This window comes from Mustela nigripes, chromosome 5 (assembly GCF_022355385.1).
Source record: "Mustela nigripes isolate SB6536 chromosome 5, MUSNIG.SB6536, whole genome shotgun sequence".
Classification (NCBI taxonomy): Eukaryota; Metazoa; Chordata; class Mammalia; order Carnivora; family Mustelidae; genus Mustela; species Mustela nigripes.
The window spans coordinates 128,056,818-128,178,941 of record NC_081561.1 but is presented as its reverse complement, the minus strand read 5'-3'; the positions used below and the strand labels follow the sequence as shown (position 1 = coordinate 128,178,941).

Here is a 122,124-nt window from a genome sequence, read left to right as displayed (position 1 = left end):
CTTCATCACATTATATATATATATATATATATAAATATATATATATATATATATATATATATATATATATATATATATTCTGAAGCAAGAATGGCTGTACTGTTAAGGAAAAAAAAACACAAACTCAAAATAAATTGCAAACACACCCACCCACACCCACCTACAAGGCAGCTTGTTCAGTAGTTTTTTGTACTTATTTTGTGCTTATTTCTAAGACTGTCCTTCATTCCCTTCAAGGATAGTTTGAAATTTATGATGACTATCCTGACTGTTGCTATGGTTTCCCCTACCTCTGAAATTTATTATGCTTATTGTGTAGGCTGGGGTTTCTTAACCTCAGTACAGATTGCCATTTTGGGCTGGATTATTCCTTGTTGGGAGAGAGAGGGCTGTTCCGTGCCTTGTACAATGTTCGGCAGCATCCCTAGCCCTCCCCACTAGCTGCCAGGAGCACCTCCCCACCTCCCCTCTCAGTTGCAACAACCAGAGACGGCTGCAGACCATCCCCCTGTGGAGAGCTACCGGTGTAGGCCATGAGCAAGGGTCTGGGGTAGCACAGCACGGCTGTTTGGGAAGATCCCACTTGTGAAGGCAAAACAAGAGCCAGTACCACTGTGACCCCCACAAGAGCAGCACAAACAGAACCCAGAGAAGGGGCAGAGTCAAGAGCTACTATGGAGAGCATCCTGTGTGCCCGGCACTGTGCACAGAGGGTTCCCAGTTCTCCCAGCAACCCTGCACAAAGGTGTAATTTGCCCCATTACACAGGTGAGGAAACTCTGAGAGGGTTAGTAGCTTATGCAGATGCTGCCACTAGTAGATGGTACAGTAGGGATTCGCTCTCTAGATTTCAGATCCAGAGGCTGGGTAGGTCCCCTTCCCTCCGCTGTGCGGCCACCACAGTCTCTAACAGACATTGAGATACCGGGCCCAAAGGACTTTTTACTTCCTTACTAGTAAATTGGGAGAGGGGAGGGAAGCTACAAATACACTAACACACTAACATCAGACCTGCCGATCTGTTAGAGTTTGGGACGTTTTGGTAGCATGCAAGTTTCGTTTAAGCAATCTACTTAATTAAAATATGCCTGCCAAATGGAAACTTCCTGAAAGGATGGGGGGCCCAGTGACTTCTTTGTCAATATTTCAGGTTGCCAGAAAAGCTCTTGCGAGGCCTGGAAGCAGCTCTCGGCCCTGGCTTGTCCCACTATGTGGCACTTTCCTCTTGGGTTTTAGAAAGGGCCCAGTCACTTGGAAATGCACTGTGTTTCCTGTGTTTTCAAGCCAGTTTTGACCTGCAGGTTCACGAGCCTCATCTTAGCAGACCAATGCCTGTAAGTGAATCTGAAAATATGAATTTAATAATGTTCTTCAAATGATTTTAAAAAAACCTTATTTAGGTGAAAGACATAAAAGAGCTATGTCAGAGATTCAGAAATCACCTTTTGGCGCAAACTCTGTCACAATTCAAGATTAAATTCAAAGGAAAGGAATTTCCCTTTTGCCTTCTCTTTGAGCGATTGTATCTGATGGCAGCTTGAACAGGTTATCGCATAAATATTTGCAACTATTTGATGTGTTAAAATGAAGAAAGTTAGGGAGAAGTAAGCAAATATGTTAGAATTCACCCATCTGTATCAGGGTAGAACAAAAGTAAATCCATGAGTTTACAGTGTTTAGTCCAAGTGAATTATTCACGTATGCCCTCTCTGCCTTGGCTATATGATCTTAGATACAGTAAATACAGTATAAGATCTGTATCTCCCAAGTATTACATGTTTGGGTTTTGCAAAGCTTTGGTTAATACCAGGGAGCTCGTCTTATCATTGCATTTTGTCAGATTAAAAGTGAAACCCTCATTAAAACATTATTATTCTTGACAACACAACAATACCTCCAGGCTCCATTAATATAATTGTTCTTTTCAGCTGGAGATAAGTTTATGTTTGCCTTTGAAGCAATAACATAATTCTTTTCGTATTAGCCAACTGCCGCTTCTTTGTGAGTTCAAAAACACATTTAACTTTATGTAAAAATGTCTTTTTCTTATTGAAAGAGGTATTTGAACTTGACTTACCACATGAAATCATAACCCAAAGATTCAATGTATTTTTTTTTTAAAGATTTTATTTATCCATTTGACAGAAAGAGATCCCAAGTAGGCAGAGAGGCAGGCAGAGAGAGAGGAAGGGACAGGCTCCCCACTGAGCAGAGAACCTGATGCAGGGCTAGATCCCAGGACCCCGAGATCATGACCTGAGCCAAAGGCAGAGGCTTAACTCACTGAGCCACCCATGCGCCCCTATCCAATGTATTCTTAAACTGCCTAAATTTAGAAGATACTGAAATTCTTTATGTTTCTGTCCTTAAGGAAAATAAATCAAGTGAGTTTAATGTCACATTTTAACACTATATGGAAAAATGCTAGTTTCATTAAAATTAATGCTTTGTGGGGCATCTGAGTGGTACAGTCAGTTGAGCATCTGACTCTTGGTTTCAGCTAGGGTTGTGATCTTAGGGTTGTAGGATTAAACCCCGTGGCAGACTCCCCACTCAGCACGGAGTCTGCTTGTGATCCTCTCTCCCTCTTCTCCACCCCACTGTGCATGTGTGTGTGTGTGTGCACACGCACGCACGCACGCTCTCTCAAATAAATAAATCAATCTTTGGGGGAAAAACAATAATTAATTCTTCTTAAAACAAGCAACATTCCCGTGGGCACACTGATGGGGCCCAACTCTAATGGGAGAGACGAAGAAAATGCCATTCACTAGGTTCTGTTTTACTAAAGGATGAAACACAGTCTCAACAGCGGAGTGTTTCTTTTGAACTACCTCACTCGGAGACAGCAAGCTGGAAGCCACAAAGGCTATGCCACAAAGATGACAGTTTAAAAAATCCACAACTAAGTCGATTATGGGGAGGAGGCAGAACAGTAGGATGAAAGGGGAAAGACTGTGCTGCTGTCACTGACTAGCTGTGTGGCATCGAGCAAGCCGTCACCTTTATTGGCCTATTTGCTTATCTGAGGTTGGAATATTTGATTTTTGAGGTTTCTTCCATCTTGAAAATCTCATTTTTCTAAGATTTTTGTGATTGGAGAAGGCTCAGACAGTGGCAAGGTAATTTCTTGATTTGTGTGCTATGAAGAGAAGCCTTGGGATAAATTTAGAAGAATCCAAATGATGTGCTTATTCAGAAGAAAAGGCCTGGATAACAGAGGGATGAATTCGTGATGATGGCTCTACAGTCAAATGAAGTGCCCTCAGGCCAAGTACCTCTTCGGATAATATGCTTAAACTCACAGGGTTCTAAAAACGGAGTGTTTCAGACTATACTGGTTTATACAACTGTTTACAGAATATCCTAATGAAGTGGCACTATCTGAAGATACTAGATTAAGTGTGTATATATGTGGTGATCCTTCTGTATGTGCATGTGTGAACATGCATGTGTGTACACAACACACACATATGTACATATACATTCACATGTATGGCGGAATGCCCAAGAGGGAAAAATCTTCATACATACAAAGCTCAGAGGGAGCCTAGACCCAGACAGGTAGAGCAGGAACCTACACAGCAGGAGTCCTAAGGGGTTAGTGGACCAGCCGAGCTAGAGGCCTACAGCACCAGAGATAAGGTGGAAAGGACTGGCACAGAGACACCTGCGCAGTGGGCCCTGGGAGGGCTACACGACCTCAATGCAAGAGCCCTAAAAAAAACCTACCGCCCTCATCCCCAAACCCCAACACAAGAAAGCCTATCCTTGCTGCAGCTCTGGGAGGAACTACAAGTTTCCCATGAGAATTTGAAACCTCTGGTCTGCTTGAGGAGTTGAATTTATATTAATCTCATGGGGAGGAAAACCGTAAGCTGAGAAATGAAGATAAAAAACCGAGGGAGTGAAACATAAGGGTGTATGGCAGAAATGAATGTAAAACCACTGTGAAGGTACTCTTCAACTTAGGCTACAAAGATTTCTTCAAAAAAGAAAAAGCAAGAACTGCTTAAGATGAACGCCTGATAGAAAATTACAACTGACAAGGTAGTGGCCCACCATGAGGTAAATGCTAGGGTTTTCAGCTCAAGCACTTGATGTAACAAGTCTTAAAGTATAATACCAATTGTTTAAAATGATTAAAGGCATGAAAGACTATATAGAAACCTTAAGAAAATGATATGTGAAGAACAGGTAGATATAAAAATCTATAAAACTACTTCCATAAAGGGAAAGTCACTGGAATACATTTAATGGATTAAGCGGCAGATTAGACACAGCTGAAGAGATTGCAAAGCAAACTGGAAGATAAACCTGAGGAAACTACCCAAAATGAAGCAGAGAAAAATTTATATTCTTAATGTATTTTGAGTAGTCTGAACCTTTGATTCCTTTCCGAAGATAAAGCAGTTTAGTTGAATATTTGAGCCATGGGTGTATAAAGCGGTGCTAGACCCATTTCATGTAATATGGTAGCCATTAGCCGCAGGTCGCTACTGAGCACTTAGAATGTGGCTAATGTGACAGAGGAACTGAATTTTAAATTGTTTACTTTTAATTAACTTAATTTAGAAACGTCTACCTGATTCAGTTACTAGAAAGCTCTGATATATTTGCAACAGCTTGGGCTTGGTACATCGACTTAGTGTGAAACAGGCAAAATTATCTGATGAATATTTAGTGTCTAATTGAGACATGCTGTTAATGTGTGAAATACATACCAGGTTTCAAAGACTTTAGTATGAGGAAAGTAAAATATTTATTTAAAAAATAATTGAGGGGCACCTGGGTGTCTCAGTTGGTTAAGCTTCTGACTCTTGATTTCAGCTCAGGTCATGATCTCAGAATCTTGGTATCGAGTCCCACATTAGGCTCCATGCTCGGTGGGAAGTCCGCTTGAGATTCTCCTTCCCCCTCTTCCTCTGGCCCTCCCTCCCAGCTTGCGCTAAAATAAAATAAATAAATATTTTTTTAAAAAAGATTTTATTTCCAGAGAGAGAGAGAGGGAAAGAAGGCAAGAGTACAAACAGGGGGAGTAGCAGCCAGAGGGAGAAGCAGGGGCCCTGCTGAGCAAGAGAAGTGGAGTCCCTGATGCAGGACTTGATCCCAGGACCCTGAGATCATGACCTGAGCTGAAGGCAGATGTTCACTGACTTGAGCCACCCAGGCATCCCTAAATCGATCTTTTAAAAAGATAACTGAATGTTGAACTAATACTTTGGATATATTAGATGAAATGTATTATTAAAATTAATATCCCATTTTTTTAATGTGGCCATTAGAAAGTTAAAAATTGTACACATGAAAAAAAATCACACAAATGGCTCACATTTTCTATTAGCACTATCCTGGAATGTGTACTTAAAAAATGTTTGAGATTTGAGTCAGTCCCTCAGATCGCAAATGCTGAAGAGTGAAGAATAGGATGTGGGGAGCTAGAAAATTCCCCTAAAGATTGTGATTGCAGTTACAGGAAGCTGTACAGGCAGAGGAGTTTGCTCTTTCTTTGTCACTAAAACTAAAGCCCCTCTAAGGACTCTGGTTCCAAGCTGCAACTTTTTTTCCTTTAAGTTCCAGATAAAATGACAGTGTTTAGGTTGAGAAAGCTGTTTCCACAATTATTAAAATGATTACGAACATATAAATACAGAAAATGTGTATACATATCTTTACATGCATATATATACACATACCTAAATGTACACGCACACTACGCATGTATTTATGTCTGGCTAACAAAATTTCTCTTACATGTACCAAACAGTGCCATTTCTGAAATACTTAAGACAAACTCAGACTCTGCTGCACTGGTTCTCCTCCTTAGTGTGAAGGTCAACTGGGGACCTTGCTAAAGTGCTGAGTTTGACCCAGTGAATGAACATACAGCTTTTTCGGTATATTCACATTAATATACATTCAAATATATATTAATATAAATATCTTTATATTTCCCAATGGCGTTCTTTTGTTGGTTCATTTGTTTTATTTACCCATTGATCAAAGTGAGAACATTTGAGAACATGGGTGTTCTCTGCAAATCTATGGGCTCTCACGAATTTGGAGCCACATGCTGTGATAGAAACGTCTTTCTACTGGATCATCTCTTCTTCATAGGTCCCCTCGCACCTGCCTTGTTTCTACTGTATTTTATCAGTTACTGTATGATCCACTAAGAGAGAACGCTGCCAATTAAACCATGACACAGCACTGATTTTAAGACACAGCCCTATTTCAGAGATGTCAGTATGTGGAAAACATGCATCTTTGATGGCACACAGCATCGGCGTTCCCTAGGTCTCACCCTGAAACCCACATTGACTGGATGGCACTTCGCACGTGCCTTCCTCATACCTCATTTCGTGATGGCTCTTCCAACTACTCTCTCTTCTCCTCTTCTGTATCTCAGCGAGCAACACCATCATCTCTAGGTGATTCTCATGTAGAGGGTTCTCAGTCTACACTGAGACTTCAAGGAAAGCTTTCTATAATCATTGGTGGTGCTGCAGGCCTTACGGCTGTCATTCAAGAGTTTAATATTTCACTGTCAATTTCCTTCTGGTAATTTATAAATATGCCAATAAGGGCATCAACCAGCCTCACAATGCTTCGTCAAGAATCACTCTATACTTATTTACTTAGAGAAGTGCCTGTTTGATACTGTTTCCTGTTCCTTATCTTAAAACTGTCTCCTCATAAGGACAAAATATTCCCAGCTTCTGCTTCAATATTTAAATATTTATTTGATTAACACTTTCAGTAAAGCATCACTTTTATGCTAACCTTTAGGAGGGAAATCTGGGTGTGATCAAAAAGCTGCAGTGAGGAAAAAGGGCCAGAAGGTAACCACTTAATTCCAATAACACAATCTTGAGACTTTTTTAAGCTGGAAAAGAACCTCACTTATTTGTATACTCTGAAATGGGTGCAGTCATAACTCAGTGCCACCACTGAGTGAACAAATACGGAATGTGTTAGACTTAATCTGTGTGCTGTCAGCGCGCCGCCCCGTATTTCTGATATTAACTAGAATAAATCCACTCATATACCATATTCATATATCATCCCCACTTCTAAAAGCATTTCTCCCCATAAAATAAAAATGACCATTTAAAATCTGCAGATGGTTTAAGCTGTTGTCTCAACAGTTAAGACTAAGAATGAAAATTTTGATAACACTTTCTAGAAAAAATGCTTTATTTAAAAATACGATTTTTTTTTAAAAAGAGACAACTTTTATATACAGTTACTTAGTTTAGAAACAGTCAAAAACACAATAAAATAAACCCAGATTTAGAAATTATGATTTGTAACATATACAATACTGATGCTGAACAAGATTGCTTAAATGTATGATTAATTCTTTCTGTCCCATCACAATTCAATCATTCACATTTGTTAAAACCAGTGGTTTGGGACTAAAGAAAAGGTTTTGTGTGAATTCCTTCCTCTTTGGGAAGGGCAGCCACTCTTACTGGCAGATACACAAAGGCAGAGGCCCGGCAGTGTGTTCGTATTTCTTTGAGTGTCTGTGTGCCCCAAAATAACATGTCTTACCGTTTTTTATTCTCTTTTTCTATCTTCTTTGAAATTTATTTATATGTGGCCATAGTGCCAGGTCATCTATACCGGGCCTTTTTAAAAGTTAATTTTTTGAAAATGGAAGTCCTTAAGCACAAGGAGCATGAATCATTCTCGAGAGCCCAGTGCCCTTAGGATATCAACATTCAACATGATTTTGGTCTCTAAGTCAGCACTCTGAGCAGCTATGAACCAATGTTTTTAAGCATGGTACTGAAATATTTCAAAGCACATTCAAATATTCACATATCTTACAGAGATTTGTAACAAAACAGGAGAAATGGCTTGTCAACCAAAGTGCTGTTAGCTACTCTATTCAAGAGGCTATCCTGATTTCACAATCCAAGTTCTTAAACATTTTTTTTTTTTTAAACCAACTAGTTATTGCTTCTCAAACTGGGGAATGACAGCCATTTTCCTGGAGTGTCAATTTTATTCAAAGATTCGGAGAGAAGTTAAAAATTTTTCTACTCCTAAAAAGTTCTGTTGCATATATCCATAAGCAAAATCAGAATAATTTTAAAGATCAAACACACTACTTCAAAGAAATTACAAGTTGACATTTTAGACGACGCCCTCATACCCCATCTCCTATGAGGAGTATTTCAGTAGTAACATCTATGAATCGATGACCTAGGAGACCCTGATTTCTGGAAGTGTAGCCAGGTCCTTACAGATAGTAAATACAAATAAAACTCAAAGTCTTGACTCAATTCTCTTGAGTTTCACTTTCAAAAATAACATAATTCTCTTATAACATATAGTCCTGTCTATACTGACTGGGAAGAAAGCCAAGGAAAAAAACTCTGGACTGTTTATTTTCCATTGTTTAATAGTTAAAGAAACACTGCAGTCAGAGAAGATTGCTGCCTTACAAGTAAACATACGATATATGTCATAAAAAATAGAACTCTTGAATCCAAAGATCTGAACTTGACCCACCAAAAATAATGGAAACAGTAATTGTGCATGGTTTTACCTTCTTTCAGATTCACATTAAAGTACATCGTCCCTGCTCCTACTTCCCTTTTTGTTGAAAAGGTAAACATGGTGCCTTTCAGAATTATCTGTCATTAATTATATTACCTCCTTTAAAACCCCCAATCCACCAGGGATTCTTCCTCAACCCCAAAGAGATCCTTTCGGTATGTCAAGGGGGGGGTGGTTAAACCCAGACTGCCTGCCAACAACTACTACTCACCACAATGAAAGCCAATGGTCATTTCTGTATAAATAACATCTATAAAGAACAAAATGAAGTTGCCAATGAAATTGTGTGAGCCAAATTTACCAAAAAAAATTTTTAAACAATGGGTCAATTTCATAAGGCCATGTAAGGAAATCCTAATTTGTAAATCAAGTTGTCATCCAACACATTTAATAATTAAATATAGTTAAATATGATATTGGATCAAAAATGACCCTAGATAAGGATTAGTCTCATTAATCCCACAACTTAATGAGACCATCCCAACCACACGTTATGACTTTAGAGGTTTCATGAGGATGCCACACTGCCCCTATACACACTTTATCATGAGCTTTAAATCGACTGTAGAGTTTTGTGGTCTTCCAGTCCCAGATGTTCAATTTTCCATTGCCATCTCCTGAAATCACATAGCTAGAATGGGAAGAGAAATAAATTCAAATTGTTAAATTCACCTTGATTAAATTGTTAAATTCACCTTAAACTGACAAAATGGATAAGAAACAGGGAGTTTATCTTTTTCATGGTAATATAAGTCAGTGTGAACACACAATGCTCAGTGAGAATAACAGAGTAGAGCTTAAAGCAGTCTATGATTTAAACTTCTACCCAAACACTCTCCCCATCGAGCTACCAATCTGTGAGTAAAAAATGGATTAACCTGGAAGGTTGGGAAACCCAGGGCCACAAGAGAAGCAGTATCCAATCACTCTTTAGAGAGAAACAGTGCAGGGCAACCGGCCTCACATTGCGCAGGGGACACCTATCCTACTGTAATTGGACTCAACCACCTTCATAATTACTTTTTGGCTTCAACACTTCTGAAAATGTTTAAGACTAACTCGGAGGCAGGAGTCTACGGCACAATTCCTATCCTAAATATACAAGGTTACACAGACTTCTGGATTACTTCTCCTTATATATTTTAGTTAAGAATGAGAGAATGAATGCAGAGTTTTACTCATAGAGAGACTTTCTCTGGGTTTCACAAACAGTGCAGCCTAGAAAGACTCAAGAGCTGGATTTGAGGTCTCACCATAGAAAAGCTGCAGGAAGTTTTTAATGACAACACTGCAGTACAGAATTAATTCTGCCAGCGTTTGATCACAGCCATCTAGTGATTACAGAAAAGCAGAGAGAAAATATGGCATAGACTGTATGGACAACAACTTATGCTGTGGTTAAAGGGCACAAGACTAAGCAAGATAAAGAGACCCACTGAAGAACTTAAAAAAGCTAAATGTAGTTTTCATAACTTGTTCTTGTCCTTCCATCAGACGTTGTGACAATCTGCATAGTAATCATGCGATTACGTATGGGACAGTGATTTTTAAACTGTTACTATTTGTACGACATTGGTTTATGTCATCACATTTGAATACGAGAATATAAAAGAAAATTTAAACTTACCTCATGTCTGGTGAAAAGTCCACCTGACAAGCATAACCTGCTACCATATGGCCCTTAAAAATTTTTTTCTTATTCAATCTAAATCTGTTCTGTGCTCCAAAAATTAAGATTTGGTTGTCCATCGATTGGCAGGCTAACCATTTCCCTGTGAATTCAATAAATGAGACATGTTAGACCAAGACTGAAAATTCTGAAAAGACTTTTTATTTTCAGTCTGTTCAGATGTTAATATTCTTTTGTTCCCAATTGCTTTATAATAATAGGAAAATGAATTTACCATACCAGCTATAAAGTGTTACAAATTTGTCACTGACAAGAGGGATTTATATATAAAGAAGTAATGGATTTCGCTCAAATAATCCCATATCATTGAGCACTCTTCATATAAAAGCCTTTTTTGTTTGAATAAGGATATACAGAAATTCTGAGTTTAGCATGAACAACACTAAAGAAAATTTTATGAAATGAAATTAATTTTAGGAGTAAGCACAGACAAGAGAACCACGGGGGAAAAGAGACTTATCTGTGTTAATTATGGGAAAAGGAAAGATTAATGCTAGGTAAGAAAACCTAGGATTATTAAATAAAACCATACAAAAAAGAGGTATCGGAACTGTTCCTGAAAGGCCAAACTGCTTTTATCTACCCAAGATTCACCAAAGTCTCTAGAGCCCAAACTGCAGTTATCTTCTTGCATCTGACATACTCGCACACTTATTAAGGAAGGGAATGCTCTTAACAATATTCAGTCTGAGAGGGAAGATGATCTTGTTCAAGATGGGCACAATATTTGTAACAGGGAGTGTAAAAATTACTACATAAGGTGTAGAGAGAGACAAATGTGATGGTATACAACGTGGTGGTTATCAAAATCAGACCCAGTTAGGTGGCTCTTCTCATAAAAATCATAGGGTGCTTGACAAAAATGATCACTGATCTGCCTGTGGCAGACGCCTGGATGGAAGAGCAAAGGATTTCTTGCCGCCTCTTCCTTGCTCTACACTCACAGGAGCTATGGGAGTTAACAGGGGCCTCGGGGACAGTGCTGCCCAGACATCAGACCGTCTCCTCCAACACCCTCATGGACAGGGCTGAGTCAGTACACGGTCAGGATATCTGCAGTATAAATTACTTCGTACTTAGAAGGCGATGCTCTATTGAACAGAAAACAGTCGTAGCTGGATTTATCTTTTTTATTGTGCCTGAGAACATCTTTTACAGTAAATTGCTAAAGTATTCTTATTATGGGGAACAAGATCAAAATTGTCTATCCTCTGAAAGAAAAAGAGCTCACAATAAAATCACTAAATGATTGAACATGATTCTGCTGGAAGGAGAATTATTTAAAAACAACAACAACAACAACAAAAAAAACCCTGAGTCTCAGATGGAATGTTCCGTCAGCGTTAGCTGCAGTTCATTGTTTCTCCTCCTCCTCCTTCTTCTCTTTATTATTATTTTTAAAAACAAGAGAATGGGTGAGGTGACTCACAGATGAAAACCAGTGACTATTTTTAATATCGAAAAGGTTTCCTTATACAAGTATGGCCCTGTGACAGACTTCCCCTAGGAGGAAACGGCCAAAGTTCTTTTGAATACAGAAATCACACTTTGTCTTAGAGGCTCTTTTAAAACCACTTTCTTCCTACTCACTCACCGTTTGGAGACAAAGTCACCGCAGGCATTGAGTGCATACTGGGCTCTGCTATATACTTGAAATCCACAGGGATGTCCCTAAAATTTAAAAAACAGCTTCTCAGAATTAAGTAATTTCTAAAAAAGTACCTTTGGAAGAGTTCTCTCTTAAACTAAAGAGATATTCTTGAGATTATATATTTAATTAACCTTTCATGAGACTTCCTGGGAGGAAGGAAAAAAAAAATCACAAAATGGCCCCCTGTTGCCTATTACCAGTCTTGTACTTCACATGTGCCTTTCCATGATAATTATAACAGTGTTAGTGACTTAGTTTTCCAACTCTATTTGACTTAAACTTTGGTCTTTATGTTAAAAAAAAAAAAATGTCTGTGATTGAAGTTCTCTGACAATGAACTCATCCAAGAATGTACCATGGTAGGCAGCAGCAAGATGTCTGAGGCAAGCCTACAGGGAGGGAGGTGTTCTTAGTTTACCTGCCAGTCAGCCTTAACTTGTTAACTCTGCAAGCAGGTGAGAGGGTTAAAGAGGCTTCGGCAGTGCAAGGGGATAGTGGGCAAAGCTGTACAGGGATCTGCAGGCAGGCAGAGCCCATCTGGAAGTAATGAGATTTCTGAATGGGTAAGGGAGATTTCCTTCCCTGGGTACCTCGTACCCAGGCACCGGGGCATCTTCTATTATTCTACATGTATATGGTGCAGGAGAAAAGTGCATTAAAGAAATTCTTATATGAGTGACACAAAGAATAAAACAAAGACAACAAAAATCCAAAATTAGTCACCTAGAACCGTGAAAAGTTCCAAATGCCTTTTTGTTTTTAATATTCTCCATGATTTAAAAAAAAAAATTTCTTTAGTAATTCTGAAGGATCTTGGTCTTGTTGCTTTTCGTGAGTGACCAGAAATGTTTTTTCACAGAGTAACATGTGGAAATCTGCTCAATAACAGAATATCAAGCAGCACTAACAGAATATCAAGCAGCACTATCACTCTCTAACTATGGTTCAAGTTCCAAAGCTTTGATTAGTTAGAATAACAATAATTATAATAATAATTTGCCTTTACATAAGGATATTTTCTATCCATCTATCTACCCATCCAGAAGAAGCAAATGATTAGAAAAAACTTCTATGAGGCTGTTGGTTAGAACAAAGTATTTTTAGGTGTAACCTGGGGAACAGGATCATTGATCAAATTTCCAACCCTTTATTCCTCTCTAAAATACCAAAGAGAAGTGACATTCAAAATAACCCACATGTACTGAAAAGAACCTCAGTATGAAAAAGGTTCAACTGTTTTTTCCTCATATAAAATTATTTTCCAATAATAATCAATAACATAGATTAAAACAGAAGAGCATTTCTAAATTAACCAGAGTCTAGGTTCAGATCAATCAATGTTTTCCTAAAAGTAAACAAACAAACAAAAGACTATACACAGATCCCTTATTTCAAGGACTTGATACAGTGAGGTCTAGAACAAGAAATGGGTCTGAACACTCTGTGAACATTGTTAACTGCTAGTGAAAATGTCTGCTGGGCATAGTTACATTTAATAAACACAACACTATTTTCTCATTAGAAACTAATTCAGTATAATAAGCTAGTAATTTATATCTTACATATAATCTTCAATCTGGAAATGAACACTTTGAAAAAAAACCTTAATAAAAATCTGTGAAATTTTAGGGCACCAGGGTGGATCAGTGGGTTAAAGCCTCTGCCTTCGGCTCAGATCATGATCTCGGGGTCCTGGGATCGAGGCCCGCTTCAAGCTCAGTGAGGAGCCTGCTTCCCCCAACCTCTCTCTGCCTGCCTCTCTGCCTACTTGTGATCTCTCTGTCAAATAAATAAATAAGATCTTTTAAAAAAATCTATGAAACTTGAAAGATACAAGATAAACAGTAGGATCAACATCTGTCAAAATTTCTTCTAAAAATATTTTTATATAATAAATACCTTTGGGAAAAAACATGTCTATGATATCTCATGAATCCAGCCAATTAGCATACCGGGCTGTTCAATAGCTAATGTTAATCTCTCATTCTCCTTTAAAATTGTCTAATAATCTTAATAATATAGCATTGTTTATGAAAACCAGGTTTCCCTTAGTTTGTTTTCTTGTATCATTGTGCTACTCTTAGCAGGCATAGGGTGTGAAAGTTTGGCAAACATCATCCATCTGAGGGTCCTAGTAATAAGAATTTTCCTACTGTTGGGGTCAGTTTTCACTTTGAGGTGGTCAGGGCCTCCCTTTCTGTAAGCTGCCAGTAACACTAGGAATCATCTTCACGGACGGATATATGTGGTCAGCTCTAGGGATCCCGAGGTGATTTTGCTTCCTATTTGGCTCTGTAGCAAGACTGATGCTCACGTTTCCTTCTGACTCACTAAACTGGATGCAAGTTACCTTCTCTCCCCACCAGACCCTTCAACATCTAACTAACCAGCCATATGATTAAGAATGCAAGACCTGCATATTTTATGTAAGCCTCATGGTATGCATGAAGCAAAAACCTACTGATACACAAAAGAGAAACAGAAGAAAATCAAAGCATACTACTATAGAAAAATCATCAAATCACAAAGGAAGAGAGGAAGAAAGAAAGGAACAAAGGAACTACAAACAAGCAGAAAACAATGAACAAAATGGCACTAGTAGAAGTCCAGACCTCTCAGTAATTACCTCAAACGTAAATGGACTAAATTTACAAAAGACTCAAGTTAGGTGAATGGAAAAAAAAAGACCCAACTATATACTGTGTATAAGAGACTCACTTCAGTTTGAAGGACTGATAGTGAAAGGATAGAAACCATATCCCATGAAAATGGAAACTAAAAGCCAGGGTAGTTGCTATGCTTGTATCAAACAAAATAGACTTTAAGCCAAAAACTACAATAAGAGACAAAGAAGGCCATCAATTCATGAAGAAGATATAACAAATACACGTATTTATACACCCAACATCAGACCACCTAAACACATAAAGCAAATGTTAACAGATCTGAAGGGAGAAATAGATAGCCAGCAATACAATAATACCAGGGGACATCCATATTCCATTGTCAACAACAGACAGGGCATCCAGACAGAAAATCAATAAGGAAACATTGCACTTAAATGACACATTAAACCAGGTGGTCCTAACTGATGTATATAGAACATTCCACCAAACAGAGCAGAATAGACATTCTTCTCAAGTGCGTATGAAATATTCTCCAGGATAGATCATATATGATGCCACAAGACTATCTTTAATATAGTTAAGACTGAAATCATATCAAGCATCTTTTCTGACCACAAAGGTAGGAAACTGGACATCAATTACAAGACAACTGGAAAATGTACAAGTATGTGGAGATTAACAACACACTACTAAACAAAACATGGGTCAAAGATGAAAACAAAAGGGAAATCAAAACCTATCTTGACACAAATGAAACAGAAACACAACATACCAAAACTTATGGGTGCAGCAAAAGCCAGTGGAAGTTTATACTGATAAACACTTACATTAAAGAAGAAGAATTTCAAATAAACAACTTAACTTTACACTTCAAAGAGCCAGGAAAAGAAGAACAATCTAAGACCCAAGTTAGCAGAAAGAAAAAAAATACAAATGTCAGGGAGAAAACACATGAAATAGGGACTAGAGATAATAGAAAAGATCAATGAAACTAAGAGCTGGTTTTCTGAAAAAGAAAATTAATAAACATTTAGCTAAACTAAGAAAAAAAGAGAAAAACTCAAAAACAGAAATGAAAGAGACATTATGACTGATAACAGTGAAGCACTAATGGTCACAAGAAACTACTATGAACAATTATATACCAACAAATTAGAAAACCTAGAAGAAATGAATAAATTCCTAGAAACATGCAACTTACCAAGACAGACTCATAAAGATATAGAAAATCTGAACAGACCAATGATAACTAAGGAGATTGAAACAGTAATCAAAAACCACAAAAAATGCCCAGGACCAGATGGCTTCACTGGTAAGGTACAATAAACACTTAAAGAAGAATTAACAGTAATCCTTCTCAAACTCTTCCCCCCCAAAAAACAGAAGAGGAGGGAACACTTCCAAACTCATTTTACAAGGCCAGTATTACCCTGATGCCAAAGCCAGACAAAGACACTACAAGAAAACTATAGGCCAACATCCCTAATGAATATAGGTGCAAAAATACTCAGTACAGGGGCGCCTGGGTGGCTCAGTGGGTTAGGCCTCTGCCTTCAGCTCAGGTCATGATCTTGGGCTCTTGGGATTGATCCCCGCATCGGGCTCTCCGTTCAGCGGGGAGCCTGCTTCCCCTTCTCTCTCTGCCTGCCTGTGATCTGTCAAATAAATAAAATCTTAAAAAAAAAAAAGTACTCAGTACAATTTTAGGAAACTGAATTCCACAGTACATTAGAGGAATCACATACCATGATCAAGTGGGATTTATCCCTGGGATGCAAGGATGGTTCAATATATACAAATCCATGAAATACAGATGGGAATGATAAAAAACATCATACAATAATCTCAAAAAATGGACAACATTCAATATCTTTTCATGATAAAAAGTCTCAATAAACTGGGTACAGGGGGAACGTAGCCACATGTGACAAGCCCACAGCTAACATCATACTTAAATGTGAACAGGAAGGATGTCTGCTCTAACCATTTTTAGTCAACGTAGTACTGAGTGTCCTAGCCCGAGCAATCAGGCCAGAAGAAAAAGGCATCCAAATAACAAAGAAGTAAAACTGTCTCTGTTTGCGAATGACATAGTATTATATATAGAAAACCCTAATGATTTCACACGCACGCGCACGCGCACGCGCACACACACACACACACACACACACACACACTGTTAGAGCCAATAAATGATTCAGTGAAGTTGCAGAATACAAACTCAGTATTAAAAAATCAGTTGCATTTCTAGACACTAACAATGAACTCTTGGAAAGAGAAATTAAGAAAACAATCCCATTTGTAATAGCCTCAAAAAAACAAGAAAATACTTGGGAATAAATTTAACCAAGGTGAAAGATCTGTACTTTTTTTTTTGCTGGTCATATTTCGCTGACCAATGTTCTAATTTCGAAAGCACACGCAGGTGTTCTTAGAGCCCTGTAACTGCTGCTTCATTTAAATATTTACCAATTTTGTTTAAACCAGTCCACGTTTTAAAATGGAGCTGAAATATCATCTGAAGATAGAAACATCTGAAAGTTTAAGTATAATCAAACTGTGTATAAACAAAACAAGTACACGGATATGTTTATGCTTCAGACTATGGTGCAAGTAATGTAAGGCGGCTCATATAAAACTTGAGGTCCGTATGGGATTCTTGGCATGTAACATCATTTCTGAAGTAAAAAAGATCTTAGTTATGAGAAAGTTTCAAATCTTGGACTTTAAGGATGACATTAAAACTGTGGATAGAGTACACAGCTGGCTGTCCACGAGTGGGGGCAGTCTGAGGAGGTTTACTGGTGGTGAGCAGGGGACAAACTGCGGTTCAATCACACGAAACCTTCAATTACCCAAATTTTCCTGACGAGGGTTAGGGACCTGCTTAGTTTCCCAGAGAGACTCAGTTTCAGAAGCAAACTCCTGGCTTCCTACTTCTTAAAGCAGAGCATCTTCCGGGGTGGGAAGTCACACTTTTTAGGCCCTGCAAGGCTGTAACCACGGCTGAGCTGTGTTTCGTAACGGACTATAAAAACGAGCTGGGTGCCATCCAAACATTCCTTTGAACAAAAAGACTCTTACATATTTCTTCATAAATAAATGAAAAAACACTATCTATGATACTTAGTGAAACCAGTTTTAGTATTTCTTTAGGAAGGTTTTCCTTTCTCTCTCAAGGAAAGCAAAACTAACCAACATATTCTACAAATAAAACATTTGATTTTTACCATTATGTGTTACGAATGGCAGGACACAATGGGTGATGGCCTGGGGCCATTTTCGGTACTGAATAATCATAATGTAGACATTTAAAAACTTAAGAGATTTTTAAGTATTCTTTCTTTTTTGGGGTTGACTCTGAGGTCAGGGTTTAATGTTTAATTCCAATGGTGAATAACAGGGTCTATACATTTGTGGGTCCTACATCTCATCAGTCATTTTGCAAAGACAAAGTACCTAATAAACAACGAAAGGCAACACAATATAAACTTTTCACCAATGCAAGAAAAATGGCTCAAAATATATAACCTGCTTGAAGACTATGAAATATAGCATGTCTAAAGTTTTATTTCCATATTCTGGGTACTTAAATGTTTAAAATAGTTTGGTTGGCAAGCCAGATATCATAGTTGTGGAAATATTCACATGGTTGCCTATTAGCAGGCTTTTCTTTGGCTACAGATTTTTAAATTGCTTGATATAATTATATAAATCAGATATTCTACTGACAAAAACTCACCATTCCCAAACTCTTAGGCTCTTATCATCGGATGTGCTCACAAATCTCCTGTTCTCGTCAACAAAAACAATGGTGTTGACGGCCCCCAAGTGCCGGTCATACTCCTGGACAATTTCCCCACTTCGAATGTCCCACTGTAGATCAAACAAGAGAAAAGGTAAAGACAGAAGTCGAGCAGATGTGAAAATAAAGATCAGAACTATGGAAAGTGAAGAAAAAGATCTCTAACATAATGACTGTTTTCTACTAAAAATAGACCATTAGCAGCAAGCACTAAACAAGTGAACACTCCTTATTCCATCCCCTTAATACAACATAAACTATAGGAATCTTAATAAAAAATATTGTAAAAAAGATTTACCTGCACAATCTTTTTATCAGACATACCAGCTACAAAAAGATTTTGCTTATCTTCATCGGGATTAAATTTGACACAATAGGGCACTTTTCGGTTTGTAAATCTTGATATACACTGTCCTAAAACCAAAGACTCAAGTTAAAGTAGGGAAGAGAAATTTGACCACTTCAAAGACAGCCTGGGGATTAAAATCTAGAGATCATTTACTTAATACATTTTGGAGAAGGCAGACTGCTTGTTCCTTACTATAAACTCTTTTCACAGATTTCTTATGATTAAAAATATTTTTTTCAAAAATAAATCTGGATCATCGACTGCAGAAGAGAGAAAGTGATTATGATGTGGAGCCGGAGTTGAGAACTACTGTGGGGTAAGCGTAGGGGCTCTGGCATCAGAGAGACGTTGGTTTAAATCAGTTCAGCCACTTATGAGCTGTGTGGCTCTGGAAAAGCTCCCCCTTTAAGCCTCAATTTCTTTATCTGTAATAATAATAGTAATTATAGGGCTATTTTAAGAATTGGATGTGATGCTGGATACAAGTGCCTACCTAGTACAATGCCTGGTAAACAGTAAGTGTTCGATAAATATTAGCTATTATCTTTACCCTTAGAACTTGGTAAGATGAAAGATGATCCTCTAATTATGCAAAATTATAGTAGCCACAATGTACTAAAATAATTAACGTCTGTGAATACATTAAACCACCTGACCCGTGGGTCTGTAGACAGACTTACTTTGTAATTAACAGGGGCAATTAAATTAATTCTGTTTGTCAGACATTTATTGTGCTTCTACTATGTGCAATGTAGAGTCCTGGGTGGTGGAGGGGAACAAGAAGATAATTAACTCATCTACGGAAGATTTCAAATTTGCTTGCCTATCAGGATGTTCGCTTTATAAGTTGCATTTGATGGAAACAAAGGTTCAGAGTGAAAGAGCTACTTATGTAGCTGTGTTTGAACTCTATGAACATTTCATGGTATTAGCTGACAGTCGATGATACGCGAATGAGCCGCTATAGAAGCACCGTTTTGCCACAGAAGAATGCTCGATGTTCTATGATTTATACATGCTAATTTGTAAGATAAATGCATACTGGCATTAGTATAAGTGAGTTCTTACCTGTCTCTGTGTCCCAGAGCTTAAGGTACCTGTCGTAAGCTGCGCTGAGGAACTGCGTCCCTGCAGTATTAAAGCAGATGTCCCTAACGGCTTTGCTGTGGCCTAAGGCAGGGACAACAGAAATGGAGGTGAGGGGAAAGATTTTCTCTTAAAACAGAAACACCATGAGAGAAATAGCATTTGCAAGCCACCCTGTGAGTCTGAATCCCTGGAATCCTATCCTGACTTACTGACGCAGAATATGGTAGGTGTGGGCTTGGGAACGTAAGTGGTTTTTTATTTCTCCTTCAGAAAGCTCCCTAGGTGTTTCTGATGCCTAACATTTAGGTAAGAGCCAAGAGAAAAGATCTAACATTTAGATCTTTGTCAGAGAAATCTTTTAATATGCAGTATACATAATTGATGACTAAGCAGCCAAGAATTTAAGGAAACATAACAGACCAATTATTGCTAACGAAAGAGGAAGGCCTAGTGACATTTGGGAGGTTTGTTCTCTAGATTATTCACTGAGTGAAACTAAGCGACCCAATCCTAAAGTACATGGAATCAAAGTTCTTCTCCAATACCTGCGGATTTCTGTGATCAAGTTACCAGGTTTCAGAGAAGTGACTTCAGAACCTCAAGAGACTAAACCTTTTGGAATCTAACATTAATGTCTATCTTGTTTTAAGATACCATCTCGACAATAAATTAACTTAAAGGTGCTTTGCTTGAAAACCAGTCTGCCAGACCAAGCCACTCTTGAAAGTTACAGGGACGAATAAAATGTGGCTAAATCAAAGCAGAAACTTCTGTTTTTTACCACCCCTCATGACCAAGACTGACGGAATATGGGTTGCACAAATCGTCAGCCACACACAGCAGCCCTGGACCGCCATCACCAGTGAATTCTAATCGGGCTACGTGTGACAGTAATTAGGCATTCTTTTCTACAGCAAGAGTCCCCTCTTCCAAAACTGGTCATTTCGTTTTCCACTGAAAAACTATCTGCTGGTTAGATAGTTTCTCCATCTGTCCGCTATGGAGACCAAGTCCATTATGCGTACAAGATGGAGACCAAGTCCACCACATGTACAAGATGGAGACCAAATCCACCATATGTACAAGATGGAGACCAAGTCCACTATATATACAAGAGGCATTTTGTTCCCATCTGCTGCTTAGAGTCTCCCTGTAGAATGCTCTGGCACCTTGGGCAGTATTCATTTGTTCAGCAAGGCCCCAAAATTCTAACAAGGCATGCAGAATGGACTCCCACTTAAATCTAAAAACAGAGCCACTACAAATCATACAAAAATTCAGTAATGTACAGTTAAATTTGGAAACGTAACTGACCTTCACAAGAAATCTCACAAAGACAGTAAACTATCCTCTATCCAAAAGGCTAGTTGGCCACAAAGCTGTTCTCTTTTTGGCCTTGTTTTCTCCTTCAAGGAGTTCACTCAGTCTTATTCTTTTGTGTGCTTTAGCTGCTGATTCCTAACCTCTTTTCGAAGCTTAACACCTGGCTAACTGCTCACTGGACATGTGCAACTCCATACTCCAAAGGCAGTTCAGGTTTAACAAGTGACACGTCGTCATTGTCTTATGTCCCCTCTCATGGCCAATGGCACCCCGTTTAGTCAACCAGCTGGGAGTCACCCTAGATTTCTGTTTCACTCTTATTACTCATATCCAGTGACTAAGTCCTGCTGATTTTAACTCTTCACGGTTCTTTTCCTCTCCATCAGCTGCTTTAGGCCAGGCTCTCATGGTCTCTAATCCAGGCCAATGACATAACCCTGACATTTGTTTCCCTGCCTGCAGGCTTGCCCTCCCAGAACATCGTTGTACTGCCACTGTGACCTCTGTAAACTTCAGATTGGACCGAGTCAATTTCCTCAAGAGCAGTTTAATGGCAGGCTTTCCAAGGCCATCTGCATAGATTCTCCACTCCTCACTGATGGCACCCAAGGTCCGTCATGCTCTGCTTCTGGTTATACTGCTGTTCCCTCTTGGCACCTCTCACCATGTCCCCCCTGGCAATTCTGCATTATACCTGGCTGTCCCAAAGAGCATGCTTTCTCAGACCACTTTCGCTTCTGCTCTGCTCTCTTGTTTTGTCTATGCGTCGATGTGGAAGGAAGGACATCCTCTTCAAGACTCAGTTCGAGTCCTTGAAGACTTCCCTTCATTAGCAGTGTAGTAACATTATGGTCAATGATGGAGTTTAAAAAGTTTTTCCAAACAGATTATAGACAGAAAGGAAAGGAGTATTACCAATAAATGTTCGCAGACAGCGTCTGTCTCCATAAACCTCCCAGAGCTGGGGAAAAAAACACACAGAAATATTAAATTGAATACAAGACTTCCATAGAATGACAAGTTTCAATCAAGAGCAACAACCATTTGCCAGCTATGTGTGTGCATGTCTGCGGGTACTGGGGATTTAACCAAAGGCATCATACATTAAACACACACACATACACACACACACACACACACACACACACACACACACTCCTGAGATCTGACAAAGATACAGCAAAATATCAAGAGCACTTAGGTGGAGCTGATACAAGTGATCTTCCCTTTCTTCTTATTCTTTTCTATATTTGACATATTTTCCATGATGAAAAGTTTCTATTTATGTAATACGAGCTACTTCCAGAAGAACTAAATGTTATTAAAACTACCATGTTTATAACATTTTGGTACTGAAGATTTTTTTTGAACTTTCTAAAGTAACAAAATATTATAGAAGCTATATGAAAATGATGATCTAAAGTATAATAGGCTAATAATTCTCATCACACCTAAAGTGAATTAATACATACAATAGCTTCAAAACTCCCTTTCTTCTTTCTTCTTTTTTTAAAGATTTTATTTATTTATTTGTCAGGGAGAAAGAGCACAAGCAGGGGGAGTGGCAGGCAGAGGAAGAAGCAGGCTCCTCGCTGAGCAAGGACTCCATCCCATGCAAGACTCCATCCTAGGACCCTGTGACCGTGACCTGAGCTGAAGGCAGACGCTTAGCCAGCTGAGCTAACCAGGCACTCCTAAAACTACCTTTATTCTTGCGTGCCTCAAATCTAATCCTCAATAATGTTACAAGTGTTCTAAAAGAAACAGCACTCTGGCCACCCGTGCCAGTAGGATAAAGTCTCAGTCCCCACAGCATAGCAGGCAAGGACCTCTAGCACCTGATCCTTCGCTGATGCCTGTCACCATTCTGTATCTCTCAGATTGAAGACTCAGCAGCCACAAACTCATAGTGTTCAGGCCATGTCTATCTACTACTATTACCTACGCTCCCCTCACCCCCACCACTTTTTATTTAGTTACCTTTCTGCTGAAGGACGTTTCCTCTTAGAAACCAGAGCTTTCCACCTGACTCTATAACTATCACTTACATCATAATGAAATGATCACCCTGAGGGCAGGGACAGGGCCTTGATAAGTTTTCAGTCTCAGCCCCTTGCATGTAATGGATACCTAGTAAATGTTTATACATGTGAACAAAATTGAACACTAGGCTTTTTTAAGACCTTCATCTCAACTAACATAGCTTGTATTAAGTCAAAGTTAAAGGAAACATGGGGGGGGGGTGCCTGGGTGGCTCAGTGGGCTAAAGCCTCTGTCTTCAGCTCAGGTCATGATCCCAGGGTCCTGGGATGGAGCCCAGCAACAGGCTCCCTACTCCTCTCTTCTCTCTTCTGCCTGCCTCTCTACCTACTTGTGATTTCTGTCTGTCAAATAAATAAATAAAATCTTAAAAAAAAAAAAAAAAGAAAGGAATAAAGGTTTTCACTCTAAACAGTTTGGCCTTTGATTTTTAAGCTACTGAGTAGAGACAAATGCCTAAATGATTGCTCTCATCAAGAAAAGCTACCTTCATATATTGTTAATATCCATGAATTGTTTACAAAGAGCAAAATTTTAATGATTCAACTTTCCAAGCCTCAAGAGTATTACAGAGTTGATATTTCTTGACCATCATAACAAAGTAGACACAGAAGACACACAAAAAGATAACTATTCTTTCAGATTTACGATTTTTTAAAAAAGCTTTCCCCATGTTCAAGCTGACATGCTGTGGCAAGTAAATTTTTCCCTACATACTCTATAGCAGAAATCTAACTTAAGGTGGAGCCTCCTGAGACGAAAGAAACTGAAAGAAGAAGCTAGGAGCGTTTCTGCTACTTGGTATCTACTTGCATTTATAAGAAAAAGTGTGAATTACATTATCTACTTTCTAAAATGGGATTTCTAATGCGTGTTCTCTCTAGCTCATATGGTTCTGAGGAAAAAATGAACTCAGTTACATATCCAAAACCTCTTAAAAAATGCATTACTAGTGGTTAAATATTTGTGTATCTAAAACCAAAGTGATTGATTACATTCTAATCAGTTATCTAGGCTTACAAAAGAGCCTAGCCAACTGGACCACAGAGCCACACATGTTTGGAAGGAATTCATAAATGGCTGTATTCACGGAGCCTAAGAGAAAATAATTAGGCTCTAATTGCCTATCAAACACAAATTTCTTTATAATTAACCAAACAGACTTCACCAAAGCACTAGCTCTGCAGCATTCCTACTCTGTTACTGAAAACTCACCTTAATTTTACAGTCCATGGAACAAGACAGCAATAAATGGCCAGAGAGAGGGAATAATCTGACGGCACTGACGCCCTATAAAAAGGTATTACAGTAATCAATCAACTGAAATGAAACATAAGGAAAGGACAGTATATTTTTAGGCCATCTAATTTACTTTTTTCTTCATTCCAAAAATCATGCCCCAGAATAAGCTTTGTTAGTATTCCAAGAACAGCCTTTTTGACACTAAACTTTTGAAGATATGTTCTTTAACCTTTAATACCAACTTTCTCACCCAAGGGAATTCTTAAGTCAATCAAGTTGCTAATGCTCTCTCTCCCTTCTTTTACTCAGTTCCTTTGCTCTTTGCTAAAAGCTGGGAATTATCAGTTGGAATAGTGCAGATGACAAGGAATATCAACATCAGAAGTTTCAAGTCTCCTGCCTCTGCCTTAGTCTCAATATGATCATAGTTTATAAACCAGAAACCATCTAATCTTCTCTTAAGCATGGTAATCCCAAGAGCTAAGGTAAAATTACTGATGTTTGATGCTACTACCAACCCATTATTCACTGACATTGCACCCTAGAAAAAGCAGAATGTGGCAGGAATTTCTAGGGAAAGGCTTGGGCTACCAGAACACTGAATTCTGAATGGTATGTCATGGCCAATCCCTATGACAAACCTGCTTACCTTAGTATGTCCAGACCACACATGAATTTGCTTTTTGGGAAGGTAACACTTCTCAGGTGGCACAGTCGACCGAAGATTAACACCAACATCCTGAGGTATGTGAAGATAGGATCTACCTTGGTAGTCATACATTTCTTTAACTGAAACAAGACAAAGGAAAGCAGTGAACAAATACAAGCTAAACCAGATAAACCTGTATCCTTAAGGATACAGATAACACCTACTGTATCCTTAGGGATACAGATAACACCTGTATCCTTAAATGATAACAATTTACTCACAGGGCTATTGTTCCTTATTAAGGCTTAGGTAACAACACTCTGAAGTTAAGTCTAAGAGTCAGCTAAAATTGAGCTGTTTGAAATCCCTGCTATTATTTACAATTAGAAGTAGTATTTTGGAATTTCTAAATACCCAGAGAATATCAGTCCTTTAAATAAGATGTATAGTTCTTTTACTTAGTTACACATTTTAATGATATTTAAAGAAGATTTCACTGCAGCATAATTATATCAAGGGAAGAAGAGAAAATGCTTGGGCCTTGTGAGTCACTGGCAAAGGCCCAGAAGCAAAACAGGATAGAAAAGAAGTTAAAACAAAAATATCAACCATCCTTTTCCCCGGACTTGCTCTTTTGTGCCCTTCCAGGTTCCTTTTCCATTCTCTTTTCCACTTTGAACACAAAGTTTGCAGTGAAGTCACTAGTGGGACTTAAATTGCATAGTGTGCATAAAGCATTTAGTAACCTGCCTGCCACACAGTAAGTCCTGAGTAGCTGTTGGCTGTTAATTTGATTACGGCTGCAAGCACCCTAGTATTAAATTGCGTCCTTGGAGAGAAAACTGGAATTTGAGAAACCAAATATGGACTCATCAAACCTAAATATTTGATATTTGTGATCTAACTTTAGAATAATCAATACAATGGCACTAAATTATTCTTTACAGTTTGATAATCACTACATAATTTTCCAAATATAACTGGTTATGAATGAACCAGGAACATTCTAGAATATTTATAAATCCTTTTGGAGTACCATTTCCTGAATATGCATTTTCTTCCACACATCAAAATTAGTCTGAGAATCTGAATCTCCAGTCTATTCACATGAAAAACAAAGTTTTTCTTTTAAAGTATAACTTAGTTATGAATGATATATATATCTGGAGATAAGAGTTAAAAAATTAAAAACAAAAGGGTAAAGTGACTGAGGGAAGAGTCTGTTCTTAGGAAAGAACAGATTATGGACAATTCAGATTTCTTCTTTACTATTTTAAAAAATTCACTAGCACTTCAAAGAATCATCCGTGGTGATCATTAATCATGTTATTTTCTCTCCTTTATTAGAATATGAAGACTCTGCTGTAATTTCTTTGAGAAGCAAATTGTCAAATATAATTATTCTTAATATAGTGAAGTACAGCAGCTGATTAGTAAGGGCAGTTGATACATATGAACAGATAACAGACCGAATATATGAAAGTTTATCAAGAAAATGAAGAGGCATGGGACGCCTGGGTGGCTCAGTTGGTTGGACGACTGCCTTCGGCTCAGGTCATGATCCTGGAGTCCCGGGATCGAGTCCCGCATCAGGCTCCCAGCTCCATGGGGAGTCTGCTTCTCTCTCTGACCTCCTCGTTCATGCTCTCTCTCACTCAAGTAAATAAATAAAATCTTTAAAAAAAAAAAAAAAAAAGAAAATGAAGAGGCATAAAAAATACATTACCATGTAGGATTGTCTTCTCCTCCCCAGGTTTCTCTTCTTCCTGTTTGCCTTTTTTCTGCCTCTTTGCTGTAATTTCATCCAATTCTTTTTGTTCTTCCTAAGGAAATTAAGGAGTGAACTTTGAAATGGATGTTCTGGAACCCCACTGTGCCCAAAGCTGCTTATAAATACTTTATACTGAGCTCCAATTTTGCATGAAACAATAACTGTTACGTATGTCTCCAGGGATAATAGTCTCAACTCTCTGACTGATTACAAATGACATGAAACACATAATGGGTACCAGTTAATACTTTTAAACTCATTTTATACAAAACCCACCTTTCTGGAACACCTAGAAACAAATTTATTGTAGTATGCTAATTATGTAAGCAAAAAAAAAGAAAAAACAAAGTAGCTAGAAAATCTGGTATTGGAAAGGAAACTCAATTTTTGTACACAATGCTGTTCTCCAGTAAACAGCTTTTACTAAGTCATAAGGATCTAAGCAACCACCACAGATTTGTGACACAGCTTTTATGGGAGGAGCAGTGCAAAACAGATGGTCTAATATAAATAAAAAGCGGCACATGTATATGACTGAGATACATGGATAAAAGATACAGCTAGAATACAAGCTTCACGAGGACAGGATTTTCTTGATCTTGTACACTGCTATATCCCTAAGACCTAGGACAGTCACTGGCTCATAGAGACAGTAGGATTAGGAGATGGAGAAGGACAGGTAGAGTTCTATGGTTTTACCTTATAAAACTTCATAGTATTATTATTTTTTCAAATATAGATTATTCTTTGTTAAAAATTTTTTTGAAATTTTTTCAGTGTTCCAAGATTCATTGCTTATGCACCGCACCCAGTGCTCCATGCAATACATGCCCTCCTTAATACCCACCACCAGGCTCACGTATTCCCCCACTCCTTTCCTTTCCAAAACCCCCAGTCTATTTCTCAGAGTCCACAGTCTCTCATGCTTCATCTCCCCCTCCAATTTATCCCAATTCACTTTTCCTTCTCCTTCTCCTTCTCCTAATGTCCTCTATGTTATTCCTTATGCTCTACAGGTAAGTGAAACCATATGCTAATCGACTTTCTCTGCTTGACTTATTTCACTCAGCATAATCTCCAGTCCCGTCCATATGGATACAAAAGTTGGGTATTCATCCTTTCTGATGGCTGTGTAATACTCCATTGTATATATGGACCACATCTTCTTTATCCATTCATCTGTTGAAGGGCATCTTTGCTCTTTCCAGTTTGGCAATTGTGGACATTGCTGCTATGAACAATGGGGTACAGATGGCCCCTTTTTTTCACTACATCTGTATCTTTGGGGTAAATACCCAGTAGTGCAATTGCAGAGTCATATAGAAGCTCTATTTTTAATTTTTTGAGGAATCTCCACACTGTTTTCCAGAGTAGCTGCATCAACTTGCATTCCCACCAACAGTGTGAAAGGGTTCCCCTTTCTCCACATCCTCTCCAACACTTGCTGTTTACTGTTTTGTTAGTTTTGGCTGTTCTAACTGGTGTAAGGTGGTATCTCAATGTGGTTTTGATTTGAATCTCCCTGATGGCTAATGATAATGAACATTTTTTCATGTGTTTGTTAGCCACTTGTATGTCTTCTTTGGAGAAGTATCTGTTCATGTCTTCTGCCCATTTTTTGACATCAGCTTTTCTATAATTTTAGAATTGGTGGTGGGTTTTATTTGTTTGTTAAAATTTTCATAGCAGCTAACAAATAAAACTCACCACCAATTCTAAAACAATAGAAAGGCTGATTCTGTGGTTACTATTGGAGTACGTAGTATCAAGAGCAGCTACCAAGGTAGCTTAATAGCATTATCAATTTTTACTAAATTTAAATTATTAAAAATTGTTCAATGTTGTATTTTAATTAAAAATATAGAAGAAAATAAATCAGAAAAGGATAAATTAAAAATATTCCCAAGAAAAATAAGAAAATCTGACTCAACCACAGCAGAGAAATATTGATGAGTCCTCATTTGGTTCTCTAAAGAAATCTCAAGTTTATTAATACAGTTCTCTTTCACAGCATCTACCTGAACTGGCAATGAAAAACATCAGAACTTACTTCTGAGGGTTTGGCTACATCTTTTTCATCCACATATTTTGCCCATGGTCCCAAGAAACCATCAATATTAGATGCATCATTTTCTTTGAACTTTTTCCTCTTCTCTATCTTTTTCTGACCAGTTTCAAACACGGTTAAACCTACATTAAAAAAAAAATGGATATTTTCTAAAGAAACAGTAGCATATATATAATTTTTACTTTATGTGGTTAAAGAAAAGTGATTGTTCAAGTGACCAAAGATTCCTTAAAGAACAAAAAATAAAGTCTGTATGAATCTGCCAGGTATACTAACTCATGCCATACAAAGAGAAACTCAACCTTCTGGGAAGAGAAGCTTTCTACTACTGCAATGTTTTGAGAGTCCTAATATACTTAAAGAAAAGACCTGATTATATAATCCTACAAGGTACACAATCCTTTTTAATGAATCAAGGACCTAGATCAGTGGATTTTACCACTTTCTGAAAGGAATCCAGCAACTTAGTATCACTAAATAATGATAAAACTACTTTTTTGTTGTTGTTGTTTCAAGAGAGAGTGTATATACACGGACAGAGGGAGAGGGTGAGAGAGAATCTTTAACAGGCTCCATGCTCAGCGTGCAACCCAACATAGGGCTTGATCTCACGACCCTGAGATCATGACCTGGGCTGAAATCAAGAGTGGGGTGCTCAACCGACTGAACCACCCAGGTGCCCAGATAAGGCTACTTTTGAAAGCAAGAATAAATTAAAATTTATCATTTAAAAACTGAATTATAGTAAGGAATTAGTAACTTAAAAATTAACAATATATATATTAAGCAAGGTTTCACAAGAATCTGGTATTCTTCTAAGTGATCGAAATCTAAATTGGACTTCTCATACCATAAATCTTAGATTAAAAAGAAAACAGGAAAGAGGATGTTTCTGGTTGAGATTCTGATTTGATCACTAGGAGGCCGCAAGTTGCGTGTAGTCATTAAATTGGAAAAGAAAGGTTTATGGGAGTCATAATCACAATTTAACTGTTAACAGAAAATTTAACTACATAAAGACATGGCTTGTAGACGTCTAACTTATACAAAAAAGCTTGTCTATATTAATTCAAATGAGTTTCCTTTAGGTTGTGTGCTACAACAAAAGCTTGTCAAATTCTGTTTTAACAATAATATAGCTCATACACTGAAGGTTGCTGGATGATACAGGGTCTTCTAAGTAGAAGTATCCTCGTACAAGCAGCATATTCTTTTTCTTTTTAAGATTTTATTTATTTGACAGACAGAGATCACAAGTAGGCAGAGAGGCAGGCAGAGGGGAGGGGAGGGGAGGGGAGCCTGATACAGGGCTTGATCCCAGGACCCTGAGATCATGACCTGAGCCGAAGGCAGAGGCTAAACCCAATGAGCACCCCCCAGCTGCCCAGCATATTCTTTTACTTATGAGCATATTTTATGGATAAGATTCCAGTGATGAGCTTTGTGACAAGTCAGCATTTAGAGTATGATACTTTGTCTTGTAAGTACAAAATGAATATGAGCACAGACACATATTCTAAAACATATTTGAACTTAGCCTTCAAAGCAACCCTAAGACAATCTCCATAGACAATATATAATAAAACTTGTTCACTCTGTAAAAATGTAGCTTGACATCTGTGCTGAGAAATAAACTGCAAACATTTGCTACACATTAATTATAATTTATTGAATGATTTCTACATGGTTGGCACTGTGCCCAGTACTCATAACTACACGAATGATAGGTACCAACACCTTCCCTACAAGGTTGCATTCCTCATAAGTGGCAAAAACAAGCTTTAAACTATAATAGTTCTAAACTATATTGCTCTATATTACTTGTCTCAACTTAAAAATGAAATCAATCTAATAAAATACTAGTTTTTCCTACTGTCTCAGGTCAATCTGCAAGACAGCAGTTGTATGTGTGTGTGTATATATACATATATTTGATATGAAATATTTCAAATAAATTTGAATAAATTACCTTGATTTTTTTCAGCTTCTTCTACTGAACCAATATATTTAGTAGACACTTGATGGTTATCTAATGAAGGGTCTAATGCATAACCTGTAAGGAAAAAGTCCATATTACTGATCCCATCATTGCCATTTAAAATTCATTTTCTTACATACAGATACACTCATCTCACGTTTTCCTTCCCAGATGCTGAAATGGTCTCTCAGCATCTCAGGATGGACCATGAAGGACTTCAGCTGAGTAAGAAGTATCTTCTAGAATAAATCTAGCATGCTGACCTTACATTATTAACAGTCTCTCTGGCCAAGCCAACGTTAGTCTAATTTCTAAGATCTTACAAATATATGTACATCACACATTTGGAAGTTTAGAAACCATTCCTTTTTGGTTTTGATACTAGATAATACAGGGCTGTAGCTTATCAAATTATATAAACTATTAAATACTTTTAAAAAGAACAGAGTAAGAAGAATTATATAAAATCTAGCTATTATTTTGAAAATGCTATTCTCTGTAAAGACACCCGTTCCTCTCGGTTTTAAAATAATACATTTCTACTTCATAAATCATCATGTATGTTTCCTTGGTAAGAAAAGTAAGTATGAATATCAACTGGCATGTGAATAACTCCTTCAATAAGTGATGAAAGTATGTCGCTACTATCGATATAAAAGTAGTCTGCCATGGTGTCTGGGGACTTAATTAAGGAAAGAAAGTCTGTATTAACTCAAATCAATTTTTCTTAAGTGGGGGTGCTATAACATGATATATGTTTGGTAAAATTACTTCTAGTAATCAGCATATTTACAAAAGAGACCCAGTCACTAATCAGTTTATGGTCTATGACTCATGTGAATGATCACAAAATACATTAAAGTACTGGCCACTTTTTTAAGGGGTACATCCTAATGGATAAAGTTGACACTTTAATATTCCAGCTAAAGATTAAGGAGAACTTCCTTTGGGAAACAGAAAAAGATTTGTCATCGAACACACTTTCCAAATAAGCTAAGGATATAGGTAGGTATTCAACGCACCCTCATGATAGACTAGACTAGAACCAACCACCTGGCTATGAACTCAACTGCATGTAGTTTTTTTAGTATTAAAATATGTTCTTGGCCAGTGGAGAGTGCTTGATGGCAGAAAAGCAGCTTTGGAGTAAACTCTTTGAAATCACAGATCCAAATCCCATGAGTTACTTTATCTTTTGTCTCTTTGAGGTACAGAGCAGTCTTCTGTAAAGGCTTTTTTAAATGAACTTTTATAAGGCTCATACAAAATTTAGACCAACATATCTGATGTTAAAAATCCCCATCTCAGTCATAAGAATTGATCTACAATGTAATTCTATCTTGGGAGAGATTTATGTCTATACAGATGACACTGTGTTATTTTTGTTTGGAGGGATGGATTGGGAGACAGAGAGGAAAGGGAGATCCCTGGCACTTCCTGTGATACCTACAGAAGCACCAATCCCCAGCTCATCTGGCCACAGCCTTGTTTCTGAGCACAGGAATTCATGCTCTCTTCCTTCTCCCCATCATCTACAGTAAAATAAATCTTTACTGCCAGTATCACCATGACTACTGCTACTGCCTCCCACCTCAGGTAGTTAAGGGACAGCAATATTTTCCCTTCACAAATGAGAGAAGTTAAATATTTAGCTATATGCCCTACTAGAAGTCAGCTAGACACAGAAGAAGACACAATTCTAACACTACAGAATTTTAGTCCAATTAGTTTTCTAATATCCTATGTTTCAAGAAAGTGACTATGTCTGCATTTTAGTTCTGAGGTAGCTCATCTATCTTGCTGAAGTTTATTTTCCTTACTATATTTTTAATATAGTTAATACCTACTTTCTTCCTTTGTAGTCTTATTTGAAATGGCTCTATTTCTTAAAATTTTTTATTTCAATTCAATTCAATTTTATTTAAATTCAATTCAATTCAAAGTACGCCAACAGAGTGTATTATTAGTTTCAGAGGTAGAATTCAGGTGATTCATCAGTTGCATCTACCGCCCAGCGCTCATTCCATCGTGTGCCCTCCTTAATGCCCATCCCCCAGTTACCCCATCCCCCACCCACCTCCCCATCCCAGCAACTCTCAGTTTGTTTCCTCAAGTTAAGAGTGTCCAATAATACCACTTTTATTATTAGATCTGAGAAAAACAATCCGCAAAGAATGGTCACAAATACAGGGAAAAACCTTCAACCTCACTAGTGGTCCAAATGAAACAAATTAAAGAGATTAAATATTACATATTTTTGTTATCATACAAATAAAGGAAAAACGATCAACCAGATCTTGGGTAAAGAGAAAGAGGGCTTGCACAGGACTTGCACATGGTGGTGGCCATGTAAGGTGGGAGAATTCTTTTGACAAGATGTAACAAAACCTTCAAAAACATTTATATTCAGTTAACATGCAGGAAACCGTAACACCACCACTTGGACCATGTTTGCTGGCTCCTGCCACCATTCCAACCCTTGCCTCTGGTGCACAAGAAAGATCCAGAACCATGACCGACTCCAAGTATTTCACAATTGATAAACATGGAGAAATCTTTGAATTTGAAGGCTGAACTCAACAATGAAAAGAGGAAGGGGGCTGTGAAGAAAGTGACTGCTACCGTGGCTGTGGGGAAGGATGTCAGCTCTCTCTTTCCAGATGGAAACTGACAACTGGAATTAAAGAAGCTTGGGTATCTCTGTTTGATGAACTATGCCACGAGTCAGCCAGACATGGCCATCATGGCTATCAACGGCTTTGTGAAGGACCGTGAAGATCCCAGTCCTCTCATTTGGGCCTTGGCCATCAGGACTGTGGGAGTGCATCTGGGTGGACAAGGTAACGGATGATCTCTGTGAACCCCTCTGCAAATGCTTGGTGGAGGAGGAAGCTATCCCTGTGTGTGGAAAACAGCAGCACTCTGTGTGGCAAAGCTCCATGATATCAATGCCCAAATGGCGGAAGATCATTTCGAGATTCTCTGTGGGATCTCAGAGCAGATTCAAACCCAACTGGCTAATGCTGTAGGAGCATGCTCTAAAATCAGCGAATCTTGCCCAAACAGCAACCTACTTAATCTGAACCAAAGAACATTAATCAGCTGCTGACAGCCCTGAATGAGTGGGCTGGATGGGCTCAGATTTTCATCTTGGACCTTCTGTCTCATTACAACCCTAAAGATGAGCGCCAGGCTCAGAGCACCTGTGAGCCTGTAACTCACTAGCGGTTTCTTGCCAACTGAACCGCGGAGCTTTCAGCAGTAAGAGTCCTAGTGAAGTTTCTAGAGTTGTTATTCAAGGACTGGGAATACTGCAATATGCTGCTGAAGGAACTGCCCCTGTGCTTGTCACTGTGCTGCCCAGGGAGCCGGAGGTATAGTATGTTACCCTGAAGAGTATCAGTGTAATTTTCCAGAAAGGCCCCAAATCTTGAAGCAGAAAATCGAAGTCTTCTTTGTGAACCACAGTGATCCCATCTATTCTAAACTAGATCAGTTGGACATTGTGATTCGTTTGGTGTTCCGAGCCAACACCGCTCAGGTTCTGGCAGAATTAGAGGAATACACCACAGAGGTGGATGCTGGCTTTGCTTGTGAAGCTGTGCAGGCCACTGGCCGGTGAGCCATCAAAGTGAGCTATCTGCAGGGTGCCGTGTGTGCACGCTGTTTGAGCTCCTCCAGACCAGAGGAAATTATGTGATCCAAGAGGTAACTGTTGTTATCAGGGAGAGCTTTCACAAATATGCATCAAGTAGGAAAGCACCATGTCACTCGGTCTGAGAACTTAGACTCGCTGGATGCACCAGACGCTCGAGCAGCTATGATCTGGACTGGGGGAGAACATGCGGAGAGAACGGACAGTGCTTCAAGTCACTGGAGAGCTTTCTGGAGGGTTTTCCCGACGAAAGCCCAGGTGTAGCTCATTCTTCTTACTGCCTTCGTGAAACTGTTTCTCAAGAAACCATGAGAAACACAGGAGCTGCCATAGTGAGTCTTGAGTTTGGCAACACAGGATTCTGCTAATTCTGACTTTCGAGGCTGGGGCTGGATTTATTGGTTCCTTTTCTCAACAGACCCTGTCACAGCCAGAGAAGCAATCTTGTTTGAGAAGCCACTGGTGTCTGAGGAGGCAGATCTTAGTAAGATCAACTCTGCTGGAGGGACTAATCTGCCACATGGTTTCTTTGGCCTCCATGTACCATAGCCACCCAATACTTTTATAGAAGGGAGTCATGCAATCCAACACAAACACTCGCCAGTACAACATGGGAGCACTGATACAGGTGACAGCCCTTCCCACACCACCACTGCCACCAACCTAAAACAGGCTCAGGTTAGCCACTCCCAAGGTGACCTTCTAGGAGACCTTTTAAACCATGACCTTGGCCCCCAGTCAATGTGCTACTGGCGTCCTCCATTCAGATGGGAGCAGTGGGTCTCTTGGGAGGAGGACTAGATGGTCTGGTGAGACAATCCTTTGTCCCTTCATCAGTGCCTGCAAACTTTGCTCCTTTACCTACTCCTACTGTGGTCAGCAGTGGTCTGAATGACCTGCCTGAACTCTCTATGGGGATAGGCATGGCACCTGGTGAATGTCTGGCTGCCTGTAGTAAAAGCTAAAGGCCTGGAGATCTCTGGAACATTAAGTCACTGCAAATGGCACATCTATATGGAAATGAACTTCACCAACAAAGCTCTCTAGCACATGACAGACTCTGCAGTCCAGTTTAACAAGAATAGCTTTGGGGTCACCCCAAGCACTCCTTTGACCCTCCATGCATCAGTGATGCCAAACCACAGCATTGATGTCTCCCTGATTCTCAACACCTTGGGCCCAGCCATGAATATGGAACCTATGAATAAACTGCAGATAGCTGTGAAAAGTAATACTGATGTCTTCTCATCCCACTCAATGTACTTTCTGTAGAAGATGGCAAAATGCAGCACCAGGTCTTCCTTGCAACGTGAAGGATATTCCCGAAGAAAATGAGCTTCAGTTTCAGATTAAGAAATGTCATTTAAATGCTGACACTGTTTCTCAACAAACTGCAAAACAACAGTGTTTATAACTATTGCCAAGAGGAATGTGGAAGGGCAGGACATGCTGTACCAATCCCTGAAGCTCACTAATGGCATTTGGATTTTGGCTGAGCTATACAGACAGCCAGGAAGCCCAAATTATATGCTGTCACTAAGTGTAGAGCTCCTGAAGTCTCTCAGTACATCTATCAGGCCTACGACAGCATTTCTGAAAAATGAACAGACCGGTCTGGTGCCCTCTGGCCCCCCTGTGATTGGTACAAACCAAGAACTCTTATCTGAAAATACTAAGAAATTGTATTACTGTGTAAAATTTGAACCCCCAAAACACTGAGGCCACCCACCAAGGCAGTGACCAGTCTAACCTGTGCTAACACTAAGGCACAATCTGTTGGATAGTTTTAGCTTTCATTTTTTAAGTCTTTAACTCACTAAATAGTTCAATCTGTGTTTTAGCCCACCACTCCCTAATGGGAGAGGCAAAAACCACTGGCTATTTAAAACAAAAAACAAAAAACAAAACAGGCCTATTTTTGAAACCAGGTCTAAAGCCAACTGAGTAGTTTTTTCTTTTTTTCTTTTATATTTATTTGACCCACAGAGTGAGTGAGCATATGCAGGTGGGGTAGCAGACAGGAGAGGGAGAAGCAGGCTTCCTGCTGAGCAAGGAGCCTAATGCCAGGCTCTATACCAGGATCCTGGGATCATGACCTGAGCCCAAGGCAATCCCTTAACCAACTAAGCCACCCAGGAGCCCCAAACTGAGTAGTTTTAAATGCTTATTCTTACTATAGGATAATTTAAGAAAGAAAATAGATATCAGATAAACTTAAGCCTTTTCTTTTCTGTTTTGTTTTAAAGTAGTCATAGCTCTCTAAATTATTGCTTAAGTCCTTTACAAGCAAAGTCTTTAAAAGTCTGTTTCATTATAGACTAATATAACAAACTCATGATTCAATAAAGTTGATTTTTGTGTGCCTCATATATACTTGATATTTACATGTGATCCCTCTCCAAGTTACTCTGTACTATAATCATTCTATACTGAAAAATTTGTCTTACCTTTTTATTGGTGTTCTATTATAAGCATTTTCTAGTGTTAATATGTAATCTCAGTTCGTCATTTTTAAGCACTATGTCGTGACTGTACCATAATTTACATAATTATTCTTATGTTGGAAAGTTACTTTTTTTCTAATTTTTAGAGAATAATGTAAACTGATTCACTGTAAAGTAGTTTAAAGTTTTAGTACAGATAGTCTTAGTGATTTATCACAATATAGTCTTGGAAATTGGTTGTAAAGATTGTCATATTTCATTGATCATATTTCACCATGACAAAGTTATAATTGACAGTGTGCCAAAAGCTAAGACTATATACCTCTGAAATCACCTAGAAGGGTTGGACACTTCCAGTCCAAAAAATGGTTATCCTGCATTGTACGCATCACAATGCATTATAAAGATCATCTTCTTTTAAAGGAGATTCCCAATCTTGTGTGCATGTTAACTTTCTTAAATTTTACCACTGATAGGATATGATTATTCTACACAATGAATCTGTAGCCATTCTATTTCCTGATGTCCTTTAGTGAACAAAAGAAAACATTTCAGAGATAAGATCTGAGAATAAATAAAGAATAAAGTCCATCACTAAATAACACGATAAAAAGAGTGTGCCAAAAAAACAAATAATCTGATGAAAAATGGGCAGAAGACATGAACAGACGTTTCTCCAAAGACGACATCCAGATGGCCAACAGACACATGGAGACATGCCTGACATCACTAATCAACAGGGAAATGCAAATCAAAACCACAATGAGTATCACGTCACACCTGTCAGAATGGCTAAAATCAAAAACACAAGAAACAACTGGGGTTGGCAAGGATCCAGAAAAAAAGGAACCATTATGCACCACTGGTGGGAATATAAACTGGTGCAGCGCCTATGGAAAACAGTAGGGAGGTTCCTCAAAAAGTTAAAAATAGAATTACCATAGGATCCAGTAATTCTACTACTATTTACCCAAAGAATATGAAAACAGTAATTCAAAAAGATATATGTAACCCTATGTTTATTGCAGCATTATTTACAATAGGCAAGTTACGGAAGCTGGCCAAGGTCCATTGGCGGATAATGGATAAAGAAGATTTAATACATATGCACTGGACTATTACTCAGCCATAAAAGACAATGAAATCTTCCTATATGCAGCAACGTGGATGGATCTAGGGGGTATAAAGTCAAGTGAAATAGGCCAGTCAGAGAAAGACAAATACCATATGATTTCACTCATATGCAGAATTTAAGAAATAAATGACCAAAGAAGAGACAAAGCAAAAAACAGACTCTCAACTAGAGGAAACAAACTGGTGGTTACCAGGAGGGAGGGAGGTGGGGGAATGGGAGAGATAGGTGAAGGGCATTAAGAGTACACTTATCATGATGAGCACTGAGTAATGTACAGAACTGTTGAATCACTATACTGTATATACTATACTGCAAATTAATATAACGTTGCATGTTCACCATACTGGAATTAAAAATAAAAGTAACCTCTTAACACTATCTGGTCATTTACCAACTTCAACAGCAATCTGCATATGATGGGCATTCAATAACAAGTGTTCATTATCAAGTACAACAGAGAATATTCTGTTTTTAAGGCCATAGAATATTTCTAGTACTCAGAAATAACAGCATATTTAGAATGATAGCTAAAAACATGAGTTCATCTTCCCATTTGTATAAATATAGATGCATTTAAGGAAATACACTACCTTAAGAGGAAACTGGATTAGTAAATTTAAAAAGAAGATAAAACAGATTATTCACACAAAAGTGTGTCAAACTGGAAACTGTAAATCTTAATCACCTTACCGTATGTGGCAAACGTTCTTCTTTGCTGTTCAAACATAAAGTCATTGATATGAGCTGGTTCAGCATATCCAGAAAGCATATTCCTAGGGGCAGCCATTTGCTGTGTCCTAAAGGGATTTTCTGGTCCAAACTGCAATGTTATAAGAAAAAAAATAAACTTAAGTTCTGATATATAAAGCTAAAATTACTAGAATTATTCTACAATATATTATCAACTCTAAATCATTAGGGGCTATTGGGGGATATACTGGGTTCCTATTGAGGAACATGTTCCCCACACATGGTTCGGTGCAGCGGGGCAATGAGTGATTAGCACTGTTTGTCAACCCCTAGGTCAGAAAGAGAGGAATCCAGCTCTCCTAAGTCTATGGGGGTGGGGGTGGGGGCTATTTAAATTTAAATTAAGTAAATTAAATTAAGTAAAAATTCAGTTCCTCAGTCACACTAGCCAAACTAAGACTTCAAGAGTCACATGTGGTTATTGGCTAATACATTTCCACCATTGCAGGAAGTTCTATTTGACAGTGCTGCTCTTGATAATTGAAAGTAACTGTATTTTTGTCTAAATCCTGAATTGGGATTTTTTTGTGGCGACTTTTTTTTTTTTTTTTTAATTTGTAAAGATGATTTTTGGTGACTTTATTTCAATAATGGCACCATGATGTAATTTTAAAAGATACATGTTTCTTCTCCACTAGATTATGAGTTCCTCAAAAGTAGAGACTTAAAATCTTCAATATTTACCATAATGCCTGGCATATAGAAAGCACTAATGAAGTAAAGATTACTCAGAATCCCACTGGGGGCAGAGTATAGGAAATAGAAAATAAAAGTAAAATGCTTGAAAAAGTCCCCAGAAAAGACATTATAAATGAAAATAAAATTTCTCTACTGTGAAAAGCCACACTAACAAGTCTTATATAAATTAGTACATTATTCTCTGTTTGGTTTATAAATGCTTCCACAACAGTTTCTAAATGTTATTTACTTTGATCTATAAAAGATCTATAAAAAGCCTATAAAAAACACACAAAACTGACTTCCAGTTTTTTAAAAAATCCTGGAAAGTTAAAGCGGTATTCTCCTTTTCATGTTAGAAATGAAGGAAAAAAACTAAAGATGATGTATTTTATCTGTCCTCATGTCAGGAGTTTTAGTCTTAATTGGTAGAACCAGGTTAGAAGAAACCCTAGTCTAGGATTCCACTGCATTGTAACATTCTTTAAATGTCAATCATAGTAGCTTTTTAAAAAATTGGGTAAAAAAGTACCAGATTATATCAAGCACTATTAACTTAAAAATATTTATTTAATGGTAATGGAAAAATCCAACTTTGTATTTTTTTTTTAAGATTTTATTTATTTATTTGAGAGAGAGGGAGAGAGAGGGAAAAGTGCAAAGGGAGAGTGAGAGGGAGAAGCAGACTCCCAGCTGAGCGGAGCGCCTGACATGGGACTCAATCCCAGGACCCTGAGATCATAACCTGAGCCACAGGAGGATGCTTAACAGACTAAGCCACCCAGGCATCCCTGTATTTTCTTTTTAAATGAAGAATAAAGTGAACTTCCCACTTTGGAAATTGTGGAATTAGACAAGGTATTTTTATTTGAGCTCTGTATATTGTCATGATGAAGTATTTCGAAGTTAGAACATCTTTAGTCACTACCATTAGAAACCATCTTTCCTATGATTCATTTCAAAGAGCCATAAATATAACTTATTGATCCTCTCTTAAGCAGAACGCTGCCTTCTCCAGATACCAACATTATATTATGCACAAAAATCTGAAATTAATTGTTACATGTGCCTTATGGTTTTTTGCTTCAGAAGAAAATAAATTACTATAATACTTTTATATTGACAGCTTCGACTTCTATATTTAAAATGATTCAATTTAAAAATATCCAATTTTCATTAACTTTCATTACTATTTATTCTGAATTATAAACTTTCACTACTATTTATTCTGAATTATAATAAAGGACAGTGCTAAGACTTCATAGCCCACATTAGTCCCTCCTTGTTGCTGGGCGGAAATGTAGGGGAGAAAAACACTTAGACTGCTGAATGCTGGCAATTACAGTCACTTCTTCAGTCATGAAATTTATTACAAATTTATTACATTTTACAGATATTTAAGCTGTGACAACAAAAAGATCTTCTAATGGGAAGCTGGGTTGGGGGAGGATCTCCGTACTTTTGGCTCACCTTAACTGCCTGGTTACCAGCAGCTATTGGAACTGATCTCAGAGACATTAAATAAACGCCAACAAAGAAAGGGAGAGAATGTTACTCAGCAGAACTCAGCTCTTCCGAATTACTTAAAAATTATGTGTCCCAGATGTTCCTGGTCTCTGTGAATATGCACTTTTTAAAATTCTGGGTTAACCATTAAAAAACAAAACAAAGCATAGGAGTGCCTAGCTGACTCAGTAAATCATGCGACATTTGATCTTAGGGTTGTAAGTCTGAGCCCCATTTTGGGTGCAGAGATTACATAAAAATAAATCTTAAAAAAAAAATAAAAACAAAGCCTATAAAAAACACACAAAGCTGACTTTCAGTTTTTTTAAACTGCTGGTAATTAACTAAGTTTAAAGTAAATTTGCATTCAAGGGATTTTAAAAATACATATTTAAGTTAATTAGGTATGAGTATTTAACAGTTTTTAGTTAAGACCATACTGAAATACACCACAGTCAATTATAATCTTAATCTCCCATATAAAATATACGTATTTAAGTTTCATAATTCAGACTCAGGATATTCCTGAGTCTGAATGAGTATGTTTACATCTTTCACCTGAGTGAAGTAGTGATTTATTTATAAAGTAGGAGGAAAGCATTTTATTTATTTGACAGAAAGAGAGAGACAGTGAGAGAGGAAACAAAAGCAGGGGGAGTGGGAGAGGGAGAAGCAGGCTTCCTGTGGAGCCTGTGCTCAATCCTAGCACCCTAGGATCATGACCTGAGCCAAAGGCAGATGCTTAAGTGATTTAAGCGTCCAGAGAAAAGCATTTTTTTAAAAAACTCACTTATTTGTGTATTTGAGAGAGAGTGAGGGCATGCGTGTGTGGGGAGAAGGGCAAAGGGAGAGAATCCCAAGCAGATCCCCCACGGTTCCTGGAGCCCCACACAGATCCCACGGCCGCTGACATCACGACCCATGCTGAAACCAAGAGTCCAAGGCTCAACCGACTGAGCCACCCAGGGACCCTGAGGAAAGCATTTTTAATTTGTTAAGACACTGGTAGATAAATCTAAGAAACCTGTGTATTGTAAAGCTGTGGCTCTCAAAAGTCTTCAGAAGGTAGAATGCTTGAGGGTCAGTGTCTTAGTAGTAAAACATTAGAGGAATTAAGAAAACTTACACTGGTAAAAACTGACTGTATGAAATCATAATAATAAGTTTACATATAGAATGCCCCCCCCAAGTTACTGAACTAATAGTCATATAATACTTAGATTGCTGGTAAGTTTTTCATTAATATTTATTGTAGTCATCAATGTTTAAATACTTATAAACAGACTTTAAGGTAAGAAGGGCCTTTTGATAACTTAATTATTTTCCACAAATTTGGAAAAGATCACCACCATTCAATTTTATTGGCAGAACACCTTGATCTTTTAAGACATAAGAGCACAGTTTAAATATTATTAATATAAGAATATTTTATTAGTGTGGGTTTTATGACCTTGGGCCTCAGTTTCCTCATCTACAAAATAAAAGAACTGAACTATCTGATTTCTAAAGTTCACTCTAACATTAGTATTTACAACAGCCCTCTGGCCAAAAAAAAAAAAAAAATCTCTGGCCAGATTTTTAACAAAAAATAAGATTTTTTTCTTTCAATTTTGGTATTTTTTTCCATTCCTAAAAGTACTATTATTTTAAATCTGAAAATCTCCCTGAGGCTTATGGGTTTTATATGAGTCTACAAAAGCTGGCAAATACACATTTCTCTAAGTAAATCCAAAAAGGATGGAGTGAAAGGAAGAAAAGCAGTGGACTAAAACAATGGCTAGTATCCTTCAAGTTCTGTCTGTAATTTGAGAAAGCTTATCTGGATACTAAGTTAGACCATTTTGGAAAAGTCCTTGGTTGGGAGGGAAAAACATATTTTATAAAATGAAATAGTCAATTCAGTTAATTTACTGAACTGGCAAAGTCAAAGTACGTGCATAGCGGTGTGACATGTAAACCCCGTAACAGTCTGCAAACTGCTCTTCCAGACACAGAGCAATCGTTAGGAGTGACATGAACTCACATTCTCAAATATGTTACTGAGACATGGTTTCCTCGAAACAAAACAGGTATTAGAATACTTATTGCACAGGATTATTGTGAAGACTAAAAGAGATAAGGTACACAAATACATAAATTCCTCCGTATGCTACCTGGTATACAGTAATAAATGACAGTTTCATTTTATTAGTTTCTGTTCCTGTTCTTTTCCACCATGCAAACCCTTAATCAAATTAGCCTTCCTACAAATTCAGCTCTGATTATGCCACTCTTTAATAAGAATTTTAAAAATCTATTTATCACCTATTTTTTTAAAAAGATTTTATTTATTTATTTGACAGAGAGTGTGATCACAAGTAGGCAGAGAGGCAGGCCGAGGGAGAGGGGGAAGCAGGCTCCCTGCTGAGCAGAGCCGGATGTGGGGACCCTGGGATCATGACCAGAGCCTAAGGCAGAGGCTTTAACCCACTGAACTACCCAGGTGCCCCAATATTCCTTATTTTAAATAGTTCTTCCTCTGTGCAACTTTTTCTTATCTTCACAATCAGATACAATCTCTCCCTTAACTTGAATACCACTTCAGGCATATACAAAACAGTCTGCTCTCTATCTTTTTTTAAAAACAACACTGAACGTATCATCTCTGGTAAACAGTAGCTTGAGGAGAAGGACTGTATCTTTTTTCCAACAATGGATTCTCAACATATGGGAACGTAAATTTCATCAAGCAAAGTTCCTGCTAACACCTTTCCACACTTTGTCAAATTATACAGATCCTAGTCATAAAATTCAAAGGCAGTAAGCTCATTTAGCAACCAGGAAAAATAGTAATGTTTTTCTCATTTGACCACCTCATCTTTCTTTTCTTAAACTGATGACAAGCATTAGTGTTCTAACATAAATTAATTTATATTTTGAATGCGAGGCTCCCTAACATGAGAAAAAAAACTCAGAATACTAAAAGGATTGGTAATCTCACAAAGAGGATGATAGGCCTAATGCCACACCAGTATCACCAAAAAAATCTTAAATCTCCTAAATTTCAAAAACTCTAGTCACACAGCAATATATTGGTTATGCAAAAGTCTAAAAATGGAAGAGAAAGAGACTTCATATAAAATGCACTGACATGAGAATGTCACACACCACACTACTTCCAAATTTTCTTTTTCTGCATTTAGTGGCCCTATTTTATGTAGGCACTTTTCATTTGAAAAATCACGAAGCATATATGTAATATACAACCTTTCGTCACTGTGCCAGCTAAAATGGTACCAAGGGTTATGAAACAGTCCATAGGTTCAGCAGGCTAGAAGGATTTAAGAAAAATAAAATAAGATTTAAAATGTGCTGCAGTACGAGAAAGAGATCTCTGCTTACTAGACACCCTGGGAACTGCCGGAGCCCTGTCTAAATACTACCACTGACATCGTTGGCCATATTCTAAGTAACTACAGAAACCTGAGCAGGCAAATTATACAGAACAGCTTTATGACTCTGCTTTATCAAAAAAAAAAAAAAAAAAAAAAAAAGGACAAGTGACTACAAGCCAGAAAACCAAAAAATTAAAAAGTACCTCTTTATCCAGTTGCAATAACATATGACCCCATACCCCATTTTTAAAGTATTTCTTAAAGACCCTACTACTGAAGGCCTATTTTGTTTTATAATGACCATTTTTTGGCATCTCTATTTCTCAATCAGGCCTTCTTTCCTTTATAAAAATGAAATAGCTAGGAATTTATTTTTTTACACTAAGACTTTCCTAAATGGACAATTTTCACTGTTTTTTGGCCTTTCTTCCTTCCTCATTTTCTTTATGCTTCCATCACCATTTATCACCATCATTTTCACCATCACCACCATCTTCATCATCACCACCATCATTATCATCACCATCATTAAGATATCTTACCCAGAGCAGGCAATACACACTGTGACCACTACCGAGCAGCAAACACGTTAGCATGGCATTTCTTCCCAGCATTTAGCACAGGACCATTTGTAACCAGATGTTTCACAACACACTACGCACTGATGATGCTAATAATAAATTCTTTTTCCCTTATGGGCAATTTGTAATACTCCCTAAACAAAACTGAGGAAGATGTTAACTACGTTCTTGTCTAAGAATCAGATATTTTAAAATTTCTTTTTTCGAAAGGCACTGTTCCATTCTGTCAGATGTTGTATGTTGGTAGATGAACAGTAGTGGATTTTTAAAAGTACATTTTCTTGGGGTGCCTGGGTGGCTCAGTGGGTTAAGCCTCTGCCTTCCACTTGGGTCATGATCTCAGGGTCCTGGGATCAAGCCCTGAATCGGGCTCTCTGCTCAGCAGGGAGCCTGCTTCCCCCTCTCTCTCTGCCTGCCTCTCTGCTTACTTGTGATCTCTCTCTCTGTCAAATAAATAAATAAATAAAATCTTTTTTTTTTAAAGTACATTTTTCTTTTCCTTTTATTTAAAAATTGAGATATAACTGGCATATAATAGGACATATTTTTTCAAAATTTAAATAGCATACTCTCTTGAGAAAACTCTGAAAAATTCACCAACTGTTTATCTACTTATGTATAATTCAAATGCTTTAGCAAAAGGCCGAATCTTGAATAGAATGTCTTCTTACCTCAGGAGCAAACATGGTCTCATAGGTAGGATTATACTGAACTTCTTTGACAGCAGGGTCAAGGTGAACTCCAGTCTCCAAATCTTCCTAAAAGAAAACCAAACGAACATTAAAGATCTGACAAGTAATCATTTTATTCGGGAAACTATATTAAGGTCACACTAGCTATTTTAATACCAATTTTATGATTATTGTACTAACACCATATGATTAATAACTCTAATACTCAAAGACTAATAAAATTAATGTATGTAGGTTTAAAGGTTAGAATGCATAACAATATTTTTTTCCTTCCAAAATGCTGATTTGGGGCACCTGGGTGGCTCAGTGGGTTAAGCCGCTGCCTTCGGCTTGGGTCATGATCTCAGGGTCCTGGGATCGAGTCCTGCATTGGGCTCTCTGCTCAGCAGGGAGCCTGCTTCCTCCTCTCTCTCTCTCTCTCTGCCTGCCTCTCTGCCTACTTGTGATCTCTGTCAAATAAATAAATAAAATCTTTAAAAAAAAATGCTGATTTTATCCCACCTGAACAAATTAAAAATTTGTAAATAGGCTAATAAGCTACTCAAAGCTTTAAATTAAGAGAGCCCAAGTCCTCTTTTTTATGAATTCAAAAGACCTAACCTCTGGTTCCAAATTCAGGACAACTACTTCCTTATTCAGCAAACCTGAATGGCACAGGTTCTGGGCTACAGAAGTTGTCAGGGCCCTAATATTCTAAATCTATATCTTACATTCTATGCCAATGTTTCAACCTTCTGAAATTCACCCCCCAGTTTAATGAACATAAAAATCTCCTGTCCACTACAGAATCACTGGTGATCTCTATTTTGTGTAACTACACCACCTGCTATAAATATAATAAATTCCAAATTGGTATCTCTAGCCTGGGCCTCTGCTCTGAATTCTAAAGACTTGTGTATTTAACTTTTAGCTTGACATCTTTTCTCCCAGGATGCCTAACAGACATCTCAAATTTGCTATATCTCACTTCCCGTTCCCCCCTTCTCCAGTGCCTTCATCCAGCCTTACATTTGCTTACGCAGAAACTCCCAGAGCTATCCTCGCTGCCTCTATCTTTCCTGTTGTATCTCCAATCCATCAGCAAAGCCTCTACCTTCTACATACATCCAAAGTTCAACCACTTCTCAAGTCCTCTTTCATGGTCATCTCACAGTCTAATTTACCATCTCACACCTGATTACCAGGATCCCTGCTTTACTCTTGTCCACCCACAGCTTCACTTCATACAGGAAGCTGTGTGACTTTAAAATATTCTATTATGTCTGGGTTATGAACATTGGGGAGGATATGTGATATGGTGAGTGCTGAGAAATGTGTAAGCCTGACGATTCACAGACCTGTACCCCTGGGGCAAATAATACATTATATGTTAATCAAAATAATTAATAAAAAATATTCTAATAATATCCTGTTCTAAACCCTCGAGTAACTTCTCCACTCAGAGTAAAAGCCTAATGAAGGCCAAAGGCTCATTATCAGTTGTTCTCAGAGAGTAAGTATGGCTCCCCGGGGAGTGCTATAGGGGATTTTATCTTCCTTTATTGTCCTGCCTGAGTATTTACATATTAAAAACATGTTATTCATACATGTTTAATTCACATATGAAGCAGGTTATATATATTTTTCCTTTAATTAGGGCAGTCAAGTTATATTTTGAAAATTTTAAGGAAGTTACATATCATCTCTGAATTACATTACGGTCAAGTAGAATTACAGAACTGCTATTACAAAATGAGGATGTTTGAATCTATCTGGTTGAGAATTAGCCTCCTCTTCTGAGATTTCAGAATGATCGCCCCCTGTGAAACTTGCCCCCACAAACTTCCATCTTCACGAAGTGCTGTGCCAGTCAGTGCTCATTAACTCAGGCCTCACTGGCTCACTTGCTATTCCTAGAATTCACCAAAGGTTGATCCTGCCTCAAGGTCTCTGCATATACTATTTCCTTTTCCTGGAATGTTCTTTCCCTACATAGCCACATGATTGCTTTCTTTCCTTTATCAGGTCTCAGTTTTTCTACTTTCCTCTTACCTTGTTTTATTTTTGTCCATTATATTTATCATCATCCGCCACAGATGTACTTACTGTCTACATCCCTTACTAAAGATTGGATTTCAAATGCACACATGTATCCTCGACCCCTAGAATCAACCCTACCATATCACCTTCTTTATTCTGTTGGCCTTCTGCTAATGTAACATACATCTGTCTACATAATACAAAACACAATTCAAAGCAATATCAAATAATTTTTTTTAAAGGTGAGATATCATGAAGTTGATAGTGATGGTGGAGAAGAAGCAATGTCACTGACCAGTGAAGACCTGGTAGACTCAGAACAACGAATGACCAAAGACTAGAAAACAACAACAAAAAATAGTACTAGAGGCACACAGTGAGTATTCCAAAATTTTACCATTTGTAAACCATCCATCACCCAAAGCAGGCAACTTAATTTCTCTACTTCTCAAAGATAGGGTTCCTCAGGTATGACTCCCTTGGACTTCCATCCTCTCTAGTTTTAGAACTGTCCATATTTTTACCTTATCTTTTCTGTCTCAGGACTTCAATCTCCTCCTCAAATTTTTATCTGCAACCTTGACCACAATCCTGGCCTCTGGATCCATATTATCTAACTGCCCATTGAACTACATGATATGGATGTTCTACCACATCAAACACTTTGCTATGTCTCATTCCATGACTCCACCTTTACTCAGTAACAAATAAGGCACTGAGTCTTACTGATTCTATCTCTGAAATAGTTCTCCAGCAACCCTACTTCTACTGGCCTTCTCATCCTTGTCCCCATTATCCGAGTAAAGACTGCATCATATCTTGTCTCATCCATTAAAATACCTCCTTATCTGGTAGTACACTCCCACCTTTGCCTTATTAGATAAATCTCTGATTTTTAAAAATATCAAGCACTTTCACCCTAGCTGTGCTATTGGCGATATTACTGTCTTTGTTTCTTATGCATTTCCCTTTATTGTCTGATAATACGTCATCTTCTTATTTTCTCTTTTACCTTCCCTTCTCTTGACTCAGGAAAACTGCTCTTCTACAATCATTTTACATAATTCCTTATAGCAACTGTGATATTGTATCACTTGTTGCACATGGTTTTTACTAACATTTTAATCCTCCCTGCCTAGTAAAATGCAGTGTAATCAGTGCCTGTTCAATAAGTATTTGTTAAATTGAAAAAAAAAAAAAGAAAGAGTCAAATCCATTGAGAAAGAGGATGAAGGTTGACTAAAGATCATTGAATTTGGCAATTACATCACATGAAACCTTTGCCAGAGCGATTCTGGTAGTGGGGTAGAAAATGGAAAAGCAGTCGTAAGAGACAGAACTATAACTAAGGATTTAGAAAAACAAGACAGTAATCATTTCTACTCTCTCAAGACATTTGGCAATAAAGAAAAGAAGATATGGGGTGCCAGATTGAAGAATTTTTGAGGTAAAATTAAGTTTGTTTTTTCCCTCCTTAAGGAAAGACTAAGCCAAGATTTAGTCAATTATAAGCTACAGGATAAGAGAAAGTAGGGAGAAACCCAGGAAAAAAGCCAGCACAGTTGGAAGGTTATCCTCTGAGAAGAGGCGAGTCCTCTCTGAGATGAAACAGAGAGGACAAAGACAAGGATAGATGTTCGGAGTTGGTGGGAGATGTTGGAACTCACAACTGATGTTATTTTCTTTGTGCAGTTGAGGGCACAGGCCTCTTCACAAAACAAGTGTTGCAACTTCAAATTCATTTATACATTTAACAAATATCGACTGGGTGCCTACTGTGTGTCAGGCATTGTTCTAGGCCCACAGAAACAGATATCACTCCCCGTCCTTGTGGAGCTTATATTCTTGTGGGGGAGACATACAATAAACAATATACCAAGTGAATTATATAGTTTGCTAGAAGAGGGTACGCACTATGAAAAATAGTGCTTAACGACTTTACTGTCGTCTCATATTGTCTCATATAATTCCTATAGCACTTCTATGAAATAAGCACTAGCAACATTAAGTCACTGACCCCAAGAAGCTAACAGAATAAATGAGAAGGGGCAAAAATTTCAAGTAACCACAAAGAACGATGTTAAAGACACCCCAATTAGCAATAAACCAAAAAATCACTGACAGACTCTGAGTCAGAGTTCTTCACTGCAAACAGGCGAAAAACCCTTACAGACCAATTAAATAGCACGGAATCCTTTTGAGTATCTCATCTTTTCTCTTGGAATTGCCAAGAAGGGTAGAGACTCAGTTTGGGAAAATAGGGTGGGTATACAGAAGGAATCCCAACCAAAAATCAAGCACGTCACAGAAGCAGTCTGCTGAGGACGAGAGTTCACCATTCCTGAACATCATCACTAAACCACTGTGGCTGTCACTGGATGCTGTTGAGACTACTGGCCTAATTGGGAAACTAGACGTTGGCCACCACTGCCACTCAACATATTCTCTTTTCTTGCTTCTTTGTGGGTTGGTTTTAGATTAGAATTTAGGTGCGTGCCTTTATCTGCTCAGCCTAAGTTACTGTCCTGAGCCTTAGCTGAAAGGGAGCTGGGGGAATGAGAATCTGGGCTTTTCACCACTGAAGGCTGGGGGCAGCAAGGGCTGTTCCTCACATTAAGACTCTTAGGAAGGGGATTCAGATGCGAGGCCATCTAAAATATGATCCGTGTACAGTTAACCCCTGCACAACACGGGTTTGAATTTGTAGGCAGATTTTTTTCAATAAATACGGTACGGTACTATAAATGTATTTTCTTTTATGGTTTTCTTAGTAACATTTTCTTTTCTCTAGCTTCCTTTAGGTAAGAATACAGTATATAATACACATGACAAAGTATGTTTTAATTGACTATTCATGTTATCAGTAAGGCTTCTGTCACCAGTAGGCAATTTGTAGTTAGGTTTTTGAGTAGTCAAAAGTGATACTCGGGGAGGAGGGGGGGAAGGGAGAGGGTTGCTGTCTCTAACCTCTCATTGTTCGAGGGTGAACTGTTTACTACCCTAGAATGCACACTAGAATCTCCAACGATTAGAGACAGTATCTGCGGAATGTTGAGTAGAAAAATTCTAGGATCATAAAATTAAAATGTCATATACAAATGGCTTCAACTGCATAAAAATTAAATTAAATGCATTTCTCAATATTCAATTCTAGAGTAAACTGCTTAAACTAACAAGGCTTAGCCACATTCAGACCTCCCCAGTAGATTTCACAGAATATGTTTGCTAGAACCACTTTAAAATGTGGTTTATCAGATCTTTCTGATTAGGAGTATTTTGAATTTGAATTATTTTGAACAGAGAGCCATGAGATACCAAATTTTAAGGGCAAAGTATAATTTAAAAAGAATTACTCTTATATACACATCAGTGGCAACTAATAAAAAATATATATAGGTCCCAGTCTCTGGTTCCTGCTAAAATTGTAGAACAAATTGAACAACCCTCCAGAAAATGAAGAGTTTTTAATTAATTATACATTTAATTAGAAAAACTTGGACAATATCACAACCTTGTTTTAATACCCAAGAGGAGTTTAATAATAATTAAGCATGCAATTGAAATTACCACAGAATTACAGAGGACTTCCATTCAGTTTTAATTATCCAAAAAATTAAAGTGCAGTGAGTGAAGGGTACCCTATGGGTCAAATAAGTTTGAACGGGTTATCTTCTGTTGAATCAAACTAATTTGCGGATAATGAGATAATATTTACTTTTGAGACCTTTTCCCATGTTTTACTCATGTACATGATAGATGGAAAAGCACTCTGTAAACTAAAAGCAGAAAAAAATATTAATCATTATGAGGTGTTAATTTATAGTCCCCCCCCCCAAGAAAGTAGAAATGAATAAACTTCCTACAATGGACATTTACATGGATGAGATAAAAGAAGAGAAATTCACATAAAGATATCCTTTGGGTTTGGCCTTTAATAAATGCAGAGGAAAAAAGTGATCTAGTTGAAGTTCATAAGTATAAGAAAGATCACCCATAAAGAAATTAGAGGCCGAATTCTCATTTTACTCAAGTTGGCTATGTTAAAGCAGGGAATGCATGTGGGAAAAGTAACATTCATGGACTACAATGAGAGACAGCCAGGCCTGCTTTTACTTTTTTAACTTTAAAGTCAATCAACAAGCAACTCTTGCAACCCAATAGGGTTCATTACATGATTCCAAAGTGCCAAATCTGACAGTGTTGCATTAAAATACATTTTTAACCAGAAAATAACTGTTCTCATACACTGGAGTAAACAAATATGTTTGATTGGAGTCCTAGCAGAAAAGAAGTGAGAACAGGACTAAAATTATACATGAAGAGATAAGAACTGAGAACTTTCCAGAAACACTGAAGATCCACACACTCCAAAGCCATCAATTCCCAATTAAAGAAACCCCACAGATTCTGAGCAGGACAAACAAAAAGAAATCCACATCAGGGTATCCCATAATGAACGTGAAGACTGAAACCACACCCCCCACAAAGGGGGCAGAGGGTAAGCGTCTTAAAAGCAGTCTGAAGAAAAAAGAAAAATATTTTAAATATGCTGAGAGAAAAAACTGCCCGTTAAGTAAACTAAACCTGGTGAAAAGATCGTCAAAGAGGGTTAAATAAAATCATTTTAAAACAAACTGAGGGAGCATGTAGTTGATGGCTCAGTCAGCTGAGAGGCCAAATCTAGATTTCAGCTCAGGTCGGGGTCATGGGATCCAGCTCCTGTGGGGCTCTATGCTCAGTGGGGAGTCTGCTTGGGATTCTTTCACTCTACCCTCCACCCACCCTTCCTCGCTCAATCACTCTCTCTCTCTCTAATAAATTATAACTCTTAACAAAAAAAAAAAAAGACAAACTAAAACTACAAGCATTTGCCACCAGTTAGCCCTCACAAGAGGACATGAAGTATGTATGCACTGTAAGGAGAAAAAAGCAATCTCTTGCATACAAGATGCAAGAATCAGCTTGGCTTATGGTCATCTTCTGAAGTTTAAATATATGTGAAAAATACAGGATGCTAATAGCTAAAGCAGGGGTAGGGCAATATTAATAAAACTGAAATATTCTAAGGCTTTTGTACTGTTCAGTAAGAGACAAAGTACTGATTAATTCAGGTTTTAATGTCTACAGGTAACCACCGGAAGAGCAGAAACTGAGGGCATAATTTACAAATCAGCACTGGAAAAGGATGGAATGATAAAAAAAAAAAAAAATCAATCCAAGCATGGATGCCTAGCATACTAACTTCCTGTGAAGTCTGTCTTCTTTCCCATTACCTGTATTTAAGACTATACTTAAAAAAAAATATTGCTATGGCTGCACCTCACAAGTTCTGATTAGTATGATTTTCCTTATTGCTCTGTTCAAAGTATTTTCCCTTATCATTATTTTTTTATTTTGGCCCCTGGGTTATTGAGAAGTACAATTTCATAATTTTCAAATACGGGAATTTTACAGTTAACTGGTTAGCTTAGAAGCATCATGGTCAGAGAATGCGATAACATGATTTAAAATTTATTGAGGCTTGGGGCACCTGGGTGGCTCAGTCAGTTAAGCTTCTGCCTTCAGCTCAGGTCGTGATCATGGGGTCCTGGTGATCAAGCCCTGAATGGGGCCTCTCTGCTCAGCAGAGACCCTGCTTCTCCCTCTCCCTCTGCTGCTCTCCCTGCTTGTGTTTGCACTTTCCTCTCTGTCAAATGAATAAATGAGATCTTTAAAAAAAATTATTGAGACTTATTTTATGATTTAGAGGGGTTGCCAAACTAGTTTATGGGGAAAATCTAGCCTACAGTCTGTTTTTGTACCAACAAGCTAAGTATGGCATTTATTTTAAAGGCTTGTTCAAAAAAGACAAATAGAAGGTATGACACAAAGACTGTATGTGGCCAGCACGGCCTCAAATCTTATTTGGCCTTTTACTGAAGTTCACCAGTGCCTGGCCTAGTGTATAGTCAGCTTTTAAAAAACGCTTTATTAGTGCTTGAGAAAAATATTCTGCTTTGAGTGCAAGTTCTTCATACCCTTTACATAGTTTGTTAATTTTGTTGTTCAAATTCACCATTTAATAATTTTTCTTTTTTGCTTGTTCTATCAATTATCGAAAGGAATAGTAAAATCTCTGCTGTGATGGTAGATTTGTCGGTTTTTTGTTGTAGTTCTATCAATATTTACTTGAATATTTTCAGGTTACATTATTAGATGCACGTGAATTTAAAACTGCCATATACCTCTTTGTGAAATGAACCTGTATCATTATGAAGTCTACTTTATTGATCTTAATACAACCAATGGCACTTATTTTTGTTGTTGTTGTTCAGTACTTGCTGGATATATTCTTTTTCCACCTTCTTACTTTTGATCATTCTGGAAAACTTAGCAAGCATGGCAAGAAAAAAAAATGAAAGAAATAGAGTCAAAGAAAGATATTGTCATACTTGCAGCAGATATAACTATGTAAGTAGTGAGACCAGTTAAATTAATAAGTAGAAAAAATAATGCTATTTATTAATATATTAGCATAAAAATAAGACACACTTAGAAATACTGGCAGCAAAACTGCAAGATATTGATGGAGAAAATTAAACACTTCGGAAGAAATTAAAAATCTAAAGAAAACCTAAAGAAATGAATAGATACAATATTGTCTCCGAATTGATCTGTGGTTCACTATAATCAAACAAAATCCCACCTGGATGTTAGTAAAACTCCACAAGTCAATTCTGAACTGTATATAGAATTACAGGGGATAAGAATAGCTGCAACATTCTTGACTAACAACAACAATAAGGGGTGAGGGAAAAAGTCCTACCAAAAGATCAAGCTATAATATTAAAAATGTTCACACCATGGGGCACCTGGGTGGCTCAGTGAGTTAAGCCTCTGCCTTCAGCTCAGGTCATGACCTCAGGGTCCTGGGATTGAGCCCTGCATCGGGCTCTCTGCTCAGCGGGGAGCCTGCTTCCTCCTCTCTCTCTCTGCCTGCCTCTCTGCCTACTTGTGATCTCTCTCTGTCAAATAAATAAATAAAATCTTAAAAAAAAATAAAAATGGATGGTTAACAGACTTCACAGACTGAAGTTGAAGGCATGAGAGAATATGAGGAGTGAAAGGGGGACTAAGGGCAGAGTCAAAGGAAACATACAAGGGAGCACAGAAGAGCAGGGTTTCGGAAAACTGAGCATGGCTCTACGGAAGCCACGGGAGAGAAAGTTTCAAGAAACAAGACCTATTTAATAGTGTCACTTGATACAGATATTCAAGTCAGATGGCAGAACCTGACAAGTTCTCAACATTTCTCAGGGAGAGTAAGTAGTTTCCTAAGAGGCTAGATTGCACTTGGTTGAGAAAATGAGATGAACTGAGAGCTCTAAAAAGCTAAGCTGTGCAAAGAATGACAACTCGGGAGGCTGCTGGAGTGGGTGAAACAAGTTTGGAGAGTTTATTTTGTCATAAAGATAGGAGGATCCTAAGCATTCTTTCATACCATTCTATTAATAACAAGTAAAATTCATAAAAACTTGCGGAAGACTTGCCTTGGGAACATTTCTTTTTGTCTGATTTTTCTTTTATTGAAAAAAAATTTATTGTATTCGCATATAATGTTCTATTAGTTTCAGGTATACAACATACTGATTTGACAATTCTATAGGAAACATCTTAAGTACAAAGTAATTTTTGCATACTGCCTCCCATCACCCTATCTTGAACTTCTGATCACCCCCATTAGGCTCTACTGGGCATACACTACCAATTGGTAGATGCTTTCCTCTGGCTCTAGACACACCAGCCTTTCCTCAGATCTTCAAACCCACTAGGCTCTTTGTCATCTCCAAGCTTGCTATCTTCTTTGGAAACTCTTGCCTTGTCTTGCACATGGCTGGTTTCTCCTCCTCCTTCAAAGCTACTCTTTCAGAAAGGACTTCCCTGACCAATCTATGGAAGTCATAATCCTATCTTCTTCCCTATCACAGAACTCTTATTTTTTCCTTCATACTATTTAATTCAATCTGTAACCACTTTATTTGCTCACATTTTATGGGCTGCCTCTTCCACTAGCATGTATGCAAAGATGTCTGGCTTGTGGACCTCTGCATCTTCAGCCCCTAGGATAGTTCCTGGCAAATAACATGTCTTCGGTAAATATTTGTTAAATGATCCATACAACCAATGTCTCCTTCTATCACTTTCCTCAACTGGGATCAAGCACACTGTTTCTTAAACCTAAGGGCTTTTGTCACTCTTTGACACATACAATCACGAGGGTTAAACTAACTAGCATTTACTGTACTTTCATTAGATACTAGGTTCTGTACTATAACCTACATCTGTATCAGTTCACTTAAGTTTTACATAACCCTCTCGTATAGATAGTACTTCTAAAATGATCTCCACTGTACAGGCGATGAAACAGAGAAGGTTGTTAAGTTCACAGAGGTGGTCGAGCATCAGAATTGAGTTCTGACTTCAGAAACAGAACAAAGCCGGGCCATTACTCACTTCAAGTGAGGATACACACTCTAGTTTGGGAAGTTCTAATTGAAACCTGCTCTACCCGGGCACATCCCAATCACAATAAATTCAAATTTCACAACCCGACTCCCCTTCCCCACTTGCTTGCTGGCGGGAGGCGAGAGCGGGGAGCCGGGGAGAGCTGTCCCGAACTTCCAAGTCCCGGCTTCTCCCGAGGAAGACGCATGTAGGAAGAGATCCGAGCGTCAGCAACTTAAGTCCCCTCACCGAGGAAGAGGGAACCCGGGGGCTAATGAGAGACTGCCGGATTTTGGAGTAGAAGCAGACAAGTCCCGCACTGCATCAGTGACCAAAGAGCTTACCTTAACTGCCACCTCCGGAGCGGAGTCCACCGCCACTGCCAGAGAGGGTTTGGTCGAAGCTGATTTCGTCAAGTGCATGAGGGAGTCGGCGGCTGGCAGCGAACACTGACCACCCTCACTGTCCGAGTCCGATTCGGACCCTGAACCCGAACCATAGGACGCAGCCAGAGCTGCAATCGCAGCCGACATGACGGCACCAGATCCTCTGCGGAGACCAGGCCCGGGCGGAAGGAGCGGCTTCCAGGTCCTGACAGATGACCATAACACACAGTATTTACTTCCTTGGTAAGAATTCACTTACGGAATTTTAAAGTGTACACTAATTAGCACTTGAATACGTAGAAGAGAACCGAGAATATGAAAGCATTGATCTAGGGAAAGAGAATTAAAATACCTTTTTAACTTTCAGGACCTTTGTGGACTGATTAAAGACTACGAGTTCCGAAATACTTTGAGGCCGTAAAGTCCCACACTCCCGGCGTGCAGCGCGGCGGGAAGTTGGAGAGGTACAATGGGAAATGTAGTTTGGAGCGAGGGGCGGGGCGGAGTGGGCAGGCCTCTCTTTGACCCCTCCCCTGAATGGATGGTTCATTCAATTGGCTATCATCTTCCCTCACTCCCCGGCCAAGCACTGTTCTCTCCGTCCCCTTCCCCCAAATTGAGGATTGGGCAATACCAAACAGCCTCAGGAAATGGGGGGGAAGCCGTATTCATTCCGTCTGTTGGGTGGGTGGGCGGAGGCTGAGTTTTCCACCACGGCTGCACCTGGGCACTGGGAGCTGAAGAGGAAAGCCAGAATCTTAAGCTGGAAGACCCTGAGTTGTGGAGAATAGCTCCTGTTGGGAAGGATGGGAGATTAGGTGGCGAGGGTCAGCGGTCCCCCCTCCTTCAGGCGCGGATCCCGGCGCCCGGTTGTGGAGCGTCGCGCGCGGGGAGGGGGCGGGCGGGGGGCGGCGGCGGCGGCGGCGGCTCTCGGTGTTGTTCGCTCGCGCGTCGAGCACACGGTGGGTCCGGCGACCGGCGGGCGCCGCAGGCGGCGTTCCCAGTAGTCCGGTGCCTCGGCCGCTGCCCAGAGACGATTCCACGCCGGAGCCTGTCGCTCCTGGAGGCTCTAGGTGGAGTCCCGGGAGCTGAGGGGGGACCGGCGGCCGCCACCGAAGCATGAAGACGGGGTAAGGCAAGACCCCCATGATTTCACGGTGAGCGCGAATCTCTCAGGAATTGGTATTTGGTGCGGAGAGGGTGCTGGGAGAGGAACTCTTTCTCACCGGCCAGAACCGAGAGAGGTGTGTGTGGCGCTCTTGCCCGGCAAAGGTGACGGGGATGGGCGCGCCTCCCCCGCGACGGCCCCCACCCCCATTCGCGGGTTTCCGGAGCTCCGGCCGCCCACCCGCCAGCCGGGCTGGGCTGCCGAGGGGAGACGGGTCTCGGTTGCAGGGACCGCCCGAGGCTGCTCGAGGTGGGGGACACTGCGGGGCTCACCTGGAGGTGCCACCGTCTGAGCGCCCCTGCCCTGGCCGGGCACCCCCTTGCCTGCTCGCTCTGGGGGCGGCTGCAGCACCGGGTGGTAGAGAAGCCCCCGCTGGCGCTACGTGCGGGAGGCTCCGTAAAGCCGGCTGGTGCGTTTGCGTGTTTGCGCCGCGCGTCTTTATATTACAGACATAAAGGTAAAGCGAGTGCGGGGATCCCTTTCTTCCCCCCGAAGAGGGGGCGAGGCGGGGAGGTCGCTCGCCTCCGATGCGTGGTCATGGAGGAGTGCCTCGAGCAGAGTTAGGGAGCCGCTTACTCAGCTCCGATGTCGGCAGGACTCGCCCATTGTGCCACCCAGATAATTATTCAACTATGCAGCATCCATTGCACCTTTCCCATTTTTCTCTTCCCCTTGCTACAGCATGCCCCCTAGCTTCGGTACTCTGACGCCTTCTCTTGCATGCGCTTGGGTGCTGAACTGGAATAATGATGAAAAGAAAGCACCTCTGACCTGAACATTCACAACCTGTTTTACAGCCGATTAATTAACTAATCTCTAGCTAGACTAGATACTTTAATGTGACTCAGTCTAATCCTGACCCTTTCTGTGTACGGTGCGCTTTGGATGAAAATTTAATTTTTTTCTTTGGTGTTAAGATTCACGTATGAAGTCTTATTTCTTGTGCGGTAATTGGTTTATTGGTTATTCAACCCATCTAATGGTCTTAAATGCAATATGTGTGATAGGTAACTTTCATCTAATTGTTGATAGTGCTATCTCGTCATTATAAATGCAGTCTGTCTTTGAACTCTCCGGCACAGCTTTTCCCATATGTTCTAAGTTTCTGTTAGCGAAGTATTTTTATTTATGGCGAATATTTGAATAAAGTACTTGATAGAAAATTTCTCAAGTTTTGGATAAAAAAAAAAGTTTTGTATTTTGTTATCTTTCGGTAATATTTTATTGCTATTCATAGCTTTCAGTTGAATGAAAGGCAGCATTTAATAAGGCATTTAAGGTGGGGTTTCAACTGCCATAATGAGCATTCGCAAATTTCTCTAAATTTTATTTTTCGTTCAGTTCTTTGCAATACCATGTATTTAATTACTTGTTGTGGATTTTTTTTCTTATTTTTTTTTCTAACTTCTCTCTCCAAGGATGGACAGGCTCCAGTTTTGCACGAACTACCTGAAAGATGGAATATTTTTTTGAAAACGGAAGAAACAACTGTTGGTTACTTGATTTTTGTGTTAAAAACTGTTTACCTCTCCTTACCTAAAAATAAATGATTCACTGCCAAAAATAAGTGTTTCTTTCTTTTTTTTTTTTTTTTTCTTGTAAACCTCCCCTTTGGCTTTTCTCCTTTAAGCTTGTTGCCATAACCCTCTTGATAAAACAGAATTGCACATAGGCATTGCAGAGGCAGTTGTTTTAAGGTACAGTAATTGTTTTACGGCGTTTGGAAGTGGCGCACTTATAACTTGATGGTGTAGAATCAGTGCTTGGTTAGGAAATGACCTTGCAATTTACAAAATGGACACCTCTGTGCCTTGGTTTCCTTATATGTAAGTGGAGACAGTACCCATTTATGTCATTGAGTAGTATGCATAAATTCAATAAAGATGTTTTCGTAATGCTTTTAAATTTTTAGATATTTTAACTGATGGATAATGAAAGTATTTCAGGGTAAAATACAAGATAAAAACGTCATTAGAATATCACCTGGCGTGTTAGAATGGCTGATTTATATTGAATTTTGCCTTGGAGATACAGGGCTATAAATTGAAAAATGTTTCTCATCCATAAAGAGTTTTTAATGATTGCAAATTTAATAGGTATTGTAGTTAATACCTATATGTAGATATAACTATGGATATAGTTCATATTCATGAAAAAAGTTATATGACTTGATAATAAACAAGTAGAACCTTGAATTCAGTTTGTAAAAATAAAATTTTTTTCCTAAAAAACATTAAGGCTTTTTTCATTGAAAAATTTACAGATGACATGATCCGAAATACATTTACACCTTACATTTGTAAGGTGTGGTATGGAGTTTTGCTTAGGTTTATAAATAATTCCATATTCAGATGCAGTGTATTAATGTTGTATAATACTATATTACACTTTTTTTTTTCATTTTCAGAATAGTTTAAGGTATCCATTTCCAAGTGTTTGGTTTTCATTATCACAGAGATAGTAATAGTAACTTTTGATCTCCTTATTGGAATATTATTAACTCAGTTAATTTTCATAGCAAAAGTTACTATTAAAATATATTATTAGAACTTTTACCAAAGCTGTATTTTTGGTTACTTTGTGGGGAAACTTCATATAGATGATGAGTTTATTCAAACGTCTTTAAAATTACTAATGTGTAGTTTCTTTTTTTGAGAATGAATTTGATTAAATTTTTAATGTTTTCTCAAATGATCAACTTAAAATTCAGCTGTAATTTTCACTTGGGTAAATACAGTTAATTAAAGGTTTTTCTAAGATTCTTGAGGACAGAAACTACCCTGAATCTTACTGTCAAAAATCTAAAATGGCTAGCATAGTGTTTAGCCAATAGTAGGGCCTCATTTTTGTTGTTATGAGACAAATAGAATGAGTGAAGAATATCCATTTATTTAATGGATTGAATAGAAATTTTTAAAAACACATTTATCAATAAATTTTAAATCATGAAATACAGCTTTATTTCAGGAGAAAAGAGAAAAATGCTTTGGAGTTTCTTTGAACTTTATTTACCTGCTCAATTAGAATTCCTTTACTCCCATTTTTTGGAAGAGTACTAAATATCTGTATACAATAATGTGAGGGATTGTCAACCTTTCATTCATAAAATGATTAATTTTCTTACCTCTTCTAGGTCACTTCATGAAAATATGCATTAAAGGTTTTTTGTTGTTTTTCCTAAATTAGATAAGTATAGAAATGTTTTGGTTCTTTTTTGCTTACTTCAGTTTTCCAGTGAAATATTATTAAAATGATGTATGTTAATTATCTCCTGTGAGAAATGTGCCTGAATACCAAGTTTTAAAAATAAGTGACCCTGAGGTAGAGCTTTTTATGAAGTGAAGAATCTTTGAATTTTTAATTTATCACATTCAGTTTATAATTTTGAGTCTTTGTGTATTGCTGTTTCCTAATTTAGCATTTTTAGATCTTTATTTTAATTTAGATCTTTATTTTAAAATTTGTAAATAGTTTGGAATTGGGAACTTCCTCAAAAACAATATTCTTGGTGGTTAGATTCGCAGGCAGCCCACCAAATTTAACCCATAATATACCTAAATTATAAGATTTATAATATTAGAGAATTATATTACTAATAATTAGGATAAATATATTGAAAATAACTACAGTTGTGTACAACACTTTTTCTTTCAGAAAATCCATTCAGAATTTTCTTTGAAATTCTAAGAATACATTTCTATTGTGTTAGACATGACAACATTATTAGGAACTTGTTCTCTAATACCCAGTGGATGTGAAGAGGAGGATCTTCCTCAGTTCAGTGAGCCTTCCATTATATGGGGCAAGAGGTGAGAGAATGAGAGAAATTGGAAGGAGCTAGGGTCTTCTGTGTGATGTTTGATAAGTCATAAGATTCCACTAAGAGCTAAATACTTTTCAGGGTCTTTGGTTTTCTGGATTGTAAAATGAAAAAGTTGAAGTAGGTAATCTCTGAGGTTCCTTTTAGTTACAAATAAAATTCAGAGGCATTTCAATGCTCAGTGTAACCACTTGTTTATGAGAGCTGATTTTTCCTTTTTACTCTTACTGCCTCTGTACTTCGTCCTCTCAGGGAATTTCTTCTCTCTGGATCTACCCCTGAAAAGATTATAGTCTTAATCTTTTTCTCACATGCCTGTTCTTGGAAGCAAGACTTTTTAGGGTTTTTAAAGGAGTTTTTTATAATATTGGTTGTTTTGTCTGCTTTTATTTTTATTCTTTTTTATTTTTTAACTCCTGGTTCCACCAAGAAACAAAGATTATTTGATTTGTTCTATTCTTTTGAGTTTTTTACTGATAGCTGTTAAATAAAGTCAAGGTAGATTTTATTTATACTTTGGAGGAAGATCATACCCAGTGAATCTTCAGAGAAATTTTTTTTATAAGGAAAAATATTGGAACTAGGGTTTTGGAATGGGTTTATGAAGGTAAAGTGATGAAATATGGCCCGAGAATAGGGTTGCCACATACTGTATGGGATATCCTGCATTTTTATTTGTTAAATCTGACCCGTCTTGCATTGGGTGCTGTGGAGCTTTGGGCATGGCCGGAGGATGAGTGTGGTGGGGTTGGAGGCAGAGTGAGAAAGTATGTTCATGGATCCATTGAGAATAGAGACAGGTTTGTTTTTGTCTTAGTTGGTGGTTTTGTTTTGTTTTGCTTCATTTTTGTGTTTCTAGAACTCGTTCTGTAGGTTAAATAGATATTTGAGTGGGTACTTAAATTACTACAGAATAGTAGGTAAGTAATTCCCTTAGGTGGAAAGATCAGGATGCTGTGAGAAAAGGGGTTATGAAACATAGCTATGTTAGTCATACACATTGGAGTATTTTGCAGATTTTTAATTAACTTCTTATTTGGAGGTTAATAATATTACAAAAAACAAAAAATGTTTTCCTAAGTAGATAAAAAATAACATTGCATGCTTGCTATATATATAAGTCACTGTATACCTACCATTGTATTTGTTACTTTATTTCATTGGTATCATAATCCTATTAGAATTTAATGGAAGAAGAGGGTTAACTGAAATAAACATGTTGTTTATTGGCTCAGCAGAAGCACAGGTTGTCTGGAAACCACTTTCTCTTTCCTTTCCTCAGTAAGTTAATGTGGAGCAACTATTTTAATAACTTGATAACAGTAATTCTGCTGCCTGCTACCCTTCCCCTCATCTGTAATTGGTCAGTCTAGTGGTGGTTACCACTTGTCCTAGGCTAAACCAATTATTCATTCAGCACATAATTATTGAAGGCCAGCTGGGTGCTAGAAGTATATAATGGAGAGCAAAATAGAGGTCTCAGTTCTCTTGGAGTTAACAGTATAGTAAGAGAGACAGATACTGAACAAATACATGAGTCTGTAATTAGAAATTGTGGTGAATGCTATAAAGAAAAAGAACAGGGAACTAAATTTACCTTGGGAGTCAGGGAAGGTGCTTTGAGGAAAAATTAGTGGAAGTTAGCTATGTGAAAAAGGAAGAGAATGCAAACAATACATATTCAACAGTTTTGAAGTGGGAAAGAGCTTGTTAGATTCCACTAAGAGCTAAGAAAAGGCCAAAGTAGATAAAACTCAACGATATAGTGAGCAAGAGGGATTGTGGCGTAATGTAATAAGGTTGTTAAAGGTAAACAGGGGTCAACCATGTAAGGCCCACATAAGTTATTTCAGTTAGGGTTGTGGATTTTATTGTAAGTGTATTGGGGAAAGCCAGGAAGGGTTTTTAATCAGGTTAACAACTGGACCAGATCCATCTTTTAAAAAGATCACTCTGGGAGATGAGTCACAGTTCTGCCCATTTCTGTAGTTTATAGGTGCAGTTCTATACACCTACACTAAGCCAGGAGGACACTCAGAGCTTTTCCTGAATTCTAAGTGCCCAGAGGGTTTTGCTCTAGTGAAACTGGAAGATACAAAACCCAGAAACTGTTAGTGGTGGTATTTCTTGTCATGTGAACTAGGTAAATGGGCATCTGGAAGAAAGAACAAGAGCAGATACAGTCCTGGCTATCTATAGTCACCTGTCCATGGTCCTGAGATTGGGTTCCAAGAGACACCCAAGTGTAATACCACTACTACTGCTATATTTTTGTAATAAGTTTTCTTTTTTTTTTTTTTTTAAATAAACTAGTTGGAATTGTATTTCTGGTACTTAGCAGCCAACCAGCCAAGTCCTATCATAGATTAATTTGTATTCATAAAAATGATAAAAGTAAAATTGAACACAGATTTTAAAATCCCATTTTTTCTCTAACTGCCCCGTGCTGGTAAAGTACCACTTCTTAAACTACTGGTTCTAATGGAATTCTAAGGAGGTGGAGGTTGGGTGTGGTTAACATCTATTAGGTGATGTTGGCAGCAGTGCTTTATTTGGGGTATGTTTGACAATGCTAGAGCTTTCTGCCATTCTTTCCCCTTGAGTAACCGTTATTCAGGTCTGCTCTAATTAAAGTAAATGTTTCTATACTGACTAACTCATTTGAAAAGGAAAAAGAAAAGCTTGCATGTCAGTAGATTAACTTATTTGATTTCTCTACCAAAAAATATGAACTTTCTCATTTTTTCAGATTATGCTACAAAAGTAAGTCTTTGTTTTCCACCTTTTAATAAGACTCTATTGTCTCACATGTGTCATATTTTTGGGAGGGCTGTGATAAATTTTGTAACATACATGTGCTAGAAATGATGTTAGAAAATTGTGGAAAGGTTAAGGAAAAAAGGAACAGGAGAAGCATTTTATATTTTAGTTGAGGATGAAGACTAGTACTTATTTATTCTAAAAACCAAATTAAAGCTTTGTGTGATACATCATAATGTCCGGCTAGAAATTTATCAATTTTGTTGATATTTAAAAAAATCATTTGGTTTCATTTGTTTTCTCTGTTGATTTCCTGTTTTTAATTTTGTTGATTTCTTTGCCAATGCTTGCTGTTTCTGTAGTTTGTTAAGATGGAACCCAAGATTATTGATTTTAGATCTTCTTTCCTACTGTATGCATTCAGGGCTATTAATTTCCCTCTAAGCACTACTTTTGATGGATTCCACACATTTTGATAAGTGGTATTTTTCATTTTCACTTATTTCAAAATATTTTTAAATCTCTCAAGTCTTCTTTGACCCATGTGTTATTTAGAAGTGTGGTGTTTAATCTCCAAATATTTTGGGATTTTCTGGCTATCTTTCTGCTGATGCGTTCTATTTTAATTGTTTATAGTCTGAGATCATACATTATATGATATATGTATTCTTTTAAATTTTGGAAGGTGTGTTTTATGGCCCAGAATGTGGTTTGGGTGAATGGTCTATATGAACTTGAGAAGAATGTGGTTTCTGCTGGTGTTGGGTGAAATACTGTATAAATGTCAATTAGATCCAGTTGATTGATGGTGTTGTTCAGTTCAACCCTATCCTTACTAATTTTCTGCCTGTTGGATCTGTCAGTTATTTATAGAGGGGTGTTGAAGTCTCTATAATCATGAATTCATCTATTTCTCCTTGCAGTTCTGTCAGATTTTGCCTCACATATTTTGGTTCTCTGTTGTTAAGTGTTTACACATTAAGGAATGTTATGTCCTCTGCTTCATGAATTTACCCGTTTAGATTATGTTATGCCCTTCTTTATCCCTGAAAAATCCTCCTGCTCAGAAGTCTGCTTTCTCTGAAATTAATATAGCTACTCCTGCTTTCTTTTGATTAGTCTTAGCATGTCTCTATCCATTTATTTTTCATCTATCTGTATCTTTATATTTAAAGTGGTATCTTGTAGGCAACACATAGTTGGGTTTTTTTCATCCACTCTGGAATTGTCTTTTAATTGGTGTATTTGAACCATTCATATCTAAAGTGGTTTTGATATAGTCAGATTAATATCAATCATTTTTGTAACTTTTCATTACAGTTTTTTTTTCTCTTTTTCAGCCTTCTCTGGTTTTATTTGTGCTTTTTATATGGTTCCTTGTTCTCTCTTCTCTTAGAGTACCAATTATACTTCTTTTTGGAATATTTTTAGTTATTGTCCTAGAGGTTGCCTGCCACTTCACAGGTATTGCAGATTTCTTATAATGGAGAATTCCCAATTTCTCTTTCCCATCTGTCGTAACAGTGCTGCCATTTATTTTGCTTATCCATATGCTATAATCAACTGGAATTTTGTGACTACTATCACTTTGAACCAACAATTATCTGTTAGATTCAGGAATAAAATATTTTTTAAATCTGTCCTTCATTTATTCTTCTGTGTAGCTCTTTATACAGATTGGAGTTGCTAACCTATATCATTTTCCTTTTCTCTAGAGAACATTTTTCTTGCAAAGCAGGTCTATTGGTGACAAATTCATTTTTTATTTGGCTGAGAAAGTATTTCTTTTCATTTTTGAGATAATTTCTCAATGACAAATTCTAGGTTGGTGGTTTTTTATTGAAATATTTTACTCCACTCTTGTTTGCATGGTTATGGATGAGAAGTCCAACATAATTCCTATCATTGTTCCTCTATAGATAAGGCATTTTTTTTTTCCTGATTTCTTTCAATGTTTTTCTCTTTGGTTTTCTTCAGTTTGAATGTTATATACTTAGGTATAGACATTTTGGTGTTTCTCTTTGCTTGATATTTTCTGAGCTTTGTGGATTTATAGTTTGGCTTCTGTCATTAGTTTTGGAAAATTCTCAGGCATTATTACCTCCACCAGTGCTTCTCAGCTTTTCTTCCCCACACTATAGGTATGTCAGTAAGGCAAAGGTGGGCAGGAATTGGGTAGTTTTCCTTTCTCCAAGTTGGATAAAGCTCTGATGAAGTCTTTTTTCTTTGCTAGTGTGGAGAATTCTATGGACTTGTTTCAAAATGTTATTTTTTCCTTTCCCCCAGTGAAGCAGAAGGGGATTTTTCTTTGATTTTAACTAGAGAAACTTGTGGGGCATAAAACCTTAGAAAGTGTTATCAGCGCCCCCCCACCCTGCCCGCCCCACTAGACCTCCAGGAGTTTTAAAGTCTCAAACTAGTCCACAATCAGCCTCCAGCAACTTCTTCAAGTTACCATTTAAATGTTCATTTCAGTTCCTGACTTCTGTACCTTCTGCTTCTGTTGGCTAATCTGTATTCTCTGTATCATTCTTTCTAGTTTCTTGGGTGAGTGTCCTCTGGTCTCAGTATCTCAAGATCTAGGAAAAGTCCATTATTTTTCAAGTTGTTCAACTTTTATTTTGTTGTGAGTGAAGAGTAATGACTTCCAAGTGTTTTACATGTCAGAGGGGAACCTGGAAGTAACCAAATAGGAAAAAAAATGTGTAATATTCCACTGTATGAATATACCAAAATTTATTTCATTTGTCCCCCCCGTTAGATGCTTAGGTTGCTTCCTTTCTTTTATATGGCAAGCCATGCTCTAGTAATTCTCCTTGGATAAACTGCAAAATTTTTAGTTTAATGGATATTAAATTCAGATATCTATATCTCCTCCTTTAATTACCCAGAGATTAATCAGGAATTGGCGTACCTAAACCAGAAGACTGGGTTTAATTCTTAGTCCTTTCTCTTAGTCCTTTATCTTGGATCATTTTACTTCTGATCATTTGTAAAATTTGTAAAATGTGTATGATAACCACCACATGGAAGAGCTATTGTAAGGATTAAAAATACCTAGAAGGTGTTTGTGAACTATAAAGCACTATGTAAAAGTTAGGTAACTTAGGTATATTGAATTGTGATATAAACTATGAGGCTCAATTATAATCAAGCACCTTGGTAATTAACTAGCTTGAGACCAGGCTGCCTAGGACAATGTTTTGAAAGAAGATATTATGATTAAATGATAATTCTGAGAAAGGAGGCATAGTTGGTTCTGAGGGAGATAGCTAAGTAACAGGTACACCTTAAAAACTTGATGAAATGATATGTTGATAGGGAATATTGTTTCACTTATGATATGCTGGTGTACATTGTTATGTTTGATACTTTGAACTTCCTTTAAAAAAAAAAAAGATTTATTTATTTGGGAGAGAGGAAGAGCATGAATGGGGCAAGAGGCAGAGGGAGAGGGAGGAGCAGACTTCCCCTTGAGCACGGGAGCTCTATGCAGAGCTCCACAAGGACTTTACCTGGAACTCAGTCCAGGACCCTGAGATCATGACCTGAGGCCAAGTCAGATGCTTAACTGACTGAGGCACCTAAGTGCCCTTGAACTTTCTTAATATTTCACTGTCAATGTTATATGCCTGCTTCTAGTAGCTTCCCCCTCTAAATTGTCACATCTGATCTACTGCATTCTAGGAAACCAAATGAAATTATACATCAAAGGAGGGCCTTGTCCTCTCTGTTAATTAATATTATATTTATTGAACAGGTGTTAGGTGCCAGATTCTGCTGAGTGCTAGGTATTCATTGGAGAAAAAAACCAAAATCCTTGCTCAAATGGGGCTTGCATTCTAGTGAGTGAAGTAGGCAATAAACAAATACCAATATGGTATGATCAGTGGCAGTGAGTGCTATGAAGTAAAGTACAGCAGGGCAAAGATACAGAAAGTAATAGGAGGAGCCACTACTTTAAATAGGGTTGTTAGGGAGAGAGAGGGGAGCAGATCTGAATGAAGTAAAATGAGATGTAATAGTTTTTAAAAGAAAAGTACAAAAATTATTGCATAGACGGGGGCTTCCTCTGCCTGGAGTCCTTAGGTGTTTATTTAAGGTATACATTTTAAGTATTTCTACAGTTTTGATTTTGTTACATAACACAGAAACTAAAAGTATGCATCACACCATCTAAAAATTTTTATGCTAACTTCTGGGATGAAAGGCAGGCTGAAAGATGAAGTTTAGATGACAAAATGTTGAAACTTTAGGAACTTTGAAAGGTTTAAAAGAACCATTGTAATACAGTCATCTAAATTAGAGTTGCCTTAGAAAATGTAGGACATAGATTGATTCAAAATAACACTGTAACAAATGTGTGCTGTAAGCAGTGGCCTGGAGGAACAGAATGCCTTCCCATTTGGCTGTATTGCTTCTGACCTCATAGTGACATCAGTAATAACAGTAGTACCATTTTTTTGAGCCCTTATTATATGCTAGGCACAGTGCTAGGCATATGTGATAATACAGGCTGACAACAACCCTGTGAAAAGGTGTAGTTCTAATTTTTATGAGGTACAGACTAAGCTTTAAGCTGCAGAATCTTTCAGCAGTAGCCAAAATTTAATTGCCCATTCTCGTAATGCTTATGCCTGACTCAAGCTTTCTCTAGATGTAAGGGAAAAATGGAATTATTTTGATTTACTTGTTAGGTTGTAAAAATGGAGGTATGTGTTGGAGATTGGTTCCAGAGTTTAAGCCATGCACAACGTAAAAATCCTGTTCCAATTAGTGTTAGAAATAAATGAAATTAATTAGAATTAAATGAAAATGACTATATCATATTCCTTTGAGCTTGCAGTTATTTTTGCCAATAATTCATACACAATCAAAGAATTAGCAAATTGATTAGTAAGGAATATAGTACTTGGCTTTATCTTAGAGGTGATCTCATATTCTAAGTGATTTGGTGCTGTTAACCGGAAATAGAGAAGTCCAAAGGATGAGTACATTTTCTTTCTTTTTTGAAGAGTCATGGAAAATGACTTTGAATTTGGATGTGTTGAATTTGGATTAATGAGACATTTTGTGGTATTGTCTGGTAGACTGATAGCACAGGATTAAATATTTATAGGGATGTTGTTTGTATAAGTGATTTTGAGGTGATAATTCAAGATTTGAAAACAGATGGATTTATGAAGAAGAGAGTGTAGAAGGAATGGGGTGTAACAAAACTCCTGACTTAGTATTGACAAGGTAAGAATTAAAAGGAGAACCAGAAGAGAAATGCTGAAGGTGTGCTCAGAAGGTATATAATATGTTACATTCTGATACGGCGGTTTTTTGGGACCAGAAGGTAAGGTCTTGTGGTCTGGGGCCCTTTTCCTTTGAGGAGGCATCTGAAATGCTAGTGAGGTGGGAGGGGAAGCAAAGCCAAAAAGTTGACGGTTTTGAAAATAGAGGATTGTGAAAGGATTACAAGGACCGTCTAAGGTTAAAAATTTATAATGAGGAATTGAAGAGGTAGGATAGACTGTTTAAATCAGAAAGGAACATTTCAGAAATGGAGGTTTTGGAGGTAGAACTGTGTAAGAATGTGTACACAGACACTTCATATAGTTTGTAGAAGGGAAGGTGCTGACTCCTCAATCCTCAGGTCTGGAATGGAGCCCTCGAGAGAAGAGTGGTATGCTTTGGAATGCCTGGCTTTAGTCTACATGCTTCTAACACTTGATTTGGAGTTGGCAAGCAGTACGTGCCATGTCATCTGAGGTGGAAATCTTGGAGGGAGGAAAGGAGTCATGGGCTACTAGTGAGTGCTCAATTACAAATGCATTCTACTTCTTGCTTGCTAAAGCAAATCTTTTTCATTGGAATAGAGGCAGCTAACCAACATTCATGTACCTTATATCTTAGTGCTAATATCATAAAAATCATATTTTCATTGTCAGTCTAGTCATGGAAGTAAATGAAATAAAGCATGTTTCTACGGATTTTTCTATAAAGGACTTAGTTTCATTCATTAGCATTAAAAAGAAAATGTAAATTTCCTTTTTGTAATGTTATACTAAATACAGAAGGATGACATTAATGACCTGCCATCCGTTGAGCATGAATTTTAATATATATTCCTTGTAGTGGGGATGGATTTATGATTCTCCAACTAATTTTAAATTCATTAAATTCACTCATTTAAAGTCTTACTGTTATGTGAGAGGTCATGTTAGGAGCAGAAACTGCTGGTTAAAACAGTATTTACTGTAATATCCTTGTGGAGTCTTTTGTAGGGTAAAATGAGATGATTGTTGTAAAAGGGCTTTTGAAACAAGTCTATATTAATATAGGATGTTACTGTTAACATTATAGGCCCACAGGACTAGGACTGTAGATAAGGCCATGATTGACGTTTTTAATGAAATATTTAGTGTAATATTTAAGTGTTTCTAATTTAATAAATGACTAGACTACTAAATTATTTGTTTTGGTACTCATTAATTTAACTTTATTTTTAATTTTAAAGTAACTCCCTATCAGTTATAAGTAAAACTAAAGAAAAGATGGTGGTGACATATTGAAAATTAAGTCACTTACTCTACTTAAGATTTTGTTTCTATTTGAATCTGTTTTTATAGATAGCTGCATCAGCAAATAATGGTAGCTATATCTATAGTTTATTTGGGGATGACAGTAAAGTGTACAAATTCTTCAAGTTAAATATAGATATATCTCACTTTAAGAAAATTTAATATGAAATCACTAATGAAGTGAGTGTAAATAAAAATAAGAAAATAGGTCTAGGGACTAAGTCCTGCCTGCCTGATTTACTTAGTATGTGTATTAGTAAGTAAGATTTAGACGTACAGAAGAGGAGAAGGTGGTAGGAAGCAAGACAGGAGTTGAGGTTTCTAGAAAGCCCAATTTAAAAAGCATTTTCAAGGAGTGAACACCTGTGTCAGATGTGGTTAATAGGTTGAGTGAGAAGAGGCCTGAGAATTAGAGCAGATCACTGATCATGGTGAGTGGTTTGGTACGCTGCTGGAAATGAAAGCCTGCATGGGACAGATTTAAGTAAGAATTGGTGGAGAGAATCCGAGAACTCAAGGAATATTGCCATAAAGGAGCACAGAGAAATGGGAGAGGGGTTAAAGTTGCTAGAGGGAGAAGTGAGACCAAGAGAGGTCTGTTTTTGTTTTTGATCTTTTTTACAGAACAGTGAAATTATAGCATGTCTCTATGTTGATGGCAGTGATCCAGTAGAGGGGAAAACAGTGATGCAGAAGAAGGAGAGGCTAATTAATCCCTACTGCTTAAGTAAGATTTGGGAACTGGTCTGGAACTTTATCACCATATGAAATGGTTTCTGTAGAAAAATATTTGACTTTGACATAGACAAATTGTAAATTTCTAGTAATCCAACTCATCATCTATTTTATAGTTGTTTGGATTATTTTAAGTGATGGGGTGGGAATTGTTAAAGTTGTACGCTTACCAGTTTTCCATGGTGATTTCTGTATTTATTTTCATATGTGGACAGAGGATAGCAAAGCTCACTGATCTACCTGAGCCTGTCCGATTTTGTTAGTCCTTAAGATTTTTTAGTCCTTAAGATTTTTTGCTAGCATATTTCCAGAAAAATTTTTATGAAAAACCATATCCTCTTGTACATTGAAGTTGATCTCCAATATTACGATTTTAAGTTTACATCATCTATTTTTTTGTTTATAGGTAGTAGAAAATAAGCATTGTATAGCGTGATATGAGTATTGACTATATTGGAATAAGTAATTAATAAATGCTATTTGATTAAATGGATTTTTGATAGCTTTATTTAAATATTATTGACATATAATTACACAATTGGATAAGTTTTGACTTACGGATACTTTATTGAAACTATCATAAGATAATGAATCCTCCCAGATTTCCTAGTCTTCCTTTATATTTTCTGCATCCTACCTCTCCCTGCACCTTCCACCAACCTCACCAACCCCACCAAACCTAACCCTCACCCTTGGCAACCGCTAATCTACTTTTTGTCACTATAGGTTAGCTTGCATTTTTCTTGAACTTTACATGAATGGAATAATGTAGTATATAGTCTTTTCTTTGGCTCCTTTTGCTCAACATAATGATTTTTAAATTCACACAAGTTGTTTCATCCATAATTAGTTCTTTTTTTTTTTTTTAAGATTTTATTTATTTGACAGAGAGATCACAAGTAGTCAGAGAGGCAGGCAGAGAGAGGGGGAAGCAGACTCCCTGCTGAGCAGAGAGCCCAATGTGGGGCTTGATCCCAGGACCCTGAGACCATGACCTGGGCTGAAGGCAGAGGCTTAATCTGAGCCACCCAGGTGCCCCCATAATTAGTTCATTTTATTATTGAATGCTCTTTTATTGTATAAACACTATTTCAGTGATAAGAGTTTGCTATTCATTCATCTGTTGATGGACATTTGGGTTGTTTTCAGGTTTTGGCTACAAATACAGCTGCTATGACCATTCATGTAGAAGTCATTATTTGGACATGTGCTTTCATTTCTCCTGAGTAAATACATAGAAGTGGAATGGCTGGGTCATATAGTAGGCATTTCTTTATCTTATAAGAAAGTCCCAGAGTGTTTTTCCAAGTGATTGTGCCGTTTTATATTTATGTATTTATTGTTTTAGATTTTAGATTTGAAAGAGAGAGAGCAAGCACAAGTCAGGGAGAGGGCAGGAGCAGAGGCAGAGGGAGAAGCAGACACCCTGCTGAGTGCAGAGCCCCGTGCAGGCTGATCCCAGGCCCCTGAGATCATGATCTGAACCAAAGTCAGAGGCTTAATCAGCCAAACCACCCACGTCCCCAACTGTGCCATTTTTCTACAAGCAACTTACAAGTTCAGTTGCTCTACATCCTTACCATTCTGCTTTTAGCCATCTTAATAGGTCTGTAGTAGTATCTCATTGTGGCTTAAATTTGCATTTCCCTAATGACTAATGATCTTGATCCATTTTTCATGTGTCATCTGTATGTTTTCTTCTATAAATTATGTGTTCAAATCTTTGGTTATTTATTTATTGGGTTGTTTTCTAATTGAATTTGCAGAGTTTTTTATTCTGAATGCATGTACTTCATCAGATCAGTGACTTGCAAATATTTTCTCTTAATCTGTGCATTGTTTTTCCATTCTCTTAACAATATCTTTCAAAGAGCAGAAGTTCTTAATTTTGATGGATTCTAGTTTACTAGTGATTCATTTTATAGATTGTACTTTTGGTGTTATATGTAGGAAATCTTTACCTAACCTAAGGTCACAAAGATTTGGGTTTTTTTCTAAGAATTTTTATCATTCTATATTCTACATTTAGGTCTGCAACCCATTTGTACATGGTGTGAGGTAAAGATAAAAGGTTTTTTTGGGCACCTGGGTGGCTCAGTGGGTTAAGCCGCTGCCTTCAGCTCAGGTCATGATCTCAGGGTCCTGGGATCGAGTCCCGCATCGGGCTCTCTGCTCAGCGGGGAGCCTGCTTCCTTCTCTCACTCTCTATCTGCCTGCCTCTCTGCCTACTTGTGATCTCGGTCTGTCAAATAAATAAAATCTTTTAAAAAAAAATCTTGAAAAAAAAAGATAAAAGGTTTTTTTGATGTGAAAAATTAATTGAATATATATATATATACACACACATACATACATATGGTGCTATTTTTATAATAAGTATGAAGTCCAGTAGTATAAATCCTTTGCTAGTATTTTCTTTTTTCAGTGGGCTATGTAAGTTAATTATTTCTTCTTGAGTGAGTTTTAGTAGTTGTTTCAAGGAATTTGTTCATTTCACTGAAGATGTTGAATTTATTAGGATAGGTTGTTTATAACATTCCCTAACTATTCTTTTTTAAAAAATATTTATTTAAGTAAACTCAATTTACACTTGAGTGGTTGGGGCTTGAGCTCATGACCCTGATGAGATAAAGAGTTGCATGTTCTTGGGACTGAGCCGGTCAGACGCCCCTCCCTAAGTATTTAATATCTATAGAATCTCTAGTTATATATGATATAGTTATCACACTGTTCATTCCAGGTATTGGCAATTTGTATCTTTTTTTTTTCTTCCTTGATCAGTCTGGCTAATTGTCAGTTTTACTGATGTTCTCAAAGAACCAGCTTGTGGTTTCATTTTTTTTTTCTTCCATTGTTTTTCTGTTTCTGTTCCATTGATTTCTGCTCTCATCTTTGTTATTTCCTCTCTTTTGTTTATTTTGAGGTTAATTTGCTCTATTTTTTCTGTTTCTTGAGATGAGTGTAGTTGAGGCCATTCATTTGAGACTTCTTTGCTAATACAGACACTTTAGTGCTAAATTCCCCCTCTGTGCACTATTTTAGCTCCTTCCTTCAAATTTTAATATGTGGTTTCCATTTTCAGTTAGTTCAAAATAACTTTTTTTCATTTCATTTCTTCTTTGATTTGGGATTATGTAGAAATATATTTTCTAGTTTCCAAATATTTTTGTATTTTCCAGGTATCTTTCTGTTACTGATTTCTAATCAGACTGGTCAGAAAACACATTTTGTAGGACTTGAATCCTTAAAAATTATTCTTACATGTTTTACATTACAGAATATGGTCTCTCTTGGTAAATGTTACTTGTACTCTTGAAGGAACATGTATCTGCTGTTTTGAAATAGGACATTCTATAAAATTCAAGTAGGTTGGGGTACCTGGATGGCTCAGTTGGTTAAGCACCTGTTTTCCACTCAGGTCATGATCCTGGGGTCCTGGGATGGAGCCCCCCTCAGTCTCCCTTTATTTCTGCCCCTCCCACCTGCTTGTGCTCTTTCTCTCACACGCTCTCTCTCTAAAATAAATACTATAAAAAATTCAATTAGGTCTTGTTGGTTAATGGTGTTCTTCAACCTCTATATTCTTATTTTCTGTCTACTTGTTTTATCAGTTATTGAAAGAGATGTTGAAATTTCTGACTACAGCTGTGCACTTTATTTCTCCTTGAAGTTCTATTTTTGCTGTACTTTAAGGCTATTTTTATTAATTTTTAAAGATTTTATTTATTTGAGAGAGAGAGAGCAGGGGGAGGAGCAGGAGAGAGACAGGCAGACTCCACACCAAGTGCAGAAATGAATGTGGGGCCCAGTCCTATCCCGGGACCATGAGGGATGCCAAAACCAAGTTGGATGCGCAACCGACTGAGCCACCAGGTGCCTCCAAAGTTGCATAAACATTGTAGATTTGTGTGTCTTTTGATGAATTGACTTTTATTATTACAAATGATCCTCTTTATTTCTAGTAATATTATTTGACTTTTTGTCTGATGTTAATATAGTTGCTCCAGCTTTTTATTCATTAGCATTAGCATGAAATGTCATCTTCCATTCTTTGACTTTTAACCTATCTGTACCTTCATATTTAAAGCAGATTTCTTGTAGACAGTATATGGATGGGCCTTACTTACTCTTTTAATCCAGTCTCACAGTCTCTACCTTTTTATTGGCATGTTCAGATAATCAATGGGTAATGTGATTATTGATATAACGGAGTTTAAATCTATCATTTTGTTATTTGTTTTCTTGCTCTCTTGACTCTTCATCAATCCTATATATCTCCTTGTTTGTCTTTTCTTAGATTGAATGGTTTTGGGTTGTGTTTTTTTTTTTTTTTTACCTGCTTCCTTAATGATTCCATTTTGTCTCCTTTGTTGGCTTAATAGTTATAAACTCCTGTGATATTTTAATCTTTGTTTTATAGTTTATAGTATACATTTCTAACTTACTGTTTATTGTCAAGTGGAATGGTGAGTTTTTCACAAATTAATTTATCCAGTTTTCAGATTAATGTTATGTCATTTTGCATTCATATTCCTTTAAATTTTGAAGTCATATCTACCTGATTCAAATCCTAGCCATGCTACTTACTCATTTTAGGATCACTTATACTTTCTGTGTCTTAATCTTCTCATCTATAAAGTGTTAAATTCTTTCATACTCTTTTGTGAGATAGAAAGCATTTAGAATAGTACCTGACATGCAGCTCTAGAATTGGTAGCTACTTTTACTAAAAATCATGTTGATGAAACTGTCTTGGGAATTTTAGTTATCTTATCTTGCTTCTCAACCACCCTACTTACGATACTTAGGACTTCTTTAAATGAGTCACTGGTCTGCTACTCTTCTCCTTTCTCCATTTTGAATCAATCCTGCCAAATTAATCTTTCTCCAGGGTAATACCAATCATATCATGTCATTTCTCTGTTCAAAATATTTCTAGCTAACTACTCACTCTCTCCAGGATTAAGGACAAACTCTTCATCCTGACAAGCAACATAACCTATTGTATCTGTACTTCAACTTTCTTTAACTACTCTTTTAATTTAACTTGATATAGTTTAGTCAAACTGCAATTCTCTTTCTTCCTTCAGTGTGTACTGTATGGGTGATTCTTGAACAACATGGGTTTGAACTGCATAGGTTCACTTACATATGTATTTTTTTTACAGTATACTGTAAATATTTTTTCTCTAGCTTACACTAAGAATACAGTATATGATACATAATAACATACAATGTATGTGTTAATTGACTATATTTTGGTAAGGCATCTGGTCAACAATATAATATTAGTGGTTAAGTTTGGGGTAGTTAAACATTACAGGTGGATTTTCGACAGTACAGGGGCTTAGCACCTCTAACCTCTGCATTTTTCAAGGGTAGTTTTCTCTGAATTTGCTGTTTTGGGGAGCAATTATGTCTGAAAATCACCTTTTGTAAGGTTTTCCTGTGTTCATTTGTCACAGTCCTTTGCATCTTTGAAGGCTCTCATCAAATGCTATTTCATGAAGCTTTTAATGGTTGTGGTCTCTCCATTCATTATGTTTTTACAATTATCCTGTGCTTTTCTTATATCACTGCCCTTACACTCCCTTGTACAGGCCCCAAATTCCTTATCTGTATTTCTGAAGTCCGAAAGACTCTGAAGGCTGGGAGTATTTTTTTTTTTTTTTTTTTTAACTTACTTGGTGGCTGTGGTGTACAGGGTAACGTACCCTCAAAGATGTCTGCGTCCTAATCCCTGGAGCCTGTGACTGTGGTGCCTTACTTGACAAAAGGGACTTTGCAGAGGTGATTTAATTAAGAATCTTAGAATGGGGAGATTAGCCTGGGTTATTGAGACAGGCTCAATATAATCATGGAAAGAAAGAAGCAAGAGAGTCAGAGAATGAGATGTGATAGCAGAAGCTGGGGTCAGTGTGATGAGATAACTGCTCTGAAGATGAAAGAAGGCCAGGAGCCAAGGAGCACTGACAGCCTGTAGAGACTGGAAGGGGTAAAGAACAGATTCTCTCATAGATTTTCTAGAAGGGACCTAGCCCTGCAGACATCTTGGCTTTAGCTCAGGGAGATGTCTGACTTCCAAAACTGTAAGATAGTAAATTTGTATTGTCGAAGCCACTAAGTTTGTGGTAATTTGTTACAGCAGCAGTTAGAAACATACAGTGATAAAACCTTACCTGAACTGATGTGAGGCTATTTGTAGTCTTCATTTATACCAGTTAATATAAATGTTCATACATTTTATTATATACACAATAAAGTTAGAAGTATATATATTGTATTACCTTTCTAAAATTTGAGAAATTCTAAATTCTGAAACACATTAGTCCCCAAGGGTTTCAGAAAAAGAATTTGTGGATCTAGAGTCATTTACACTAAATGACATCTTTTTCAACTACAAGATTATAAACTATGCGAGGGCAGAAATTGAGACTTATTGCTCATCTCTGTCTCTCAGTTTAATGATTTACAGGTAAAGTTTGAAAAAATTATTGAATTGGCCATAATTCTATATATACTAAAAATGTGGGAAACCTGGGAACTGTGCAGATCATCTCAGATCCTAGTAAGGGAGATAAGACCTATATTGGCCCATGATGAGGAACCATAATGTAAGTGACATACAAATAGTAAAGGACTGAAATGGTCTGTGGAAGTCCGACCAAAGAGGGGACATTTAGCCGTAACAGTGACTATCATTTGTATAGCACCTACAGTACTAAGCTCCTAATGTGTATCATTATTATTATTTTAATTGAAGTAGAGTTGACACACCATGTTACATTAGTTTCAGGTGAACAACAGCAATTCAGCAACTCTGTACGTTATGCTTACCACAAGTGTAGCTACCATCTGTTACCATCCAATGTTATTACAATATGACCTACATTGTATAACATTGACTATATTCCCTAATTCTATGATTTATTCACTTATAACTGGAAGCCTGTAAATCCCACAAAAATCTTGTAAAACAGATGCTCAGAGTTGTTAAATAGCTCTGTCTTAAAGGTGAGTAGATTAACTTGGGCTCGTTCATTGAGGAGGGAATTGCATGAACAAAAATCTGTAAATGAATAGGCACAGAATATATAGAATTAGATTCTCTTTCAGAGTGTGTCTACTTAATACTGTAGTAAGTCTGAACTATGGTTATTTGTTGAGTAAGATGTTAACTGTTCTCTACTAATGAATGATTTTTATTTTTATGTATGTGAATATTTCCCAAATTTCCTTCAAGAAACATATTGATTATATTAAAAGCAGAAGTAAATGTTCTTTCACAAAATTAAAAGATAGGTTTGTTTCTGAATATATTTGGAACACTTTGTTTGATGCTAACTACTATTTGATAAAAATTTTTTAAATTAGTGACCTACTTAAATTTAGCTCATTATACTGATTTACATGCCATACAGACATGTTTTTCCCCTTTAAAATAACTGACCTTAGAAATTCTCTCTTCTCGGGCGCCTGGGTGGCTCAGTGGGTTAAGCCGCTGCCTTCGGCTCGGGTCATGATCTCAGGGTCCTGGGATCGAGTCCCGCATCAGGCTCTCTGCTCAGCAGGGAGCCTGCTTCCTCCTCTCTCTCTCTCTGCTTGCCTCTCTGCCTACTTGTGATTTCTCTCTGTCAAATAAATAAATAAAATCTTTAAAAAAAAAAAAAAGAAATTTTCTCTTCTCAACAGCCTGAAAACAACCATTATTTAAAAGTCTGTTTCAACACAGTTACTGCTTTTTTACTAGAAACAGTGTGATCCTGTCTTGGGAATTGCACTAAGCTGTGTTTGGGAATTACTATATAAATTTCATTTCTGTATGTTTCAACAACCTGGTATTTAACCTGGTAAATGCTCTTATAGTGAAATAGGAGAAGTGGAAAGCCTATTGTGAAGTCACAAAGTCACACTAGCAGTGATATGATTATCCCTGTGTTTCTAAGTAGCAAGATGCTTATCCTAGATACTCCAGGCACATTGGAACTAGGTTTTATTTGTCAATTAATAATTTAGGTGTTGGTAACAGGTATACATTTTTAGGTAACAAATTTTATTTTCAGGTTGGGTGTTGACCCTGGAGACTTTCTCATTTTAATTCCCTTTGGTGAATTTAGTTTTGTCCCTTCTTTCACTATCTGCTCTTGGAGAATAAACCAATATGGTGCCATACAGAAAGTAAACATTGTTTATTTTTAAAATACTTATTGAATACTTACTTTGTAACAAGCATTATGCTAAGTATTGGGACAGTAATGAATGAAACATAGTTTCTACTCTAAAGGAGGACTTTATAGCCTAGTAGGAAAGATATAACATTAAACAAGTAAATACACATTTATAAATTGAAAACATGCTATGAAGGAAATAAATAGGACACTATAATAGGATAACAAGGGGATCTATTTAAGAGGAATTAGAAAAGGCTTTCTGAGCCTTGAGAGGAAAAGGAGCCAGCAATGCTAAGGGGAAACTGTGCATACAAAGGTCCTACAGTGGCAAAGAGTTGTGTGCCAGGAGACAGTGTTTTATACGACCACTAGGATCTTGTAATCAATTTCCAGACAAATAGGGATACAGTAGGGGGGGGGCATTGAACCTGATTTTTAATTTTGATTCAGCTGTATATAAGTAAGTATTTTGGGCTAGTTACTAGCTTCCTAAACTTCAATTTCCCTTCATGTAAAGTAGGAATAGCCTCTCTCTCCCCTAAGGACTTTGTAATGACTTAATATGATGGTTAAATACATAAAAACCTGTACATCTACATGTATATAGCATTTAGCAAAGTACCTGACACAAAGTAAGAGTTTCATTTCTCTAAAAGACCTTAGCACAATACCCAGTATGTAGGTCTGTGGTAGATCCCAAAAATGACCAAATGAGCAGCTTGGCTTGGTATATCACCTATTTTTCTCATGAATGTTTCTTTTTTTCCAACTATACCCCATATATCTAATTTTGCATTACTGTATCCCTATTCCTTTTCCTTTGATAAAACCTTGGCCTATGCCTTTGTCTTTTGTACCTTGCTCCCTTTATTTCTTTATTTCTAGAATTCATGCCCCTTGAGAGGAACCTACAAGATGAAATAGAGGGGTGCTAAGTCTTCTAGAATACTGTACTCAAACTTTACCATGCATCCTGATTACCTGGGGATCTTGATCAGAAGCTCCACGGTGGGACTAAAATTCTGTAGTTCTTACACGTTCCTGGGTGATGTTAATGTTACTGCTGCTAGTTTTAGGACCATACTTTGAATGAGCAATGCTATAGCAGGTCTAAATCAGAAGGAAGTTGTTTAAAAAAAAAAATTGCCTTAAAGGAGACTTAAATGATAATTTTTTTAAAAGATTTTATTTATTTATTTATTTATTTGACAGAGATCACAAGTAGGCAGAGAGGCAGGCAGAGAGAGAGGAGGAAGCAGGCTCCCTGCTGAGCAGAGAGCCGGATGTGGGCCTCCCTTCCAGGACCCCGGGATCATGACTTGAGCCATAGGCAGAGCCACCCAGGCACCCCATTAAATGATAATTTTTAAAAAATAAAAGCTCCCTTTCTTTTTCCATCATGTGAAGACACAGTAAGAATACAACCATCTATAGATTAGGAAGGAGGGCTCTGATCAAACATCTTGGTCTTGGACAGCCGTGATCTGCGTTGATATTAGACTTCTGAGTCTCCAGAACTCTGAGAAATAAATTTCTGTTGTTTATAAGCCGACCAGTATGTGTTATTTTTTTACAGAAGCTCAAATGGACTAAGTAGTTTGAGTAAGAAGAGATGGAAAGGAAACAGACATCTAAATAAAATATCTTCTTGGTTCCTAATGTGGCTAGAACCCTCTTACGACTTTTTGAAAATGGTGGTAAAGTATACGTAACAAAATTTATCATTTTAACCATTTTGAAAGTGTACAGTTGCATGGCATTACATACATTCACATTTTTTTATGACTTAAATTTTATTTTTTTAGAGCAGTTTTAGGATTACAGCAAAATTGAGCACAAAGTACAGAGACTTCCCACATTCGCCTTCAGGTCACATGTGTACCTCCTCCCGGGCTATCTAACTTCTTTACATCCTGCACCACAGTGGCACATTTGTTACAGTCAGTGAACCTACACTGACATATTGCTATGACTTGGAGTCCATAATTTACTTCAAGGTTCACTCTTGGTGTTATATATTCTGTAGATTTGACAAATGTATGATAACTTGTATCCACCATTTTAGTATGATACAGAATGCTCTAAAAATCCTCTGTGTTCTGCCTGTTCACCTCTGCTTTTCTCCCTAACCCTTGACAACCACTGATTTTTTTTTTCTTTTTACTGTCTCCATAGATTTTCCTTCAGCCTTTTCAGATTGGCTTCTTTCTCTTAGTAATACACATTTAGGTTTCCTCCATATCTTTTCATGCCTTGTAAGCTCATTTCTTTTTAGCATTAATATTCTATTTGGATATACCATGTCTGTTTATCCACTCACCTGTTGAAGGACAGTTTGGTTCCTTCCAAGTTTTGCAATTACGAATAAAGCTGCTATAAACATCTATGTGCAGGTTTTTATGTGGACTTAAGGTTTCAACTCATTGGATGTGATTGCTAGGTTATATGGTCAGGGTTTGTTTAGTTTTGTAAGAAACTGCCAAACTGTCACCCAGAATGGCTATATCAGTGTGTATCCTCTCCAACAAAGAGATTTCCTGTTCTTCCACATTCTTATCAGCATTTGGATTTTGTCATTGTTTCAGGCTTGGGCTGTTCTAATAGGTATGTAGTAGTATCTCATTTTAATTTGCACTTCTCTGTTGACTTACGATGTTTTGCATCTTTGCATATGTTGATTTGCTATCTGTGTATCTTTTTTTGGAACTGTTTAGGTCTTTTGCCCAGTTTTAACTAGGTTGCTTTCTTACTGTTGAGTTTTAAAAGTTATCTGTATAGTTTGGATAACAGTCCTTTATCAGTGTTTTGTGAATATCTTCTCCCAGTCTATGGCTTGTCTTCTCATTTTCTTGGCAGTGGCTTTCACAGAGCAGAAGTTTTTTAATTTTGTAAAGTCCAGTTTATTATTTTTTATGGATCTGGGGTTATATCTAAAAAGTTATTGCCAAACTCATGGGTATCTAGATTTTCTTCTGTGTTATCTTCTAGGAGTTTTATGGTTTTACATTTTACATATAGGTCTGCAATCCATTTGGAGTTAATTTTTGTGAAAGGTATAAAGTCTATGTCTAGGGCTGCCCCGGTGGCTCAGTTGGTCAAACATTTGCCTTTGGCTCGGGTCATAATCTCAGGGTTCTGGGATCAAGCACCATGTTAGGCTCCCTGCTCAAGGCAGAGCCTGCTTCTCCCTCTCCTCCTGGCTTGTGCTCTCTTGCTGTCTCTCTCTCAAATAAATAAATAAAATCTTTTTTTAAAAAAGGTTGTGTTTACTTTTTTTTTTTTTTTTAATGCGTGAGGATGTTCAATTGTTCCAGCATCATTTAGTGAAAAGACTATCATTGCTCTATTGTATTGCTTCTACTCCTTTGTCAAGATCATATATTTATGTGAATCTATTTCTGGGTTCTTTGTTTGTTCCACTGATCTGTTTGTCTGTTCTGACATCAGTACCACACTGTCTTGATTACTGTAGCTTTATAGTAAATTTTGAAGTCAGATATATCAGTTCTCTAACTTTGTTCTTCGATATTGCGTTGGTTTTTCTGGTTCTCTTGCTTTTCTGTGTAAACTTTATAATCAATAGCCATTGATTATATTAATAGCTACATAAAGTAATGTGCTTTATATTTATAGTCAGTAGTCATTAAATGATGTGCTAAGTTTTTATTAGGATTTGCATTGAATCTAAAGATCAAGCTGGCAAGAAGTGATGTTTGACAGCATTGAGTCTTCCTATTGATGAACATTGAAATTTTTCTCCATTTACTTAGTTCTTTGATTTTTTCAAAATCAGAATTTTGAGGTTCCTCCTACAGATCTTACGTGTATTTTATTAGATTTATAGTTAAGTATTTTGGGGTTTGGGGTACTAATATCAGTGTGCTTTTAATTTCACATTTTAATTGCTTACTGTTGATATATAGAAAAACAATTTGAGTTTTGTGTATTAACCTTATATCCTGGAACCTTGCTGTAATAGCTTATTATCCAGGAGGGTTTTTTGTTTATTCTTTTGTATTTTCTTTATAAACAGTTGTGTCATCTATGAATAAAGACAGTTCTGTTTCTTCCTTCTCAATCGTGTAATTTTTTCTGTTTTTGTCTTAATTGCATTAGCTAACACTTTCAGTATAAGGTAATGAGAGAGGACATTTTTTCCTTTGTCCTGATCTTGGCAGGAAGGCTTCTAGTTTCTTACCATTAAGTGTGATGTGAGCTATAGGTTTTATGTAGATGTTCTTTGTCAAGTTGAGCAAGTTACCTTCTGTTCCTAGTTTGCTGAGTTTATCATGAATGGGTACTGGATTTTGTCAAAACTTTTTTCTGTATCTACTGATGTAATCATGTGATTTTTATTTAGACTGTAGATGTGATGGATGTAGATGTGACGGATTACAGTAATTGTTTTTTTGGGTTTTTTTTTTAGTAATTTATTTTTTTTAAGATTTTATTTATTTGACAGAGATCACAAGTAGGCAGAGAGAGAGGAGGAAGCAGGCTCCCTGCTAAGTAGAGAGCTCGATGTGAGCTCCATCACAGGACCCTGAGACGATGACTTGAGCCGAAGGCAGAGGCTTAATCTGAGCCACCCAGGTGCCCCCATAATTAGTTCATTTTATTACTGAATGCTATTTTATTGTATAAACACTATTTCAGTGGATAACAGTTTGCTATTCATTCATCTGTTGATGGACATTTGGGTTGTTTTAAGGTTTTGGCTACAAATACAGCTGCTGTGACCATTCATGTAAAAGTCATTAATTGAATTTTGAATATTGAATTAGCCTTTTGTAACTGGAATGAATCCCACTTGGTTGTGGTGTATAATTTTTTATACATTGTTGAATTCACTTTGCTAATTCTATTAAGGATTTTTGCATCGGTGTTTATGAGAGATACTGGTGTGTAGTTTTCTTGAAATGTTATTTTCTGCTTTTGTTTTAGTGTAACACTGGCTTCATAAAGTTAGGGAGTAGTCCCTGTACTTCTGTCTTTATTTTATGGCTTTTGAAAAAGAAATATGCTGTCTTCCTGGCAGTATCTTAGTTTATATCTTGCTTGTCATGAGAATACTGTACAATGAAAAAGCAAAAAAGTGATTAGGTCAGAGTGGACTCTCACAGAAGAGTCATCATGGAAAAAATAGGGGAAGTAAAGTCCCTAAAAAAGAAAAAAATTTTTCATACATATCTAATCATTCTTGATGTGTTGACATCACTTTTATTCTTCAAAAACATTTTGAATTAGTTTTCTGAAATACACTCACATAAGTTCCCTGTAATCACTTCAGATATGTCTGTGAGACAGAATTCTGAATTTCACCACTTACTTTTATTCTTTCAGAATTGCCTAACAATAAACTCTGGATTTATTAAGTTCAGGTGGTGGTAAACAGGTCCCTTCATTGCATGTTTTGTTTTGGATCCCTTTTCTTTATTTGCTTTTATGTGTAAAAAAAAATTAACTTAGGTCTTCCCATATGGGCTAGGTTCTTGCTAAAATGCGTCCTTCCATTGTGGTTATGTTAAGGCAGTGCCATGGTTCTTGCTGTAATATAGCCTGTTCATAGAAGATAAGTAATATTGTTCATCATAGTAAATGAGAAATCTGGAATGCAGACATCTTTGTAATAGTGCATTGAATGCATTAAATGTAATCAATATGATACTGTATTTTATCAGGCATATAAGCAACAGAATCAAAACATTGAAAAATATGTTGGAGGGAAAAAATAGAATTTAGAAAGAAGGGACTTGTGTCTTTGCCTGTCAACTCATCTTCTTTGCTATTATTCGGCCAGTTTGTAGACTTCTTGAACATTTCTTCAGATACAGGAGAGGTCATAACTTCTCCTGAAATTTACTTTTGGAAGTCAAAAGAATCCCTCTCATTTTTCACTTCAGAAGGACCCTTAATTCTTCTCCCACCTCTCTCCCCCCAGGTCCTTAAAACGAACTTACGTGTATTACCCATGAAAAACAAAAATACATGGCCACACACAACCTTGTACAAAATGCTCATAGTAACCTTTTTTGCAGTAACTTTAAACTGAAAATAATCCTAATGTCCATCAACAGATGAACAAACTATTTATCCATACAGTGAAATACTATTCAATAAAATGAATGAATGATTGATACATGGGACAACACTGATGAATATCAAAATAACTAGGCTGAATGAAAAGAAGGCAGGAAAAAAGAAAAACCTTTATAGTTCCATTTTTATAGACTTCTACAACAAGCAAATAAATCTGTAGTGACAGAAGGGAAGTCAGTGATTGCTTGTGGTTATGGGTGGAGTGAGGTATTAAAAGGGACACAAAATTAAAGGGGTGACTGGTGATTTCACAGTGTTAAATGGTGTTAAAACTGTTTAAAAACTGATCAAACTGGGCGCCTGGATGGCTCAGTGGTTAAGCCGCTGCCTTCAGCTCAGGTCATGATCTCAGGGTCCTGGGATCGAGTCCCGCATCGGGCTCTCTGCTCAGCAGGGAGCCTGCTTCCTCCTCTCTCTCTCTCTGCCTGCCTCTCTGCCTACTTGTGATTTCTCTCTGTCAAATAAATAAGTAAAATCTTTAAAAAAAAAAAAACTGATCAAACTGTACACTCTGTGTGCAGTGTATTAATTTTCTGTTGCTGCTTAATGAATTACCAGAAATTTAGCAGATTAAAATAACCACTATTATCTAACAGTTTCATAGGTCAGAAATCTGGCTGGGCATGTCTGTTTTTCTGCTTAGAGTGTCTCACAAGGCCAAAATCAGGGTGTAAACTGAGTTATGTTCCTTTCTGGAGACTTTGGGGAAACATCAGCTTAATTTAAGCTCATTGAGGTTGTCAGAATCCATTTCCTGCTGTTACCGAGTTCAAGTTCCTGTTTTATTCCTGCCTGTCAGGTTGCTCTTAGCTCCTGGAAGCCACACTCAGGTCCTTTCAAGTGGTCCCCTCCCTCTTCAGGCTAGCCGTGGCACAGTGAATCTCCTTCATGCTTTGAATCTGACTTCCTCTTCTGCTATCAGTTGGAAAAAACTCTGCTTTTAAATGGTTCATGTGATTAGAGTAAGCCCACACATTTAATCTCCCTATACTAAGTTAGCTAATGAATGGCTATAATTCCATCTTCAAAAATCTCTCTTAACATGCAATATAGCAATCATAGAAGTAGCACTAGGGGCAGATTTGGGGGCCATCGTAGAGTTCTGTCTACTACATGTAGTATATCAAGCCTCAGTTATACCTCATTAAAGTTTATATGTTTTTTTCCTAAAAATAGGACAAAAGACCAAAAGTAATAGTAATGATAGTAATAATAAATACTTGCAAATGGATGATTGTGAGACTCAAATAGAATGCAGATTGATTATTCTCATTGATTTGATTCAGCATAGCATTTCTATGTCCAAGTTGGGATAACTAAAAGGTTAATAATATTTGTATTCTCTTTCACCTGTCAAGAGAGAAAACACTACAAAAGTGAGGATGTAACTAAGAATTGAATATGATAGAAGTGATTTTGTAAGTTTCACAAGTTCTTGACTCAAAATTGTGATTAATATTGTGACTCAATGTGTGTCTATAAATATAAATTCAATATTTTAAAACCTCAACTTTTAATTAAATTCATATAATAGATGACTTAGTGTAGCTTTGTGCATTTTGTTGATCTTGTTATTAGTTAGGCCAGTCATAAAATTCTTGAGTATACAGAAATCTTACAGAATATAGGGAATAGTGTTTCTATAGCATGGGAGAGGTTTTATGTACTGATTGTTTACTTCACAGGAAAGATTTAATCAAGAATAATACATTTAATATTTTATTATAATAATGGCAAAAGACTTTAGATATTAAACTCTTTGATAGATTAGATGAAAGTTCAGAATAAAATGTGATTCGTCTTGCTTGGGTCATCAAATTATTAAAGTTTACGGGCACCTGGGTGTCTCAGTTGAGCATCCAACTCTTGGTTTTGGCTCAGATCATGGTATCTTGGGTTGCAGGGTGGAGGCTAGTATCAGGCTCCACTCAGCAGGGAATCTGCTTGAAGATTTTCTCCCCCAACTTGCCCTCCACTCACTTTCTCTCTCTCTAAAATAAGTAAATCTTTAAAAAGTTATTAGTGTATAATACCAAGTGTTAGCAGGGATGTCAAATTGCTGGAATTATGATAAATTGCTGGTGGGGGTATAAATTGGATCAAACACTTTGGGAAACCATTTAACGATACTTGCTAAAGCTATACATACATATGTGTATATATACCACTTATATGATGCACTGGTTTACTGCCTCATCCTTTCACATTTAGTCCAGAAGAAACAGTAAAATCTCTTTAAAATTCTCTAAAATCGAATGTTTGTGATCTTTTACTCCTTAAAAAGAATCATGTGTTCTTCCTTAAATATCAAAAAGTTCAAAATCTACAATTTGATGACATTTTTTATCTTGTGTTTCCATCTCCATGTACATTTCAGGCAAGTTTCCTTATATTTCAGGCAAGTTTCCTTATATATCTTTCCTTATGCCTGACTTAACCTATCTTCTTACTATTTTATCCATTTTGGGCTTCAGTGCTATCCAACAGACCTTTCTGCAATAATGGTGTAATGTTCTGTAGCTGTGTTGTCATATGTGGCTAGTGGATTGAAGAACTGATTTTTAAATAATTTATTTGTTTTTAAATTAGCTACATGGGGTTAGCAGTGAAATATAGCACACAGGTCTATTATCACTATCATGTTGCCTTAACCTCTTTAGCTTGTTTTGATTTCATTCTCTTTGATCACCCAATAATGTGTTTTATCCTACTTTTAAACCTTAGTCATCCATATGTTCAATTTTAATACTTTTGAGTTTTTGGAATATATCTTTGCTCCTCATTATCTTGTAAGCTTTTGGGTGGTAAGGCATTTTACTTCTTTTGTGTCTCTTTTGCCACCAAATTTTGATCATCATGCATAATGTGGAAGTAATATTTAAGGAGGTAGTCATCTGAGAATTGGGGAACTTCAAAATAACCACTGGAAAATTTTTAAGGTATTGTGAAATTTGGGAGACTGTTTTCTCAAGAATATAAAATGGATTTAAAAAAAATTTATAAGATTTTATTTATTTATTTGACAGATACAGATCACAAGTAGGCAGAGAGGCAGGCAGAGAGAGAGAGAAGAGGAAGCAGGCTCCCTGCAGAGCAGAGAGCCAGTTGTGGGGCTCAATCCCAGGACCCTAGGATCATGACCGGAGCCGAAGGCAGAGGCTTTAACCCACTGAGCCATCCAGGTGCCCCTATAAAATGGATTTTTAAAATGCATTTTAAAAATGGATTTTATAGGAGAAGGAAAGAAGAAATGAATTGGGGGAAATTGGAGGGGAAGACGAAGCATGAGAGACTGTGGATTCTGAGAAATAAACAGGGTTTTGGAAGGGAGGATGTGGGGGATGCATGAGCCTAGTGGTGGGTATTAAGGAGCTCACATATTGCAGGGAGCACTGGGTGTGGTCCATAAACAATGAATCTTGGAACACTGAAAAAATAAAATTAAATTAAAAAAATAAATAGGGGCCCCTAGGTGGCTCAGTGGGTTAAAGCCTCTGCCTTCGGCTCAGGTCATGATCTCAGGGTCCTGGGATTGAGTCCCGCGTCGGGCTCTCTGCTCAGTGGAGAGCCTGCTTCCTCCTCTCTCTCTCTCTGCCTGCCTCTCTGCCTACTTGTGATCTCTCTCTGTCAAATAAATAAATAAAATCTTTAAAATAAATAAAAATGGATTTTAAGATGCATTTTTAAACAGATTAAGAGAAGAAGAGTGGGTAAAAACCTGGAAACCTAAAATATAATCATAGCTCTGCTGCCAATTTTGTTAATAACTCAGACAAGTTTCTTAACTGTTTCAGGTAAATTTGTTCATCTACAAAAATGAAAGATGAATTAGTTGGCTTCCAATATATGTTCCAGCTTATGAGTCTTAAAAATAGCTGGGTTTTCTGAATTGAAAACTATTAAGAGTGGGAATTAATGTTGGTACTAGTTTTATTTTGTATTTTTAAAAATGTTCAGGAAGAGAAGTACATGTTGAAATGCTCAGGTTTGAAAAGCCAGAACACTCCTCTCTGTAGTGAAAAGCCAAGATAAAAAGTTACGTGAAGATCTCATGAGACTAACGAGTGGGCAGGAAAATAGCAAATCACCTTTCTTGTAGCAAATAGTAAATGCAACTAAAGAAAAATAAAACTATATATGATTATTTTTCCCAAGTAATTAGTTGCAAATTCAGGAATGAAATTTAGGAGAAAATGACAGCGTGTTATAATGAAGGAAGCAACTGAACTGGAAGTCTGAGTGAGAGGATTATCCCTCCAATGCCAGTAATTATCTGTAGGACGGTATGTGGTAAACTTTGAAAACATACTTACTTTTGCATGCTGTAGCATTGTCTCTTGACACCTTTAGGACCATAGCATAAACCAAAGAGAATGCCCATATTCTTTTCAAAAGACCTAGAAATAATTCCATTATGTTTCATCTGACTGTTTTTCTGAGTCAGCTGGCAGAAGTACAAGCTGCCTTTGTTTTCTGTTATCCTCTGAACTCACATCTTACACTGCTTTGAACAGTTCCTCATTTGACCCATTTCTCCATCTTTCCCAAATCCTTCCACTGTGCTCCAGAGAGCTTCTGCTTCTGTGACTTGCAGACTTCCCTGTGTATAGTTATTTTTGTCCTCTTTTCCAAACTTAAACCTTCATTCTCCTTGCCTTAACTGATAACTAGCTAGTCCCTAAAATTAGTTTCATCCGTACCCTCTTGTGTGAGAGTGCTACCTATATTCATAAATCCCACATATATTAAACTTGGAAAAGATGTGGGTCAGTATTTTCTTTGCTCTCTGATGTTGCTTCTGTATCGTTTTCTTCTCTTTAAAATGAGTCAAAGAGGGGTGACTGTGTGGCTCAGTTGGTTGAGCACCAAGTTTTGGCTTCCACTCAGGTCAGGATCTCACGGTCGTGAGATTAAATTCCAGGTGGGGCTCCGTGCTCAGAGCAGTCTGCTTGAGATATTCTCTCTCCCTCCACCCTACTCTCTCTCACTCACAGACATTATCTTTAAATAAATCTTTGAAAAAATGAATCATAGAGTACTGTCAATTCTATCTCTTAGTGATTAATGTTGGTGAGAAACTACAATAGTAGTAATATTTACTGTGCACTGATCATGTAAGAGAGACTCCCCTCTAAGCTTTCTTGAGATGTAAGTAATATCTAACAATGTGATAATTTGAAATACATATATTGTGAAATGTTTACAATAGCACACCCTTCATGTCACATAATTACCATTTATTGTTGTGAGCACATTTAAGATCTCTTTTAGCAGTTTTTAAGTATATAATACAATATTGTTAACTATAGTCTTCCTGTAATTACATTCCCAGAACTTACTTGTCTTATGCTGTAAGTTTGTTTGTACCCTTTGACTAACATTTCCTCATTTCTCCCAACCCCCAACCCCTAACAAGCACCATTCTGCTCTGTTTTCTATGAGTTCAGCTTTTTTATTTTTATTTTGTTCAGCTTTTTTAGATTTCACATATAAGTGAGATCATACTGTATTTTTCATTCTCTGACTTATTTTACTTAGCATAATGCCCTCAGGGTTCAGCCATGTTCTTGTAAGTGACAGGATGTCATTTTTTATGGCTGAATAAAATTTCATTGTATGTATTTACCACAACTTTTTTATCCATTCATTCCCCAGTGGCCACTTTGGTTGTTTCCATGTCTTGACTATTGTGAATAATGCTGCCGTGAACATAGGGATGCAGATATATCTTCAATCTAATGATTGCATTTTGGAGAATATATACCCAGAAGTGAGATTGCTGCATCATATTGTAATTGTATTTTTGATTTTTTTTTTTTTTGAGCAACTTCCATACTGGTTCTCAGTGGCTGTGCCATTTTATAAACCCACCAGCAATGTACAAGGTTTCCCTTTTCTTCTTATCCTCACCAGCACTTGTTATCTCTTGTATTTTAGTAATAGCCATTCAAACATAGGTGAGGTCATACTTCATTATGATTTCGATCTGCATTTCCCTGAGATTAGTGATGTTGAGCATCTTCATGTACCCATTGGCCATTTGTACATTGTCTTAGAAAAATGTTTGTCTATTCATTCCTCTTCCTGTTTTTTAATTGGATTGTTAGTGGTTTTTGCTGTTGAGTTGTATAAGCTCCTTAGGTGTTTTGGATAGTAACCCCTTATCATTTAAATGGTTTGCAAGTATTTTTTTCCATTCTGTAGGTTGCCTCTTGATTTTGTTGATTTTTTTCTTTATCTGTGCAGAAGCGTATTAGTTTGCTGTAGTCACACTTGTTTATTTTTGCTTTTGTTCCTTGTGTTCACCATATCTCATTCATAAACTCATTGCCAAGAGCTATGTTAAGGAGATTTTTCCCTGTGTTTTCTTCTAAGAGTTTTATGGGTTTTGTTCTTACACTTAAACTTAACTTTAATTCATTTTGAGGTAATTTTTTTTAAAGATTTTATTTATTTGTCAGAGAGAGCGAGCACAGGCAGAGAGAGTGGCAGGCAGAGTCAGAGGGAGAAGCAGGCTCCCTGCGGAGCAAGGAGCCCGATGTGGGACTCGATCCCAGGACGCTGGGATCATGATCTGAGCCGAAGGCAGCTGCTTAACCAACTGAGCCACCAAGGCATCCCCATTTTGAGTTAATTTTTGTGAGTGGTGTAAGATAGGGGTCCAGTTTCATTTTCTTGCATGTGAATATCCAGTTTTCCCAGCACTGTTTATTGAAAGGACTATCTTTTCCCCATTGAGAATTCTTGGCTTCCTTGTCAGGTATTAACTGACCACGTATGCATTGTTTATTTCTTGTCTCTCACTTCTGTTCCATTGACCTGTGTGTTTATTTTCATGCCAGTACAATACTATTTTAATTATTATAGCTTCCCAGTGTTGTTTAAAACCAGTAAATGTGATGCTTCCATCTTTGTTCTTCTTCGGTATTGCTTTGGTTCTTGGGGTCTTTTGTGGCTTCATAAAAATGTTAGGTTGCTTTTTCTATTCTTGTGAAAAATGCCATTAGAATTTTGATGGGGATTGCATTGAATCTGTAGTTTCCCATTTATTTGTGTCTTTAGTTTCTCTCATCAGTGTCTTATGATTTTCATCATACAGTTCTTTCACCTCCTTGGTTAAATTTATTCCTAAGAATTTTATGGTTTTTGATGCTATCATATATAGGGTTGTTTCCTTTATTTCTTTCTCAGATGGTTTGTTGTTTCTGTATAGAAATACAACTGATTTTTGGTATATTAATTTGATTCTGCAACTTTATTGAATTTATTAGGTTTTTTTTTTTTTTTTAAGATTTTATTTATTTGAGAGAGAGAGCATGAAGGGGGGAGGAAGAAGCAGAATCCCCACTGAGTAGGGAGCTGGTGCTGGACTCAATCCCAGGACTCTGGGATCATGACCTGAGCCAAAGGCAGACGATTAACTGACTAAGCCACCCAGGTACCCCAGCCTATAGTTTTCTTGTAGTCTATCTGGCTTTGATAAGGATTATGCTAGCTTCATCGTTTGGGAGTATTATTTACTCTTCAATATTTGGGAAGAGTTTAAGAAGGATTGGCTTTAATTCTTCTTTAAATGTTTGGTAGAGGGGCACCTATGTGGCTCATTTGATTGACTGACTGACTGACTGCCTTCCACTCAGGTCATGATCCTAGAGCCCTGGGACCAAGTCCTGCATCAGGCTCCCTGCTCGTGGGGAGTCTGCTTCTCTCTCTGATCCTCTCCCCGCTCGTGTTCTCTCTCTCAAATACATAGATAAAACCTTTTTTAAAAGTTTTTAAAAATAAATGTTTGGTAGAAATCACCAGTGAAACCATCTGGTCCTGGGCTTTTCTTTTTTGGGAAGTTTTCGATTACTGATTTGATCTCCTTACTGGTTTATTTTCTCTTTCTTCCTAATAATGTCATAGGTTGTATATTTCTAGGCATTTACCCATTTTTTTCTAGGTTATCTAATTTGTTGGTATATAATTGTTCTTAGTAGCTGAATATGAAATTTGTATTTCTGGTATCAATTGTGATGTCTTCTTTTTCAGTTATGATTTTGTGTATTTGAGTCTACTCTTTTTTCTTGGTTAGTCTAGCTAAAGTTTTCTCAGTTTTTATCTTTTCAAAAACCAACTCATAATTTCATTGCTTTTTTTTTTCTGTTGTCTTTCCCTATTTCATTTATTTCTGCTCTAAGCTTTATTATTTTCTTCCTTCTCCTGACTTTGAGCTTAGCATATTCTTTAATTTCTTGAAGTATAAATTAAGGTTATTTATTTGAAATCTTTTTTTTTCCCCTTAATGTAGGCATTTACCACTATCAGATTCCCTCTTAGAACTGCTTTTGCTACATCCCATAAGGACTGCTTTTGCTACATCCCATTTTTGTCTCCAGATATTTTCTGATTTTCCTTTTGATTTCTTTTTTAACCTGTTGGTTGTCCAGGAGTGCCAAGGACTTTTCTGAAGACTCTTCATGTAACAACCATTTTAACTTCCATAAAATACCCTTGAGTTAGGTGGTCTTATTCTCCCTACTTAAGGGAAGGAAACTGAAATATAAGAGGTCTCATAGACAATAAATAATGGAGTTGAAAAAGTATTAAAATAGTCTCATGTGTGGTAAAAATGAAAATGGAATCATTTTTTAAAAAATTTTTTTAAAGATTTTTATTTATTTGACAGAGAGAGAAGGGAGAGAGGAAGAGAACAAGCACAGGCAGGGGAGAAGCAGGCTCCTGGCTCAGCAAGGAGCCCGATGTGGGGCTCGATCCCAGGACCCTGGGATCATGACCTGAGCCGAAGGCAGTGGCTTAACTGACTGAGCCACTCAGGTGCCCCGAAAATGGAATAATTTTATTGGAAGCAATTTGGAAATAAATATTTAAGAGTCTTGAATTTTTCATACTTCAAGAAAATAACCAGGAACTTGTATAAAGACTTATATAATGTAAGTTTATCAAGTATTATTTATTATAATAAAAATTTAGAAGTAACCAAAATGTCCAGAATTAGGAGAATGTCAGATAAATTATGGCGTATTTTACAGAGTGTAACATGGGTATTAGAAAGCCCACATGTTTGTGAGGATATGGAAATACAAATTTATACAAAAATTTTGGAAGTTTTTCAAAAATTTTGAGGAAAATACCAGTAGTTGGATACCAATAGATGATCTCCTAGGAATTGAATAGATGTTCTTGTACAGATTAGATTTGTTAAGATTGAAAGAAGTCAAAGAAGATTCTATCTAACTAAGCTATACTTTGATGGCACTGTTAATTAATATAAGAAATAAAGAGCGAGGTTTCTGCTGGGGAAAAATAATGACTTTAGTTTGGGCCTTGTTATTTTAAGGTTTTATTCATGGGGATATCCAGAAAGAGATAGTCAGTATTTGGAATTATGTGTGTGGTGATAAACAAAGAAAACATGAAGGAAAGATAGTGGGAAAGGGGTAAAATGTTCCATATTTTGGGTTAAATCAAGTACAGAAGGAGTCTGTTGGTGGGCTTGTTATCATCCATGATACATAACTGATGTGTTTCCTACTCTTTAAAAATAGGAAAAAACAGTGTTCATCTGTTTTGGTTTGTGAAAGAATCATTTTGTTTCTCCTCTTATGTGAAATTTTGTTCAGTCCATGAATAGTGAATTGTTAGAATGGTTTTTTAAAGTACAAGTTGTATAAATACATCTTACTATGAAGAAACAGTAGAGTTTGATTAAACTTGCATGTACACAAATAGATTCTGTTCCTAACCCTGCTTCTTGAACAACTCATTGCACCTCCTTAAATGATGTCTTTGGTTTGACCTAGAATATTTCTCAGCCTGGACCTATTTTTGGATGTTTATGAGTTTTCTGTGTGAATTTTAAAATTTTAAGAATTCTTTATTTAAACTTTTTTGAATATAGTTGACAGTGCTACATTAATTTCAGGTGTACAGCATTCAGTATCTCAATACATTATGCTAACCTCACCACATGTAGAGTTACTATCTGCCACTATACAATGCTATTACAATATCATTGACTATATTCTCTATGCTGTACCTTTTATTCCCATGATTTATTCATTCTATAACCAGAAGCTTGTATCTCCTACTGTCCTTTACTCATTTTACCCCCCTTCCCTTAGGCAATCTTTAGTTCTCTGTATTTGTATGTCTGATTCTGCTTTTTGTTTGTTTATTCATTTGTTTTGTTATAAAAATTCTTTACTTTGAGGGGTGCCTGGGTGGCCAGTGGGTTAAAGCCTCTGCCTTTGGCTCAGGTCATGATCCCAGGGTCCTGGGATTGAGCCCCCACATTGGGCCCTCTGCTCAGCAGGGAGCCTACTTCCTCCTCCTCTCTCTCTCTGCCTGCCTCTCTGCCTACTTGTTATCTCCGTCTGTCAAATTTAAAAAAAAAAAAAAAAAAAAACCTTTAAAAAATTAAAAAATTTTAAAAAACTCTTTACTTTGAAAGGACTTACTGAAAGCGTATTCTGAATCATTTAGTTGTCTACTTTATATGAATCCTGGGAAGTAATTTTAGTATCTCTGTTTATGATTGTGTTTATCATAACTTTAGTGCAACTAGTACTACTTTAAATGGTTCAGTCTAAATGGTGATACTGCAGGGAAACACTTGAGCCTAACTGTTGTATTTGAACATAATAAAGCCCAATATTGTCAGTGAGGTAACAAATAAATAAAATTTCACAGTAGTTCAAATAAAGGAAAGGCTGTTACATAGCAGAATAGGCATGAACAAAATAAAGCAGATTTTTGGAGCAGTCAGTACAAGATTCATATGGCAAGCAATGATTGAGTTAAAGTGATTTTGTCATATTAAATAATAATATTTTGAATTGTATTAGATTTGTATTTTTGTATTTAATTTTAAATCTAGTTTGTGTTTAGGGGTGCCTGGGTGGCTCAGGAGGTTGAACAGCAAGGTCTGGATTTTGGCTCAGGTCATGGTCTCTGGGTTGTAAGATTGAGCCTTGCATCAGGCTCTGTGCTCAGTGCAGAGTCTGCTTCTTCCGCACCCTCTCCTCCTCCCCCTGCTCACATCCTTTCTCTCTCTCTCTCTCTCTCTCTCAAATAGAGGAGTGGAATCTTTTAGAAAATAAATAAACATGATGCCTTTAGCAGTATTGTAGCTAATTTTATTTTTAATTTTACTGTTTATATCAGGATTTAAAATTAAACCCATAAGAAATGTTCTTTGAATTAAGAAACAGATTTATTAAAATGAATTATTTTATTTTAAGAAATAATTTAAAAATCCTTAGGGGATGTAGACTTCAGTTTGCATTCTCTCAATCTCTTGATGTTTGCTTCAATAATTGGAAGTTTAATTGCTAAGAACCCAGGAAAATAGATGAGGAAGCCTAGGAATTTTTTAGCAAACAATTACTTTTAGAACCACATGGGTTATATAATAGTTGGGAAATTTTTGTTTGTTGTATTTAGTCATGGCCTAAGAAAATAGATTAACAATTTTTAGAGTTAGTTATTTTATGTCTTAGCACAATACACTTTAGCTTTTTTTTTTATTATTAAATGAAAGATTTTTACCCTTAAATAGGCAAGTTAGTCAATGGTGGATCAAAAGATGTTAAAATATATGTTATTGGTCATCCTGTGCAGTATTTTTTATTGTTTTTAAAGAGGAAATAGATCATTTGCAGTGTTTTATTATTTTAACTTGATTTTATTTTTTCAGTGTTCCAAGATTGTTTATTCACCACACCCAGTGTTCCATGCAGTACGTGCCCTCCTTAATACCCACCACAAGGCTTACCGAACCCCCCACCCTTCCAGAACCCTTAGTTTGTTTCTCAGAGTCCACAGTCTCTCATGGTTCATCTCCCCTCAGATTCCCCCCAACTCACTTCTCCTTTCCTCCCAGTGCCCTCCCATGTTCTTGCTTACGCTCCACAAGCAAGTGAAGCCATATGATAATTGACTCTCTCTGCTTGATTTATTTCACTCAGCATAATCTCCTCCAGTCCTGTCCATGTTGATAGAAAAGTTGGGTATTCATCCTTTCTGATGGAGGCATAATACTCAATAGTATATATGGACCATAACTTCTTTACTCATTCGTCTGTTGAAGGGCAACTTGGCTCTTTACACAGTGTGGTGACTGTGGCCATTGCTGCTATGAACATTGACGTACATATGGCCCTTCTTTTCACTACATCTGTATCTTTGGGGTAAAGACCTAGTAGTGCAAATGCAGGGTCATAGGAAAGCTCTATTTTTTTTTTTTAAAGATTTTATTTATTTATTTGACAGAGATCATAAGTAGGCAGAGAGCACAGGCAGAGATGGAGAAGCAGCTCCATGCTGAGCAGAGAGCCCGATGAAGGATTCGATCCCAGTACCCTGGGGATCATGACCTGAGCTGAAGACAGAAGCTTTAACCCACTGAGCCACCCAAGAGCCCTATTTTTAATTTCTTAAGGAACCTCCACACTGTTTTCCAAAGTGGCTGCACCAACTTGGATTCCTACCAACAGTGTAAGAGGGTTCTCCTTTTTCCACATCCTCTCCAACACTTGTTTACTGTCTTGTTAATTTTGGCTATTCTCACTGGTGTAAGGTGGTATTTCAATGTGGTTTTGATTTGAATCTCCCTGATGACTAATGATGATGAACATCTTTTCATGTGTCTGTTGGCCATTTGTATGTCATCTTTGAAGAAATGTCTGTTCATGTCTTCTGCCCATTTTTCTATGTGATTTTCTCTTTTTTGAGTGTTGAGTTTGAGGAGTTCTTTATAGATATTGGATATTAGTCCTTTGTCTGCAGTGTCTTTCATTTGCAGTAAAAATACCGAAATGAATTTGATTTTAGTTTTGCTTGCTAATTAAATTAAACCTTCTAACATTTAGGATTTTTTTCACCCTTTCCCAGTATGACAAAAGATCCTACATTAAAGATACTGTTATAAATTCTCTAAAACAGAAATTAGGCAGTTTCCTCAGAATTTAGGATATTAAGTTCTTAGGCTTTATTTTACTTTTGCCACCAAGATTTTGATATTTGAGTTAGATAAGTGAGTTAGATAATAAGTTACCATTAAAATCACCAAGGAGTAAGACAGAAAAATATGAAAAGAATATAATAACTGAAACTGAAGTAAAAGATGAGGGAGAGAGTTTTTCTCAACAAAATGAGATGAGGAAGAGAGTTTTTCTCAACAAAATGATTTTGAAGTTTACCTAAAGGCACTATTCTAATCACAACAAAAGCTGTCCAACCTTTTTTGGATTAGGGTAATATTTTGAAACAACTTTCTTCATAAACATTATTTATCAGTGGGTGAGTATAGGCAGTCCTCATTTTGCATGGTAGTGTGGGACTAAAAAAGTGACCATACAAAATAAAACTGCACATAAGGATCTTAATCAGTGGAAAATATTACCATCGTTCTATGATCTTTAAAAAAATTTTGTCGGGGTGCCTGGGTGGCTCAGTGGGTTAGGCCTCTGCCTTGGGTTCAGGTCATGATCTCAGAGTCCTGGGATCAAGACCCACATCAGGTTCTCTGCTCAGCAGGGAGCCTCCTTCCCTCTGCCTCTCTGCCTACTTTTGATCTCTCTCTCTGTGTCAGATAAATAGAATCTTTAAAAAAAAAAATTAAAATTAAAAAAAATTAAAAAATTTTGTCAAGATGTTAAAACTCTTATATTATAAATGTATATAGGGAAATGAAAAAGTAAAACCATATTAATTTAATAGTGTTCTATAAAACATTAAAAACAATTAGAATTAAAGTGTTTTATTTCTTTGTAAAAAACTTATCAAGAATAGCTTGAACAGTACTTTGCCATCTCCTTGTAAGAATTAGAATAGTAGATCTAGCCAGAGTGAGCATCTTTTCTGTGCCTTGGCAAATTGTCCGTTTGGATCAGCTCCCAACATTTTACTTTTGCATTTTTAATGTTGGGAAATATCTCCAAGAGTTTCTTTAATGCAAAGTTTTTTGCTTGCTTCACTTCCCAAGGGACATCATCTTTTTTGTCTCAGCCATTTTCCTTATTTATGTCAATAAGTTACCTTTGCTACATTCTTCTGACTGCAGATCTAGAGTCTCATAATGGCAACATTCCCACAATTAGCTGTTTCTTCTATTACTCCATTTAGATTTAAATTCAGTTTCACTTCCAGCTTTATCATTTTTTTTCATTTCTTTGCTGTACTTTTATCTTTGTTGGCCAATTCCTTCTCTTAGTTACCCGTTTTGTAAAATTTCAGATGGGTGTAGGAGGCAAGAAGGTAACCCAGAGCTGCATGCTTTGCTGTCTGTAGACAGGTGAATTGGATGGCCAGTCACCAACGAACTTTGGAAGGAAATGATCAGTCACTGATCATGATATACATGTCTTATTAACATAGTGCTTTGTAGACTAAAGTGCTAACAAGGAAATTTGTATTTGTGCAGTTGTACTTAATATAATGTGGTAAGTGAAATTGGAACCATGTTGTTGGAAACTGGTATTCTTGAACTAAACCAATGGTAGCTGTAATTTGTGCAGATGTGAGACCTGGGAAATAAGGGCTTCCCATAATTGTAATAAAGTTAAACTATTTGATCAATTAAAGCTATGGTCGGTGTTGATAAGATTGGAGATATAGGACTGTTGGACCTCTGAGCCATTGAACTTCAGCCTGATACATTTTATGTGAAAGTGTAAATTTGATCCATTCTTCCAGCCTCTTTAATTCTCTTTAAGCGCTTCCTTAGAGAGGACCTTTCACACCATTTCTAAAAAAACAAAAAACAATAAACAAAAAAACAAAACCAAAAAATACCCCCCTAGTTGTAGTAAGTAAAAACTGTGGTTTTAGGAGAGTAATAGTGATAGTGATTTATGAGTTCATTATGAAGCAACTGACATTGAAAGTTGGTTTTTTTTTTTCATTTTTTATAGAATGTTAAAATTCTAATAATTGAAGATGAAAAGGTGGTTAATAAATAAGTTTTGATTCATTTAGCCAGTAACTCCATTTTCATTGTCTTCCTACTAGCAAATATTGTATTATTAAATGTGAAAGATGAGGTCTTACTCTGTTTTGGGTTGAATTGAATAATGTTAATTTATTGTTTGATTTCCTACAGGTGACCTGGCACAGACGTTGATCTCAAGATGCCATTAGTGAAAAGAAACATCGATCCTAGGCACTTGTGCCACACAGCACTGCCTAGAGGCATTAAGAATGAACTAGAATGTGTAACCAATATTTCCTTGGCAAATATAATTAGACAATTAAGTAGCCTAAGTAAGTATTTTTATATCAGTGAAACACATTTCTTGCAAACCACAATGTTACACTTAAGAGTATAAATACTAAGAAGATGTTCTTATGATTAATTTGGGGGGATGTTTTGTGAGAAGAATACAATGTTGTCTTGAAAAATGTACCCATTTAAATTAATGAGTTTTAGAATCATTTTTTTTTCTGCGTGTTTCCTCTGGTAAAGAGAAATAAGGACAGTTTTAGGAACAGGATCACATGATGGACAAGAATTACTGAAATTATATTTAAAATATGATTTGATCTATGAAAGATAATGCCAGGGTTGTACTTTTGCTTGCTTATTATCATTGTTGCTTTTTTAGAGGCTTCAACTATTCACTAGTGTCTCTTTCTTTACATATATTTTATTAGCCTAAGGAAATATTTTTATATTATCAAATATCTAAAATTAAGAGGTGTGAGGTAGTCACTAAGAGAATCAGTTAGTCGGGTGAGTTGTCTAAAGGACATTAGTAGTGTGACGTGCAGAACGCTGTGAAGATAGCAAGTGAGCTTGGCCTCTTGCAGACGAAAGGCAGGAAGGTTGGCCCGAGAGTAAAGGCCAATGGGAGAGACAGGTATTGGAGGAGACAGGCAGTGTGCTCCCATGATAAGACCACAGGAGAGAATTGCTGAGTTAAGGAATTAAGTAAATCATTCGAAATTTAAAATCTAGAAAATTTTAAAAAGTAAATCCAATCTGTCTTTTGAAGTGATGGCTTAGATTTTTAATGAGACATTTATATTTCATTTTAAAGAAAGAACAAGATGTTCTTGGCCTTAAGTATATTCTCTAAGTGGTCCTAGATATATCTTAGCCTCACATGCATTGTCCTTACAGGCAAGATTGACTCTTTTCTTTTCCTTTTTTGTTCTTTCTTTTGAGTACCTAGCACAAGCTAAAGAGAGGTTGTTAATGTGTTTCAAGTGAGAACAGTTGGACATACACATACATAGCTAGAGCAACATAAAAATTACTTTTGAATGCTCTTGGTGAGAGCAATAAATTTCTACATTGCCTGTAAAATAGTTTTAAAAATAAAAGGATATTTATTTGATTTTAAGTATATTCCTTGCCTCTTTCGGTGGTTATTTTTTCAAGTTAGTTATTGGCAGTGAGTCACTAACATACTATATTATTTACCTGTTTTTTTCCTTGGGGAAGTCAATATGGAATGTACTTTAGAGACAAATCAAAAGAAGAGTCCTAAGTATCATACTGATATATGATTAACCATATTTTTACAGATATTTGCTGACCTTTTTTGTGACATAGCACTAATTGAATCTAACATAACTTCATATAAAATTTGTATTACTACATGTACATGAGTATATAGGTTAATATTAAAATACATATTAATAGCATAGAAATGACAATAAATCTTAGCATATTTCTTAAAGTGAATTTTGGATCTAATACAGGCATATTGTTTTAGGTGTATTCCCAATGTCAAATTTAGAGCTAATATAATGATTAAGAGTGTTAATTTGCTGTACTAACCCATATTTTATATGACCTAAAGATGGAAACTTAAGGAATGTTCAGATCTGGTATAATGCATGTAAGTGACATCTAACAGCAGGGACATGGTCATGTTGTAGCCAAACTCTGAAAATAGAAATACCTTGTAAAATATAGCTGGTGCTTCAGATTTGGAATCCGAGACTATTGTAGACATTTTCTAAGCGGTCTGTAGAGATTCAAAAACAAAAGAAACCCCATTAATACTGTAGCAAGGTGTAACAATAATTTACTGCACTGGAATTAAACTCTCTGGCAGCTTTCCCACTGACATAGTTGGGAATCCGAAATCAAACCTAAAAAGCCCCTAGCTAGCCAAAATAAACAAGCCCATGCACTAAAAACTATGTACATAAAATACTCAACTGATCCTTCTCTCAGAGTCTGTTTACTTTGATATTTCATACAGGTTTGATGATCTGATTTCCAAACATTTATGCTTCAGAACATTAAAAGAGGGAGGCATTGAGGAGATAAAAATAGAAGCAGGTATTACCTAAGCCAGTCAAAAGTAGTAGTTTACAGCAAAGGAAGAAGTGACATAGGGAAAAAGCAATATAAAAACCGGAAAGAGGCCATTTCATGTAAAAGCAGATAATCTTATGCATTTCAAGGCTGCTTTCTCACTGAGAACATTTTGATTTCATAATCAACTCATTATTGAGTCCTCAAGAAAAGGTTAAATTGTGTTTAATTTTGTATTTCTACTTAAGTCAGGGAAGCTTAAAATAGATTTTACATCAGTATTTATCCAAAGTAGTTAAAATAAGTAATGCATTAAATAATCTCTGAATTACTTAGTGAACTTGGCTATCCAAAATGGTTCTAGGTAATTGAAATGTTGACTTTGGTGCTATCATTAGCACCAAAAGTGTTAAGAGAGCACCAAAATAAAGGTCAATTGCAAGGGACATCCTCCTGTCGTCTTCCTCACAAAAATATTTTTCCTAGTAGAACACAGTTCTGTTTTCTACTAGATAAAAACTGAAAACATAGAATTCACTTTCTATAAATTTATTCTGTTCTACCAAAATTCTTTCCCATTTTATTATTGTCTTATTTAATGATCATTGAGACTCCAACTACCTGAGGGATCTTTTTTTTTCTCTCTTTTTTTTTTTTTTTTTTAAGATTTTATTTATTTATTTGACAGAGAGAGATCACAAGTAGGCAGAGAGGCAGGCAGAGAGAGAGGAGGAAGCAGGCTCCCTGCCGAGCAGAGAGCCCGATGCAGGACTCGATCTCAGGACCCTGGGATCATGACCTGAGCTGAAGGCAGCGGCCTAACCCACTGAGCCACCCAGGTGCCCATACCTGAGGGATCTTTAACCATTCTCTCTTCCCAAGGCCACCCTTCTGTTGAATACAGTCAGTTCATGCTGCCGAGATGAGCTGATAGAGCCTAAATTTGACAGATAGATAGCAAGGTAGGAGGGAGGATAAATAGATTGGCCTGATAACTCTAATTAGAAACATAGACAATAGACAACACTGAACACTTTGCTGTGTGATAAAGCTATGTGGTTCTTGTCTGAAAAGAGTATATACCCCATTTGAATTGAAGAATCAAGTATGATTAATACTGAAATCATTCTGAATAGTGTGAGCATGTATATAATTAAAATCATGAGTTTTAGATTACAGGAACTGAGAAAAGATGAAAAACAAGGTGAAGCCATTACAAGAGGCTTGCTGAACGAAATCTAAATTGAATTGGGGGACGCCTGGGTGGCTCAGTTGGTTAAGCAGCTGCCTTCGGCTCAGGTCATGATCCCAGCGTCCTGGGATCGAGTCCCACATCAGGCTCCTTGCTCCGCAGGGAGCCTGCTTCTCCCTCTGCCTCTGCCTTCCACTCTGTCTGCCTGTGCTCGCTCTCACTCGCTCTCTCTCTGACAAATAAATAAATAAAATCTTTAAAAAAATAAATAAATAAATTGAATTGGACCTTTAAGAAACAAAAGAAATTTAGAAAATGGAGAGGAAATAGGAAGGAAGGCATTTTTATCTTGCAAGAAGAATAGTCAAATGAATAGAGTCAAAAATAAATACATAGTGGGGGTTAAAGGGACAGATGGTATTGGATAAATATGGCAGACCCTGATTTTGGAAAACATAGAATGTTAGCTGAGAGGATTTTGATTTAGATTTTTAACATCATAGATGGTAAGACAGTAAGGAGACCAAGTAGGTTTTTGAAGGGTAATAAATAAGTACAGTATTTCTAATAATTCAAATTCAGATACATGCCCAATCTGTTTTACATTACAAACTTTATTCCTTTTACCTCAAAGAGAAAGAGGAGGTAGATTTGGAAAGGAAGAAGGGATATGAAAAGAGAACAGATGGGATGTTTATTTTATCCACTGAAGTACTTTAGTAGTTAAACCTCTAGTGAGGGGGAACGTAGACTCTTTTAAAAAATTTTTCGAGAAACTCTCTCCAGAAAAATGCAAATACATTTAAAAACCTGTGTATAATTTTCCGTTGGTTTACAGCTTGTAAATTAAGGAACCCTGTGTTAAACAAAGCTCTTTAAAGGACAGAATTGTCTCTTCTATCTCCGTGTTCCTAACATTTGTATCCTTAACATTAGATGAATAAATGAATGATCTTATACCTGCCTTTTTTTACCTTGGGACTTGGGGTGCTTTCCTTATCTGCTGAAGGAGCTGTGTCTCTGGAAGTGTCTCCGACACCACCCCACACTCAAAAGTTAGGGGCTTTTTTCTCTATGTTCTGTGGCTTTTACCTTATATTATAGTAAGGGATGCCCCTTGCTACCCTGTATGTGGAATTCTGCGAGGTTCTTTGCTCACTGTCTCCTTTTCTTATAAATTCTTTTTGAAGCAGATATTTTTATCCCTATTTTAGAGGTGAGGAAATTGATACCAAGGCCTCAAAGTGAATGGAATAAAAATTTGGACTTACTTATTAAATTGCTTTTCATATTTATTTAGATGTCTCTTTCTCCCTCTGTTCAAAACTCATCAATGGCAGAGACCTTGTTCAATCATTTTTATATACCCAGGGTCTGGTACAATGTCTGGTACATATAAGACCCTTTCAGTCAATTTGGTTTAAAGATATATGTGAGTAAATGAATATATACAAAACAATTCTTTTTTATTATATTATTGTAGACATTAAAGTTCTTAGTTTATTATTGAGACTTTAAAGTTTTGATTTTTTTTCTTAAACATTATAGAATCTTCTAGGACAGGAATTTTGTGTTTTACTTTTTGGTGCCTTCAGAAGGTCATACATCTGCCTGGCACAGGGCGAGCCCTCATTAAATGCTTGTTGATTTAACAGGTAGTGTATTGGCATACCTTGGAAAAGTGCAATATTACTCAAATATAAACTAGTGAGATTAATGAATTCATTTAATAAATATTTATTATCTCTGTCTCAGGAACTGTCTCAATAGAACTTACTGTTGAACTAGATTTAACCTACACAGTATCCTTGGGTCTAAAATGTCTTAATTTAGGAAGACTATCAATTTTTTTTATTCAAAGGTGCACATAATAATGACTCACCTTTATATCATGATAGGTTGCCTAAACTTCTCCCTGGCTTATTTACTAGATAGAAATTTCTCTTTTTTTTCTCCTTTTATAATGGGATTATTTTTGCTTATTCTTTTCAGTAAGAGAAATGTATATGACTAGAGAAAATACAGTGATTTTAGATTTATGATGCTTTTTTGAGAAAATAGAACAAGAAGATATTTTATCTCATAAATTTTCAGAATCTATGTTTTGGGTCTATCTGAGACTGGTCTTCAGTTGGGTTTATGAAGACTCTTAGATTCTGCCATTTCGCCTGAAAATCAGTTCTATTAAAGAGTTTATTTATGAATGCTGATTTAAAAGAGGTATTATTTGTATATACTTTAACATCATAATGTTCTCTAACCTCAACAACAGGGCAGGTATGGATAAAGCAGATGATTTCCATTTTAGGCACAAGACACCTACGAAGTGGCAGATATCTATTTAAAATCAGATATCCCAGGGTTTATGTTGTGTTCCCACTCTGTCTCATTTGGTCACTGTAGGGTTTAAAGTATAAACTAGTTCCAAATAAATGCCAAATTTCAGGACAGCACTTTTAAAATGCCAAATTGTTTGGTATTTATCTCTGGTCACATTACATTTTACGGCATATGTTTCATTTTTGTCTAGGTAAATACGCTGAAGATATTTTTGGAGAATTGTTCAATGAAGCACATAGTTTTTCCTTCAGAGTTAACTCATTACAAGAACGTGTGGACCGTTTATCTGTTAGTGTTACACAGCTTGACCCTAAAGAGGAAGAATGTAAGTTTATTCATATTATATTTTCTTTCTCATGTACCCTAGGTTTGGTGAGATGAGCATTTAATTTAAGAACAGTATTAAACACGAGTTTATTACGGTCTTTTTTACCCATGGCCTTTGATGTATATATGTTGCAATAAATTATGGGGTACATTAGAGAAGGACTCAGAATCTAAAAGCTGAACTGCTTAATTTGTTACCATTTTGGGGATGTTGGAAAGAAGACATTTCCAAAGTTACTTATATAACTATAACCTAGATTTTTAAACTCAGAGTTCACATGAAATAACAGTATGAATATGATACAAAATTACAGAGTGTAGTACCAGTATTTTTGTTTTCTAAATTACTATTAAATAATTTAAGTAATGGTGAGAACTATGAATATAATTTAGAAACTGTATAAAAAATGATCTTTTAAACAAAGACCTATATAATTATATTTAATTACATTTACAAATACTGTGTTGACTTACTGTGTTACATAAAACTGTTTAAATATCAGATGTCATGTTGGCAGCTGGAAGGGCTTTTAGCACAGCGGCATGTTAATAAGACAAATGGTAAATGAGAGCAGTTGAAGATGTAAAAGTGCTTATTAATGGGGCACCTGGGTGGCACAGTTGGTTAAGCATCTGACTCTTGGTTTCAGCTCAGGTCATTGTCTCAGGGTCCTGTGATCGAGTCTAGTGTTGAGCTCCATGCTTCGTGCAGAGTCTGCTTAGAGTTTCTCTCTCTTCCTCCCTCTGCCCCTCCCCCTGCTCTCTCTCACTCAAATCAATCAATCAATCTTTTTTTTTTTTTTTTAAACTGCTTATTACTTTATACATTCTTTATATCCTTGACTAAGAAAGGTTGGGGAGATTAAACACTAGTTTCCATCCTGGTTATATACTTACAGTAAATAAGTGGGGTGGGGGAGTGGCAAGAATTGATCCATTTTGATTATAGAAAAGGGGCCATATCTGACAGGAGCCAGAGAACAGTGTGTGGTGTTAGGGCTAAAAGGATCAGCCTCGGTGGCAGACAGATTGGGGTTTTCTCTTCTGGCTCCATTGCTTATTAACCATTTTGCCTTGGGCCAGTTTTATCATGTTTCCTAGCCTTGGTTTTCTTATGTTTAAATGGAGTAATAATTTCTCTTCTCGTTGAATTGTTGCAAAAATTAAGTGAAATAAACATTAGTGAGAACATCAAACACATATAGTCTGTTCTCATTAAATACCTCTTGTATTTAATGAGAACCTCTTTAGCGATAGTGAGAAAAAAATTTTTTTCCTTCTCTGAATTTTATTTTGGTGTTTTTGAGTGTGTTACAAATCATGTAGCAGTGGAGTTGCTGGAATGACAGTTGTGATGTAGCCATCCAGAGCCACGTTGCTCCAGCCAGTCCATAGATCCAGACTCAGCTTACGCTGAGTGAATTTTACTTGTGAAGATGATAGAGATACTGTTTTAGGGAGAAGAATTAATTTAAGAATTGTGTAGTACTGGCCTTGCTATGGTATTTACCTACATACTTAAACCCATATTAAATATTTAAGAAATCACCTACTTTCTTAACATCAGAAAATCATTCTAAGAATTAAGAATGTACAAATCTGGTTCATTTATTTTAACATGCTGCATAGTCCAAAAAAAAATGAGTAAATGAAGTTATTTTAGATTATCATGTATGTGATGGAGCTCTGCTAGTTACTGGAGATACTGATGTAGGAGACAGGGTCAGTCTTCAAGAGCTTATAGCTATATAGAGATCCTTAGAGTGTAAGATAAGTAATAAGTGAAATAGATAATGATATAGATTGCCTGGCACTTGAAAATATTTTCTTTATGGTAAATTTTGTTTTAAGTTTAAAGCGTATGTATAATATTTATAGTCTAGATAGCATAGACGTCAACAGTATGTTTAGCCAAGAGTGCCACTGAGGACTAAGTAATTCAGTGTTGTTGGTGTAAGCTAAATAAAAGTAAGAAGGGGAAATGGGAAAAAATATTATTTTAAAAAAGAAAGAAGAAAAATGTGGGTTAGTCGGGGCTAGGGATGGCAAGTAGGAAAAAGATGTTTGATGAGAAATGTAGATGATGCTTCAGGCTATCATTAGAGCCTTTTGAGCCTTAGAAATCACAGGTGCCTTCAAACTTACCTGGTTGGAGCAATGCTGTGATATAATGGTAGAGCATTTAAAATGTGCTTCCTGATTCATAAGCCTCTACAGTCACAACTTCCTGAGCTGTGCTAACTCTTAAATACGGTATGTGAATTTCTGTACTATGTTAAATCCACTTAGAAAAAGAAATAAAATAGATTTTTGATTTTTCTTTTAGTATCTTTGCAAGATATAACAATGAGGAAAGCTTTCCGAAGTTCCACAATTCAAGATCAGCAGCTCTTTGACCGCAAGACTTTGCCTATTCCGTTACAGGAGACGTATGATGTTTGCGAACAGCCTCCACCTCTCAATATACTCACTCCTTACAGGTCAGTGGGGTAATAAATGTGAAGGCTGGCTATTTAGCGCAGACTTTCCATCCAGATCAGTAGCACTCCACCCTTAAACGCTGAATCCCCGAACATTTTTTTATGTCACTGAGCGTTTCACCAACACATAGAACCCTCCTCATCTACCACCTTTAGAAAACTTTTGCTTTATACACTAGGTGGGTTCCCAAGGTTCTGGCATACAAAAGACAAAACTTACTCAAGGAAGTTGTTTTGAAAAGTATTATTAATCAAAGCCAGTGGCAAACTTATTAATACGAAGGGGCAAAGAGTTACTATCTTTTTAATGTAATAGCTGGTCAGGTGAAAAATAAAAAATGAAGAGCTCAAAATTCCACCACACTAACAAAATGTAGAAATATCATTTTTGCTTGCTTATGCCTACTCTTGATCTATATGCATTAAGTTTTTACAAAATGCATGTGTAGTATCTTTTAAAGATCTTTTGTGCCATTTAAAATAAAATCTGGAATTCATCAGGCTTTCTTAGGGGGTACTTTCACATAATTTGTTCAATTGGTAATATACATAACACATTTCCTGCATAAAATGGTATTCAGATATTTATCTGAAACTGTTTTGTCAGTATCAAGTCATTGGCTAAAAATAACTGTTGCTACTAGAATAAGTTGTAAAGGATATTTTTGGGGTTTGGTGAGATAATAAGCAAATTAGAGTAATTGGCAGAAACCTGTGTAATTTCTCTATTCTAATGATATTATTGTCTTTTCAGGCTTTTATCTTTGGCAGAACCTTTTGTAACTATTGGAATTTCCCAAAGGACTTTTAGAAAAGTTGGTATTCAGCACAAGTTAGGGATGAAAATCGTCCAGCTGTTCTTCAGATTAGTAACACCAACTCTGAAAAACACCTGGTTTTCCATTTTCCTTAAGTTTTTTGTCTGATTCATAAGAAATATTTTATTGATGCAGCATTCTAATATATTTTGTCAGTATTTTTACGCACGCTTTATTTCATTAATGTAAGAGAAGCATTTTAGTAAAATTATTCTGATTGCCTCTGTAAGTCTTACTGGTATATGTTTTAATTGATATTTTTACATTTCAGAGATGATGGTAAAGAAGGTTTGAAGTTTTATACCAACCCTTCGTATTTCTTTGATCTATGGAAAGAAAAGATGTTGCAAGATACAGAGGATAAGAGGAAGGAAAAGAGGAAACAGAAGGTATTACAAGAGATTCAAAAAATTAAAGTTAGTTTTCGTGTTTGTGTTTTGTTGCATGCAGGGAACTTGATTAGGCTTCTATGTTGACAGTTTTATACTGTAGTCTTTATAACCACACAGGAAGATCACAGTCTAATGGGGGAACAGATGAACAATCAGTAGTATAATGTGGTATAACTGCCATACCAGAGGTATGCATGGAGGGTTTAGGTAGCACAAAATGGCATCTGTTTTAGCCAAAGGACAGGGTTGGTAAATACTTCCAACAAAGCTTATAATACTGTAGAACAAATAGGAATTAAGCGGACCAGGGAAGAGAAGGGCATTCTGGTAAGAAGGGACAAAGGAATATTGTGCAGATGTTGGCAAAGTAGATTAAGCTATATTTTCTTACCACAGATCATATCCTAAATGTTTTGGAAAGATTATATTCTCACTAAATTCCTATTATCTGTCTCGTATGTTGCTATTTTCTGCTTTGTAATAAAATGTTCTTGGATCTGCTTTATTATATGTTGATAATAACTGGAATAAAGAAGGAAGCAAAATTGGGATTTAGACAGAATTATGAAGGAGGCAAAATCTGTTTCTTTTCATCCGTTTTCTCCTGTAGCTATCTCTCCTCTCCTCCCTTTTCTCCATAATGCCTTCATGTTACTATTTTCTGTACTAGACAGTATCCCAGCATTCTAGCCAGAGTTTACAGACTGGTGACTGGCAGCTCAGATTATGCCTGCAGTCAGTGTTTTGTTTGACAAACACAGTGGTTTTAAAATTCTTGAAGTGGAAAGCCTTGAATGGACATGCCTATTTTTTCATTGCAATCCCCATCTTACACCTGATTTTCTTCATTCATGTATGTGATCTGCTTCGCCCCTTTGGGCATTTGTCTTTGTTACACCAACTCTTGACCTCTCTCTGCGTTCTCCCACAATTTGAATCATTCTGTGTTTCATTTTTTGAATACCCTGTTTCTGTTGAGTGACACATTGATATGGGTTAATTGAATAATTTTACTGGCTAGCTAATTGGTCACTTTCCAGATTACATAGCCTTAATAAATTTAAGATTTTGGTTAGAGTTAGTGCCATTACTGGTAGAAATTTCACTCATTATAGCAAAAACTAATAGATTTGGGAGGAGAGTTGGTGAATCTTTTTTCATCTGAAAGGACTTTGTGACCTCAAATTTTATTATTTAGGCATACTATTTTTTTAATTAATTATTTTATTAACATATAATGTATCATTTGCCTCAGGGGTACAGGGGTACAGGTCTGAATCGTCAGGCTTACACGCTTCACAGCACTCACCATAGCACATACCCTTCCCAATGTCCACAACCCAACTACCCTCTCCATAACCCCCCTCCCTCCAGCAACCCTCAGTTTGTTTTGTGAGATTAAGAGTCTCTTATGGTTTGTCTCCCTCCTGATCCCATCTTTTTAGGTATACTGTTTTTATCTGGTACATCAGTTAAAATTAGAGGTTAAAGAAACGTGACCAGAAACTAGGATTGCAAGCAAGCTAGCTAAGATTTAATTCTGAATGTACAAATGAACTGTCTCTGTGTTACTTTAACTATATTATGATGGCATTGTCTTTTTCAGTATTAATGTTAGAATTTTATTTTGATTGTTAATAACATCTTTTTTAAAAACTTAGTACTTCAGCATTTGGCTTTGTTTCAATACATCTGTTATAGCAGAAAAATCTAGATCGTCCTCATGAACCAGAAAAAGTGCCAAGAGCACCTCATGACAGGCGGAGAGAATGGCAGAAACTGGCCCAAGGTCCAGAGCTGGCTGAAGATGATGCTAATCTCTTACATAAGCATATTGAAGTTGCTAATGGCCCAGCCTCTCATTTTGAAACAAGGTTTCTTTTCTTTTGTTTGTTTTTTAACAAAACTAATGATAAAATACTGGCTTTGTTTCTGATATCTATGCCTCTAAGTCTTAGGTCCCGAATTGTTGAACCAGCAGACCTTCTTCAGCTATAGAAATAATTTTGAAACCCTGACTTTTGTGAACCTACTAAAGTCTGGTCTTGGGCAGGTCATTTTCATACCTGGATTTTAGTTTTATCATCTGTAGAAAGAGGTGGTTGAAATAGATGATCTTTAAGGTTGTCTAAGCTTTCATATGAAGTCTCAGTCTCTCTCTCAATTTTTCAGGTAGAGTCTGCTAGAATTTCATAATAGAGGAATGGGGTCTGGAATTTTTTTGAAATATTACTGTTTCACTACATATAAAATAGGAGCTAAGAAAGGGTAATATTTTGTTCCTTTTCTTTCTCCTCTGACTCCCTTTCTGTGCCACATCTCCCACCTCAGTCACATCAGGACTTTAAAACAGAATTACTCATCCCCTTTTGTGGAACTATAGAATAGGTCTCTTTCCTTTCTCAGTCACCGTGGCCCCATCTAAGTAACATGCTACCCTAACTAAACATTATACTAGCATATCTCTGTAAAGGAATTTGTTAACTTTAGTTGAATGAGTATAGTCATTATTATATATATATTGTAGGTATTTTTGAATGGAAAAGAGTTTCAAGTTTTCTTAGGAATAATACGTGTAAATTATTAGGCTAATATCTTTGCCAAGTTTAGAAGTAACATACATGTAAGATACTATTAATATACGCATTGAAAGAAAAAGGCCTAAAGAATTGAGATTTATTTGAAAAAGCAATCTATAGATAAACACTTTTTCTTCTACTGTTAAGTAATTATGGTATTACCTTACCCAGTAGTGTTAAGTTCAGTACAGTTAATCCTTGAACAACGAGAGAGTTAGGGACACCAATTCCTTGTGCAGTCAGAAATCCACATGTGACTTTTGACTCCCCCAAAAGTTTCAGTACTGATAGCCTCCTGTTGACCAGGAGCCTTACTGAGAACATAAATAGTCATTTAACACGTATTTTGTATGTTATGTGTATTATGTACTGTACTTTTATAATACAGTAAGCCACAGAAAAAAATGTTAAGAAAATTATAAAGAGAGGTGCCTGGGTGGCCCAGTTCTTAAGTGTCTGCCTTCAGCTTGGGTCGTGATCCCAGGGAGCTGGGATCAAGCCCCACACTGGGCTCCCTGCTCTGCAAGAAGCCTGCTTCTCCCTTTCCCACTCCCCCTGCTTGTTTTCCCTCTCTTGCTGTGTCTTTCTCTGTCAAATAAATAAATAAAATCTTAAAAAAAAAAAAAAGAAAATCATAAAGAAAATACATCAACAGTGCTGTACTATAAAAAAAAAACAACCCCTCATATAAGTGGGTATGCTCAGTTCAAACCGGTGTTCATATAGCCACTTGTATTTTCTAACTCACTTTGTGTACATTCATCCCCAGCATGCACTACAATCAGTAAATTTTTTTTTAAGATTTATTTATTTATTTATTTGACAGAGAGATCACAAGTAGACAGAGAGGCAGGCAGAGAGAGAGAGAAGCAGGCTCCCTGCTGAGCAGAGAGCCCGACATGGGACTCGATCCCAGGACCCCGAGATCATGACCCGAGCCGAAGGCAGCGGCTTAACCCACTGAGCCACCCAGGCGCCCACAATCAGTAAATATTTATAAGTCTAAAGTTCTGCTTAAATCTGATCTTAAGTCCTGTGTTGCTTTGTTACTCAGTTATTTTCTGAGTACCCTGCCACCTTTGAAAACACCAAAAAGACAAAACAATATAGTTTGCCATCTCTGTGGTATCATGGAGGCCTTTCTCACTAATACAGACATTTAGAAGTCATTTAAGCTTGAGAGAGCAACAAGATATCCTGATGGTGGAAAATTCCAGTTTTCATATTCTGGCTTTTTGTCATTGACATCATATTTTGAAGGAAAAAAATGAAATAGAGGCAGATAGCTTTGAACACAATTTGCCAAAAGCTAATTACTTTCTTGCTTATAAGATTCTATATGTGATACTTTCTATCCTTGTGAATTGAATTAGTATTATAATATAGTAAAATAACTGCAAGGAAAGGTTACATTGTGAGCAGCATTCTTTGTTTTAAAAGCAATAATAAATTTCTGAAGTTTCTTAGTAGTGGTTAAATATTAGCAATCAAAGGATACATGTTAAATATCTCCTGTAGAACACTGTACTCCACCTGTAATTCAAGAAAAACACACTGATACTGTATTTTTTTTTTTTAGACCTCAAACATATGTGGACCATATGGATGGATCTTACTCACTTTCTGCCTTGCCATTTAGTCAGATGAGTGAGCTTCTGACTAGAGCTGAGGAAAGGGTCTTAGTCAGACCACACGAACCTCCTCCACCTCCACCAATGCATGGAGCAGGGGATGCCAAACCCATCCCCACCTGTATCAGGTACGCTGGGGTGGGCAAGTGATACTTGTTCTCAGGGGCTGGTAACCTTTTTTCTTGAAAGGATCAGTTAGTATTTTAGGCTTTGTGGGCATAAGTTCTCTGTCACAGCTACTCAGCTCTGCCGTTGGTGACTACACATAAATAAATGCTTGTTTGTGTTTCAATGAAACCTTACTTGTAAAAACAGCAGTTCAGGTTTGACTGTGGAACGTCATCTGCCAGCCTTTGATAAAAGCTGATGTGTTCTCGGGGAAAATTTAGTGAATGAGAATTTACTTTAAAGCTTAAAGTGTGTTTTATTTTATTATAGCTTTATTATCAAGCCCATAATGTGCAGTATATTAATAAAAATGAAAAATTTTTGGAATGTGGTAAGGGACTAAGAAATGGGAACCAAAGAATGTGATTCTAAGTGTTAATTTGATATTATGGGGAATACTCTGAGAATTTGAGAGAAAAGAGGCAATAAATAGTCTTGCAGTAAAGTGGTTTTGAAGTTTAATTTTATCCATTGTTATCCAGCTTATAAAATTTTTAATAGGTAAATAGAGACCAGCTTTATAATTTTCAGTTTAAAAAAATCAGTCTTCTATCACTGAGTCATTTATTTGATGTTCCATCCTCAGGAAGGAAGAGAGCCATAAATTTCCTTTTGTGGCTTATAATTAGTTGTTATTGATTTAACTGAAATGGCATATGATGAGTCTTAATAGCTTCAGTATCAATGCAGCATTGTAATGGCCACAAGTATTGCTGCAAATAATGTCCTATGATAAATGTTGAGTCATTATAAAGACTCCTATCACAGCATAAAATTGAATATTTTATTTATCAAAGTAAGCATAAAATGCTTGAGTGCATATGACAGGTGCATGAAGGATGAGACCGTTTAGAATATTACAAATGAAAGCACCGCCTCTTAATTTTCTTGTTGGTGTTTTCCCTTCATCCTAAATACTGAAGAATTTTTAATTTCTTTAGGAACATGTCAATGCATCTGCCCTGATAAAATTACTGGTCGTTCTATCTTTCCTGTGGTTAGTTCTTTCTCTTTTAATAACTTGCTAGGATTTCTTTTTCATTTCAGTTCTGCTACAGGTTTGATAGAAAATCGCCCTCAGTCACCAGCTACAGGCAGGACACCTGTGTTTGTGAGCCCCACCCCCCCACCTCCTCCACCACCTCTTCCATCTGCCTTGTCAACTTCTTCATTAAGAGCTTCAATGACTTCAACTCCTCCCCCGCCAGTACCTCCCCCCCCACCACCTCCAGCCACTGCTTTGCAAGCTCCAGCAGTACCTCCACCTCCAGCTCCTCTCCAGATTGCCCCTGGAGTCCTCCACCCAGCTCCTCCTCCAATCGCACCTCCTCTAGTACAGCCCTCTCCACCAGTAGCTAGAGCTGCCCCAGTATGCGAGACTGTACCAGTTCATCCACTCCCGCAAGGTGAAGTCCAGGGACTGCCTCCACCCCCACCACCGCCTCCTCTGCCTCCACCTGGCATTCGACCATCATCACCTGTCACAGTCGCAGCTCTTACTCATCCTCCCTCTGGGCTACATCCAGCTCCATCTACTGCCCCAGGTCCCCATGTTCCATTAATGCCTCCATCTCCTCCATCACAAGTTATACCTGCTTCTGAGCCAAAGCGTCATCCATCAACTCTACCTGTCATCAGTGACGCCAGGAGTGTACTTCTGGAAGCAATACGAAAAGGTAATTTCCTTGTGGCCTTTAAAAGCATTGCTATGGTATCATTAGAATCTTCCTAAATATTTGACAGAATAATGTTTTCCTCACTTAAAAAATTTTTAAGTATCTTTGCACTCATGGTTCTTAGAAAGGAAAGCTGTGTTCAACGTGTATTTTAAATCATTTTCCAGAGAACAAATCACATTTAATTATTTTATTTTCATACTTTAGTAGGGATTCTTAAAATGTTCATTAAATAATGAGAAGTTGAAAGTGTCAGACTTACAAGTTATAGAAAATTTAGTTAAAACCCTTTATATTATGTTTAATGTGTATATTAACTCCTTTAAAAACGATGTTTTCTTCAGTATTAAGGCTGTCCATTTGGTGGATCAGTGACACTTGCTCTACCAGATGCCTTTATAGGATTAAATTTCCTCCCTTAGTAACAAAGGAAAGGCCTCTCATACTCATTCATTTATTCAGCCTGCTTTTCCTAGGCACCTACTATAAGCCAGGCACCAGCAGCAGAGAATAAATAATACTGCCTTTCCCTCAAGCACTGGAGAGAATAAAGTCCAGAAGATACACTCAACAACATTTACTTGACCACCAGTTGACTTTTTGGGGGGAGGTGCTGAGTAGGGAGGCACAGTAGACCATCATGGCTGAATAAGCTGTAGATATTCACTGGGATAGCTGCTAAGTTTGACCAGTTAGTTTTACAGATAATGAAAGAATTAATTGACCAAATTAATACGATTCTAAATATGATCCCTTCAAATTCTTTTTAATAGATCTTACTTTCCATTTTCCAGTTAGTATTACTCACATGTATTTGATTTAACTCCAGAAAGATTAATAATATGTAGTAATGTAGTATATGGTATTTTGGTTTACAATGAATGCTTTGGTTTTCTGTATCAGGTATTCAGCTACGCAAAGTAGAAGAGCAGCGTGAACAGGAAGCTAAACATGAACGCATTGAAAATGACGTTGCCACCATCCTGTCTCGCCGTATTGCTGTGGAATATAGTGATTCAGAAGATGATTCAGAATTTGATGAAGTAGATTGGTTGGAGTAAGAAAAATTCATTGATAAATATTACAAAACTGAATGCAAATGTCCTTTGTGGTGCTTGTTCTCTGAAAATGTTTGGTCATTCCAGTGTTTTGCTTTCTTTTCCTTATGATAAATAACCTTTTCCTCCATAATTTTTGATTTCTAAGAAAAATATTAGCATACATTTCAAACTAAATGTTTTACAGTGGCTTATCTTTTTTTTTTTTCCCTGAAAAGATAATTTGGTCAAATAAACCACTAAGTATTAAGCATGGACAGCTGTTGTTAGAGTAGCAGATTCAGTTTTTTGATATATCTTAATTGTGCACTTTGTGAATTTTAATTTAAAGAAAGCAACTGAGATTGAAATCTTGAGGGCAGCTGTATCTATTAATGAGCCTTATTCCATTTCCTGATGTTTTAAAAGAAGAAACACTGCCTTGATTATATGAATACACTCAGAAAGTATGTTTAGCTAGTAGTATTGAATTCTCTTAAAGGAATGCTTGAATTTTTTTTAATTATTGTTTTACTGTTTTTAAATACTTGCCTTATTTGAATGTTTAGCAGTACCCCCTTCCCACTTATATATTGTGTGGTACGATTTTGCTTGCCTATAAGAGTTTAAAAAATTTCCATGTGAAATACTCTGACATAAACATACATGTAACTTACATTAACTGTTAAGAATAACAGTCTGATTTAATAAATGGTTCATTTTAAAGGTTCATGGGTGTTGCTCTTTGAATAAAACTATTTCTGATAATTTATTAAATATATATAAAGTAGGATTTTAATACATACACAGTAAGCAAAAAACTTTAAAATCACTTAAACTGTATAATTTCTTCTAAATTATACAGATTCATGTTGTCTAGTATGTAAGGTAGCTTTTATATCATTTTTTTCAAAATCAGTATTTTTCAACTCCTTAGGCTCTTAAATTAAAATCTCAATTTGCTGTCTAATTTCAACACACTATGACTTGACACCCTAACAACAATCTTGAAATTATATTTTGCAGTGATAGTCTTGTTAATGTTTACCCAATCCAGATTTAAGGCTGGAGGGAAAGCAGTGTTAATATTAGATTGTTTAATGTGAAGTTCTCCAGTTGGACTGTGAAAGTATCTGCAGTCCTCATCCTTTTACAGTACAATCTCTAGCTCCTCTCATCAAGACATATGGGTTCTTTTCCCACCCACCTTGGATCTGATTGTTGCTGAGACCTGTTCTGGCCAATAGCATTGTCTCAGGTTAAGCTCAGGATACCCTGCTAGAAGATCAGAAACCTCATACAGAGGGCTGTGCCAGGTGAGACCATCTTACACCAGCCCAGCACAAGCTCACCCGCTGGCCTGCTATAAACTGATGAGCAAGGCTAGCTACGATTAGGCCAGCTCAGAAGAATTGTTCAACTGACCTATACATTTATGAGCAAAAATTAATGCCTATTGTCTTACACCTGAGTCTTGAGATGGATTATTTCACACAGCATTAGTCCACAATAATAGAGAGCTGATAGATGAGGTCATTGGTTACTTGATAATTTGGGGATTATTTAGGTAAATAACTAATGACCCGTACTCTGTGGAGTAACAATGAGGAACTAAGTGGCAAACTATCATGGCAATAGTTTGGACATAAAAAAAATTTCCTTATAGCTCTGATTAACAAAGGATGTGCTTTGTTCTTTTGGGTAACTTTGCCTAGAACAGGAGATTAGATAGTGAGGGCACCTGTGTGGCTCATTCAGGTAAGTGTCTGACTCTTAGTTTCGGCTCAGGTCATGATCTCCGGTTCAGGCTCTGTGCTGAGCGTGGAGCCTGCTTAAGATTCTCGCTCTGCCCCTCCACCCACCTGCTCACATGCACATATGTGCACGCTCTCTCTCGCTCTCTCTCTCTCTCTCTAAAAAAAAAAAAAGAAAAAAAAAGCTTAGATATTGATTTGAGGTTTCTTTCAACTTTACAAAAGTATGTCGAATTCAACTCAAGAAAATATGACACAATTTAAAAGTTTATCTTCCTAAGTGTGTAGAAGGCAATGGCAGTATGTAGTTTTTATAAAGCTCAGTTGTGGCCAGTAACCAAAATGCAATGGTACTGGCATTGGAGTAGTTAAAGGTAATAATAAAGGAAATAGTGGAAATTTCTTAATAATAGAAGTGGATCTGTTTTAAAGCCTGGCAGTACATATCCTAAATAGCTCTTGAGATGATTTTGTTTTTCAGAACATTTCTGAAAGATAAGAAAGTGCCAGTAGAAAGCAAAATAACCTTTCAGTCTAGATAATTCAGCTTAATTTGGTGAGAGAATTTTAGAACAGTCATTCAGTGGTCAATTTTAATACCTAAGAAGAATAAAAGTTACTGGACGATTATTGTCTTCTTATGAATTAGCTCGCTATTTGTGGAGCCTAGAGGCAGAAAAAATGAATTGTCTATCATGGAGGAATAATTAGCTTCACTTTTTTGGTCAAAATTCTTACCCATTTACCTCCATATTGCCAAATTCAACAAATACTTTTTAGTCCTTAAGTTATTTGACCATTAGTCTGTGACTTTTAGTCTTTAAAAAATATATACAGAATATATTCTGTGTATATTTTTCATTTTCACTCCACTGTTCCTTGAAGCTGTCTCTGGCTTTTTTGTGTGTGATGCTGAAGGGGAACTTCACAATCATGGTAAGATGAAAGAGGAGGGGAATATTTAGATACAGTGGAGTTTAGGATGATATTCAGTCATTACAGAGGGAGAGTGTGTCTAACTTTTCCTAAGGAATATTTGTAAGCTCCGTATTTTTAACTAATCTTAAGCTAGAACCACTGCTTTCCATTTATTTAGGCAGATGAGATGACTTCTGAAGCATTTTCGTGTTATAAATACTTATTAAAAGACAATTAAGGAAAATGTTCATTTGGATTGTGTTCTGTAAATTATGAAATACTTTTATTTCCACTTTCAGAAAGCCCTACCCTTCCTTCAACATCCATCTCACATCCCATATTCTCATGAAGTCTTCAGATCACCAACTGGAGTTTAATATGTATTCCTTTTAAATTTCTCTAGTTCTTTTATTATAAGCTTTCTTCAAGTATACTTAAATGCCATTTTGCATTACAGTTATTACCTATTTGAGCTTGCAAATAGGTTACTCACAAGAGAGCAGGGGCCTCATCTTAAATAGGCAACTCATAATTATCTCTTGTAAACAGATTCAGAAATACCTTTGTTTCTTCTGTCCACTAGAGCTCTTAAAATCATATCTTCCTAGGCACTGCTCTTATGTGGAAAAATTTCCTCCACTAATCTCAGTAACACAGTTGAGCCTAAACTAGTCCTAACTTCATCAAAACCATGAGTGTGTGTAATTTAAGAAATAGAAAGCATAAGATTGACTCTTCTGGCCAAAAGTTAAAAGTTACTAATATTAGTGAAGTCTTTTCTTAAGGCAGAGACCAAAATTGATAGTGTTTTTTATTTAATGGGAATACCATGAATTACTTTCAAAAGCTCTAACTTTGCCCTTAGTAAACATACTACTGCTCTTTATTTTTTCATTTTCACTCTACTGCATTTACCTTGACCCCAGCTTTTTTTTTTTTTATTAACATATAATGTATTATTTATTTCAGGGGTACAGGTGAATCATCATCAGTCTTACACAATTCACAGCACTCACTGTAGCGCATACCCTCCCCAATTTCCATCACCCAACCCCAGCTATTTTAAAAACTACCTCCCAGAAAATACTGAAGTAGGTATAAAATAAATTACTTAAAGCTCCTAAATAGCTTAAGAAATTCCTTTTTGGAATTCATGATCTATGTAGTGCCTACATAGTAAAAAAATGTAAATTAACCAATGCAGGATATTAATCATGCAGTAGCAGAATTTGAAGATGGCTTTGCTCCATTGAAATAATGAAAATGAAATATCAAAGTATGATATTTCTAAGTTGTATCTTTTAACTTTAATAAGCTAATCATCTTACTAAAGCCAAACAATGCATAGGAGACCCTTATAATACAAAGAATAAGTCTTTTTCCTCCCTTTATTCATTGCTGTATGAAGAACAAATTTATTTATCATTATCCATGACTTGGCTGTAGAATGCATCAGTAATCTCTTGCCTTTCAAGCCTGACAGCCAGGCTCTGAATAAAGATGAATACCAGCCCTGAATGAACATTTCAGGCACTTTTTTTTTTTTTTTTTTTTTTTAGCAGACAAGTTATCAATACCTTTTTCTCATTATTGTAAGGCCAGCTGCTCTGACTTTTTTTTCCTTTAGACAAAAAATTTAAACCACTGACCACGTATTG

General features: G+C 36.8%; 2 protein-coding genes and 1 pseudogene across 7 annotated transcripts; 2 read left to right on the top strand and 1 right to left on the bottom strand.

The window, feature by feature from the left end:
- Positions 1-7,179: 7,179 nt before the first annotated feature.
- Positions 7,180-56,759, bottom strand: CDC40 (cell division cycle 40). Its single transcript, XM_059401202.1, has 15 exons — positions 56,516-56,759; positions 45,648-45,734; positions 38,778-38,907; positions 30,845-30,928; positions 28,858-28,997; positions 26,763-26,859; positions 25,037-25,176; positions 24,361-24,435; positions 22,021-22,066; positions 19,762-19,863; positions 18,643-18,758; positions 18,282-18,415; positions 11,856-11,932; positions 10,199-10,343; positions 7,180-9,202 (listed from the first exon to the last, which is right to left on the bottom strand). The coding sequence occupies exons 1-15, from the start codon at positions 56,702-56,704 to the stop codon at positions 9,025-9,027; spliced, it is 1,740 nt and encodes a 579-aa protein (XP_059257185.1). The 5' UTR covers positions 56,705-56,759; the 3' UTR covers positions 7,180-9,024.
- LOC132018509 (AP-2 complex subunit beta-like) lies at positions 33,365-36,112 on the top strand (annotated as a pseudogene).
- An 839-nt stretch (positions 56,760-57,598) lies between the features above and the next one.
- WASF1 (WASP family member 1) lies at positions 57,599-118,524 on the top strand. Of its 6 annotated transcripts, none has more exons than XM_059401198.1 (10): positions 57,638-57,714; positions 98,156-98,380; positions 100,986-101,146; positions 106,877-107,011; positions 109,340-109,493; positions 110,583-110,700; positions 112,405-112,577; positions 114,862-115,041; positions 116,129-116,757; positions 117,661-118,524. In XM_059401198.1, exons 3-10 carry the CDS (start codon positions 101,014-101,016, stop codon positions 117,816-117,818), a joined length of 1,680 nt encoding a protein of 559 aa, XP_059257181.1. In that variant the 5' UTR covers positions 57,638-57,714; positions 98,156-98,380; positions 100,986-101,013; the 3' UTR covers positions 117,819-118,524. The 6 variants fall into 6 exon arrangements, with proteins under 6 accessions (XP_059257182.1, XP_059257184.1, XP_059257177.1 ...); XM_059401195.1 differs by lacking the exon at positions 98,156-98,380 and adding an exon at positions 61,380-61,534 and having other exon boundaries at positions 57,640-57,714; XM_059401199.1 differs by lacking the exon at positions 98,156-98,380 and having other exon boundaries at positions 57,599-57,687.
- Positions 118,525-122,124: the final 3,600 nt, after the last annotated feature.

Coding starts and splice junctions, on each gene's coding strand:
- CDC40 (XM_059401202.1), bottom strand. CDS start 56,704: ATGTCGGCTGCGATTGCAGCTCTGGCTGCGTCCTATGGTTCGGGTTCA. Junction 26,860..28,857: donor ATGTAGCCAAACCCTCAGAA/GTAAGTTCTGAT, acceptor TAATTTCCTTAG/GAAGAACAAAAAGAATTGGA. Junction 19,864..22,020: donor CTGTCTGCGAACATTTATTG/GTAATACTCCTT, acceptor TCCCTGCCTTAG/GCCACAGCAAAGCCGTTAGG.
- WASF1 (XM_059401199.1), top strand. CDS start 101,014: ATGCCATTAGTGAAAAGAAACATCGATCCTAGGCACTTGTGCCACACA. Junction 107,012..109,339: donor TGACCCTAAAGAGGAAGAAT/GTAAGTTTATTC, acceptor TTTTTCTTTTAG/TATCTTTGCAAGATATAACA. Junction 115,042..116,128: donor CCCATCCCCACCTGTATCAG/GTACGCTGGGGT, acceptor TTTTCATTTCAG/TTCTGCTACAGGTTTGATAG.